The sequence below is a fragment of the Drosophila erecta genome, unplaced genomic scaffold (genome assembly GCF_003286155.1).
Source record: "Drosophila erecta strain 14021-0224.00,06,07 unplaced genomic scaffold, DereRS2 tig00000055-arrow-pilon, whole genome shotgun sequence".
NCBI lineage: Eukaryota > Metazoa > Arthropoda > Insecta > Diptera > Drosophilidae > Drosophila > Drosophila erecta.
In genome coordinates this window covers 7,606,196-7,718,348 of record NW_020825200.1, presented here as the reverse complement: position 1 = coordinate 7,718,348, position 112,153 = coordinate 7,606,196, and the positions used below count along the sequence as shown (strand labels likewise).

The 112,153-nt window shown below is 41.3% G+C and overlaps 13 protein-coding genes across 20 annotated transcripts; 9 read left to right on the top strand and 4 right to left on the bottom strand.

Moving 5' to 3' along the window:
- Positions 1-1,981: 1,981 nt before the first annotated feature.
- Positions 1,982-14,815, bottom strand: LOC26526481. Its single transcript, XM_026978464.1, has 3 exons — positions 14,654-14,815; positions 14,237-14,560; positions 1,982-2,197 (listed from the first exon to the last, which is right to left on the bottom strand). Exons 1-3 carry the CDS (start codon positions 14,813-14,815, stop codon positions 1,982-1,984), a joined length of 702 nt encoding a protein of 233 aa, XP_026834265.1.
- A 4,455-nt stretch (positions 14,816-19,270) lies between these two features.
- On the top strand, positions 19,271-22,579 carry LOC26526038. The gene is made up of 2 exons (XM_015159949.1): positions 19,271-19,398; positions 22,387-22,579. Exons 1-2 carry the CDS (start codon positions 19,271-19,273, stop codon positions 22,577-22,579), a joined length of 321 nt encoding a protein of 106 aa, XP_015015435.1.
- Positions 22,580-26,496: 3,917 nt separating this feature from the next.
- On the top strand, positions 26,497-27,961 carry LOC6541990. Its single transcript, XM_001968959.3, has 4 exons — positions 26,497-26,906; positions 26,964-27,339; positions 27,478-27,652; positions 27,705-27,961. The coding sequence occupies exons 1-4, from the start codon at positions 26,828-26,830 to the stop codon at positions 27,879-27,881; spliced, it is 807 nt and encodes a 268-aa protein (XP_001968995.1). The 5' UTR covers positions 26,497-26,827; the 3' UTR covers positions 27,882-27,961.
- Positions 27,962-28,115: 154 nt separating this feature from the next.
- LOC6542063 lies at positions 28,116-32,292 on the top strand. The gene is made up of 5 exons (XM_001968958.3): positions 28,116-28,232; positions 28,290-28,385; positions 28,440-28,660; positions 28,716-28,838; positions 30,555-32,292. Exons 1-5 carry the CDS (start codon positions 28,218-28,220, stop codon positions 32,164-32,166), a joined length of 2,067 nt encoding a protein of 688 aa, XP_001968994.3. The 5' UTR covers positions 28,116-28,217; the 3' UTR covers positions 32,167-32,292.
- A 355-nt stretch (positions 32,293-32,647) lies between these two features.
- LOC6541172 (zinc finger protein weckle) lies at positions 32,648-34,523 on the top strand. The gene is made up of 5 exons (XM_026979106.1): positions 32,648-32,698; positions 32,766-32,899; positions 32,960-33,853; positions 33,914-34,260; positions 34,317-34,523. The coding sequence occupies exons 2-5, from the start codon at positions 32,774-32,776 to the stop codon at positions 34,351-34,353; spliced, it is 1,404 nt and encodes a 467-aa protein (XP_026834907.1). The 5' UTR covers positions 32,648-32,698; positions 32,766-32,773; the 3' UTR covers positions 34,354-34,523.
- Positions 34,461-36,393, bottom strand: LOC6541397 (leucine carboxyl methyltransferase 1). 2 transcript variants are annotated; one of them, XM_015159878.2, is made up of 4 exons: positions 35,968-36,393; positions 35,385-35,810; positions 35,006-35,322; positions 34,461-34,920 (listed from the first exon to the last, which is right to left on the bottom strand). In XM_015159878.2, the coding sequence occupies exons 1-4, from the start codon at positions 36,211-36,213 to the stop codon at positions 34,884-34,886; spliced, it is 1,026 nt and encodes a 341-aa protein (XP_015015364.1). In that variant the 5' UTR covers positions 36,214-36,393; the 3' UTR covers positions 34,461-34,883. The 2 variants fall into 2 exon arrangements, with proteins under 2 accessions (XP_015015364.1, XP_001968992.1); XM_001968956.3 differs by having other exon boundaries at positions 34,476-34,920; positions 35,018-35,322.
- Positions 36,394-37,734: 1,341 nt separating this feature from the next.
- On the top strand, positions 37,735-44,663 carry LOC6542173 (acetylcholinesterase). Of its 5 annotated transcripts, none has more exons than XM_001968955.3 (8): positions 37,735-37,949; positions 39,981-40,153; positions 40,213-40,345; positions 40,868-41,296; positions 41,380-42,599; positions 42,655-42,966; positions 43,034-43,729; positions 43,788-44,663. In XM_001968955.3, the coding sequence occupies exons 2-7, from the start codon at positions 39,987-39,989 to the stop codon at positions 43,635-43,637; spliced, it is 2,865 nt and encodes a 954-aa protein (XP_001968991.1). In that variant the 5' UTR covers positions 37,735-37,949; positions 39,981-39,986; the 3' UTR covers positions 43,638-43,729; positions 43,788-44,663. The 5 variants fall into 5 exon arrangements, with proteins under 5 accessions (XP_001968991.1, XP_026834052.1, XP_026834050.1 ...); XM_026978251.1 differs by having other exon boundaries at positions 37,736-37,831; XM_026978249.1 differs by lacking the exon at positions 37,735-37,949 and adding an exon at positions 37,992-38,117.
- A 97-nt stretch (positions 44,664-44,760) lies between these two features.
- LOC6542475 (exosome RNA helicase MTR4) lies at positions 44,761-48,389 on the bottom strand. Its single transcript, XM_001968954.3, has 2 exons — positions 47,203-48,389; positions 44,761-47,146 (listed from the first exon to the last, which is right to left on the bottom strand). Exons 1-2 carry the CDS (start codon positions 48,284-48,286, stop codon positions 45,075-45,077), a joined length of 3,156 nt encoding a protein of 1,051 aa, XP_001968990.1. The 5' UTR covers positions 48,287-48,389; the 3' UTR covers positions 44,761-45,074.
- A 571-nt stretch (positions 48,390-48,960) lies between these two features.
- Positions 48,961-50,227, top strand: LOC6543206. Its single transcript, XM_001968953.3, has 3 exons — positions 48,961-49,369; positions 49,440-49,541; positions 49,977-50,227. The coding sequence occupies exons 1-3, from the start codon at positions 49,115-49,117 to the stop codon at positions 50,121-50,123; spliced, it is 504 nt and encodes a 167-aa protein (XP_001968989.1). The 5' UTR covers positions 48,961-49,114; the 3' UTR covers positions 50,124-50,227.
- Positions 50,228-51,598: 1,371 nt separating this feature from the next.
- On the top strand, positions 51,599-71,673 carry LOC6542978 (G1/S-specific cyclin-E). Of its 3 annotated transcripts, none has more exons than XM_001968952.3 (6): positions 51,599-52,099; positions 58,978-59,103; positions 61,822-62,155; positions 68,612-69,885; positions 69,950-70,175; positions 70,298-71,673. In XM_001968952.3, the coding sequence occupies exons 2-6, from the start codon at positions 59,084-59,086 to the stop codon at positions 70,568-70,570; spliced, it is 2,127 nt and encodes a 708-aa protein (XP_001968988.1). In that variant the 5' UTR covers positions 51,599-52,099; positions 58,978-59,083; the 3' UTR covers positions 70,571-71,673. The 3 variants fall into 3 exon arrangements, with proteins under 3 accessions (XP_001968988.1, XP_026834329.1, XP_026834330.1); XM_026978528.1 differs by lacking the exon at positions 51,599-52,099 and adding an exon at positions 53,223-53,481; XM_026978529.1 differs by lacking the exons at positions 51,599-52,099; positions 58,978-59,103; positions 61,822-62,155 and adding an exon at positions 67,631-68,492.
- Positions 71,674-72,281: 608 nt separating this feature from the next.
- Positions 72,282-110,260, top strand: LOC6541824 (voltage-dependent calcium channel subunit alpha-2/delta-3). The gene is made up of 16 exons (XM_001968948.3): positions 72,282-73,002; positions 75,937-76,499; positions 82,227-82,308; positions 90,624-90,734; positions 101,175-101,648; positions 102,105-102,386; positions 102,446-103,153; positions 103,212-103,425; positions 103,491-103,696; positions 103,798-104,027; positions 104,874-104,978; positions 105,050-105,311; positions 105,416-105,901; positions 105,969-106,124; positions 106,181-106,337; positions 106,402-110,260. The coding sequence occupies exons 2-16, from the start codon at positions 76,387-76,389 to the stop codon at positions 106,593-106,595; spliced, it is 3,780 nt and encodes a 1,259-aa protein (XP_001968984.2). The 5' UTR covers positions 72,282-73,002; positions 75,937-76,386; the 3' UTR covers positions 106,596-110,260.
- LOC6543250 (phenoloxidase-activating factor 2) lies at positions 92,179-93,774 on the bottom strand. Its single transcript, XM_001968950.2, has 2 exons — positions 93,549-93,774; positions 92,179-93,285 (listed from the first exon to the last, which is right to left on the bottom strand). The coding sequence occupies exons 1-2, from the start codon at positions 93,768-93,770 to the stop codon at positions 92,179-92,181; spliced, it is 1,329 nt and encodes a 442-aa protein (XP_001968986.1). The 5' UTR covers positions 93,771-93,774.
- Positions 95,472-95,806, top strand: LOC26526965. Its single transcript, XM_015160097.2, has one exon. The coding sequence runs from the start codon at positions 95,519-95,521 to the stop codon at positions 95,696-95,698; it is 180 nt and encodes a 59-aa protein (XP_015015583.1). The 5' UTR covers positions 95,472-95,518; the 3' UTR covers positions 95,699-95,806.
- Positions 110,261-112,153: the final 1,893 nt, after the last annotated feature.

The following is a 112,153-nucleotide window of genomic DNA, read 5'->3' as shown; positions in this document are numbered from 1 at the left end:
CAAGAATTTGCCTATTCCAATCTAAGCATGTCCTTTGGGCACTTTTCCAAAAAACAGTAATTGCTGCCATCATGTTTTGTAATGTGTGTGGATTGCGTGTTTGCTAGTGTGAGTGTGTGTGTCAGTTAGTGTGTGTGTGGTGCTCCTTGAATTGCATTTTGCAGAATAGCCTTAATGGCTGTTGACTCTACTCCGCTGCTGTCACCTCCAAACGCCAACCTTAAGGCTAAGTCCTTATCGACCCCACCCATACCTGAAATAAAGTCACTAATCGGCGAACAAACTTGATAAGCTTAAAACTATATTTTAAGCCTTTTGTTCGGGCGGACTCTTTAATTACTGCAGAAGTTAAGAAAGCTTTTTAGAGTTTCGGACCCGTCAACTTAGTTAAAATGCCAACTTGGCTTTTAATGACTTTGTCTTTTAATTTCATTAAGCTCACCCAAAATGTCAGCTCCCTGCCTTCATGGCCAAAATTTCATCAAATGCATTTACCTGAAAGTTTTGCCAGCGAAACTTAATTTGACCACTTTTTAGGTACATTTTCGAATCACAATTATGTTATTAGAATTAGATATTAATAATAATGAGAATTAAATACTTGGTCGAAAGTTCTAGTAACTATTAGCGATTCCTCTCTGTATCTTAAGTTTTAAACTTTTAAACAATGAACTAAAGTTAGCAAACGAAAAACCATTTTAGCACATGTTGCCACTTTAACTGGGCCTTTTTAAATTATGCTTTGAAAACCCTAATTTTGAAATTCTTGTGGCACTCAATCACTTTCGCCTAATCAGCATGCTTTATTTTGCCCAGGTAAACAAACCCCTTGAAAAGCGAGGTTTTACATACCCAAAACCGGGGTTGCAGAGACCAAAAACAGAGGCTGATTGCTTAATAATTTTGGTGATGATGTGAATTTACTTTTATCCCCCATTTGGGAGAAGGCCAACCACCAAAAACTCCAGCACCAAGTTGGTTCCCAAATGACTCTTTTTGGTTCCGAATACGGGTACGGGTATACCCATATTCATTGGCTTTCGGATCCAAATCAGCTTAGAGACCTAAAACAGGTGACAAACATTTTTTTCCCCCATCGTGTGAAGAGCATGTGTAAATATTCATGTTGGTATCGGGGTATTTTCCTTTTTATTTTCTTACGTGTTGAATTAGCTTTTTCTGTTTCCGGTTTTGGGGTTGAATTTTCAGACCCCAGTGCCATTTTTCTTACGTGTTTTTTTCTTTTTTTGTGTGGCATTTGCTTGCTTCGGCGATAAAAATGTAAATTTATGAAGTTTTAATCAATTTGGGGAATTCTCCCTTTCATTCTTTCATACCTTGTGTTTTTGCCATTTGTTTGTTGGCCCCAAAAGGCAAACACAGACGGCAGACAACAACAAAAAAAAATTTGCTTTTGCGAAACATTTAAAACATATTCCCAGTTTTTTCCCACTGGTTCTCCCTTCCGTGTTTTTTTTTGTTGGCGACGCACAATAAAGACCCTAATAAAATTTTAATTTAGTGTTATTTGTCACCAGAGGGCGAGCAGGCATATAAACCGAAATATAAAATGCAGATGAATGTTGCTCACTTTGTAGGTTGTGTTCTGCTTAGAACGAGGCGTTAAGTTGGAAAAGTTCATCCCAAATGAACTGAAAACGGGCTTTGCCTTGTTTTAATATCTTCCTTCGCACAATACAATTAATAATATTTTATTGAACTAATTGGCATGGCACAGGGCACAGGAAAACACATAAATTTGTAGTCACGTAACGTATTGTTTATTATTTAATTACCATAAACCAAATGCAGCAATGGCCAGCCGGCTCACTAACAAATTGATTGTTTATTGCGAGCACACATTAGCAGGGGCAATCAAATTCGCAGTTATTGTATTTCGCCATGGTCACACGCTGCGTATACGCAATGTAGCTTGGCATTCCAAAGGTACCACAAATAATCCTCAAGCCAGGACTCCAGGTCAAGGCGAATTATGAAAGGGGGTGACATCCTGGGCGGTGATGTCCTGGGGAAGCAGGAAGAGCGTAGCTCTGACAACTGCGGCAACGGTAATTGCCAGTGTCCACTGTCCACTGTCCAGCGTCCAATGTCCAGCAACACAATCCTGTCGTCCATTTGGAACGCGTTGCCTTTCTCCTATATTTATGTTCCTTTCGTGGGTGGCACTAGGTGTGGACTACATTACTCCGAACATAATTTTAATGTGCGTAGTAAGCGGTGGCTGCGCAGACAACTAATCAACAAACATTAAACTAACGAGTAGAACTATCTGCACCGCGGAATACCCTTCTATAAGTACTGAACTAGCAAGTTCTTCAATTGTTTCTCTTCTAAAGTTTCAAAAACACTTTTGTGTTGCTTATTAAATATTTTATGTGTCCCTTATTATGTTAATATGTTTACAAAATATTCAAAAGACTCAAAACCAGTGCGAGCACAAAAGGCGGCCAGATCAAAGTACTTTTTACTTAGTAGTTGTTATTTATGTGCCATTAGTTAGTGCCCAAAACGCATTTGGAGGCCCAGTTGGAGCCAAAACTCCCCCTCTTGTTTCGATTTATGCCCTCTGACCGGGGCTGCGAAAATGGTTCATAAATTCTTGGTTGTGCGCCGAAAAGTATGCAACTGGTTTCAATATTTCGCATGCTTGTATTATCAGTGGCAATCATTTATACCTTTCAGTTGTCTTCCTTTGCGAGTGTTTTTCCCCATTTCACTTGTGCTCGGGTCGTGGGACTGTTTTATCGGCGTTTGTTTTACTTCCGACGGCGGAACCAGAAACGGAAATTTCTCATTTCAGTACATTTCCGCATCTCGCGCTCTCGCGCACAAGCGCACGCACACATACTCGCATGTAATTACACTGCGAGAAATCGCTACATATGCAGATCACATGCATAACAAGCTGTGGTGGCCGGGATTCCCCCTCAAATGGAAAACAAACAAGGGCATTGTTTTGCAAAGGGGCGCAGGCGAAAACATTCATTCTATAACAAATATGCGAGTAATAGCAACGATAAAAGGATACAACGGCAGCAAGAACGAGAACAAGAACAAAACGGCAACCAAAGGAAATCGCCAGCAAAATGTTTTAAAAACTGCCAAAGGCATAATTTTCCCTTTCATGTCCTTCTCTTTGTCTTTTGCTTAGGAATTCCACCCAGCACTCTGACTTGATATGGCAAAGGGCTCTGGGTTATAACGGCTTGGAGGAATGGATTGTGTTCTAGGTTGACGCTAGTTGACATCGGTTTTGCATTTTCCATCCCTTTTATTGTAATTCCTTCTTTGTTGTTTAGTTAAGTCATGATTTTACCGTGATTTGTATTTCTTGCGTCTTAAATGAATGTGAAGCAGGCAAACAAAAAATACTGTCCAAAGATATTTTAATAAACATTTGCGGCTTTGTGGCTAGCATTTTAATATAAAATACTGCAAAATATGCTTGTCGCCATGAAAAGCACCTTATTAATAAGTTTCCAAAGACAATTCAACATTACCCAATGCAGTTAACACAGTGCCAAATTCCTGACAAAGATCCCATATCTCACAGCTTTATAGCTAGGGTAGCGGAAAAAAAAGGTCACTAGAATTGACGACCAACCCATTCGCAATTCACCTTCGCGACTCCTTTTATTTAGCCAACTGAACTTCCACTTGAGTGAGTTTTTGTGAGGAACAAATTCAATTTGCATATTTTGACAGCGAAATCGACTGAAGAGCAAAAAATGTTGGCCCAAATGAGAAATGAGAAGGCCTGACGCTAATTACAAGAATTTATTGAAATCAAGAGTGGCGACTTAAGCAGTGCGGGAAAATGAAATTATTGCGGGGTTGGGCTTTTGGAAATCGGCTTTTCCTTGAATCGCGCTTTGCAGGACGGGTCCTTCGGGCTCCAATTATTGACACTTGACCAAACGGCCAAGCGACCAAAATGGTAATTTCTATTAAAAACTTTAGGAACAATTTTTGTTGAAAAGAATTTTTTCTTTCACTTTTTGGGTCATTTTTGTTTGAAGCCACCGATGTAATGAAAGTGCTGGCGAACAAAAAGTTTTCGATTTCAGTGCTTTTACAAATTGGCATTAATTAATTTTCAATGTTTTTTTGTTTTTTTGTGTGGCACTTGAGACTTTTTTTCACGAAATTGCATTTCATTTTTAATGAAAAATATTTAGCAATTAGTTCGCGAAAAAGGAAAGGCGCTTTGAAATCGTGTCCCAGCTCGCTTAAATTCTATAAAATCCACTCTGACATTAAAAACTCCAACAAAAAATTTGATACTCTCATTACGACTTTAAACTAAAACTAAGCTTAGCCCTTTGTTAATCCGCATGAGCTATGTATATTTTTTTTATCAAATTTCATATTTTAGATGTAAATTATTATGACGTCCTAAATATTATCTTTCATTTCACTGGAACCCTTCTCTTCAACTCGCCGAGTCATATAATTAATTCCTTTTCATTATATTTTTGAATAAAAATTTCGCTGCTGTGTTCATTCATACTTATTTCATATCTTCTTTCGCCGGCCTTGTGCCTAATATGAATTTTATGCAAAAGCGCTTTAGGGCGGCTTTGGTCATAATGCTTACCAGGTTGGGTTACCCTTTTTTTACCTCGTCGTGAGGCGTTAGAAAATTTAATGTGGTTATTATGGTACGCGAAACTGTAAAAAGAAATACGTGGAAAATATGAAAGAAGCGCCAAAAAAATTTAACATCATTTTATTCTTAATTAAAATGTTTCCAGCACCATGGAAGTAAATAAAGTCACAAAATTATTGAATAATAGATCAAACCCAGCTTGAACTCAAATGTGTTTACATTAAATTAAAGAAAAATAAGAAAGAACGATATTACTCTGCTAGCGGAAGTGCGAACTAAAAATTAAAAATTTTTTTTATAGCATTCGATAGAAATTTATAAAACTAATAAAATAATGAAAAAATCGTAACTTTCTATCTTTTATAGTTTGTGAAAAATCCTAATAATACTATGCCCCAACCTTTCTTAACCATCAAGGCAAACATTAGGAGATATTTCTAAACTAAAACCAAACTTCATTCTTTTAAGTTGTATCCAACATAAGTTGGGCAAATATAGAAACTTTTCAATATATATATTTATATATATAGAAAAGTGTCCAGAAAAGTCGTGTGTAGAAAAGTTGCTTTTTTCACCGAACTCCAGGAAAGACTGAGAAGATGGCAATAAACTTGAGTTTGCCGAGTGGTTTTTGTTTTTCCTACACGCCTTGCAGTTCGATGTGGTCAAGTTTTGCGCACTAAGCGAAACTAATGTCGAAGTGGCGAAGCGCGAAAAGAGTTCCTCCTTTTCCCACCAATGGTGCCCGGAAAAATGTTGGAAAACTAAGAAAAATGAGACGATAATGGTAGCGATATTACTCCAAAAGCAAAGTGCTCTTCACTCCCCATAAAGAAGTTGGTTTTATTGCGCAAACTTCGACAAGACAACCAGCGTAACTGAATTCGCTAATCATTGAAATTTAGTTTGCTAATAGATAAAGGTGTCAGTATGTGAATTTAAGTAATATAAATTATATTTAATATTTATATGAATTAAGCAAGGTACCCAACTTTAAGAGCCGGTATATGGTACATTTTTTTCAAATTCTTATCCTAACCATACATAGTTATATGGAAAGAGGTAGAAGGCCGAAAAGGTGTGGCCAAAAAATAAAGCCACATACTTGGGGACCATAAATTTGCGACGCCAAAAGTCGAAAACATACCAATTTCACCATATTTTTTGTTACCTTTTTTCTTTCTCAATACGAAGCAAAGCAATGCAAAGGTTTTTACAATGCCTCCTGCAAGAGTTTTTGTGCCAGATGCCCAGCTTTATGTATAACCAACATGCTAATGCCAAGCCACTAAAACACACATTTTGCTCACAACTAAACCGAAAAAATCGCCAGCAAAATTGGAAAGAACGATGCTTGGGTTTCTTGCAAGTTTTTCATATAAATCTGGAACAGCTGCCACAATGAAAGTAAGGATGGTGGATAGGAAGGGCAAACGGCAATGTTGAAGGTAAAAATCTGTTGGCCTACGGCGTTACACCAAGTGTAGGCAAACATAAATTGTAAAGAAAAATATTTTAAGACGAATGCCAAGAACTGTGTTGGCTACATGAATTTTAAGAATTTTATGCCATTTATTGAATATTTCCAGAAAATGCACAATAGACAAATAAGAGGCTTACATTTCTTTAAGGATTGCAATTTATTGATTTTTATTATTAATTCTGTAGGGTGAAAAATTTTAAAAAATGTTACCTTCCATTATCGGGGGTCTCCTGCTTTCTAAGTGGCATCCCATTTCCATTGACATGAAACACACGAAAGTTCCTTTCAATTATTCTTTCACTCTCGAAGCTAATAATATAAACTTAAGGATAAGCCCTGTCAGTATGAGCAGAGGAAACTGTGTGAAGCAGGCCCAAGTGTCATCAAAATTGCGCCTGAGTAACACGAGTGAAAGCCCGAATGGCTCATATGGCTTTAAGCCAACAAAGAGAAGGGCTCACACACGCCTATAACATTTAAGAGGATGTACAGCCGATTCTCAAGACTTATTTTTCAGAAAAAAAAATAAAATAAATAAGAAGGCCGCTCAGCTGAATTTAAGCGCTTTTCAAATACGCCTTCGAGTACCCCCAAACCGTTAGTCCAAGTCCCCACTTAACGCATTTATGTTGAAAACGTGATATAATAAAGAGAAAAACAGGCGAAAAGACGAGAAATTGTGAGGCGAAACCCTAAATCCTTCAAAAGCGGACTTACTTATTCTCGCGACTATCAATATCAGCGATTCTCGCTAACCCTTTGCGCAAATATTACTCATACACTGGACCACGCCCCCATGCTCAGGGCTCCACGCCCTACGCCCTACGCCCTACGCCCCACGCACTCCCCCTCCAAACGACCTTCATTGAGCTCAAGTCAAACGCGGCGCGCAAAAATATGCTATAGAAATTTTTTCGCACCCTTAGCGAATGCCTTGCCTCGCAAATTGAATTGAAATTCGATGGCACTTTAGCTGGGATTGGGATGGATGGATAGATGGAAGGGGCCAAGGGGCGAAGGTCTCGTCTTTTTGGGGCATGTCCTGTGCTTGTCTATATTAAGGTCTTCCAAGCTCAGCTGCCTTTCGCGTCATCATCATCACCAACATCAGCATCATCCCCATCAGCATCATCGTCATCCGAAGGAAGGCGCATTAGGCGCGCATTTTCGAGTGCCTTTTCAGGGATAAACGTAAATTTTATTAGTTTTTTTATGCCACCCCTACCCATTTCCACTCAGCTGCCGCTCCTTCTTTGCATTAGTGAAAATTAGTCAGGCAACGGCGCTAGCAACACAACTCAAAGGATATTTGATCACACCATGTACTCCATACAAGTAGACCATGAAAATGTTATATCTAAAGCCTGGACACCATTCGTGGGCTGGCGTTTTAGAGAGCAGATTTGGACTTTGAATTCCGTATAATTGCCGTACATAAAAGGCAGCCAAACCAGCTCTGTCAATATTGCACAGAATCGCCGTGCCAGCAAGCCATGAAATCCAATAAACTAGTAAGCTAATAACATTTAATAAACTCCCAACTGGCAGGAAATTAAAAATGAAAATAAATTGGACAGTACAGTGCGCAATAGGAGCTGTTGGATGCATACAAATAATGCAATTTTTACTGGAAAAGATTCAGCACTGGATTTTCAAGTTTTGCATAGCTTTTTGTTTCAATATTAAAGGCTTTGCCTTAGTTCACTTTAATTTAAAAGCACATATTTTTTAAAAACGTGCGCATACAACTGTACATGTTCAGCTATTTGAAAAAATCTTCGAGTTCTGGCAGCTCAAAAAAATGTGCGCCAGCGAAAGGAATCCAAATTAACGCAATGTAATTTGACACTTTTGCATGTCAAATTCAAGCGAAACTTTTCCAATCGTTTAATGAATTGCAAACACATTTTAGTACTTTTATCAAAGACGTTTTTTAATGAATGAATTCTCTTCGAGACAAGTGTCGGGAATGTCATCAAGTGCGTGATTAAAGCAAATTAAAATTGGATATCAAGATGTATGCCTGACATTTATTGGACAGTCGAAGGGCACTTGTAAAAGGTTGGGCCAATGCAATGGCTGAGAAATCGTTTCATTTCAAGCGATTCCCATACCCAATTCCTGTGTAAACACCTTGAAACAACCTTACTATCAATGGACCCCCCAAGTCAACACTTGGCACCCTTTTACAAACTAAAGCCGGCAATTTCGTGTACGTATAAGTGCGCACACACTACTTTGGTGACAAAAAATGTGTAGCATAGATTAAGGACCTGTCCTCGCTCACATTTCCAAGACCTTGGCAAATACAAGAAATTCCAACTAAAACCTTGCACACGGTCTAAGATAAAGGCAGCTGGAGAGCAAACATTACAATTACACTTTTGCGGACAGTTTTCCTCTGGCAATTGTAAAATGTATTACGTATACGCAGTGTATAACGGCGAAATTCGTGGAGAAGATGCGAAGTCAACGCGTTGGCGAACTAAACATGGCGAACAAATTTTACCCGCTGACAGGTGGGGAAAATGTGCAGCGAAATAGAACAACAACAAACTTTACGTGGGATTTGTTAAGTTTATTTCAACATTTTGATTGCATTTGGAGTTTATGCTGATTGTCCTCCCTGCTGAAGGTAAACACTGTAAGCTGTGTGGAAGCTCTTGCATACTTTATGCCTCACAATTGTGATTCCTCAAGATTTCCAAACTCATTAGACAAATGTGCGTTGCAGCCCCACAAAGAACCCATTCTTGGTCCACAGTGATTTAAGAGTCAACTTGCGTCATATTCAATTGTGATTTATTGCGGTCACACCGCACAAATTTTTTCCCACACATGCGCCACGTGGCTGGGCGAACAACCCCTTCAAATAAAGTTGCAAATGTGGAGCAGTTAATTTACCGAGGGTATCACGAAAGGAGGACAGCGGTTTGTGGTTAGATGCAAGCACGTTTTCCATGAGAGATGAAGAATAAGTTTACAGGTATCTTTGCAGTGGCTTCTCTTAGTTTGAAACCTTTTTGCGTTTTCAAAAATAAATTTACAGGTACATTTTTCAGTGGCTTCTCTTAATTTGGATACTTTTTCTTTTCATTTAGTTTGTTCAATTTACTTATGAATCAAAATTTTGACAATATACGTTTTTGCCACCACTGATGGCACGTAAAATAGCACACCAAGTTTACTAGCCCAAAAGGACTAATGTAGCTGAGATAATTTGAGTTTCCAACACAATAAATTGGCCTATTTAAGAACAAACCGATATGGTAAAGGACTTCAGCTAGCCCAACCTAACCCAAAACCCCCAAAGCCGGGCTTCCATATACCAGGCTCATTATAGTTAACCGCACATTAATGAAATCTCCGACGAGAGAAGTCTGCGTATGCGGATGATTATACTCAAACACATGTGTGCGAGGAAAACAGCTGGAATTTATATACCACAAGATGCGGAGTGAATGGAGGAGTAGAGATAATCAGAAGCGGGAAGTCGATGACTTGTCCTCTTTGTTCAAATGTTCAAAGGAGGAGGTTCCTCCAGCAGCTCTCGTCGGCGCCTGACTCTGATTGATTTGAATAAACGCGTGCATATTTATCAAATTAACCACAAGCACCGCAGAGCGAGACATATCGCCCTGGGAAAGTTGTGGATAGGGATGCTACACATATGTACACATATACACTCAGCAAAAAGCCAAGGGATTCCCATGTTTAAATATCTACATATTAGTACAAATTGGTTTAAGTAGCCGCTTACAACTTTTCATAAAATATTTTCCTGCAGGGGACTTTTACTTTGAATTTGTGATCACAATAGTTAAAAGCAAGCATTTTTTCTGAGTGAACAGAGCCATATGCATGGCAGTTTCAGAGTTCAGTCTTTCGCACAAAGTGTCATCAACTAATCAAGCATGGGTGGCTGGGCGATGGGAGAAGGGGAACCTTTGTAGGACCGGCTTGGACAGATGAAATGAAGATGAATCTTTTGTGGTCAGTAAAGGCATAAATTTCGTGAGGCGGGGGGGCGACGCCACTTCAGCGGTGAAAAGTGAAAACATCATAATAAATAGGCTTATCAAATTGATAAAATGTTCAGCGTTTCTGCCTTGATTTTGATTTAAATGCCAGGCCATAAATCAATAAGTAAATGAATAAATATTACATCTATTGTTCGCAGCGGTGGCAGCGATAATAAATAATATCCACCAAAGCAAACTCTTTCAGCGATTCCGCGCTGTCCATTAGCGCAGGGCATAAATAAACAGCCATTGTCCGGCAGCTGAAGCCATTAACTGGCTTTGTTTAGTCGGTGAAATAATAATAATAAAATGGCCTAAGCTTGCTACCCCTAACAGAAATTTTAATATATACTTGGCGCCTTTTAATGCATTTTCTAAGATTTTACTTTGTAACGGCAGGAGATGGATTTAATAAAAACTCGGATAAATATAAAAGTATAAAGGCGGGAAGTAAGACGTTCAAGCGCACCAGGGTTAAGTCAGAATTGGGAAAGAGTTGGGGAGAGTTGACCCATAATTTTGAATAATTTTGTTATTTATTCCTTCTTTTTGGCCAAGATACAGCAGCCACAAAGGAGAGCCAACCATTTAAGGAGACCCCTGGGATACAGCGAAGGGAGTCCCTTTGATGGGCATTGCATTATATTTTCATTAAAACGCACGCCTAACATTTAATGGTCTTTCAGGGTAACTTAACTTTTAAGCAGTTTCCCATCTAATTAAGCAGTCTTATTATTATATGAGAGTTTATTTTTTATACAAACATTAATGATTGCACGAACACAAATGAAGAGCACACGAAAAGCGTAATTTAAAAGTTATGCTGACGAAACAAAAAATGAGGTCACTGCGTATACGTAATGCCAATGAAACACATAAGACACACACGAACAGTAGAACTACAAATGGAATAAGGGAAAATACCAAAAATGGCGTTTTATTGAAATTTATGGCTAAAGTTCTGCCCACTTTCCTCTTCTCGTTGCTTCGTGCAATCCACATTTTTCAATTAGTTTCAATTTGGCTAAAAAGCCGCATACATGCATAACATACATATGTACATACACTAATATGCATTTGAATTGTAGAATCAATTTTTGATCGCCACAAATACGGGATAAATGGGGATTATTGTGTAGGCCCTTAAAAATTATAATAAAAACAATAATCGAATATAACGGCCAATCCCGTATTGTTTATCCATCTAGAACCAAAAATATTTATATAGTGCACGTGTGTTTGTGTGTATATATATATGTGTGTGTGTGGACGAATGTGTATGTGTATCTATGTCCCGGCCAACATCCGTTGAGCATTCAACGACGGTCAGCTGCATTGGCCATTGAAACGGAAATGAGAACTCAACGCAGCGGAAATTTAATAACGACCAACAATTTAGCAATGGAACTGGGGAGCGGGAATGATGGTGGAATGCCAGAGGATCGTGCACACAGCCAGGACAAGAAGGACATATTTATGCGGCCATTTTGAGTGACCGCATCCAGTATCCACCATCGAAACCAGCTGCGACCACGCCCTCCAATTGTTGTCCATTGACAAATGACCATTTCATATGTGAAATGGCAATTCAATTGATTTCTCTGCGCCAAACCGTTTGCAATTGAAATGAAAATAGTTCGAATATGTTTCAGCCATCGGCCGCTGACCTTTTTCTTCCATTCCCTTCACAGTCCCCCCCAGTAATGAGAAGTATTTCATAAAGCAACAAACCCGGCCACATAAATTGCTTCGTGTTTGGGCGAGAAGAACTGACAACAAATTGTCAATAACATTGAGTGGGGTGCGGAGGGATGTTGTAGGCCACAATGGCAACTGTAATGAAATATATTGCCTAGAACAGTTCAAGTATGTCAACGAGCATAATAATAAATTTTATAGTTTAATTTGAAGTGACGCGCGGCGATAAAACTGTTGTTGGGCATTGGTTTGGAATTTATCAAGAAAATTGCAGGGAATACAAAGAGGCAGAACAACAACCAGGCCCAATTATATTTCCTACAATAAATAAAATAAAATAGGTACACATCTTAAGTTTACCAGCTGAAATAGGTTAGCACTAAGTTGTAAAACAATTACTTACTTGTTTAACTCTTTGAATTCTTTTGTCTCCAGAGTATGACAATCATAAGAAGCGTAGCCCACACATCAGCATACATAATAAATGGCTCGTTTATCAACCAAAACGCATCGGAAGCAGGCAATTTCCTATGAAATTAATTTCCCTAATCATCAGTCGAGCAAGTCGCAAGTCACCCGGTTAACTTTTTTGTGAAAAGCGAACTCATGTCAGGACCTTGGCAACCTTTTCCCGAGTGTCACTCGTTCCTGTCGTTCCAATCAAGTTTATTAAATGCCTTCTGCCTGGGCTCAATTATCTTCTTGACATTCTTATTTTTTTATTCAAGGGGGTGGCTGTGCTTTATAATTCATTCAGCTCAGTCGCTGATATGTGGAGGACTGGCTGAGATGACTGCCAGCTGTGTTTGTCAGATAACAAAAGAGCTCAGGACTGGGCCATCCTTTCGGCATTGTTCATTTCGTTGGCAGAGATTCGAGCGCAGAGATATTCGAATGCGGCTTCTTGGAAAATTAAGTTATGCAGATGAGAGCTGTTAGAAAAGTGTTGGCTTAACTTGTTCTTAAAAATATGAAAAGTGAAGACACAAATATGATTTAATTTTCGCAGAGCAATTACAATTCTTGCGAAGCCAAATCCCAACTCATTCAGCGCTGGAAATTCCATTTGGCCAAAGCCTAAGCCAAAAAGTAAATTTTCCATTATTTTCTTTAATTTAAATGAACTCCAGTCGCTTGGATTGTCCCATTCTGTTTCCATTCACACGGGACCACAATATAAGGAAAATTTGCATAACAAAAGGCTTTTCCAGTTGCTGCACAATGCAAACATTGCTAAGTCGATTCTTAATTTTCAATTAAAATCCAATTTATTTATAGAAGGAGCGTTTAAAAAAGTTTATCTCGCATTCTTTTTGCCAAGCGAATTATATCCTGCGAAACGAGTTAAACGTGATTGAGAATGTCTATGCTGACGAAGACCGTTATTTTTAGGTTGGAAGCTGTTCCAAAAACGTAATATAAGCTGCCATTCAAGAAGATTAATAACACGCGACATCGAGAATAAACTAAATAAATAGCACTTATAATCAAAGTGAACGAAAAATGAAAAATCTGTTTATACAATTTAGACTTACACGATTTGTTTTGGGGTATTTTATTGACCGAATCCTTGGGCGGATAAATATTTCTGGGGTATTGCCATCGAACCCCGTCTGTAAATCTGGAATTTCGACCGGAATTTTACATGCTCCTTTATACGAACTTTTCGTTGAACAAGTAGCAGTAGTATTATAGTTAAAAGGTTGAGTAGTTTTAGGACTACTATGAGAATCATACGGCTTGAATTCCGAATTTATGGAGATTTTATGACCTATTCGATCTTTTTCTACGATCTTTTCTGGTAAACGGAACAATATTCTCAACATCTCTCCGATCAAAGATTAAGTCTTTATTTAAAGAACTCTTAGATACCTTTAGTTCCTTGGGCAATTCATCATTTTTGTCTGTGCCATCATAAATTCCATGCTCACTAGTAAAAACTGAAGAAACGAGTACAACATTATTTTCAGAGCAGCTTTCCAAATTGCGAATAGATTTTTCCACTGGTTCCATGGAGGAGATAGTTTCTTCACAAGCAAAAGAATCATTTACAGATAGAAAGACCCGATCCATAAAAGAAATGTAAGCCGAATCTTCCTGTGAAGCAATAGAAATATTGTTTTCATGAACATCTGGTGAGATCGATTCCACTTGAAAATCATTTTTTGAAGGCTTCGGATCTTTTGGTTCAGATCTTAAATTTTTATAAGTAACCAAAGTGATGACATCATCGAATCTAATGCCTTTTAACGGGCAGTTAATTATTTCTCTATAACTTTCGATTACACTAAAACCTTCAACATGTAACTTTTCAGTATGCACTTTGCGTAGCTCGACTTTTTTATCTCGATTACATTTTTCCTCATTCAAGCCCACAATCCTAGATGAGCTTTGTGTGTCTACTTCATTTGGGACCATTTTCGATTCCAAATAAATATTCACTTTGGAGGCGGAGGATATTTCTTTAGCATTCTGAGTTCGACTGAGTCGTTCCAGTATGCATTGAACCTGGCCATGCATACGATCGATTAGTTCCATGCGATAAGTAAACGACTCTTGGAGCCCGCTTAGTTTTGGTTTGACGGACTCGAATAGATCATAGAAAAATGTTAGGTACTCGCATCGTTTTATTTCATCCGGCTCTATGTCCACCAGTTCCTTATAGAGACGCATAAACAAATCTCCCCTCGTCTCGTGAAGAGTTCTTTCCTCGGGATCCTTTCCGTGCTACAACAGTTTGAATTGCATCCGAAAATCATTAAGGAATACCAGCTCTTGGGAACTGTTAAAGGGCGTATCGCTTTTGGCTAAGAAACTTACCGATTTTTCCACATCGTGATTAATGTTACGAAGACTGACACTCAATTCCAAGATGCCCATATGCAGATCATAGGCCTCGGCATTGCCATCCTCTCCAGTGGGTTGCTTAAATATATCCGCCATTTCTTGATCTACTGCAATTTTAATTGGCTGTGTCTCCATTTTTAAAAACCGATATCAGTTAATCTAAGGAACAAAGTTAACAGCATGCATGCCTTATACTAATCAAAGATATCTTACCGCTAACAAGATATCGAATTTTGGCACATTTTATATAAATTTGTGACTTAATTCCGAAACTTGATTAATATCTGACTAACAGGATTTTCAGTGCTACATGTGTGTAATCAAGCAAATGAGATTTTAGTTTCCCCGTTGTTTTATATTCCAGTTGCTATTCCGCAGCGCCATTCACAATAATTAACCCATAAATCTGTCACAAGATTGTCGACAAGTACAAAAACTAAACCAAGCCATTCAGCAAAAATCGCGATGCCTGTGCACCTTTTTCAGTTTCTGCCGGAATAGAAGCAACCGCAACCTTTTGCAACCTTTCGCAACTCCCTGCCAACTTTTCATTCATTACACAGCTCTCAACGCGCCGCGAATCTCGAGTTCTTGGGGGAATGGAGAGTTGGAGGTGCTGGAAATGTATGACGCTACTTTTAACCTCAGACCGTAAAAAGTTTCTGGGCTGCAGCAAAAGGAAACTATGCAAAGATAAGTGAAAAAGATTATATATGCATTGTACTAAAATTTACCGCCGACATGAGTGAAGCAGTTGAGCGAGTTAGCGTGGAGAACAGCCCCCGAATTTTCTTCCACAAAATGCCACGAAATTTACGTGCAGGCAAGTCAAACGTAACGCAACCGGAACCGGAAAGAGCCATTTAAAAAAGGCGGGGCACGGAAAAAATGTGAGTCTGAAAGAGCTCGCTCCGTTTTTTGGCAACAGGCCGCCTTCATCCTGGCCGGAATTTCAAATGACAAAGGCAACAGGCTTTCGGGTCAAACGAAGAACATTTATTTTGCATATTCGTGTGAGAAAAATTGGTTGTTGAGCCAGACAGCAGTCTACTTTATAAAGTGATTTTCTGAAAAATGCAGGAGCTGTTGCTTCTCTAACTGATATGTATGTATATATACATGTATATGTACTTTCTCGTGGAGTAATCTAGTGGACTAGATTCGTTAAAAAGGCAGAAAGATGCATTTCCGACCGTAAAATGTTGACATATTCTTGATCAGGATGACAAACCGCCGCTAGGTGGCGCTCGTGGGCAACTCATGGAAAGTCGCCATTCGTTTAGGTGACTCACGGGTATCTTATAGTCGAGGCAATGAATTATAGCGTTCTTAATTGTTTATGCAAATTTTCATATTTATATTTTCATTTCCTTCAATATTACCTAAGATATTCTCCGCTATGATATTAATGACCTACTTATGATACACCAAGGCTAAATATCCCTGCTCCCGGAACCAAAAACTACTCCATTACATCGCTTCCCACTCTTTGTCCTTTGCAGGATTGGCTCTATTCTCCCAGCCGACAAATTCAATGGACAGTGCACAATAGAATGGGTCTGACTAACAAACCCAACTTGTCCGCTTGTGAACTATAACCAGGGACTCACTTATGTTGTAGTTACCGATTCATGTGCATGTTGAACAAACGACTTCACTGAACAATGCAAATAATTGTCAAACTTAGCTGGGCACAAAGAAAGTCGACTATAGACGTAGCTGCAAAAAACTAAAGCCAACCCCTTGCGATGAAAGGAAGCATATGATTTTTATAGCTCTGCCAGCAGGCATTGTGTGCAGTTGTTGAAAGCACTGAAAACGCAAACATTTAAGATTAGAAATTAGATCACATTTTGAGCTGTTCGAAATACTACTTAAATATTAAATATTAAGGCTACTCGATTTTGTAAACATTTTTTTGTTTTCTAACATAAAGTCACACCTTTATAACATTATACACGATTATTTCTAAGTATAAGATAGGCATGTATTATTACCAATTATAAAGAGATTTTTCAAAGGGATTTTATTTACACCTTGTATTTCTCAGTGTGCAATTCGTAATACTGCAGGGGGTCTGAGAAGAAAGCTCTACTGATTGTCTCAGGGAATCCGGAATGGCTGAGGTAAAATCGGATGGAAGGCATTCAAACGTGCTAAGCGGCGCTTTAATCGCGCACAAACACGGATTGGGAATGGGAAATGTGCAGGACAAATCGACAAGTGCCACGAGTAGAATCCAGACAGAGGATCCTGCGACAGAAAATAATAGAAAAAAAAAAAGGTGCACATTGTTAGCCCTTCGTCCCCTGTCATTGGCTTTTCACATTTCAATGAGCCCGGGCCGCCAGCTGGAGTCACTGCCTCCATTCCGACGAACAATGAAAGTCAATAAATTTGATTTGACATTTCCTTAAGAGACGCCCCACAGTTTTTTGCGCTGATTTGGCACATTTTCGCCCGCATTGTTTGTCGCCGAGCTGCAATTGTAATTTTATTATTATGCCTGACAAAACGTCACACATTCAGCTTTTTAATGATCTGGGCGTTTTGAGAGCCATGTTTTTATCAATTGGTACAAGCGAATGGGAGTCTTGTTCTTCGGTACTTTACTTTGGCGTCATTTCAATCGGAGCAATACGAGTGCTTTAATATCCCAGTTGAGTTCTTCAATTTCGATGATGCAATTGTAAAAAGTTACGCTTGGAAAGAAGGAGTCGTCTAAGCGATTCTACAAATATTGCTACGTAGTGTTATACACCCTTCCCAGGATTTTAAAACCATAAATTAAGGCGATCATAACAGTGGTCCTGCATGTACACCACACGAGATTTGTGCTCCTCGAAGCTGCAACTAACATAGAACTGCATAGCACACAAAATTAGTCATCAATTTCTGTATTCGACCGGTGTGCGAATCGAAATTTATGCACTGCAGCAAGTTTGCGATAATTGAGGCTGGAAACTGCAATTGCTGAATTAGCCGGCCAGGAAATTAATTTACAGCTACTACCAAGTTTTGATTGGCAAACATCTTCGGATATCTGCGTCGGTTTAGCTTACACGTGGAATGCGCCCTAAGAATCAAAACACGGACTTAGAGTCTTAATACTAATTAAAATCATGAACGAGCAGAAGGGACAAAGGGTCGAGCAATTACGTGCCACACTTTAAGCGTCATTTTATGGCAGACACTGAGAGCCATTCCACATAGCATGTTTATGGCATAAGCTGCTGCTTAAATGCATCCTCATGCAACCTAATCCTTGTCGGAGACCCAAATGCAGGCAATGGCCCGGCACATACAAAATTTAAAACCTTCTCCGTCTGTCGCCTGTAATTACATTGTAATTGCAACTGGTTGTCATCTTTCGCATCCCTTGCGCCACTGCAGGTTGCAATTTAATGCTTATTACATTTTGCCATCTTACGGATATGGCTATGTTTGACACTTTTAAAGTGTAAAATAAATGCATAAAAAGCATGTGTTCTCTTATTAGCATTGAGAAGGCCCTTAAGGGTATTCAAACATTGTTGTGCTACCTTGACAAACTGCCTTTGATGTTTGGCTTATTTTGAATTATAATAGCACCAGCATTGGGGATTAGTAGACCCAAGGACATTATGCTCCAATACAACTTAAGCATTTCGGCTCACGGCAAATTGCATAAAATTAAATTGCAATTTACTCAAGAGCCTTGCAATTCGAATGGATTACACGCACACGAACGGGATGTGAAGTTTGTTTTGTTTTGTGGCCTATTGAGTTATTATGACGTTGTTTGGCATTCGAGTGGGGCCTAAATATGTGAAAATTGTGTGCTCATTTGGGGTTAATTGAATGCATATATTAAAATATCAGGGACTTCGTGGCCAGATGGCGCTTAAATTGGCTTGACGTCCGTCAATTATTAAAACCTATGTGGCAATAATCTGTAAATGTTGAAGTTTTACAATTCCACTGGCAGATTTGTTGGGCGCCACCCACATTAGATTAAAATTCCCTGTGCGACGCAACTCTTTCATTTCTTTAGCCACGCAGCAAATTAAAAAATTGTGCAACAATTGAAAGCACTCAAAAAGAAGGGAGCATCAGCAGAAAAAAGCTGAGAAATTGTCAAGAAAATGCAGCGATGTTCATGCCACTTACAGAACGCTGGACTAGTGCAGCCAAGACAACGACCGAAGTACGGCGAGAAATTAGAAAAGGAAACCAAAAGATACTTCTGCTCAAGTGATTTGACCACGGGATACCCAGCAATCGTAAGTTATCCACACAGTTTCGAAGTAAAAGCAGGAATTATTTCGACAAACGAATGACTGTGATATTAAAAATATCTACGCGCGAATTCTTTAGAAACTTAATGTGAATATTCAGCATGGAATAAGCAATACTTCTTTAATTGTTGTGAGCCTTGCTGTTCAGATTTAAAATATATGCTGTGAACTTTATTTTCATAATTATAAATTATAATTACTAACTAATATTAGCGTTGGTAAATCATACTCCTTTAGCCGCCTTATACAGGGCATTGTAAAGCGAAAAATTGGAATAGAAAGCCAGCGAGCAAATGCCAAGGAACACAATGAGATGAGCAAGCTGTTCAGGATGAAAGGACTAGGACCTACTGGGTGCCAGGAGGCGGGATGGGAAGTGGGACAAGTGGAAGAGGACTCCCAACCGGATCGGTGTCGGTGGCACGTGCAACACTTGCCACAGTAATTGATAGCACGCTAGAGTGATTCGTAGTGCAATTCAAGGCAGCTTTTGCCTTTTTGCACCGCTGCACGACAAATTTATATGTATTTTTTTGTGTTATATGTATTTTCATTTTACTTATTTTCATTGTTGTTTGTGTGAGATCTGAGCCCGGAGTGTCTGCTTAAAGTAGCAAGCGACTCTTGGGAAACCCCTAAATAGAATGGAATTTTTGTTAAGAAATTACGACACTGCTCCCTGATAGTCTTTTAAATCCTATAGTGTATTTATCGTCCGATAATCGCAGTAGCAAAACATTTCTTGACCGCCGCTACAGTAGTTTGCGATGATGATGATGAGGCACTGATTACGATCAACTCCATTGTTGTGTGCACAATCAAGTGCGCATGAATAATTCCCTCGGCAAGCAAATCCGCTATGAATTACACACACTTACGCCCACATTCCGCTGCCAGCAACCTACTACTTTGGCTTTTGGTATGCTTTTTGCTTCATTTTTTTATGACTGCGTGCTGGCTGAGATAGAGGAAAGCTGGTTGTGATTTACCGTCAACATCTTGGCAATGGAAATCATCAGAGAACTCGTCAGACTGGAAAAAATATTTCTACCAGAAGGGATATTATCTATAGGAATTCTTGGAAAATTTGTAAGGTATAACAATCAAACGGAACCATGGAGTCCTAGGAGTCTTGCAAACACTTATAAAAAGAACCAAGGGTTCTATTTAAAATATATTAAAGCATACTTTTGGACTCCTTCAATAAAGTAACTTTTTTATATATTATTTAAACTTCACGAAAAGTACAAAATATCTTTGATATTCGAAGGCGAATCTCAGTGTAAATGGCAAGCCATTGTCTTTGCGTTCAGAGTGCACAAATCTATTTTAATATTTTCTTATTTGCTACTGACATTTAGGAAAAAATCACATAAATTGCTGCACACAGCCTTTTCGCCTCCGAACTGTGGAATGTGGATTCGTGTGGGGCTGCGGGTTGGAAATGTCGACTACCTTGGGAGTTTCTCGGTTGGGTTTTCCCAGGGAGTGCGACGCAACTAAAAAGATTTTTCCCTCTACTATTATTCCCACGTACTTAAATTTCTTTCTTTTTTTTCGTCCCATCAGAGCTTCCACATTCTCACACACAAGCACAATCGCAGGGATATAACAACGACGATGACGTCGACTGCGAGATATGCAGAGATATAAAGCAATTTTCTACGTAAATACTTTGTAATGGATTTAGTAAGTAGTAAAGTATGACGCGCTTGCCATCTAGAGCATGTCGGCATATATCCTTGCTTGTGTGTGTGTGTATTAGTGGGTGTGCGTGTGTGTGTGTGTGTTGCCAAGGCAGTGGCAGTGCTTGTGTCTGTGTTAGCCATGTTTGATATTGTAAATCTCAGCATATATATATTTTTGCGCATCATATAATTGATGAAAAAGTATTACAGCGATTTTCAACGGCATTTTGTTGTTGCATACTTATGTGCGCAGACAGTAATGCCTTCGTGTGTGCCATCACATAGCCTTAGTAAATGGAGCGTGGTGAGTGAATTATATTTAATGCTTTGTGTAATTTAAATATAATAAAACGCCGTACAGCTTTTTTATACATACATATTTTTTATCTGACAGTCTGAAATAAGTACAAAGTATGCACACACACACAGAGGCAGCCAGACAAATAATAATTTTACATGCTTTGGCAGACAAAAATATAGCGCAATCGTAAAATGTATTATACTCATGAGTTTCCACACAGTTGAGTGTGTTGGGCCAAAGAATATGTCATAATTTTTAAGTGCCGTGTACATGCGTAGTCGTATATACGTACAATTTAGGGTCTTTTATTTGCACTGGTTGCCAAGTAAGTGATAAACGGCATCAAAAAAATACATTTTTAATAACTTGAGCGGCTTTAATATATTCAACGATCCCTGATCTGCTCAATGTTCTTGGAATTTATATCAAAATGGTGCTGATGAAGGTAATCATTTATTGAACAGCTTTCCCATCAGTCTTTTTTACAAATTTAAGCCAATAAGAAGTGCAGGTTGTAACTAGTTAGAATTTCAATATATTGAAAATCTTTTGTACACCCTTTTTTGTTGGTTTCACCCACAATGAATTCATTTTGGAATTTTCCCTTTTAATTGCGATCGAGGTACAACAATTGGCTAGCCAAAATTTGTTCACCTACAGCTTGATTAAAAAACCACAATAGGCCCCATTCAAAATAAAAAAGGGAAAAATGGGGGAAAACACGCACAATGAGCACTCGATTGTGAATTGGGGGATACAAAACAGTTCCAATATGACGCCACCGACATGTTGTGACAAGGAGGTCAGCCACAGGGTAATTTAAATGAAATGAACAACAAATGCACTCGCAGTCGTAAAAGAAAAACAAAGCCAAATCCACTCCACAGGCGACATGTGCCGCAAATGTTGGCCAAAACAAATAGCTGCTGTGAATTCCATCGAGGAGCTGGGAGACTCATTCACATGTATGCTATGTATATATTACTGTAGGAAACCAGTTGGTCGGTTTGATTCCCGATGATTGGGGTGCCAAAAGAACTGCTTCGATTCGCCCCGCACATATTGCTCTTCAAATTGGTCATCCACTGTAATAAAAAGCGAACGGAATTGGGAAAAAGAATGACGGGTTCAAGCTTTTATGGCGCTAACAAATTGCTTTTTATAACACAATTTGCGTAGAAATCCAAACAATAATACCCAACCATTTGTTTTTGGCATGTAAAAGATGTACCATTTTATTATCCTTTTAAATGCGATCGAAAGTTGAAGCTAAACAATTTAAGACCTTGCATGCAGTAATTCATTAATTAGTTTTGGAATACTAGAAATTAGGCTAAGGAAATTGTATTTTATAAGCTAATAATAACGATATTGCTGAGATGTTTTTTATTTTAATTATTTAGCCATGCTTTTTAATTTTCCTTTATATTTACCTTTAAGTTATTGCGAACACAACCAATATTTCCAATATTTCAAGGATGCAGGCCTCGATTTGGCAAACCTCACACATCGCCGCAAAATTGAAATTATATCCGTTTATTTAACCTGGATCCGTGTTGTAATGAATACCTGGCAGCTGAGCTCCTATTGCTTGGATGAAATCACTTACACACTTCAAGTTATTCAATTTTGAAGTAATACTACAAAATGTTAGTTGCTAATGAAATGTGGTAATCTGCAATCTAACGTTGGGACTCTCAAAAGCTGAAAAAAATAAATATTTTATATTGGCTATCATTTCTTTTATAACCTGGCTTAGAAATGCCATCTTTCGGCTTCACGTTTCCATGCAAAATTGAAATGTAATACTGCGGAAATGCCATCGTTCGTTTTCATCACGCTGCACACTTCATCGGACCTGGCCAATGCCACATTCCTTGGACCCCCGGCTGTGTGCTCTTCCCATTATAAATAACAAATCCCTAAATACACCACTCAAAATTCAATTAAAACTCTCGAAGCGCCAGCGCAGGCAGATTTCGTAAGCCCCACAGCCACAAATCCATAGGGGAGTTGGTTTTGGGGTGTTGGGGAATATGATGCTGCCTGGGGTAGTGGAAATAACAAAGTCCCCCAATCTGTTGCCACCCGAAAAACATTTCACGAAGACACCAACCATTCACTGTTTTCCTTTTCTTTTTTTTTGAAATTTTTTGTTTTTATTGCAAATATTTATCAAGTGTAGTGAGAGGTATATATCTGGCATGCTGGGGCAATAAAAAATCGCCATTGGGCATCGTCGTCGCTTAGCACTTAGCATAAATCTAAGCAATCATTTTGCTGCTTATCGGCAGTAGACAGCGCTTATTGCCAATAAAAGAAATTAAAATGAAAGCGGCCAAATTACACCAGGTTTACCGAGCCGCAAGCTTCAACCTTGCTCATTTCTCCCAGCCAAAGCGAGAAAATTGGCAAGCTGCAGTCACTGTGAAAAGCGGAGAAAGGAGTCTTCGGTTGAGTTTTCCAAACTCATATGCATATGTAGGTATTTCGGGTCCAACGGTTGCACATGTCTCTGCGACGGCAAACAAATGTCATTAGGAAAGGCCGCAAGCAGAGGAAAACTTATGACTGGATTCAGTTAGCGATGGGATGTGAGTTTCCGCTCTAAGTGCTGAACTATTAAATTCCCAATTGTGATTTACTTTTATTTGAAATTGGAAAAGACATAGGAATACATGGCACTCGTAATCAGTTAACAGATTTATAGAGTACTAAAATATAAATGCAATTAAATGTAAATGAACATTAAATGGCACAAGCATCGGCAATATCAAATAATATACTCTAAATCTGAGCTGGCAAATGAAATTTTGGGAACATTAGAACACTGCTTACCTTGCAACCCATCACTAGCGATTGTCCTTTGAGTTGGCCAGTTGTCGACGTTGTTTGAGCCATTGCGGCCAGCTGTTCCCCCCTGCTGGTTTTTTGTGGGCCTGTTAAGTATGCAGTTTTTTCCCCCACAGGGGTCCTTCGCCCCGCACCCCCCTTCCATCACCGCTCCCCCTTGAATACCCCTTGGTTCCGAGTGTGCGTGTTAAATGTGTGCGATTTGTCGTGGCAGCTCTTTAATGGCCAGTGGGCGGTGGTTGTGGTGGCGCCCCCCTTATGCTTATGGGTTTTGCATGGCGGCACGTGTGGCACATGCAGATGGTGGTCGATCCACTGGGAGTGGTTGGGTGTTTGGGTGGGCGGACTTTGGGGGAGGTCCACTTATTCGGTCACCCTGGCCACCGCAAAACTAAAATTGAACAAATTCCTGACAAATTGGAATTTGGTTTAGTTTTTTTTCTTCGATTTTTTCTACTTTTACGAACCTTTCTTGTGCCAGCGAAATTTCCTCACATTTTTCTTGTTTTCCTTTTTGCAGCCTTTTTTTTGGTGAGCTCCCTGCTATTGTTTCTACAAGATTTCTCCTCAAATATGCTCTTGGCCATTATGATTATTTCTACATTGCCCGCCCGTCCTGTTGAAAAATGACACTTTACAACACTTGCAATTTGTTCTGGTTTCTGGCAGTTTTTCCTCTGGGATGAAGCACATTTTTTTTATTTGGTTTTCGGGGTCACCAGTACTGTGATTTGTGGACATCAATGTGATATGTTGATGCCCCTTTTAATGCTATTTTAAAGCACGCCGAAAACTCTTTTTTATTTTTTAAATTTTCAAAACTATCCTCCCAAGATGCTTATTGAAAATTCTTAGGTTTTATTAACGCATTAGCTGAGAAAAAATAAATATAAAAGCTTATTTAAACTTAGTTCCTAGCTGAAAGCAATTTAAATGAAGTCCATAATTTTGAGTAAAGCGTAAACATAATACGTTTTTTTCAACACCTTTATTGCCTTGATATTCCAATCTTGATTAGCTTTCCTAATAAACCAAACTGTTTTTTGGTGAATTATTGCAACTTGATTACCGTCATAAGGCCTGCAATCCAGCTGACCGCAATTTAATCTGCGTGCAAACAATCGCTACTCAAAACAAAACATGGCCAAAAACAAACCGCAAAACCCAAATGTTTATTATTTAGCATACAAATTAAATTTATTATTTATAGATTTCGAATTATTACAAAAAGTCGCAGGCGAAACATTTGTAAAGGGCTAATTTGAATTACATGAAATGCTAAAAATCAAAAGCGAGACAAATTTTGGCAGTTTTATGGGTTGGAAGTTTTGTTAAATTATTGAAATGAATGCAAATTGCATTCCAGACAACCGAAACGTTATGAATTGCCAAATCACAAATAGGTTTTAACTCATTTGCTAGTAATTAGGGTAAAAACCATATTTAATATTTACCTAACAGAGAAACTTGGGCCTAATCAACCAACAAAACGAAATTTGAAAATATTGGCGCTGTTATATAAATACTGTATTAAGCAAATTAAAAGTAATATATGTGTATGTGCAAATCTAAGCAGTTACAATGCCATCACAATAACTGAACCATTATTATTAACTTGTCAATCGAATATCAATGTTAATTTCAACATTTCTACGAATGTCACGATTTAAGCGCCTTTGGAAACCCTCTCTAATGGGCATACACCTGCCCCGCTCAAAAAGTACTCAAACTTTACAAACATAAAATTAAACAAACTTTAATTCAGTCAAGTACCCGACTGTCAGATACCCGTTACTCAGCTAATGGAAGGGCGAGAGATATGTAGAACTTCTGTAGCTTCTACTTGACTTGAATTTTTAGTTATCGTTAAACCGAAATATACCAATTCAACTTAATAATTTTTAATAATTTAATAAGCCAGACTGATTTAAGCATTATAGATATTTGTGGTTGTTTCACATTTTTAAAGTAAACTTGCGCTTACATATGCGTTAATTGTAGATATTTCGTCATATTGTAGAAATTAAAAAAACTTAAAAATACCCCAAGGCTGAAGTTCTTAAGTCCATAACTCAACTTATCTTTATCGGAATTTGAAGTGGCATACCTCTAAATGTTTCTGAAGCAATTCTCTATAAATCTGCATTCAAATTTAGAATTTTATTTTTTTTAAGTTTTTTGTCATTTTTCTGATGTTATGATAATTAAAAAGTCCCAAGGCTGAAGTTGTAAATATTCCAGAAAATGTTGAAATTTCTCGTATCTTTGTATATTGGTATCTTTGGTATACTTTGGTATACACTCAGGTATCTGATAGTCGGGAACTCGACTATAGCATTCTCATCTTGTATAGATCTGTAAATGAAGCAACACGTTGTGGCCGTTATTATGAGCAGACAAGGGGCATTATTAAGTCACGTAGCATCGTGTGTAGCTGACATTTTCTTCAATTATCGTACTTATAGTTTCCTTTCGTGTCGACTGCTTTTTCCGCTTTTCGACTTGACGTTTTTCTCAACGCCCATTGACTCCACTGCCTGCCGCCCTTGCGGGTTAATTGAATTGTGGCTAAGATACGTGGTTGGGTCAAGTTGATAACTCCAGTGAAGAAGAGGCCTTTGCTGCATTGGAGGTCATTGGTCCAAGTGTCTTTGGATTCGTAATTGATTAAATACCAAGAGTTCGTGTAGGCTTGAAAAAGTGTTAAAGAAACTATATTACTTACATTCATATCAACTAAAAGGTACAAATATGACATATTAAAAGCCATAAAACACCAAAGAAGCCAAGTTCAAGCTGCACACTAGAAATGTATTCCTAAGCGATTTGGAACCATTAGCAATTTGATCACGCACCGGTTATAAAGCAAATAAGATATCGTTACCAAATCGCATTTCATGGATATTTTAGTCAGTGAGCGTTGTTTGCGTTGCGAGTGCGGATCGTTAACGGATTGAGAGTGTGTAACTACGATCAAAATTAGAAAATACCTTTGGGACGATAATACGTTCAAAATTCGTAGCCTAAAATGCTTTTCCTCACCGCCCGAGTCGATCACACGGCCGAGCAGATTTTCAAAATTGAACAACTCAGGCAGCTGGTGGAGAGTAAGCAAAACGTGAAGTGAATGCCTCGATTCGATCACCCAGGTGAAACTGTTTCAGAGTGCGAGGATCTGAGAGTGGGCACCGAGGACACCCTGCTCACCAAATTCCTGCACTACACGCGCTGGGACACCATCAAAGCCTACCAGGCCATACACGCCTACTATGAGTTCAAGAGGCGCCATCCCACCTGGGTGGCCCGCCACCCCATTGAGCACTATCGTCAGATCTTCTACGGCACCCACTGCCGCTACGTGATGCCCCAGGTGGATCGCAATGGACGGGTGCTGGTCGTCTTCAAGACGGTGGATGGGTTCCAGGACTACCCCGACTATCTGCAGAGTCTCGTCGAGATGGACGACCTGATCTTCGAGTCGCTCCTGCTGCTCCCGCGCGTCCAGCAGAATGGGATTACGGTCATTTGTGATCTCCAAGGGTGGGTTCACGATATTTAGTTTAGATTTTAATGATCGAGTGAATAGAGTCTTTCCAAGACAATTGATAGGTTTAAATCTTCATTTTCCTATCAAAGAAGATGGTGATTTCATTAGTAATCTCGATTGCTACTTTCCAGGACAACCCGAAATTTTCTGCGACAATTTTCGCCAGCGTTTATGAAGGTGGTGAACGAAAAGAACGGAGTGCTGCCTTTCAGTCAGCGTATCGTGCATATAATACAACGCGGTTTCCTGATGCACGTAACCTCCACGCTGTTTATGCCCTTCATGAACAAGGAATTCAAGGAAAAGGTAATACTACACTAGATGTCAATTGCTTAACTCTAAACTCACCGCTTTAAAGATCTTTACCCACGACGGGCGACATCTTAGCAAGCTCCGCGAAATGGTTGGCTACGAAAGTCTGCCCGCGGAATACGGAGGTCCTGCGACGAACGTCCTGGATACGAACCTGATATTCAATCACCTGAGTCAAAATGCGGAGTACTTGGAAAAACTGCAGACCTACGGAAAGATATAGCAAATATAAGGAACTATTTTTTACCATTTCATTAGTATTTTTGAACACGAACCAAATATAATGGCTATTTATAATTAGAACACAATGTGCACTATTATTATTTTTGAACACGAACCAAATATAATGGCTATTTATAATTAGAACACAATGTGCACTAAATTTGAAAAGTAACAGCAGGCAATGAGTAAGTTGGCAACGCGGTTTTGGAACTATCGATATGCGATAGGCGGTAGTGCATTTGGTCACTCAGCCGGCGGGGTTTTCTGTTATCGGCTGGAGGGTATTATTGTTGTGAAATTTAAAAACTAGAGTGCATTTGATAAATAAAGTTGCTTGATGGCGTCCAACAAGGTAAGATTGCAAACTATTGCATTCAGCGTTAACGTAACTGCATACTTCGATCTCCAGGAATGCCTTATAATCGTGCTGGATGTGCGAACATGTGCCGCCGAAGAAGTGAAGCTGAAATCCGCAAAATGTGTGGCTGAGATTCTTAAGGACAAGGTGGGAGAGATACCTTGGGAATGCGGTGTACAATGCTAACTGAATCAATTGCAGATCGTGTGCGATAGGAAGGACTACGTGTCCTTCGTCCTGGTGGGTTGCGACACCAACGAAAAGAAAACTTACCCACATGTGATCCCCTTTGGTGATCCACGACTTTGCAGCTGGCAGCTCTTGCTTGACTTCTTCGACTTTGTGAATCAGACGGCCTGCGAGGAAGGAGAATGGCTAAATGGCCTGCAGACGGCTCTGGATCTTCAGCAAATTGCAAGCTCGTAGGTGGCTTAGCCGTATAGTTAACCATCACACTTTATGGAATATTCCCTGCAGCTTTAGAGTCGCCAGGCGCAGGATTCTCCTGCTCTTCGATTTCAACGACTTCCCACAGGATTACGAGAAGTTCAACGACATCACGGACGAATTGCTTACCGAAAACATTGAGTTAATTGTCGGGTAAGAAGATTTATTGTATTTATACAACATTATATTAGATTTTATATATAGTTCTTGAACTCAAATAACATGCGGGTTATCCATCAAACCAAAGACACTAGAATAATAAGATGCGTAGCGCCATACGATTTTTTTGTACACGATTTTTTCGGACTAGCGCTCCAGGCTCTCTCGAATTTTTGTTCAAGAGCCAGAGAGAGAGAGCGCTCTAGAGCCAGCAGCCAATATTTTTCTGAAAAAATTGAGAAAAAAAAAACGGAAAAAATAGGCTGAAAATTTCAAAAAAGGATGAAAAAACAGGACAGATTTTGATTCATACGTTTGATTCATACGTTGCCATTGTGCCAATGCGTTTCAAATACGTTTCGGGCATTTTGTATGCTTTATTTAAGGCCATATTTACTATTCACTTTAAAGACCTCACTATTTCACTTGCTAATATAATTATGACAAAATAATAGTTTATTATTTAATTACTTACAGCTCGAGATTAATTTAGTAGCACTTTGTATACGAATAAACATAAAAATATATATCCCTTTCAGTGTAGGGTAATCAATTTCTTTACAATAATTTTATATTGTATTTTAAATATTTTTTATGAATAAATATTTTAAAATAAATATTATAACATTTCAAATACTTGTATGAATAACATTTGCCCGGTTATTTGATCAAGAGGGATGCCAATTTGATCTTGCGAGTAATCACACTTAAGAACGCATACACTAAACTCACTGCTCGACCGGTAAGAGAGATTACTTGAAATATTTTGCGACTCTAAATTAGAAGACATGCCTTACAGTCCTCACTAGAACTAGTTGGGAATAGTAGGGCTACAAGAAAATATGTTTCCTAAGCAAATACTAAAAGCGGCAATAACTTTGTGTTCCGACAGTAAGTTAAACATTCTTCAGGCTTTAATTAAGACAATACTTTGTGCAAATAACATACATACATACATACATACATACATACATACATACATACATACATACATACATACATCCCTACATACATACATACATACATCCCTACATACATACATACATACATCCCTACATACATACATACATACATCCCTACATACATACATACATACATCCCTACATACATACATACATACATACATACATCCCTACATACATACATACATCCCTACATACATACATACATACATACTTACATACATACATCGGTTCATACACTACACTCACTGCTCGACCGACAACTTGAACTACTTTCGACTCGAAATTAGAAGACATGCCTTACAGTCCTCACTAGAACTAGTTGGGAATTATAGGGCTACAAGACAATATGTTTCCTAACAAATATTAAAAGCGGCAATATCTTTGTGTTCCGACAGTAAGTTAAACATTCTTCAGGCTTTAATTGAGACAATTTTTACTACTTTGTGCAAGTAACACATACACTACATACATACATACATACATAGTTACATACATACATACATACATAGTTACATACATACATACATACAATATGTTTCCTAAACAAAAATCTATATTATTTGTACTCTAGCAATCGCGATTTCTCATTATGGTTATCTCAAATATGAAAAATTAGTGTCGACTAAAAATAAATATATACATATAATATATAATATATGTATGTATGGCCGTTACGCATCTTATTATTCTAGTGTCTTTGATCAAACTGACCACCGTAGTAAAATTCGATTTCTTTATCCCTCAGAACGCACAACATAGCCTACGTAGACAATACCGAGACCGCTCAGCCGCAGGCTATCTTCAACTTTTCGCGCAAATGCGGCCCCGATGAGCTGAAGAACCAGAAGCACGCCCTCAGCCTCGTTCCCCGCTGCAATGCCACGCTGTGCAGCTTCAAGGAGGCACTGCATACCGTCTTCAAGGTGACCAACCGACGACCCTGGGTGTGGAACGCCAAGCTGAACATCGGCAGCAAGATCTCCATCAGCCTGCAGGGCATTATCGCCATGAAGAACCAGACGCCTGTAAAGCTGGTGAAGGTCTGGGCGGAGAAGGACGAGATAGTGATTCGGGAGACCCGGCATTTTATCAAGGGCACCGAGGTAACGCCGCTGCCGGAGAACCTCATAACTGGTTACATGCTGGGCGGCACTCCGGTGCCATATGACGAGGCCGTGCTAGAGCCAAAAGATCCACACCCGCCTGGTCTGCACTTCTTTGGGTTCATCAAAAGAAATGCCGTCCCCGATGAGTACTTCTGTGGCGAGTCCTTGTACCTTCTGGTACACCAGAAGCATAACCAATCTGCCGCAGTGAAGCTGGACGCTCTGGTGCGCGCGCTCGTTTCATTGGATAGGGCCATACTATGCTGGAAAATATTCAGCAGCAAGTTCAATAGACCGCAAATGGTTGTGCTGCTGCCCCGCGTAGCAGACGATACCCATCCCGCTACTTTGTATATGCTGGAAGTTTCCTACACGTCTCAGCACCACTTCTGGGACTTTCCCGCTCTACGAACCGCCAAGACGGAGTGCAGCGAGGACCAGCTTAATGCCATTGACGAGTTGATCGATAGCACCGATCTGGAGTGCACACTGCGGGACACGCAGCAACCACGTCCGTGGGCGCAGAATGATCTGCTGCCCTTCGACGCACTACCCAGCATCTTTGAGCAGAATATTATGGACGTCCTAGAGCGAAAGGTCATCCATAGTAACAACAAGGACGACATAGCACTCAAGGACAAGAACTTCGCGGATGTATTCTGGCGAGTGCCAGAACCCCTGGAGGAGAAGTCAAAGAGAGCGGCAGCCACAGTAAAGAAGCTATTTCCCTTGCGCTACAGTCGCGCCTGGCAGGAAAAGCTACTGGCCAAGGAGCAGGCAGAGAATGGTGTGGCCGTCAAGCAGGAACCAGCGGAGAAGGAACTCCCGATGCCCTCAGACGGTGTGGGCTTAATCGATCCTGGCACCGATTTCAAACGAGTCCTGGCCAGCGTTCGCTCCATCGCTAATGCCACTGAGCGAGATGCCCGCTTTCAGGCGCTGGCTGCCGATACCCGCGTGGTGATCATCACACTGCTGGAGCGCAAGAAACAGAACATCGAGCAACTGGGCGAGATCATCACCCTGTACCGGCAGAGCTGTATAGATTTCAACTCCTTTTTGGAGTACGACAAGTTCGCTGAGGAGCTGAAGAAAATCACGTTGGCCAACAGTTGCAGAGGATTTTGGCAGAACGTTATGGTCGACAAACAATTGGGCCCCTTGGTCCTGGGCGAGCTAACGCTGGACGACGAATTGGCCCTCAAGGCCTATTACACCATCGAGAATTGGGCGGAAAACGAGACGAACTAGATGGAAGACGTTGCGATGTAGTTTATCATTCCATCTTGTAAATAGTATTGAAATGTGTTATAATTCGATTTGTATATCCAGTTTTATGCAGTTCTAAGTTCAAATTAAATTATTATATTAGTTATACACAACCCGAGTAATAAAAACAATATCTAGAAACTCATTCGCTTGATTTTTAAAAATAATAATCTTTATGTACATATATATATGATATCATAAGTGGAAACCCTTTAAATACTGCAATCTATGACAAAACAAACCAGACATTGCTTTCGTTTTTCAGATTTTCCCTTTTGGAAAATGTAACTTATTATTTATTGATAAAATTATGAAAAATTGTTATATCTTGTACGAGTAATAGACAAAAACAAAATTTTGTATATCCAAAGTTATCTATAAATTTATGATAATAATAAACATTTTGAAAATAGCGGCAGAAACTTGTTGCTTTGGATTTATCGATATCGCGAAAGTCATCGGATGGCGTATACCACTAATCGATTTCCGCTGCAATCAGCTGATTTTAATCGGCGTTCGTAAAGCAGAATTTAGTCAAGATCCGAGGGCATACTGTACTAAACTGTTGGATTTCTCTTCAGGATTAGCCATGGGAGTACCCACAAGCGATTGGATATACTGGTGTCGCCTGTGCGCCCGCGACGACGTTGTATACAAAGTAAGCGAGCGGGACGACGATCTGGTAAAGATCATCAGCAAATGCTTTGATGTAGAGGTACGTTATTCGTGTTCCTAGCCTCCAGATATCTGATACATTACTTTCCCACACACGCAGATGACCCTCGAGGAACCGGAACTGGGCAGCATGTTGTGCGAGGAGTGCTACTCGGTGATTGGCCAGCTGGTGACCTTCTCGGAGAGCGTTACCAAAGTGCAAGCCATTTTTGAGCTCCTGCGACACTCGGATCCGCAGGATAGCCAGGACTTGGACGCACTGCGTCTGGAATATGGCCTGCCGCCGGCCTGCAAGCGGAACCTTGAGTTCCTGGACATGGACGATCCGGAGGACAAGTCTTCCTTGGTGGAGGAGCTAACGATATCAGAACATTCCACATCTCCGTCTCCAGATTTTGAAGCCCAGACCGTGCGGAGACGAGCTAATCTCAAACAGTGTAAATTCGAACCTACCGCATCAAAACCCGAAGCTCAAACAAAACGCGGTCGCAGGCAACAGAATGCTGCTAAGCGAAATTCCGAGTTGTACAGTCCAGCGGAGTCGGATGATGAGGAGCCCATCCTAGACGAAGATGAGGCCTTGTCGCCGCCGCCTTTGAAACGAAGAAGAGGCAGACCCAAGGGTACAGGCAAACAGAGAAGCCTGGACGACAGCGACAATTTAACTTCCCACGAACCAGACGACATTGCCAAAAGCAAACCATATAACAAGGCATCCGAGTTGAGCCTGTCGCCCCATGAGGATGGCTCCCAAAGCTCGCCTTTTGTCGATTTCACATGCAAAGCCTGCAACGAGACCTTTATGTCCTTCATGGCTCTGCGCAGGCACAAGCACGACATGCACGGCGGTCCGAAGAGGTTCGTTTGCGACCACTGTGGGAAGGGTTTAAAGACCTTCACATCGCTGGTGGAGCACCAGCTGGTTCACACGGATGAGAAGCCCTGTATATGCCCCGTGTGCAATGCTGGCTTTAAGAACAAGGCCAGGCTGAGAGTAGGTGTAAACGAATAATCTTGTGTCCAACTAATCATGGAATTCTCTTATCACTTCTAGGTGCACAGCCAGACACATGGTGAGCCCAGGTTTGAGTGCAACATCTGTGGGAAAAAACTGCAGACTCGGGCGATTCTTAACAAGCACAAGTACGTGCACACAGAGGAGCGACGCTTCAAGTGCGAGGTTTGTGGCAGCGGCTGCAAGAACTCCACGGCCTTGAAGATCCACCTCCTGGGACACACGGGCCTCAGACCTTATGTGTGCAAGTACTGCGGAAAGGCGTTCGCCAGCAACACGAACTGCCGCTCCCACAAGTGGAAAAAACACCCCGAACAGGCGTCCAAGGAGGATGAAACCGAATCTTCACGTATTCCAGTGCCAACGTTGGAGGAACTACGGGCGATGTAAGCTGCAGTCCTTCATAGTCATCATAATCTTATTGTTTTTATTCACTTTGCAGAACTCGCGAGATGGCCAAGGTGAAGAAGGATGATTAGATCGTGAATCAGATTCAGCTGATTAACAAAAATGTACACTTTAAGAACCGGTATACTTCTTTGATTTGCAGTGCGCAGTAAGCTGTAACCCAGGAGCATTTATATATACACTACTGCCCTTTTTGCAATTAAGTTTGGTTTTTAATTAGTTTCAAAATACATTTACACTTTAAACGCACACTTAAATTGGGGAATGAATGGATGGCGTATTGATCACCTCTCAATATTTTGTGCCATAACTCGGTGATAAAATAGTAAATATTAAGCGATTAAATAATTAAAATGTAACAAGAGAAAAAATATATAAGGAACAACTAAAGTAATACAAATTAGATCATTTGTGAGTGGGTCTGTGTAAGATAAATATGTAAACATGTTTTGATTTCGATGGTTTTTCTATAATTATTTGCTGTTTAGTTTAACACGTTGAGAAGCAAAATCTTTTGGCATGGCCTTCCAAACAGAGCAAAGAGTCAATAAACAGTGCATCCAAGTAGGTTGGCTCTTTAACCCTTCCTCCCTCACCGCTCCTAGTCAATGTTCAGGGAGGACATTAACTCTTCGACGCTGCGTAGGAATATAAGAAAGAAGAAAGTTACTTTGATTACCAGGAATCGTAAGAGAGCGCTGTCGCTTAGGCACGAATGTTTACACTGGCACGCACGTGATATCTATGTCCTGGAAGGCCACGCCCAGCCAGGCGACCACCAGGCAGTAGTGCTGGAAGAGCTGAAGCAACAGTTCACCCTCGTCCAGCATTTCCAGCCGCTCGATACGCTGCCTTTCAGCCGCCGAGATGCTCTCGTACACCTGCACCATGTCCCAGGCACGGGCGCCAGTCCAGCCGCTGTCCTTAAAGCGGTTCCTCTGCGTATCCAGCGACAAGCAGGATTCCACGCCGGCCAGGCTGCAGCCGCGTCCGCGCAGATTGTTGAGCATCACATCGCCGAAGCGGTCGTTCATGTTGACCTACGGCGGTCAACGAATTTATGCAATACGTGGATGAGAAACAAATGGTGGCGCATGCTAACCTGCTCGTAGTTGACGAAGACGGCTGCTTGGAACTTTTGCGCAATCCATTTGAGCAGGTTCCGGCAGTTTTGCGCCTCGATATAGACCAGAACGCACTCGGCAAGGAATATGGTGGGCAGGGAGTAATCAACTTCTGCCTGCTGCAGCTTGCTGTCCACCTCGTCGAGGTTACGCAGGTCAACGCCCATCAGGTGGTAGCTGGGCCCGTGTAGATCTGTGGGACTGAGCCGCACCTCACCATCCTCGTCGTGAATCCTGGCCAGCAGGGCCTTGTTGCGCTTGATTGTATAGCACTTGCGGGCGGTGACCGTGGGGAAGTCCAGCTCAATGAAGTTCTTCACCTGGTGGGCGGTGTCCCTCAGCCGGAAGTAGAGTGTGTCGAAGCCGCAGCCCAGATTAATGATCTGGCAGTTGCCCGAGGTTTTCTGTATGGACAAGAGGTGGGAGACGGTTAGGGCAAGGTCAGACTGGCATGGACATGCGCGGTGTGGCGGGCATGTTGGGCACGGCCTTGATGCAGCAATGCAACAGGATGACCTTGGCACGTGCCAGACAGTTGGGAGCCGCGCCAGATGAACTGACCTTTAGAAACTTCTCGACGCACATCTCCACGCCCTTGACGCGGGCAAAGTAGCCGCGATTGATCTCCGGCGCCTTGCGCTCCTGATTGCGCACGAAGTACCCGATATAGTCGTCCTTCCAGTAGCCCAACCGCACCGCACATCGCTTGCAATCGCTGGCATCGTCGTTGGTGGCTATCACAGCCTCATCGCACGGATGGAACTTGTGCGTCGAGCCGGCGATTCCGGCCGACGCTGGCGGCTCCATGGCTCTGCGGCTGATGTGCTCGGTGGTTTCCAGTTGGGTCCTTATTTACAATCAGCTCCTGCGGCAACCACGAGTTCCAGAATCTTTGTTTTCCTGTTCCGAGTTTTTTTCTCGCTTGAAAACAGCTGCAGGAGTCGATAGGCGATAACAGTGTGCAGTGTTGAACAGCTCTTGGAGCCTGCCCGATAAATAGCGGAGCATTAGTTCGATTAGTGATGGGTTGGCGCGCACATTTGAAATGAATGGATATAAGAACAGAAGTTGCAAATATGAATTTATAACTGTAGTATAGTTAAATATAAATTGTATCCAAATACGCAAATCATGTCACACTTTAGAATATGCAGCATTTTTCATTATGAAAATCTTCTAGTTTAATGATTCCTGATCAACAATGGCATAAAAACACTATATAAAACTTCTCTACAAGCGTCGTATAATTTTTGGGAATAAGAAAGTTTATGTTTCATGATGTTGTGCTTATATATTTTTCTTTTAAAGTCCACATCCGTTTTAAATAAATATCAATCCCAATTTGACAAGTATTCTTGTAACTCGCTTTCGGGTTAACTGTCATTTTTGCTCCTCAGCAGTACAAATGCAGTTTTTCTTTAGCCTAATTGACTTAAGCACTTCATTAATAAGGCAGGGGTCAACATTGTAAACAAAGCGTCTCAATGCTCAAGTGCTTTAATTGCTTCCCGCATCTTTGACATCGGAAGCTCTGCCGCTCGGGTTATAATTAAAATTAGCAGCTACGCCCAGCAGCCCGCTCAATAAGACGGGGTCAAAATGTGAACCGATCGCCAATTGGCGGAGCTCGAAGCATGAATCACGACCCATCCATCCATCCATCGTCTGGGCCGCGTCGTATATAATAGAATTCAATTAGAAATTATGCAAAATTGTATTCCGTTTTGTCATGCAAAGATAACTCATTACTATCGTATATAGAACGTCTTTCTTTGAATGACAAGACTTCAATTTGTATAATAAATTCAGAATATTAATATTTATTGCTTGTTGCATAACTTTATTTTTGAAATTATATAAGCAACTCCCCTAAAAATACCTTATTGATTGATTTAGTTGGCCTTTACCCAGATCATTGTCATAATATTTTGCTTAATATATTTTAATAGCTAATTTCGCACCCAAAACTTCACTAAACTGGGCTCTAAAAGTGTAAGTATTTAATAGGTTGGGATTGTTATTTATGTATTAAGTCAATTACGGTTTTTTCTCCCCATAGATATTATTGAGATACTCCTATTATCATCTTTGTAGATGCTTTCCTAATGTTGTACCTGATTATTTTTTATTAGCGACTGCAACTCCAATGTGATTTCCCCGATCCTTGTATTATTTTGCGAGCCCCTCCAACCAGGCGCCTCTCGATCTGCTGCCCTCACTCCGCTCCCGGCTCCACTCGAAGCACCCACGCCAAGTCGAGTTCCGCTCCTGCTCAGCGGACGCAGCCGGCTCTCTTCCGATTGCGCTACTATTGAAGATTCGTGTTGCGTTCGGGTTCGGGTTCACTTGGCCGTCAGTTCGTCGGCAGCGTTCGAAAGAGCTGGTCGGTTGGTTGGTTGCGTTCTGCCGCCAAAACTGCGCTCAGGTGAGAGGAGAGTTCGTTTAAAGCTGCGCGCGCTCAATACAACGAAAGCATCGGTCGGTGGGCACTCGTACACCTGAGTATCTGTGTGTGAATCGTTGGTAACAGCCGGCAACTGAGTGTGAGTGTTAACTGAGTTTCGCTGGCTGGTGTGCGTGAGAAGCGGTTTTTTGGACGGCACATTGCGCTTACCTGGCTTACCTGAGTTTCAGTCTACGACTCAAAAACGGTCATTTCAGCTGCGTTACGTTTTTTCCCCGTCTTGTTTTCAGTCTTGGTTTTGGTTATGGTTGGTGTTATTTTTTGTTTGTTACCTTTTCGGGGCGTTGGCCAAGAAAGTTATTGTGAGTGAGAAGCACACACAAAAGTTGAAACTAAAATGCGAGTGGTAATGGCTGGAAAATCGCGATTAGATAGTGAAATGACGGATAGAAGCCGCAACAAGTTGCCACGGCAACGTCATCAACTGGAGCATAACTGTAAAAACAGTGAGATGAAGCCACACAGAGAGAATACAGTGGTCATAACAAAACAAAAGCGAAAACATAATATATCAAAATATTAAGCAACTCTGGATATCTATTCAAATTTATATTCAATTTTACAAAAGCAAGCAAAGTAAACAAATTAAAAGAGATAAAGAATAACTTTAGGCAATATAAACTATAAACTATGAAAATAGCCGTAGAACGTGGTGAATTCTTTTCGGTGCATTGGCAGCAACAACACCTGTGTAGTGGGCCAACACACAGATACACACATGGCCACAGAGATAGGCACGCACACAGGCGCACCTGCGCTTCACTTTCAGCGTTATCGTTGCGTTTATTGTTTGCTTTGGTGATTGCGAAAAAGGCAAAACTTCTACAAATGATTCATCCACGGGCGACCGCAACAAGCGCTATTAAAATTTCGACACGAAATCCGATCTGAAAGTTCCCATCCAGTTTCGCCATAAACTGCACAAATACTTTTCTGCAGGCGTTTGCACTTCCGTAACTTTTCTTTTAGGAACCCTTCGAGGGTTGAGCCGTCGTATCATCGAATAACCGGGTAACTTGAGGCGTCCGCAGGCAGGTTAATGCACCCGTACATGTACGTACATGCACGTACGTGTACGAGTCCTTGTGCCACATTGAACACACACTCGCAGCCAGTGCAATAGCATCACGAATGTTCTATGGGCGTTCGAATAGTCATCTCCATACTTCGTTGGCCCGACCTGTACCTATAAATGCACATTGCAACCAGGGTAACGATACAGACTGCATTGCCAATCACAAATGCCAAGAGCAAAATTCAAACACAGGCGATTTTGGAGTAGCCAGGTGTTTATAATTTCCCACTTTTTCTTTGCGGCATTTGCACACGTATTAGGGGTTGGACTGGCCGGAAACACCTGACACAAATATATTAATCATGCATTTTATATTATTTATCAGTTTTTATGACTTCACTTCTTGGTTTTATTTGAGTGCTCGATAGCAGCTCACTTCCTTTGCTTAAGATCGTTTTTTTAGTAATTTGAAGACTTATGTTATGGTTCAGCGAATTCAGACAACCAATTGACCAACTTTTTCCTAAACAATTTACTTGCCAGCCATTGGCTCACACCGCTTTACACCGATGACCTTTCCCTATTATCGGTGCAATTAACCCATTGACGCCGTTCCAAAAAGCCCAGACCAGGCACGTAACACTCAGTGCATGGGGTCTCTTCACTCGACTCCACACTGAAGTCGCATTTGATGCTGTAACTTAGTTTTAGCGCTTTTTTCGAGTCGACAATCAAACGGGTTTGTCGGTCTCTCGGCCTCTTCTAATGCCGGAATGGATTGGTATAGCCAAGAAAATTGAGCCAACAACGTAATGGAAAACCAGTTTGGTCACTCTTACTGGAACTCAGAGCCGAGATTTGTTTTCATTCTGTTTGTTTATAGTTTAATGCTTTTTTGTTGTCCCTCAACATGATTTGAAACCATTGTTGACCACATGGAAAAGCATTACTTTGCGTAATAAAATACTTATATTATTTATATAAAAGCAAGAAACAGATCCAAAAGTACTTAAAAGAACCAAGTTCTAAAGTGAGCAATCAGTCATTTTCCCCTTTTAAATATTTCGCCTTAATCATTTGTGTCACTTTTTCTAGGTCACCATGATGCACAAATTGAAATACCGCGATAAATTAAAATGGCTTCTAGCCCTTCTTGTGCTGGTCAGCACTTGTTTTATGCAGACAAAGGGACAGACAAGAGATCCCAGATTTTATTCCCGTCCGGGCGTTGACTACCATTGGCCAAATCCAGGGGATCCGGACTACAGGTGAGTCACGGCTTCCGTTCGACTTATCAGGTTTGGGAACTTACGTTTGCTTCTCACAGAACATACACGTTCAACGATCGCCGATATGGTCATTATCAGCCAAATGGCTATGGAGCCAACTATCCAGGCCGAAATCCACCTGGACAATATCCGCAGGGAATGCCGAATGAAGATCGCTTTCGATTTGATCCGGTAAGCGCAGAAACAAATAGTTTAAGTATTAACTAGGAGGAAATGTTTAACTTTACCCAACCCATGAATCCACTGAGAAATAGAATGTCCATTTTATGATGATCCAAATATGCAAATATATTATGTTATTATGTTATTATTATAATAACTTAGATGAACTAACAAGAATACTTCGACATATAATACCCAATGCAGCATTGTGAAATTATCGAAATATTTGATGTGGGATCCTAACTCGCGCTTTATCAATTAACTTTCGTGACACAAAAAACTGACCCCCATACCAAAGAACCGTGCCGAAAGATCCATAAGCGAACAATGCCGAGTCATTGAGACAGGGAGTTTGTCCGATCAACAGATCGTTCCAATATCAAAGCAATAATCTTAATTAAGTTTTCATGCCATCGCAGCTTAATCAATTACACATGTCGCCCATGCACTGATCGGCTCAGAGTCTCTATTTGTTCCACCATCTGAAATGGGCTAATGATGGTCTCACATTTCCCCTAATTCTCATCACAGAACGATCCGAACGCACGGACCCAGTTTCCGGGCGTGTTGGCCGGATGGCGAGAGGATTTGCAGGGCAAGCAGCGCCGGGATTCGTTGACCCTCGAACGGGATGTGTTCGTGACCACCAACTACGGCCAGGTGCAGGGCTTCAAGGTGTACATGTACGACAACCCAGACCCCAAGTCCTTCTATCGCCCCTATCACTCGACCGTGGACCGTGTGATGGGCGAGTGCTCGGTGTTCCTGGGCATTCCCTACGCCCTGCCGCCCACCTTCGAGGGCAGGTTCAAGCCACCCCGCGTCCATCGAGGCTGGCAGCTCCTCCAGGCCGTCGACTTTGGACCCGCCTGTCCACAGCCTGTGCGGTATACGGGCGCCACAAAGGGAGTGATGGACATGGACGAGGACTGCCTCTACTTGAACGTGTATTCGCCGAAGGTAGGTTTAGGCTAAGTCACACAGAAGAGCTGTCGAGGATCATAGGAAGTAACTAAAAAATGCATATGATTTTTCTAACTTAGACTGGTGCTGGTGTGGCCCAAAAGTACCCTGTAATGGTGTATATCCATGGTGGCGAGTTCATCCGCGGGGCATCCAACCTATTCCAGGGTCACATTCTGGCCTCGTTCTACGACGTGGTGGTGGTGACCCTGAACTACCGCCTCGGTGCTCTGGGATTCCTGTCCACTGGCGACGAGAACTCGCCCGGCAACTATGGCATCCTCGATCAAGCGATGGCGCTGCGTTGGGTCCATGACAATATAGAGTTTTTCAACGGTGATCGCAATTCCATCACCCTATTTGGTCCGGGAGCGGGAGGCGCCTCCGCCGGCCTCCTGATGGTGGCACCACAGACGCGGAACATTGTGCGGCGCGTGATCGCACAGTCCGGTTCGGCTCTAGCGGATTGGGCCCTAATCCAGGACAAGTATCGCGCTCAGAACACGAGTCGTGTGCTGGGACAGCTGCTGGGCTGCTCCATCGAATCCTCATGGAAGTTGGTCAACTGCCTGCGCACTGGACGCAGCTTCTACGAGCTGGGAAACGCTGAGTTCTCTCCCCAGGTGGGTAGCTTTCCGTGGGGTCCAGTTCTGGATCACAACTTTACGTTGCCCGGCGACGATTGGTACGAGGGATGGCGCGAAAAGGATTGGCGTTTCCTCACCCAAACGCCGGAAACCCTCATACGGGCTGGAAAATTCAACCGGAATATTCAGTACATGACGGGGGTGACCACACAGGAAGCCGCCTTCTTTGTGGCCCAGAACGAGTCCTTGAGTCCGTACTATGAGCTAGATGGACGCTTCTTTGATCAGAAAATAAGGGAACACGTTTTCCGCTACAACTATACCCTTAATCCGAACGGAGTGTACGAGGCCATCAAGTACATGTACACCTTCTGGCCGGATCCCAATAATAACACCATAATCCGGGACCAGTATATAAACATGCTGAGTGATCTCTACTACCGGGCACCGGTGGATCAGATGGTCAAGCTGATGCTGGAGCAGAAGATACCGGTCTATATGTACGTACTGAATACCACCGTGGAGGCACTGAATCTGCCACAGTGGCGAAAGTATCCACACGACACCGAGCGTTACTTCCTCACCGGAGCTCCCTTCATGGACACCGAATTCTTTCCCAAAAAGGAGCACCTGCAGCGCAACATGTGGACGGATAACGATCGCAATATGAGCCACTTCTTCATGCAGACCTACTCGAATTTTGCCAGATACGGGTAAGCTAACTCACAGATTGTTACAATACTATACCTAAATGTGCTCCAATTCCAGCAATCCGACGCCGCAACAGGTGCTGGGCATGCATTTCCAGAGAGCGTACCAGGGAGAGATCCGGTACCTGAACATCAACACCACGTACAACTCCTCCATCCTGCTCAATTATCGGCAGACGGAGTGCGCCTTCTGGACGCAGTACTTGCCCACAGTTATCGGCGTGCTGGTGCCCACCTATCCACCCACCACGGAGTACTGGTGGGAGCCCAAGGAGCCACTGCAGATCGCCTTCTGGAGCATGTCCGTGACCTGTTTCTTCCTCATAGTGCTGGTGGTCATCTGCTGCATCATGTGGCGCAATGCCAAGCGGTATGTTTCGATTGAACACAACACTGTAATCTAATCATAGTATAATCAAACTGATACCCATCCAAAGGCAATCGGATCGCTTCTACGACGAGGATGTCTTTATCAATGGCGAGGGCTTGGAACCGGAAGCGGATGCGCGTGGCGTCGACAATGCCCACATGGTGACCAACCACCATGCCCTGCGCTCCAGGGATAATATCTACGAGTACCGGGACTCCCCATCCTCCAAAACGTTGGCCAGCAAGGCGCACACGGACACCACCTCGCTGCGCTCACCCAGCTCGCTGGCCATGACCCAAAAATCCAGCAGCCAGGCGTCCCTCAAGTCCGGGATCTCGCTCAAGGAAACTAATGGTCATTTGGTGAAGCAGACGGAAAGGGCAGCCACGCCACGTGCCCAGCAAAATGGCTCCACGGCCAAGGTGGCGGCTCCTGTGGAAGAGAAGCGCTTACTGCAGCCACTTTCCAGCACACCAGTGACGCAGCTGCAGGCGGAGCCGGCTAAAAGAGTGCCCACCGCCGCCAGTGTCTCGGGCAGCAGTCGGAGCACCACGCCGGTGCCCTCTGCCCGCAGCAACATGCACACCACAACAGCCACCTTGAGTTCCCAGCCAGCGGCTCAGCCGCGGAGGACCCAGCTGGTGGAGGGAGTGCCTCAGACATCCGTATAAGTAACCGCTCTCTAAGCGCTGGACGCGCTTAGGGAGTCCGCCGAATCGTCCAATTGCAGAGCCAATAAACAATCCAGGAGGAATAGCACCAGGTAGGTCGTAGTTTTTATGACTGGGATCTATACCCATACAAAACCTTTTTCCTTTCAGTTCCTCCTGGGATTTCAATTAAAGTTAGTTTGTTATCACCGAACAATGTAGGTTTTACTTTGTATTTATGATAGGTTTCTAAACAGATCTTTGAGATCTCAGTTTTGAGTTGTAGCTATTTCTAATGCGTTACTTTAAGTTTACTTGTTCGTAAGTTTGCTAACCCAACGAATACAAATCCATATCAATGACATTCCATAGCCTTACAATCGGCCTTCACGTGTACATAAAGTATTTTAATGTATAATAAGAAATATTTAAATCTAGGAAATGTTCTGCTTAAGCTGTGCGGACTTAGCTATACAATAAAATCTTTTTTATAACAAATGTTGAGCTTAACCTTTAAGAAACTCCCTTTTAGTGACAGTAATATCGAATGAAACTGTGAAGAGGGTATACATTTATAATAAAATATTAAAAATAAATAATGCATTATTTAAAACTTGCTATTAGTTAATACACAAAATCATAACATGGTCGCGTCCCGTATCATAAGAATGTCATGTTTACCATTAGATCCTAGCCACTCCCAAACATCATCAAGAGCAATACCTACAGTGCCTTAATTTCTGGTAATTGTCCTCGATGGACCCATCCATGTACCCACTAAGTGTGCCTTTCATACATATACAAATGTACTCCTAGTTATATACTTCCTATATGTTCTGTGTGTCGCATATAAGCAAAATGACCATACAAAATCAGTGTGAACCGTCCAATAACTTTATGTTTTCACAAGCATCGTGTACATCGTTTTTCTGTATATATCTTCATTTGTTACACGGTGGAAAGCATAATGTTTTTAACACATTATATGTTTATATGTACTTTAGATAAGTTTAATGTATTTGTCCATTAATAAATATTTTCACATTACGCAATGTTGTTTCCTCATTTGTTTTGAAACCATAGTTGGTTACAATTGTGACAAATTAGACTTCACTGTTTCACTAATGAAATAAAACAATTGTCATTCCTAGGTAAATAAGTGTTAGAGCTCATGGTCTTATTTATTGTATCCACGGTTATGAAATTAACATAAAAATAATATACAAGGGTTATCGGCTTCCAAAAAGGCCGTTTTGGCCCATATTTCAACCAAAGAATAATTGCAAGGTTCGGAAATCTATCAGTTTTATATTATCTATTATCAGAAATCTATTCGTTTTTGTTTTTTATAGCTAAGTCTATAACTTCAAGCTAGGAAACAGCTCAATGGATCTTAGAAACAACTTTCTTCCAATAAAATACGATTGGAATGGCCTTAAAATAGATTTTCCTAAACTCTTACAGATACAACGACGCGGCAAACACAATGTCACGCTTGAGCAACCGTATTCCTTCGGAGAACTTGTTTTCCAGGTCAGTGTTGCCAATGGTTTTCGAGGCCTGACACATCTGGCGCAGCAGCTCCTCCAGTCGCCTCATGCAGCGGATGATGGAGCCTTCAAAGATGTCGGTCATCTTGCAGACCGCAAGGAAGCTGGAGCCCTTGCACCACGCCAGCACCACGTCCATTAGGAAGGGCTTAAACTTGTCCACATAGGTATCGGCGTCCAGATCGAGCTTGCATTCCGTGGACACCTTGGCAATGCGCCGCGCCAGATCCTGCATCGAGCGCAGTGGTCCCGATAGCTCCGTGGCGCTCTTCACCGACTCGCTGGACTTCTCGTCGCAAACAAAGCAGGAAAGCAGAGCCACCGCTTGCGGCGCGGTAAGCTCGTTAAATACTCCGTTAAAGATCATCTCGGTCATGAGGAGTTCATCCGCCGAGCTCAGTTCGCAGGCAACGCGACCCTTAAACTCAATGACGTCGCCGGGCTTGCAGTAGCCCATGCGCCGAAGGACACGCTTGCGGTGCTTCAGTTCCTCCATCTGCAGCAGACTGCGGGCAGCCTTCAGCTCGGCCTTCAGGTCTTGCAGTTGCGATTGCAGCTTCACCTTGTCCTGGTAGCGCCGGTAGATGCGCTCCAATTCCGGTGACTTGTGTAGCGGATGCTCCTCCAGACGCGCCTCAAATTGGGCAATGGTATTGACAATATCGCGGAACTCTCGTTCCTTGATGTTCATGTCGTCGATGGGATTGAGGACGGGTGGTCCCATGGGGAATCGTTTCTTCGCCTCCTGGATAGTCTTCAGCACGGCTCGCCGATTGTCAGCACTGCGTAGATCGTTGGGGAAGTACACGCGAATTGAGCTGATCTGGGTGATGAGGGTGTGGGCCACCGGTACCACCTCCATGCATCCACGCTCGTTCGGTTTGCATGGCTCCGTGTCGCCGGTTTTTGCGGCCGCTTCACTTACGTGCAGTAGCACATCAATGGTGACGCTGGGCTCACACTTTAAAGGATTCTTGCGGCTCTGGTCTTGTTTCTTAAAGTTCAACACAATCCCCCAGTCGTACTCCTGGGAGCCGGCGGCCACCTTCACCAACCTGCCAGGCTGCAGAAACGGCAAGAGGTATTGCGGCTTCGTTATCCACTGACGAAACTGCTTGCCGTGCTGATCCAGCTGGGAGCGTATGTGATGGTAGGAAGCAATGTTGTGCTCGTCCTTGATAGTCAGCTTATTCAGCTCCAGCGTCTTCTGCTCCACCTGGTCATGCAGGCCGGGCAGGGCAGCTTGATTCTGGAATTGATAGAAACTGCGCTCCAGCATGTACTCCGGATTGATTTCCTCCACGCGAAGCAGATTTAGCACCATATTGTATGTAAGATGGAAGGCCGAATTGATGGGATCTGCCTTGCCCTGGACAATGTCACGACCAACGGCCGGCGAAACTTTTTCGTCGATCATGAGAATGACGATGCCCTTGTCATCCAATCCACGTCGACCGGCACGTCCCGCCATTTGGATGTACTCGCCAGAGCTGATCCATCGGAAGTCCTTGCCATCGAACTTACGCGGAGCCGTAAATAGCACAGTTCTAGCCGGCATGTTAAGGCCCATGGCAAAGGTTTCGGTGGCGAACAAGGCCTTGATCAGACCTTCCCCGAACAGAATCTCTATGGTCTCCTTCAGAATTGGCAGCAGACCACCATGATGGATGCCAATGCCGCGACGCAACAGCGGCAATACGTTTTCCACCTGGGGCAGCCGACGATCCTCCTCCGTGAGCACGTCCATGGCATTGTTGAACACCTCGTCGACTAGTTTCTTTTCGTCCGGAGTGTTGAAGTCCAGCTTGGCCATCTGCATGGCATAGATCTCGCAGTCCTTCTTGCTGAACGAGAAAATGATGACCGGTGCAAAATTGCGCTCCATAATCATCTTGACGATTTTAAAGATATTTGTTTGTCCGGCATTAGTTCCTTTAATGCCACCATTCCGCCCTTTCTGATCGCCCTTCCCAGCCTCACCTGAAAAAAAAAATGGAAATTAAACAAAGTTTGGAGTTGTTTTACACTTGATTTACCTGCATTGGCCAGCACTGCCATTGCAGTGGTAAAGTTGTCCTCCTTGAACTGCCCCTTTTCGTCGACGATAAGATGGATGCCATCGCCTCCGGCCGGGAAGATGTAGTGTTGCAATGGAGTGGGGCGGTAGTCGGTGTAGACAACGTGACATGGCTGCTTGTGCAGGTGGCAGACCCACTCCGCGAACTGCCGAGCATTGGGAATGGTGGCCGAAAGGAACACATACCGCACATTGTCTGGCAGAAGGATGAGCGTTTCCTCCCAAACGACGCCGCGCTCCTTGTCGCGCATGTAGTGAATCTCATCGAAGATCACCCAGCCCACCTCGCGCATGATCTCGCTGCCGCGGTACAACATGTTCCGTAGAATCTCGGTGGTCATGATCAAACAGGAGGCCGATGGATTTATGGTGACATCACCGGTGACCAGTCCCACGTCCTTAAACTCGTCGGTGAATTCGCGGAACTTCTGGTTGGACAGAGCCTTTATGGGAGTGGTGTATATAACCCGCTGCTTGGCGGCCAATGATTTAGCTATGGCATACTCCGCCACCACGGTCTTTCCGGCTGACGTGTGGGCGGAAACCAGGACACTCTGGCTGTTGTCAATGCACAGAATCGCCTGGCGCTGGAACGGATCGAGCACGAAGGGGTATTCCTTCGCCGGCACGCCGCTGAACGGCTGTAGGGGTATGTACTCCTGGTCAGGATGGGCGGCAACCTCGTGGGTGCATGACTTGGGAGAGTCCAATAAGTGGGTCACAATCCTAGTGCGCAGGGCCTCCAGAGCCGCAGAATCATCCAAATCGAGGGTACGAGTGGGCTCGTCATCTGCATCGTCGTCATCCACTGCAACAATGGACTCCTCCTGCCTCAGACGCTTGGTGGGCTCCTCATTGTCGTCTCCTTTGTCAGCTCCTTCCGCTCCTTTGGAGGATTGAGCGGAAGCGGTGTCCTCCGCTTGCCGTTTGCTTCCCTTTTGGGCGCCACCGCTTCCCGTTGGCTTCTCCTTCTGGTTAACTACCGGTGGCGGCATCGCCGGCGACACCTCATCAAAGCAGTCGAATAGCTCTTCTATATCCATGCCGCGATTTGTATTTACTGTCTGTTTTTTTACGAACTATTTCAACGCACGCCGCAAAACATGTGAAGAGCCGATAACACGATTGCAATTGTTATCGGTTCAGCAGACCGATGTCAGTGAAGAACATCTAGCTATTTTGAGGGAAAATAAAAATAAAAATAAACGGTTTCCAGGAACTTGTTAATCTAATATAAAAGAGAATTATATTGCACTTCTGAGAAAAAAGAGACAAAGAAAAAGAGTACATCTGTATGTTAATCACCATTTATGCTTCTCAGTCTGGAAAATCGATCGAAAAGCGGTATATAAAAAAGTATTTCAATTTGCTTAGATAAAGGCAACTGTTTTTTGTCTTTATGGCATCTTTCAATGTCGCTATAGATTGTAGTTGGAATATATATGTATGTATATATATTATATAAAAATAAATCAAATAATTAAAAATTAATAAATGTATAAGCTCCAAAATGTAGAAAAAGCTAAAATATTATTCAAAGTAAGTGATTATGTATGATGGTGTGACCATCATGTTTTTGGCATATCCGTAGTGCATATAGAATATACATATGTACTACTTTACAGGATAGTAACGCTTACTTCTACCTGTTGCATACTTTTCAACGGACCTAGTATACCCTAGTATTAACGGGTATAAAGAAAACACCACAGTTCGGTTGCTGGCTGAGCGGTTTCTGGTATATTCGAGAGTGCGGTCACACTGGCGGCAACAGCTGTTCTGTTTTTCCATTGTCGTTGCCCGACCAAATTATACAATTGTTGGCGTTTTCCGACGTCCACATCGCAGAGTCCAGGAACAAACGGTGCAAAATGGTAGCTGGAGGTGCCTCGGATACGGGCGGCGTGAAGCCGATGGTCATTGCGGGCCGCATGGTGCGGGAGCGGGAGCGCCTGATTGGCATGTCGCCGGAGGAGCGCGCCTGGCGCAAACAGTGGCTGAAGGACCAGGAGCTACACCACGGACCCCGCAAGGTGCCCGCCCTGGAGCTGGAGCTGAACAATCCCATTAAGCGCTTCTACCGCGCTCCCCTGGACAAGGTCTGCAATGTTTTGGAGCCCGTCCTGGTGAGCTATTGTCATGGGCATTATGTAATCAAGTTTTTGACCGATTCCGCATGCGTTCCTTCGCCTGCAGGGCTTCCAGCGGGCGTTCACCGTGCGCTACTGGACCGGCAAGGCGCTGCTCGCCCTCACCGGAATCTACGCCGGCGCCTACTACTTCAAGTACAACCAGAATGTGAGTAATGGTTAAAGAATGCAGGTTGGCTAAGCCATAGGTCATGCCTGGTATCAAAGGGTAATGGATCAAGCAGAAACGCGTACTCGTAGGAAAAATAATTTCAATCTTCAGTCTAAAATTATAAATCCCATTCTAAAACAACATACAAAAATTAATATATATTACATATATTCAAGCGAGTGCAAACGCAAGGACTTACGTGTTGACACCTAAACCGATTTAAGCTGCTCATCGGGAATTTAAAGCTGCTGGGCATTGACCAAAACTATAAAAACCTTGAAAAACTGCTTAGGCCTTTAAAAGTCTAGAAAGATTAGACGAATATACTTTATTAAGCTATGTTCAGGTCAATATTTACTGCTTAATCGTTTACAATATGCATGTACACATAGAATAATTATAGCTTAATGAAAACTCAACCTCTTATTTAAGGATTGGACCCGGAAGGGCGGCTGGCGTGTGATCCACTCGCGCAAGCAGTGCGTGCCCGGAGACGAGGGCTACCCCAAGGTCTCCGATCGATCGGCGCCATCCGATTACGCGGCTCGCGGATTCAAGGAGTCGCCTCTGAAAGCTTGAGGATCGTCCCCGAGGTGGCTTAGTGATTTTGCTTAAGTTTCAAACGTAAATTAATAATATCAAAACAAAAATCGCAATAAATATGGAAACGAAAACACAGGGAAGGAGATTGAGAGTGGATTGTGGTTTTGCCATGGCTTCGCTGTTGAAGAAGAGGTTTTTCTGCTGAGCTTGGCGGATATTCTTTTTTGGCAACTCCAGCACTTTGGCGGTGTGCTCAATTCGCTGAAATTGTCAATTATCGGCAGTTTTCTTTTATTTCGGTTTTCGAGCTTATGAAGAAACCAGGCTGCGGTCGTTGCTCAAAGAAAATGAGATTTTCTAATCCGGTGTGGCACTTGGCATTTAATCAAATAATATTTATGTGAAATTGATGCAACGTCCAAAAATGTTAATAATAATAAAATTATGTGAGAAAAGTAAGAGTCAGCAGTAAGTCAAATTGTTTTGAAGGTGCAATGAAAGTAATTCTTTGGTTAAACTAAAAAGCAAACTGGTTATATTGGAAAAATAAAAAGTGATTAAGTGAATTAATTAAAGAGTACTGAATATAACAGGTACATATATTAGGAAATAAAGTGATTAGTTAACAAAATTAATTTTCAAAACGTAAGTCAATGAAAACTCTAAAAAAATACTCAGATAACATATATAAATAATATGGATTTTCTTTTCCGGATTCAAATTCGTGTTAATAAATAATAAAAAACGAAACTAAAAATTAGCCATGAAAACTAGCACTGCAAGGAAAATTCTTCGGTAATTGTTATACATGAAATGGTTATTTTTTGGATACATATAAATATTTGTAATTTAGTAATGTGGATTGAGATCAAAATCATAGCAACAAATTTAAATAAACCGCGCCTCTGGAAATCAATTTGTGCGCGTTATTTAAAGTTTGAGTCTATTTGAGTGAAATCCGTTATCGTTTAAAAAAATTAAAACTTTAAGTGAAAATGGTTTAAGCATCTCTTGGAATAAAAATATCTTGAGTTGAGTGTTCTTTTTCAATTTGCTTACGAGTATCTATCGCATGATTAAAACGAAAATATAACAAAAAAATAAAAATAAAATATATAGCGAATTAAACATAGCCGTTCAAAATGGGCGCCCAACTCAAAGTCACATTATTTAAAATTCGTTAAAGATTCAAAACACCTTGGGCTTGCAACTGAAATTAGGTAATGTAATTTAATTGCCGAAAAGAAATTTAACATTAAACACGTTGCACACCTTTAATGGTTGCAAATGTTGCGCGCCGTTTGGAATCACTTATAACGATTGAGTAAAACCCGAAATCCGGATATGAACAACATGGAAAAAATATACAGTGCATTAAAAGTCATGTTTGTAAAAGCGAGTAATATACAAGGTAAACGAAAACGAAAACAGCTCCCCATCAAAGTGTGCAATTCGGGATTCAAATAGCGCGCCAAATAAAAATCCCGCGACGTGATCGGCCGAGGTGGCAGCGCCGCCACCGCCAAACTCTCTTTGCGCCGTGTGGCCAGATGATTGCGTTCTTCAGTGTGCGGCTATTTGCTCTTTCTGCGCCGAGTTGAAATATCCGATCGCCGCCGCTTTTCGCTCTTTTCATTGTGCCAGTTTCTTCATTGTGCGGCTATTTGCTCTTTCTGCGACCAGTAGATTTGCCACTTTGTCGATCATTGTGCCAGTTTTTGTCGTTTGAAATTGTGGCCAACGGAGATCCCATCGAATTGGCCTTGACTGGCGTGGGGTTGAGCTGGCCGTGAAAAAGATCCCAGAACCACGAGAATACGACCCCTAAAAAGGTGACAAAAAGGAGGTGAAACTGCCTTGCTGGCTGCCGTGCACTGGTGTGTGTGCGTGCGCGTGTGTGTGTTGTGTGTGCGGCGATTGTGTGTGCAATTTTTTCATCATCACTCCAGCCCGCGTGTGTTTTTCAGTGTGCAATCCATCCGAGAATTTGCCCAAATCCTGCCCACCAGCAGGTGAGTGATACCGCCCATTTGGCCAGTTCGATATGGAGCAGGTGCAGGCTTATAAAGTTCGTGAACTTGCCTTTTAAGAGATCTCCTTTAGACATCTTTTTCCCCCATCTACATTCTACCAGTCGAAAAGTAATGGAAAAAAAACGTGAGCAGCGACGTCGACGTTTTTTTCCTCTCTCTCTCTCTCTCTCTGTTCCCCTTGCGCGCTCTTCTGCACCTTCTCCTTTGTGCTCGCAGCTGTCATCGCTGTCAGCAGCGCGCGCGGCGACGTCGGGTTCCCGCGCGCGGGAAATCGCCAAGTTCAATCGATTCTATTTTGCCCGAATTAAACGGGATTTTTGATTTTAGTGAAAAATCAGATTCTGCGAGCTTTAATCTTTCAATTGGTTACTGGCACGCATAGGTTTTCATTTAGCTTGGCGGATTTATTAGCTCTCGAAGTTGGTGCCAAAAATGCTCGGATGTTAATCGATGACAACAACTAAGTGGCAGCGGTTTGTTTGGTTTCAGAGCAGCGTTGCCACCTGGTTGGGCCTCAGTCATTTTGTCAGATGTTTTTATCTTGCAGATCATTAAATAACTAGAAAAGCATATTAAATTAGGCAATTTAACGGTTCTAACGAATTAATTAGTAAATAAAATCGAACGGAATAATGGATACTCCTTAAGATACATTTCTTTTGATCTTAAACTCATTTTAAAGCAGTTTAAAAATTAAAAAAAAAAAAAAAAATTGTCAACATTTGAATTTATAGTTTTTGAAGGCCGTATATGAATTAAATTTAAAATTTGACACGAAAAAAAATTGTAAATATTTCCTGTTAACCACGATATATTCGTCTAAATCCCCCCTTCTGGCATCCTCGTCAGCTGTTTTTCGACCACCCAGCTGCTTGGCCGTCGAACCTCCAGACGAGATTCAGACGACTGACTGCCTGTTGGGGACTCCAATTGCATACTCCATTCAATAAAATGCGAAGCTTGCCACCAGCGGCTTCATCTCCCCGTCTCGCTCCCTCAAGCCCTGTTCTTTGCGCGGGAGATGCTCGCCCCAGCTCCGTCGCTCCCCTAGAGTACAACAAAGTTGCCCCCTGTGTTTGTTGCATTTTTTGGCGCTTCGGCTTGTTTTGGCGCGTTCCTCTTGCACACTCGTCGCAGTCGCAGTCGACGTCGCTGCTTGTGATACCCACTTCCACCAATTACTTTTCTGTTCAAAAGCGATCACTTCGCTGCTGCCGCTTCGCTGCTCGTGAAGTTTTTTCGTGGCCGGCGTGTGACGACGACGACGACGACGAAATCTCTTGAAAATCGTGGTTCAATTCCCTTTAAGAAAAACAAGTGAAAACACCGGGAAAATAAAGCATTTTTCCGCTTATTGGAAGGTAAAACCAATTGCACAATGATCTGATTGGACGAGCGGCAATACGAAATTCCGAGTGGTATAAAAAATGTATGACGCGTGTGTGGTGTGTGACAAGTGTGTGTGGAGAGAGTGGGACAGAACGCTGCGTTTGCCGTCGTGTCTTTGCATTTTTTGCTACAAATACAACATCTTTTCGCCAGAAAATTGACACGCTGTAGGATTTAACCGTTGCTCTCTGATTGGCAAGACAACCGAGTACCAATGGTTTCCAATACAAACTTATACAGTGTACCAAAAACTCCGATTAGAGTGCCCCCATTAGCAAAAGTGTCCTATTAGAATTTAACTGTTAACTGTTATCCAATGGGAGAAAATTGGAAAAGCCCGTGAAAGAAACGAAAGCTTCCCATCACCTACAATAGTGCAATGAGTTTCTTATGCGTAATGGGAGTTCAGTGAACTATTACGGAGTTTCTTATTGTAGGAGGATTGAAGTGCAGCTTATTGGTTTACCCAGCTGTTTGGGCCAACTTTCTAATCTTTCTCCCGCCCGAATTGCACTTTTTCCCGCCATTCGCATAGAATTTGGGCGGTAAAATAAAAATGCGCCAGCCCAAACGCCTAATTCGCGCCACTTTGTGCTCTTTTCATTTATGTACGCTTCCTCCAATGACACACACAAGCACACACTTGGAAGAAATGTGCTCGCTAAGAGAGAGGGGAGGCGCTCTTTCTCTTTCTCGCGCGCTCTTCCGTTTTATTCCAATCAGAACAGCGAGTCAAGTTATTTCTCCCCTTCCCAACACCAACAACAAACAAAAACGTTTTAGTACTGCGCTGCCGCCGTCGACTGCGGCAGAGGCAGTGGCAGCGGCAGAGGCAGCGACGGCGAGAAAAGTTCAACGCAACACTTCGAACATTTTGAAAACTTGACGAGAGCGAAGCAGAGGTCAAAGCAAAATGGGGAAAAAGAGTAAAGCACAATATAATGAAGTACTATGTCAAAACTGGCGCAAAAGTCTTAGGTACACGAACAAAAATTGGCAGTAATAATCCATGTTAGCACATGCAAATACATACATATCACATATAATTTCACTGCTGTTTTTGTCAAGCATATTCACAGAATTTCAATTATTGTAAAATCATGATGTGTATTGTATGTATAAGAGTAGTAACTATGTACGCGTTTCTAACCGACGAGTGAGCGAGACAGACAGCTTAGTGGAGAATGGAGTTCATTGATATTTCTCTGCGATTTGCTTTCGCCTCCCCTTCTTCTCTGCCTTGCTTCCCGCCATCTTCGTTCTCTCCTCCTCTCCCTCTATTGTTTCCATTTACCTGCCGCAATTCATGTTGTTGTTTTCTTCGCAATTTTTGGATTCTTTATTTTTTGCATTCTTTTGGCGTTGTTTTTTGTGTATTAGCTTTCTGCGCCGTTAAACTTTGGGAGTGGGCGTGGCGGGGGTGTGTGCGGAGGTGGGTGGTGTATTGTTGATGGGGTGGATTTTTGTATACCTAATTTTTCGATTATGTCATGATCGCGCCGAATATCCGTCGTTAAAATTTAGATTTGAACAGTTTAAATTATAGGCACATAATTATACTTTTCTTGAGAATTGATTTCGAAAATACTGTTTGCATTAAGTTTTTGATGATTCTGTATATTTGTATATTTATTGTATATTTTATTGCATATTCTCAAAATTTAGTCGACCAGGTGATGGGATATCCTTTTGTTTGACCATCCACATACTCCTTATATCACCTATTCAAATCCCAGTAAGCACCTTTCCATTCTTCTCGTGATCAAGTGCTTCCCACCTTCGAAAGCGGCAGGTCATCAAAGGATTTTCTAGATGATATGGGAAACCAGACTGATCTCGAATATTTTTCCATCATAATGGTTATTGGAATCACACATATCAACTGGTCATATTAAACCGAATTCCTGGTAAAATACCATCAATATTTCTCAATTACAAGTGCGGAATGTTTTACAAATATTACATGCTCTAAAAAAGGATGGGTTGTGAATACTAACTCCTTAAAGAAATGGTTCATTTTTGTTGTAGTCCATACACATTTTTGTCGCTGCGGCAGAAGAATCCGATTCGAAATCGGAATGAGGTGAAGCCGTATGTATGAGGGGCAGAAACAACAATGATAAACAGTTTCCAGTTATTCCCAGACAAACAAAGGATAGTTCGACTGGCGATTTGTGAAGCGGTCAGCGGGGAACGGGGAGCGGGGAACACAGGACGCAGGCCACTTGAGCTGGGCATCCTTTTAGACGCTGCTAAATATAAACTAAATAGTCAATTGAGCGCGTCCCGATGTCCTAACGGCTACTTCAAGGCCGTCAGTTCCTGGAACTGGAACGCCGCCGCCGTCGCCGCCGCCGCTCCATTCAAGAACTTTGATTTGTTCTCCTCCATCGGCTGGGCCGGCTTTACTTTCACACGCCGTTTTGCCCAGGCGGCGCTCTTCAGATACGCGGCACACAGATACTCAGATACACGGACGCAAAGATACGCTGATGCGCGCAGTCGAGGATCGACTTTCCTGTTTTCGTTTGCGCTACCCTGTAGTTGGGTGTATGCGACTGCCAGTTTTCGCTGAAACCCTCGCTGAATCATTAAACACATTTAAGAGTATGAACATAGCATCAAAGATCTGTTACCAAAATTCAATCATCTGGGCAAGGTATGCCAGAGAGACATGGGTTTTTGGTACCCAGCAATACACGAAGATGGATTAGAACCTTTATTATGGTATTATATTATAATAGATGAAAGATGATGAAAGAGATGTGGCTTAGATAATATCTTCCGAACGAACTACGCCACCATTGTGCCCAGTAATATGGAGCTCGGGGTTACACAACTCTTGCAGACTTTCGGTCCTCCGAGTTCCAGCTAATTGCAAGAGTTGTGGCCAAACCACAACAATGGAGAGGAGGGCGGCATTGGCGTGGACAACGCCACAGATACCCAGATGCATGTGCATTTATCTCGAGTATCTCAGGAATGTATCTCGCCGCATGTGCAGAGCCCAAAATGCAGCCCAAAAGGACGCACAAAAATTGCAGGCCCAGACAGTCGAAGACGCCGGATAACTCGAGACCTGTTTTCCCTCTACATATGTATATAGCATGGCATGGTATATACTCGAGATACATACATTTTTGTACATATTTTTTGCGCTCTCCTTTGCGCATTTTGCGCATTCTTCTTTGCATTGCCTCAAGTTGCATTTCATATTGTATCTCAAGACTTGGTCCCATTTCCTTGTGGGAAATCAGCCGCACAAAGCAAATATTCCAAGATGAGAGGCCTTTGGATTTGCCGAAAAATACGGTCGACTTTATATTCGAGACTTGGTTTTCCAGTTAAATGACCTTGAAGGACCCCGTCCAGGTAAACAGATTCACTCATGCATCGTGCACCTTTAATTAGGCGCTGTGTGAAAAGGAAACCCCTGCGTTTATCCGCTCGATCCGCGGCATTATTCATATTTGTATACCTGTCGCCGCGGATTTCCCCCGAACTCGCAGCCTTCTTCACTTAATCTTCGTTAGAGGAAGTTGCAGCCTGCGTGTGGGCAGTTCTTGCAATTAGTTAGGGATCTATCTTAGTCCTTGGTATTTGGACAAGGAGAATTGGTCTAATACAGTCATTTGTTTGCCAAGAGCCCCTGTCAACTGCTTCGTAAAACTGAAGGATATTTTTGTTTGCATATATCCTTATTAATGAATATTAATTTTAAACCATTTGTAATAGTTAACCCGTGATTTACAAAATAGATAATAGTCCGAATGATTTTAGATTAATAACTAAAATGAGCAAATTGTTGATTGAAACTGAAAGAAACTGTTTTAGGTTCTTAAAGATACACAATCGTTTTGTGATTACAATGTTGATCTTCACCCATTTAGATGATCTAAAAACTAGAGGTTTTAGATTTGAAACATATTTCAAAATAACCAGAGAGACAACTTTTTATAGATATTTCTTTCTCGGAAATTGTATAAAGAATAGTCAGGGGGTTGAAAACTAAGAAAGCAAAAATGCTTTAAAGGAGTTCGGGGAAGAAGAGGGAACCCAATTAATTAGGAGGCATATCCGCAATTAGTGTGAAAATGATGGTTGCAAACAGCAAAATATTGTGCATGAGAAAAGGCCGGAAAACGCATAGGAAAAGCGAGGCAAAAAGTGAGGAAAATAGACAATACGTTGCGTAAGAACGAGAAAGTAGGGGAAGAAAGTCGTTGGCTAAAAAGCATTCGCATATGGGGTAGGAAAAAGGTGTCGAACTGAATGGTAGGCCGAAGGGAGGTCCATAAATCGTGGCGAATATAACGCCAGGCCCATATGTCACACGGAAAAAGGAAAATAAATGAAGCAAAGAAGAAGAAAGGAAGAGGCACGAGGAAGGGGAAGAAGGGGATGGGGAAAAAGGAAATGCGACAGGATACAATTAGCGAGGGGGGAAGTCAATTGAAGTTACAAAAGCAACAGCAGAGACATGGCCAGAATCCTTTCAGTTGGGGTAGGACCTTCAACAGCTGCCGCTCCCCTTCCCCTTCCCCTCGCTCACCTGCCCCGCATCGCATCGAACTCATCCTGCAGTTCTAACAGAAGGTCAGCGATCAACTCTAGCCACAACAGGTGCATCGGGGCAATAAGGAGTCGCATTGGCTCCTCGATATAATTAAGCGTTGTAAACCACTAGAAAATGCGGACGTTGCGCATGCGCCGAATGCGATGCACCTGACGTCGGTACACTCAGAAAAATGCACTTATCTAATAAGTAATGCATTGAAAAACAGAAAACTTAATGCATAACTTACGTAGTTACACATATTTGTTAATAGGATACTGATTTAATAGCACACCCATTTATTTGAATATGCCCACAGTTTTGCGTAGTGTACAGGAAATTCAAGGGGAGCAGCTGAGGCTGAAACTGCAGCAGAAGGCATCACTCGAGACTCGTGGAAATTCTATTATTATAAAAAAGATGACCATTCCGTGACTACCTGTTAAGATGACCCAACTCTAGGGGACTCCCACCCATCTTTCTATTTAAGTAATTTGAATATCTTAGACTTTGCACCCCAAGATGCATGTTTACATTTTTCGTTCGCTCTGCTAAAAGCAAAAAGTTGGTGTATTTATGTTTTTCGAGAAAAACGCACGTAAACAAATTTGTTTGGGGTTTTCAAAGCGAGGAAATTCCTCGGCCACATGCTGTGTGTGAGTTTCTCTTAAGGATCTTAAGGATCATATGTTGTTTTTTCCTCGAGGATCTAAAGATAATGTTGGAATAACTGTTGATAGGTTTTGTGAAGTCGTAAAAACTCAAAAACGCGTCCCATGTGAAGACCATATCTTAGACTGCCTTATCTCAATATTTATTTTTTTATTTTATTTTATATTTATAATTGTTGACCTTTGCTTTACAATTGCTTAGGTATTTTACTAATTTTATAATTTGTTTATTTTATTTTCAGTTCATTTTAAATTATTCCGTCTTTTCAAAACATTTCTGCTTTTGACGAGCAGCCTTAAAAAGATTCAGGATCAAGTACCTTGACGGCTTCTCAAGGCCGTACAATTATGGGTTTAAATGCCAAGAGGTATGTTTATTATGATTATTTTATAAAACAAGTATTCCTATTTTCAAAAAATTGCTTGTACAACAAAAATATTAAATAATTAACGATTTTTGTTATGCTTTAAGAGGTAAAGGATATTTATGTTTAAAGTGAATTACTTTTTTTGTAAAGGTCTTAGTTTTTAGCAAAGCTGCGTTTTTTTCTTGACTTCATTATTTTTGATCTTAGACATTTCCTTTTCCCATCAAACACTTTTCGTGACTTCCATTTCCTCCACAGCCCTGACCAAACTAATTAGCACCCCACATGAAAGCGACTCCCCAACGGTCTGTAATGCCATTTGTTTCTAACTTCCTGTGGCGACATCCGATCGACTTCCTTTTTACCACTAACTATCCTGGTAGGCAGCACGTCTCCCTTTAATTCTCTTAACCAAAAGTGATGTTTATCTAATAGCTATTTCGTAATTATAAAGCGACAGAGCCCAACTGGTTATGCCCGAATACTCCGCGGGAAGTAGGACCCGCAGTAGCTACAACCACTCGGGATCCTACTGTTCCAAACCTTCCGACTCAAGTGCGATAATCTAAAATGCATTTTCACTGTCAATTTCCAAAAAAAAAAAAGAAAAGCCATCTGCTTGTAGGTGTTAAAGTCGAAGCAGCGTTGATAACCAAGTGCCGCATTCCTCAACACTCTGCATACCTTTGCAGGACCTTCGTCGAGGTCCTGCGTGTGATTAGTATATAATTGCGCGCGAAAATGTCATTAGAAAAGTGTTTAGTTGTGGGACGGTTCAGGTCAGCTTGGTCATTCAGGGGGTTGGGTTTTAAGGGGGTTTGTTTGGTCCCGCTTGATAATGCTGTCACTGCAGACACACACTTTTTGTGGCTTTTTAAGGCATGTCGTGGACAAAAATTAATTGAGTTTAATATGTTTTTCACCCTGCACCATATATTCTTTTTGCCTGTAGGTGCCTGCGCATGACCATAATTGCATAATTGCCCAGTCATTTGGTTTTGTCAGTTGCGTCCCCTTTTTTGCCATTCAACATCATCATCATCATCCTCACCCACTGCCACCCCCTGCGACCCACTGATCACTGCGATCACTTAAGTGATAGTCCATTTTATGGACATATTTCGTGGTCAGCGTGTGTGCGACATAATTATTGGTATGTGTTGCGAAACCATTTCCCTGCCATCTATAACGGAATTTATCAAAAATGTCACGGAAGTTACATTTCAGGCAATTACGATTTCGTTGCATACTTTTGCGGGCATGGAACGCATATATTCACGTAACCTGAAGAGTTGAGAGCAACCACTGTGGCTCCACGTAAATTCCCAAACATAACTGTTTCGTGGATACAAAGTGAACGCATAAATAACTTATTTGTAATCGGAAAGTCGCCGTTTTACAATTTATCATGTGAGAAAGATCGATCCTGCGATAGTCCACCTATTATCCACTGGACCAGATTCCAGGAACTGCTTCTTAGAATTTGTTCATGTCATCTCCTACCCTTTGCTACCTACAGGGATTCGGATTTGAAACGGCATAAAGGGGGAAACGAAACCGAAACAAGGTATCTGGCTTTGCCGCAAAGGAAAGGAAACTTTCACCTCGAAATGACAAATTTCAGTTTGAACCTTAAGCCGCGGCGATGGCTGGAAACCCCTGACCCCGAAACCCTGAGTACAAAGAAAGAAAGCGGGGAAAAACTTGAAGGCCGCGTGCACGTACGCTCCATTAGTCCTTTCTCGCCATAACTCATTTTTAAGCGATTTCATTTCCTCGTAATTTACTACGTGATTACTTTTTCTTGTTCATTAAACCATTAAACCCGATCGATAGTGCGGGGCAAGGATCAAAACAGGAGGCTGCAGTGCCGAGCCTCTGGCCAAGAAAGAAATGGCTAAAGCATTTGAATTTATGTGCAGCAGCCCTTTTTTTCCGTGTTATCCCTTTACAGGAGTTCCTTAAGAAGGGTTTTTGGTCCCAAGGGTTAAATTCCTTCTGTTTTCTTTCTACTGAGCTCCTCGCTCAAATTGCAAAAATTCGCGCATCGAATTGCTCAAAGTGCAGTTGCTTGCCTCGCAACACTTGAGAGTTGCGGCGCAAGGATATAACAGCTGTCCTTTCAAGTACGGAGAATTGTATTCTTCCCTTTTGCCAGCCTCTTGCATTATGGTAATGTGCATGCAAATTTGCCAAAATTGCTCAATCTCGAGGAGGAAAGGCTTTCCTCGGGCCCTCACAACGAACCCATTTCCATTTCCATTTCCAGTTCCCCCGATCAGTCATCTCGATTTCAATTTCCCGGATGTTAAATATTAATGTATCCGCCGGGCGCCTTAATCTCGAGTCTTGCATCGCGATTCGAATGCCGTGTCAAAATTCAATGAATTTATGTTCGTTTCGTTTGTATCTATTCTAGAACGCCCCTATGTGATTTGCTGCCCTGCCTCCGTGGCATATTGAATTTCTCTGTTTTGCGAAAAAGAGGAGAAATTCGAAATCACTGAGCACCAGCAAATCGTACAGTGGTTTTGGACTATTTTTCTACAAAAATATGGGGTATACATTCATTCGCAAATAAATTATAAGAAATTATTAGCTTAGTTATGTGTGCAACTATGAGCAACTTAGCGCTTTAATGGAAAATAAAATAAATATATTCCTAACTTAAGAGCCCACTGTACCGCTGCTAATTCCACTCACTTTCTTTTTTTGCAGTGCTTGTTCTACCAGCAGCACTGAGCCAAATGGCAGCGTAGTCAGCATAGCCCCCAGCAACGGAGAAGTCAGCAGCAGCATTGTCGTCGTCGTCAGCAGCAGCAGTAGCAACAGCAGCAGCAGCCCAATCCCAATCCCAAGTCTAAATCCAAATCCAAATCCAGTCGCAGCACCATCCCCTTCAGCGTCCCAGCCACCAGGATCCTCAGCAGCCTCCAGAGCCGTCGAGATGTGCTCCTGTGATAGCCAGAACCTTGCAGCATCCACAGCGGCGACTTCCAATGGCAACAAACGTAAACGGCGTTTAAGCAGCGACTCAAACGATGATGCCAAGGTACGTAATCCATACGAATCGTACTTTCAACTCAAAGCCAGCCACAGCAGATAAGTTTTATGAATGGAGTGCTTTATCATGCATGTGACCTCGTTGATTTTTGCAATCTTATCAGGGCAACGCGAAGCAATCTGGGAGGAAGCCGATGATCAACTGTTGCGCTGCAAAAGTGCCTATGCATTTGAAATTAATTAAATGTTGCTATTACCGAACTATTGAACTCTGGGCGTTCTCTGTTCTCTGATTTCACGCAGATCAGTGATTTCTAGCGTTTCTAGCGTAAATAGAAACTATTTTAAACCAATGATTTGCAGATGCTAGACAATTATACTCTATAGACTCAACGATTTAGTTAATCCCGCGTATATTTCTGAATAATATAAAGTATGAGCATAGCCATATTTATCTATTCGATTTGAGTTTCCCAATTGTTTTCATTTCATCACCGATCGCTAAACAACTGCCTCTTTTTGTATGTTTGGCAAGCGATCTTCTATTTGCACTTCCATTTGAATGGACAGCCCTTTGGTGGCTTCCACTCGCTGGCTGCCGATCTTCATTTGATCTTTCGCTGCTTGAGTTCTAGCCAAATAAGCCGTTGAGCACGTAGACAGCTACTTGGCACTCTTGCGCTGGCACAATGCAAAGATGAGCCCAAAAATAAACGCTACTTACTGAAGAAAGGGCTCATTTAGCAGCATCCTTGGAAGCCTTGAAGTCAGATCTCCGCTCTCAAGTAGCTGCAATCACAGCGGAGAACAATGGCTTCCTCATGGGCAGCTGTGTTGGTGCAAAGGATTTTTTCCAGTGCCATATGAAATATGGCGGGGATAGAGTATTCTCCTCTACGTGCAATGAAATGGTTTGCTGAAATGGTTTGCCCGCTGGTTAGTTTGGTACCCTATGGAAGGGTATCTTCATTTATACCAGAGTATAAATACAAACTACAACTTTTTAGTTTTGCTCGTGTCGTATTAATAGTTTTATTAATAACCCAAACATCTAGAAGGGCTCCTCCTTTTTTGTTCCATTTAAATTATTGATAAGTTCCTTATAAATCGGTTGTAGTTGGCTTAAATTGCGAATATTTCATAATTTAAACTGGGTAGACAAGGGTATTTAAACTGTCTGTTGCACAGAAAAAGGTATTCTCCTGGGTTATTTTTTGCTTTTTTAATTTTTTTGTTTTTGCAACGTTTCTGCGCCTGCTTTCCTGCCCAACAAATGTCATTCGCGTAGGAAAAAAGTGGATGGCAAGGAAACGTTTGGCCCCCTTCAGGCGAATTGAGTAAGGGAATTCCGAAGGGGTCTTGCCAGTCTGCCGAGCATATGCACGCCAGGACAAAGGAGTCGGAGCAGGAGCAGGAGCAGGAGAGGCACTACGAGGACAGAAGGCGTCGTTGCGCATGCGCGCACACCTTGAGTCCAAGTCCGAGTTCTCCAGGGGTGGGTTTGCCAAAGTCAAGGCGGCGGCAAATGTCCGTTAGGGCCGTGGTAAGAATTTGAAATTGCGATAGTTATAGGTTAGCTTGAGGCAGAAGAACTAGATCAAGACAGTATCGGGATCGGGATCGGGATGGGTAAGGGGTAAGGGATCGCAGTGACTACCGGAATGGGACAGAGCTGAAACCGCAACACACGAACGAGCCGACGGAGGGGTTGAGCAACGCCTTATCCTTTTCAAGGATCAGTGGGCCGAGTTTTTCCCTTTTCTTTTGGCTCTAATTAAATATTCATCGAGACGACATTTGCTTGCTTCTGCGGAAGATTCGGCGCATATATAATGCTTTCCAACTGGGTTGCATTTTGCTACCCCGTTTCGGGACGTGTTATCCTTATGCAAATGCGTTGCCCGATCCTGCGACGTCTGCTCATTAGATTTCCGTTAAACTTTTATGCAAATCATCCGGCTCCTTCTGAAAACTCTTATGTCATCTGCTTTCGAGGAACGCACAACGCTGCTCCTGCATCGGAATGTGGTCTTGAAATATTATACAATATTTGTTTTGCTGCTGGCACAGGATCAAAATTATGGTATTATTTTACCAATTTGTTAGTGTAATGTCAACCCCTTTTTCTTACTCTTTACATGGCAGGCATGAAATCGCCGAAAGTTCTTTGTGTTTTTTTGGGAAACTTCTTTGTTTCTTTTGTCCCGAAAGGGGAGTTGGGTTTGCGTTCGTCTGGGTTTCCCTTCGATGCAATCAAGTGCGGTTCTTGATTTCTGTCAAGTCAGTATCGGAACTTTGTGGGAATCTGAATTCAAGTTTCAGTTTCCCAGATTGCATCCCGTTTTGGGATCATGCATCGCCTGCTTTGTAATTCAGTTTTTTTATTTTAGAGAGGATTTTATTTAGCTGGAGGTAAACAAGAGATCTGTTTTCAGATTAATTACTTTTAAGATTCTGCTGATAAGCAACTAGTTTTTGGGCATATAAAGTTGAAGGGAAAAAGAAGCAAAGGTTTAAAAGTATATCATATCATAAAAGATTTAATGATTAATCAAGAGACTGTTGCGCTAAACTTATTTCAATGACTATAAACATCACCAAAGAAGTTCACATATCCCCTAAAGGAAAATGTCTTTGCCGAGCATTAATCAAATTCATTTTTCGCATACAAATTCATTCGCGGTTTGTCCTTTGTCCACTTACCCTCCTCCCGTTTCACCAATGGGTTATGCTTTAATTCGTTTTGTCATGGATCTAACCAATTGCATGATTAATTACATGTCCAAGCGATTTCTCTGCCCCCCTGGCCGCCGAAATTTTCCATTTTCCCGATGATAAATTCGGCAATGTCACCGCGAAAGTGGCGTGTTGGATTAACCCTTTCTGGACTGACCAGGGGTCAGTTGAATTGCTTGGAAATATGAGTGTTTGTTATGGTCCTTCGGGGATTTGTCCGCTGGCATGTTGTTTGCATATCATTTATTAAAAGCAGAGCAGCGTCGATGTTCCACAAGTGGACAGGACTTCATCATCAGGGCAATTGTAATTTGTCAGCTTTTTGAGTCCTTTCAAGGAAATCATAATCCTTCGAAACTGCAAACTGAAAAAATATAAACAACTACCGCACATGGCAGAGGAAAATTAAATGTTATCAAAAGACTTGGGGGAGAATTGGGAACGAAAAAAACTGTAAGAAAAGAAAAATAAAAGGAAACAACAATGCATATTACACGAATGCAGCGGTGGAAAAGTTACACCTGGACCCACGCCAAGGTCTGAAAACTAAAGGTGTTTCGGTTTCGAGCAGACGGCCGTCCAAAGATTACGACACATAAGCGCAGGACCTTATAGGATAGGCAAAATGGAGAGGGAGAGCGAGACACAATGGGGCACCAGGACATCGAGTATTGAGGTCGACGACGCAGCAGAGGTTGTCGCCTAACAATCGAATCGCTTCTTGACTTCTTTTTGTATGTACCCCATAGCTTGAGGAACTGCATCATCTGTCCCTGGCGACCCATGGTCTCCCTCCCAGCGAGATCTCGAGAGATGTTTTGGGTGCCTTCCCTGTGGGCTGCGATTTTGAAGGAGCTGATCGAGATGTGAAGGATTGAGAACGCAGCAGCAGCTGCCTCCTTGGACTTGCGACTTAAATCCTTGAGACAGCGGCAGCGGCGGCGGTGGCTTAAGGGCAACAACCCAGTTTAACCCTTGTTAAACTTGGGATGCAACCCTCCGGGTCCATCCATATTGGTCCAGATTCCAGCCCACTTTACAGTTCACTAATTTCTCACACTCACTCGGCCGATCTTTCTCTTCGCATCCGTCATGTCGTTAAGTGAACTGGGCATTTTCTTGCATAATCTTTCTGATTCTGTAACGCTTGACCAAATCCAAACGGCAGATGCAATGTCCACGCACCAAAATGGAAAAACTATGTGAAATAATGAGGCTAGAGCAACGGAATGTCCATTGTGCAGGGAGATGGCTTCTTAGGCCATTGCACGCTTTGATTTTAATTACATTGCATCTGGGTGCCTTGACATGTGTCCATATCCATGTCCATTTTCATTTTCATTCTACGATTGCCATTCCCGGTTACCTACATCATCTTCTCCTCGGAGGGTTGTTGCAGTTTGTTGGCCAGAAGAATAAGAAATTAAATTTGTCATGCGTCTTGGACCTTCCTGCCTTGCCTCAAAAAAATGTATTTTTCCTCGACTCCAGAAGGGGAGTTCTTCTAGGTATGTTTGTCGAGAAAAGGCAAACCTACTCAGACAATTAAGAATGTCACATAAATATCGCAATATTTTCCCCCAATTTTTGCCCAAGAAATTATGTGAAAATCTTGAATGGCCAGCAGGGTGGGTTGATATTGTTAAGCTTTTACGACGTGTGAGATTGACTGTTAAGAAAGTTGACGAAATGCAGTTCGTATTTGATAAATTATATGGTGTGCACACCTTTTTCAATCAAAGGAAGGATCAATTGCAATCGTAAACCAAAAGAAATTGTAGAAAAACGGATTCGAATGGATTTGTAGCGTTGATTTTATATCTTTTATAGGCTTATTGCTTGGTTTTATGCGCAGATATGCCAATTTAATATGTTTGTAATGTATTTATCAAGTGTAACTTTATAGTTACCCGCTCAACATTTATTTTCATAGTTTTTATTCAAAATTCAGGCATTCAAATCGAACTAAAGCTACAGCTGAGAAACAATAGTTTTGTTGAACTGTCTTCTAAAACTTTCTCAATAGTTTTTTAGGTAAAACTGCATTTACTCGCAACTGCATTTTTTATGATATCAGCAATCCAACCGAATGACATCTGTGTCCCATGCTGACTACATTTCATTGTTCTTTATGGACTTTCTGATTTTGGCTTCTGTTTTCCATCATCTGTCTGCAAGAACAATGGTCAAGGATCTCGATTGTTTTCGATTTTCGTTTCCATTTTCGTTTTTTTTTTTTGTGTCATTTTCGTGCTGTAATCTTGTGAGTCGGTCTCCATTAGGCTCGCTCTACTTTTGGCTTTGGCACCGCCTCATCCCTCTGATCAATGCCAAAAGATAATTTATTATTTGAGTAGCCTCCAAGATGCAGGATGTGTTTAAGGCAGCTCGAGCCAAAAGCTATGATGCTAGCAAACAGTAATTTATATACTCCCTATGTATTGACTATTATGTGTCGCCGTTTTGAGGGTCATGTACATAGGTAGTGATTTTCCGAACGTCTTGCGTGTGTCTACCTGGACGGAAATGTTGACAAAAATAATTGTAAAAAGGATCAGGAGCCACGGCCGTCAGGGGGATTTGTTGTTGGGCTGATAAACACCCAGAGGCGAAAAATGCAATGCTGCTGCAAAGGCAAAAACAACATACGTCCGTCGTCTCAAGAAGTACGGATATCTTTGGGAAACCAACCCCCGACGAAAAGGGACGGCAAGTTGCTGCGGCGATCCTGTTTTACCGCTGTTCTTGCAGCAGCGGTAGACTGAGAAAAGCAACCCCTATTTTTTTTGAGACCGTTGCATTCGTTGGGCAGGATAACGATGATCGGGGAACTCGGGGCATTCGGGGATCGGCGATCTGGAACGGAGAACGTCGAGCTCAGTTGCACAGCGCACGTCAACGCGATTGGTACTCGATCAAGCCAAGAGCGGTGTTAGCCAGAAGAGCAAATAAAATAAATATACAAATTACAAAATAGCCATACAAAGTGAAAACAAAATCCAAATTATTCGTTGCCAAGTAGCAAATGTTGAGACTGATAAATATATTTGTACAAACCACACGCAGCGAGTGCAAAGAACTAATTTAAGAACCGGATTTGCCAAGATCACACAGCAACAACAGCAACTACAAGAAACCAAAAACGAAGCCAAAAATGTTTTAATGCTATAACCAAAAATCTGTTTGCACAATTATTTAATCAAACCAAAGAAACAGCGCAACAAATTATTTCCAAAGACTGCTACTAAATTTATAACATCAAAGTAAGAAGTGCAATAACAACCATCGCGTTATATGTTGATCATACCAAAAATATCCAAAAGAAACAAAGAGCAAAACGCACCCCGTTCCCACGAGCAAAATCCAACCAAGTGTTATTGTCTTACCTCCATGCCATCGCATAGTCCTTGATCTTTTGTGCGAAGTCCTGGCTTTCATTTTGTGCGGGTGCATTGGGTCCATCTATCAAGGATTACCAATTTTGACAGGCGTGCCCACATAAATTTCTCCAAACCTCCTACGCTAATTAAATTCGGAGCACGTTTCTAATCCCGCCACCCGTGTGATCCTGTTGTTGACTTGAGTATCCTCTCCACTCATTTGTTCATGTTATTATGAAGTTGGAACAGAAGCGCAAATTTATTGAAATGGTAATGGTTGTTTGCTTACACCTTTGTGAAATATGAACTCGTATTAAAAAGAGATCCTTAGCCCTCTTCATTTACTTGTACAATTCACGTACTTAAACATCTTTCCTCTCTCTTTTCAGGACCCTGAACTCGGTTTTGAGCCTCCATCAGCCAAGCGCCAGCAGCGAGTGCCCGCTCTGTACGGCAGCGACCAGGGCAATCTTTCATCGGTGGCCTCCTCGGTCTACACCTCGCCCGTTGTCTCGGTGGATGGCCAGAGCACCCAGGAGCTGCTCAGCATACGTAGCTCACCGGCCGAGGAGCTCCTGGAGGCGCCACACAGTCCGCTGCCGGACAGCCCGGACAGTCCGCCGAGTCCGGATCGTGGAAGCAAGCAGACGCCAGTGGTGGTGCGCTACGCTGTGGAGAAGGTGGTGACCACCACAACGGTGGTCACGCAGAAGACGGAGGATGATGACCTTTTGGACGATAGCTGCGAGGACTACTCGTACGACGAGGATGAGGAGGATGATGTCGAGGAGGAGGACGACGACGAGGAGATCTACTCCTCGACAATTTCTCCAGCCTCCTCCGGCTGCAGTCAGCAGCAGGCGGTGAATGGCGAGCGTACTCCCGGTCTGCCAAATCACCAGGAGCAGATCCACAATCCGGTCAGTGACTTGATGATCAATATGCGGGCACCAATGTCGCCGGCGGTGGAGAACGGTCTGCGCCTGTGCCCACTTCCTGCGCTCACATGGGCCAACGCCGCGGATGTTTGGCGCTTGATGTGTCATCGGGATGAGCAGGACTCGCGTCTGCGCAGCATATCGATGCTGGAACAGCATCCCGGACTGCAACCACGCATGCGCGCCATCCTCTTGGACTGGTTGATCGAGGTCTGTGAGGTTTACAAGCTGCATCGGGAGACCTTCTACTTGGCCGTCGATTACCTGGATCGCTATTTGCATGTGGCGCACAAGGTGCAGAAGACACACTTGCAGTTGATCGGCATCACCTGCCTGTTTGTGGCCGCCAAGGTAGAGGAGATTTATCCGCCAAAGATCGGGGAGTTTGCTTATGTGACGGATGGTGCCTGCACAGAGCGGGACATCCTTAACCACGAGAAGATCCTGCTGCAGGCCCTCGACTGGGACATCAGCCCTATTACCATTAACGGCTGGCTGGGCGTCTATATGCAACTGAATGTGAGCAACCGCACACCGGCCTCGTTCTCCCAGATTGGCAGGCAAAAGTCCGCGGAGGCGGACAATGCCTTTATCTACCCGCAATTCTCTGGCTTTGAGTTTGCGCAGACCTCACGGCTGCTAGATCTGTGCACCCTGGACGTGGGCATGGCCAACTACTCCTACTCGGTGCTGGCAGCTGCCGCCATCAGTCATACATTTAGTCGGTAAGTTAGCTAAAGTTATTTTCCATACGAATTGTCATCTTACCGAATATTTTCTTGATTTTAGGGAGACGGCTCTGCGCTGTTCTGGCCTGGATTGGCAGGTGATTCAGCCTTGCGCTCGCTGGATGGAGCCCTTCTTCCGAGTGATCTCCCAGAAGGCGCCCTACCTGCAGCTGAACGAGCAGAATGAGCAGGTCAGCAACAAATTTGGTCTGGGCTTCATCTGCCCCAATATTGTCACTGACGACTCGCACATCATCCAAACGCACTTCACTACCATGGATATGTATGTAAGTATCTAAGCATATACAAAAAAGTATGCAAGCGTCAAAAAGGGTTATATGTCTGATACGCTGTGGGCATATAGCGTGTATTACTCCGTCAGATACTTATTGAAACTCCTACCTTTCAGGACGAAGTGCTAATGGCCCAGGATGCGGCGCACGCCATGCGCGCTAGGATTCAAGCTTCTCCGGCCACCGCGCTGCGCGCTCCCGAGAGCCTACTGACGCCTCCCGCCTCTAGTCACAAACCGGACGAGTACCTGGGCGATGAGGGCGATGAGACGGCGGCCAGGAGCGGCATCTCTTCCACAACCACTTGCTGCAACACTGCCAGCAACAAGGGCGTCATGAGCAGCAGCAACAGTTCGGTGACCAGCTGCAGCAGTAGAAGCAATCGCTGAGAGATTGGCCTCACTGCTCTTGGCCATCATGCTCTCACACTCACCACACCCGCCCGAACAGTCTTTACGTTAAGTGTTTCTTATATTTAAATTATTTTTGTTAAGTGAAAAGTTATTAGTTGCCTAATTCCTATGCTAAAAACATATTTAATTTGAAATTATCCACGCGCTCTTGATTCTCAACTCGCGCTACAATCATTTTCCTCGCTCAGTTTAATATTTAACTTTGTGTATTTATAGAAAATCAGAAATATAATTTTTAATGTACACTATCTATAAAGCGCTCAAGCATATATATACACACTTAGAGTATAGCAGACCAGGCAAAACTAATTAACCATTAGACTATTATCTGCTGAAAAGAAGCACAACACCGCAACACAGCATTCAGTGGTGATGTTCTCACAAACTAAGTTGGGCGCCTCAAAAATGAAAAACAAAAAAAACTTTGTTCGCAATCAGACATGTCCAGCTGTCAGTCAGTTATCCATTTCAATCACCAAGTAGCAACTAACAACACTAAAACTGACAACAGAAGAGGGGCAGCAAAGGCCCAGAGCACAGAACTTGACTAACCAACTAAATTAGGCATATAAGTCGAGGGAATCTAACTAACCCTACTAATGCATTTCATTCGACCATTAATTAATTAATACTACTAACAATGAATCAACAAACAAGACAAGTCCACAGCTGACATGGAGTGACAAAGAAAATGGCAAACTGAAGAAGTAAAGAATTATATATTCATGAATTGAACCCCCAGAACAGACAATGTATTCATATATACATCATTGTACAATTTTTTTAATTAGACTAATTTGCCATAATTTGCTAAGCAAATAAATCCTGTACATAAAACAAAACGCACAAAAAACAAGAATTAACCCTAACTGAAAACGCATATAATATATTATTATATAAGTGTACAATTCTTTATATGGCTTAAAATATTTTATGTACATTCAAAAGGCAACCATGCAGAGTAGAAAAATATTATTATTCGTTAGTTTAGGCATAAATAACATGTAAGTGTTCATACGATTAAGGCTGGATTGAAAACAAAAACAAACAAAAAACAACTAAAAGAAAAGCAAACAAAAAAATCTAATTATGTTTTATTTTTAGTTTTAAAAGCAATAATCATTTTAAAATTATGAATTTGATTTTAAATAATTTCAGAAATACGCTTATATTTATGATTTGATGTTAATAAATAAACGATCGCAAAATCATAAACTAAACACATCAAGTTGAAATAAATCAGTAAATAAATATACTTTTGTAAATAAAACTGAAATCAACTCAAATGTTTCATTTTTCAAGGGTCATACTTGGCTACACAATGGTTACAAAAAATTGGGGACACCCTGGATGATTATTTTATTATATGAAATAAACAAAGAAATATGTAATTGCAAAAATGTTCTGTGTTTTAATCGTTGTTCCGCAAAACCTTTGCCGTTATATATGTATTACTATACAATATTAATATGTGAATTTGCTATATGTAGGTCAGTTAATAAGCTACTTTGTTGAATGGAACATAATTCAAATTAACCACTTTATATTTCAAATTATAGCGCCAATTACCAACGGTTCCACTTTGACCTCGATATCGATAGCTCTGTTAAGCCGCTAACATTCTGGAAGAAGTTAACAGAGGTAACGAAACCATCTGGCAGCACTGGCGCAAAGCAACCCCAACCGTTTTGGCCAAATTCGAGTTGAGAGGACGCAAGTTCGAACGGCGAGGTATCGAGGAATCGTGCCCCAAGAGCAGCTATCTGGCCCCAAATAGCACCAAGAGCGCACTCAGTTCGTGGCGAGAATCTGGCGAGTGTGGATGCGTTCCGAGCAGAAACCGCGTCCAAACGAAAACTCCTTTCTGCCCAATGCAATCCGCTAAACCGATAAAACAGAAAGAGGATAGAAGTACCAACTCAAAGTGCAATATTAATTATCACACTAAAAGGCATCAAGTGCTTTTGACTGGCCCTAAAGTTTGGTTTAAAGTTTCAAAGCCAGTTCGAAAATCTCTGTATCCCGCAGGATATCTTCAAAATCCAAACTTTGGAAAAAAATCCAATACAGATATCTGTGTATATGTATGTATAATGTATGTACGTGACCGTGTGCCTGTGGTAGTGGTGGTGGTGCAATAATTGTGAGCGCCAAAAAGCCGAAGAGACGAAGCCGCGCAGTCAAATAAATCTCTCGTCTCTCGTCTCCGTTCGCGCTTCTCGTTTTCGCGTCGAGTCGCGCCGCTTTCTCCAGTTCGAAAGTCGCGTAGTAAAAAGTGTCGGCAAATCTGCGCCCTGCTGCACCACCCACCCACTCAGCCACCTTGGCCACTTTGTTTTTGGTCAAGACTTTCGCACACTCGACTTCGAAATTCGAAATTGCGAATTTGGCGCGCACCGGAGCATCAAGTAAGTGAGAAAGTGGGCGAGAGAAAGAGAGTCCTTTGAAGAGAGAGAGAGTGAGTGAGAGTCCCTGTGCCACCGTTGATTGCACAATAAAATGGGCAAAACAAAGAGCCAAATAACTAACGAAAGCGTTGGCGAAAATTACTAAATTCCCATAAATTGGCTGAAGTCTCCATTGCTATGAGCATAAATCATGATTCGAGCAAAGACGGAATGCTGCTCTAGTGTGTGCGTATGTGTGTGTGTGTTCGTGCAGGTCCTTGCGTTTTGCGCGCCCAAAGAAGTATGCTACGCCGTTTTACTATTTACTACTACGCACGCTCCCCCAAAAACACACCGACACTAGCACTAACACCAACACACGCACTCGCACTCACAGGGGCACATGGCACATAATAACGGTTTATCGTGTACTATAGCATAGCCACGCAGCTTACGCAGCTGCGTAAAATCTCAAGGCTTGACCAATACCCCGTAACCTCTGGTTGGCCTTCCAATTCCCAAACTCCCCATAAATCCCCATCCCAGGGTCCTGCCTCCGCACCATTGTAAGCTGTTTACCCATATATAACCAATATATACGCTGTATGCTGGGGTGTGTGTGCGCCAAGTCATTTTGAGGATTTTATTTTATTTTTTGGCATCACGTTTTTTATGTCCCTTTTCGTCTAGCACAGTCACAGATATCTACCTATCAAAAATCATAGCCAAAAAATGTCAATCCTATGAGATAAGTTACCACATTGTATTGCAAAGTAAGTCCGTGGGCTTCGTAGTAATTAGAACGAAATGGTGTCTTTTTATTCAGTTAATCAAATTTTCATATCAGTATCATGTTCTACTGAACCAATGGACAACTAATATGTAAATGGTCTTTCAAAATGTGTGACAATAAATATTTCATATGGACTGTTTAAGGGCGAACATTCAGCAGATTTATAACTTATCAACATTTTATCCAGCCAGACACACAGACATATACATAAGTCTTTGGTTGTAAAAAGTTTTGTACGCCGTCTATTGAAATTTTCGCAGGCACATTAATTCCATTACGAAAACTCCCAAGGCCATATTGCTTTTAAGCTGCCGCTCTGTGTGGCCCAAACAAAACCAAAAAGTCAGGCCAAACATAAAACGGCAAAGGCAAACAAAACAGAGAGGCAAAATGTGTGTGGGGAGTAAAGTGGGATAGGAAAGGGCGAATGCGCAGGATGGGGAAATGGAAAAAAGAATGGCAGGAGCTAGCGATATATGCGATATAATAAATCTTTTGTATAACACGCAAAACTTTATGAACGTGCGCCAACTATAAACTTTCACTTTCCAACAATGGGCTCGTCCGTTTGACGTTGCCTGATGCCAACGTTGCGTATACGCCATGTTGCACATGCTTTTAATTTTTTTATCACTATTACTTTGCTTCATTTTTCCCAACCGAGACCACTTCTGTTACCTATTACGATGGCTTAGTCTTAAATGTACGATTTTTTAGATTTATGCAGTTGTTTTTTTTTATTTAATTAATAGTGGAGTATTTTTTTAGGTCAAGTCAAGTTGATCATTTCTTCGATCTTACTAAAGATATTTAGGGGCTTAATAGAGAACATATCTAAGACTCTTTTAATTACCAATTAGATATCATCAAAATGTTAAATTATGCTTTTAGCAATAATAATGTTTCTATACGAGTATGTTCACGTACTTTCAAATAGTTGTAGGATCTTAAATTAAAAAAATTTTCCCTTCGACTGGTGATTTAAGTTGTTTAAACTATAAATTTATAACTTATCCTAGTTGAAAACGAGCATTTCACATAATTATGAATTATTTTAAGCAAAGATTTAAACAAGTTGTGGCATATGAGGCAACAGTGGTTAGATTATGGGTAAAGTTGCTTGCTTTTGAGGGCTTGCAACAAAGTCGTTGACTTTCTGTTGGTTCTGCATGCGGTGCCGGTTCGATGTCGCATCCCCAGCGTGGATGGCGCTCCACTTCTGTCAAACTTTTTGATGTTGAGGCAGATGGGAAAACGGGGGAGGGAATCAGAAAAGCGTGCAAAATCCGGTTATATATACACATATTTAGATATGTGGAAGGGGCAGAGACGCAGGGGCGGGCATGTGGATGTCTGAGTGCGTATTGGCCGCAATAAATAGTCCTTCTTTCTTTCTTTCTTGCGGATGTGGTTGTTGCTGGCCTGCGGAAGAGGCAAAGGCTTGCAGCGTGTTTAATGAAAATTATTACGCGATATCCTTGGGGACGCACACAAGGGTTCTGTGTGGGCCGGATGTATGGCAATGTGCGCCCTGTTAGGGGGTGGCATGCCCATACAAAAAAGGACGATTCTCTGGCGAATGTATGAGTGTGGGTGAATGAGTGTGGCCGCCTTCCCACACTGCGCATGTACGCCAGATTCGAGTTCGAGTTCGAGCTCGAATACATCACGAAGTTGCGCCTTTCTGCATCTGTGTGAGTTATGCTACTGCATATGTGTTCGTGAGGGGTAGTGGGTGGAAACGCATTTCTAGGTCAAATCCACATGGAGCCAGGGAGTGAGCCCCATCCCCGTCCCCGTCCCCGTCCCCGCCCACAACCAAAATCGTAAAAACATATATTACTGAAATATTTCTGGTCTGTTTGTGAACCAAAATAAAACTATTCGTGAGCCAGTTAGTTCTCTTTTCCTTATTTTCGAAATAAATACCCATAGCAAGGCCGCAGGTCAAATTTTCGCATACTTAAATAAGTTTCGGATAGATTAATATATTCATAGATATAAAGCATAGATATTAAGCATAACCTAATTGATATTTTTTGCGTTTTTATTAGATTCCTGCGAAATAATTTAGTCATAACAATCATTAATGATTGCATATAAAACGTTGTAAGACTTTTCCCATTGCAGCATTAAATAATAAATACTTTTTTCTTTTTCAGGTTAAAACACACACTTAACCACATATCCCACTTCCAGATCAATTAACACTAGTCAACAAAAATATAACCGGCCAAAATAGGTGTAAAACGATGTTAAACATACCCGGTATAAGCAATACAGACTTTTGGCAACAAAAAGTTTGTGACTTTCAAGCGATTAAAGCGAGTATATGAAAACGCAATCGAAACTGAAATTATTTCTAACAATGCAGAGAAAATGTTCCAAAAAGTGTGAATAGGTGAAACAAAATCAATTAATTTCATATGTGAACTGTTCTGTGGTGTTTAACCCAAGTGCCGAGCACGAAACAATAAAAAGAATTTATACATTTCGGAAATTAAAAGCAATCGATAGTGAGTGTAGCCGCAAACAAGGGATTCGTGAATCGTGAACAATCAAAAACAAATTGATCCACATAAATACGCAAACGGACAGCAAAACAAGCGAAAATGGAGAGCAAACATTGGAGCTGCTTTGTGGCCATTGTGCTGGGTGTGCTTATATTCAAAATGCACATATTTGTTGCATTCGCCGATCAGGATGAGGATATACCGCACAACGAGTAAGTATTATTCATCATCCAGCATCTGACATCCGACTGGTAGCACCAACAGTTTCAATTATGCGTTTGCCCAATATTTTGGCAATTTCCTCGGACAGGAAATTAATTGAAAATTTGTTTATTGTGCCCGAAGCGTTTTTCCCCAGCTCATTGTTCTATATACGTATATAATCTACCCCTGATTTCTCGCAAACAATCCAACACGTATGCAAATTTAAACTGTTTTTACTCTTGACTGGGCGAGATTTGTTGCATAAATAGTGGAGCTAAAATAATTGAAGTGTTGACGGGAGAAGTGAGATGTTTGTAGATTTGAGGCTGAGAAGCACCAAAAAATTAATTTGAACTGATAATAAAATTTTAGGATAACTATTAGGTTTTAAGAGTTAAAATAGGTGTTTTTTTTTAGGGGGTTTGTTTTTTAGTCACAGTAATCTCCTAAAATAAACCTTCGCAATATTTGTTAATTATTTCATAGTCAAAATGTTAAAAAAACGTTTTTTAATGACCCATAAGGATTTTATGAGCACTAAATCGCTTTTGTAAAACTTTTGCCATTAGTTTTCGTTTATAGACCGATTTATTTCTTTTATTTATGATTATTACTTTGTTTACCACACACAGATTGGAATAAAATCCGCTCTTCCTTCTTGCTTGATCTTTATAGTTATAGTTATTATATGCTTCGAACGAGAAGATAAAATTCTTAGAAATAGCCAGTTTCACTAAAAATGTGCATAAATGAAAAATAATGAATGACAAAATGGCATAAATGAAGGAAGTGCCTCCCATTAAGTATACGACAAGATGTTTATAAACTTTATACATTCTGGTAGGGAAAAAATTAGGGTCTGACTTTCTGATGTGGCGACGCCATACTTTTTGCCTGATGGTTCGCAGTGTGCGTATCTAATGGATATATAATAGGATTTTGCAATTAGCTTCACACGGCGACTGGTGGGTGGTGCGGTGGTGCGGTGGGTCGGTGGTTCGGTGGTGCAGAGAAAGACAGCACACGTAACCGCAACGCTCACTTGGCTAATTAACCCAAAAACCAACTGCCATTTGCAGGGAAGGACAACTGTCGACTGATGGGAATTTTGGGGGCCTATGGGTTGGCAGAGACCAGAAACCGGAACAGACACACTAAGTGATTTTTTTGGGGCTCTGTTTTTGTATCTAATGTCACTTTTATTCATTCAAATTAATTTTGGCATGGGGTTTTTGTGTTGAAATTCAATTAGTTATTTGTTGAAGCGTTTCTGCCTTTAGGTTAACTTTGCTGTCAATTTTTTTTACTTTTAATATTAGATAGTTTTTCTTTTGCTTTTCGGGAGCTACTATATTTAAATTGATGTAAAGTAAAGTCCATTTTCTAATACCCTGTGCAAGCTATTAGGCAAGTATTCTGAAGGATAATCTCCCTTTACGGCCTATTAGTTGGAACTTTTGGCTAAAATATGACCCGTGTCATAAGCAAACTCTCTTAACTTCCTTACTTCTCTTCAATTTTCGTTATTTTTTGGACTGCTGACATGTTGTGGCACATGCGTAAAATAAATTTCATTAATTTGAAAAACAAACTTTTGCTTTCGCTGTTGGCCGGATTTTATTCGACTCGACTCTCCCCTTTCCTGCCCGGTCGTCCACGTTGCCGTTTGCTTTATGTCACTGCAGAAATTCAATTAAATTTATTTCAACTTTGCTGGCAGGAGGCGAAAGCTAGCAGGCCGCTCGAGTTGCCTCTGCCTTGAGGGTCCAGCTTTGACGATTATGTCTTGGCATGCCCCGATGGTGACGATGATGAAGTTGGTCCTGTTTCTGGATTCCGGTCCCATAGCAGGCAAATGGTACTGTGCCCAATGCCTTTGCTTTGACCCAAATCCCGCTGCCCATTGAAGGCGAAGTCGAAAGCGCTGTTCCTTCTCGGCTGGCTCGCTTTCCCTTTGGACTGGCCTTCACGAACTGAACGGGTTTTCCATGGGCCTTTCCCACTTGCCTCATTTTCAGTTGTAGTTATAGCCATCTTCCATCGCCTTTTTAATGCATGCCTCGTTTGCTTAAGCATCCCCGTCCCTCTTATCCTTTTCCATTCGAAGGCAGTTGCATTGACAGCGTCTTATGGGTCACGTGCCGTGGCCAGAAAACTTTAAATGGTGGAAAGGAGGACATGCTGTCCTGTGTCAACACGATTGTTACATGATTCGTTTGCTGGCTCGGCCTGCAGATGAGCGATCGATTCGAGGACTCACACAACACGGCTGCAATTAATCGAATTGAAGGACTTTCGCTATGTGCCAGTGAAGGTTTTAAATGGCCCATTGTTAGTTCTTAATAAATAGGTGTCAACGAAAAGCTTTTGATAATGAAGTTGGCTAATTGACATTTTATATTAATATATTTATAGACATGTCAACTTTTGTGGCAAAACGTGATTTTACATTTAACTTTACAGCACGAGACGCCTTGTCTTAATATTTTACTCGTCCACTACCATTGAAAATGCCCTTTCAGGACATATAAGACAAGCCTCTAGCACGTACTATTAACATGTTCTAAAATATATTATTACCATTTTTGTGAGTTATATCGAAAGTGTATTCCCTTCTTGATGGCATTTTGTTTTTGTGCAACTGGCACGCTTGCTGATTTAAGCCATTTTGCAAAAGACACAATTCGCTGTTTTTTCTCTTGGGCGTGGCAGATCTAATTACCGTAGAGGCAGCTTAAGTGAATAAATAAAGGAAAATCAACAAAAAGGAGGCAAACAGAGCACTAACTACTTATGACAACTGACAGTGAAAGTGCATTAAGCAGAAGTTGAACCAGAGACACAAACAGAAGCGACTAAAGTGCCATGTCTAGAGCATTATTTTGGTTTTTATTTTCCACCCACCACCAGTCGTAATTACCATTTAGTTTTATTTTAGCGCGGAACACAACAAATTAATTAACTAAAAATAGCTTCGTATTTAAAATACGAATTTTTATCATAGTGCTGCATGCATAATCTTCTATCTATCTGAACTAATACTAATACTAATCAAAAAGAGTGACTAAAAATTGAAACTGACTAAAAAGAGTGAAATAAATTGGTTATTTTGCTTAAGAGTGATAGTAGCCACTCGATCAAAAATTGCATTGCGTGTATACTCTGTGTTTTAGAGGTACAAGGAAGGTTACTGGAATTAAATTCTATTTTCCATTTGGTATTTGCTCGAATATCTTGGTACCTCGGCACACACTGAGGGTTGCATTGAAGTGCGCTCTTGTGATTGCGCATTCAAGTCTGCTGGCAGCGCCAGAAGGGGACTCATTTCAATTTCAATGATGCAAAATGGCAAAAACCCATTGACCTACTCTATAGGACTACACCTACCACCGCCAGTCCATTTCCACCTGCCTTGGCATAAACTCTCCACCCGAAAAGTGAGAAACTGCTAAGACAAACGAGAAACGACCGAGCTGCACAAAACAGTGAAAAAGTCAATGGAACTGGTTCGATGGCTTTGGGTATGCATATACACTTGGTACTTGAGAATGACATACGTAGTTAGTTCGTGCTCAAAGAGCTGAGACAGAATGGAAAGTCACTACGTATACACCTGAGCACCTACCGCCTCATCGTCACGAACATATGTACATAGTTTTAGCCATTGTCAAGTTTCTGGCCAAGCAACAAGAATACAAAAAGCAGAAAGGAAGGAAGGAATATCTATGTATAGAAATGTGACTTTTTATTTTGCCGGTCACCGCAAGCACCAGAAAGAGTCCAAAGAATCTGCAAAAAAGAATCTCTTCTACTTCGGGCCAAGAAGATGACGTTGATGGCCTTTCATTGCAGTTTGCTGCTTTGGACCGGATTTTCAATGTTTTTCTTGTAACTTTTTATGTGTGCCATATTCTCTGCGTATATTTCTGGCATATTTTTTTATAAAACCAAAATATAATGGAATGCTTCTATATTTAAAACCAAATTTGTGTTGGGAGTGCCTGCTTTTGTATTTTTTAAATAAGGTTTTGAAAAGTTGTTTTTCGGCTTCAAGAAAGTTGTGTAAAATATTCTGTATATTTTTTAACTCGATTTTATGTGGAGGAAATCCTGCTAATTGTTGGTTTTCCAATTCGATAAGTTTGTTTTCGAAATTTGCAATGAGGTAATCTTTTTATTTATTATTCTACTTCATTTCGGCTTGAACAACTTACGTACTGCCATTAACATTCATATTACATTCGTTTAACTCGTTTGTTTCAACCACCCATTTGTAGTTAACGCTTCCATGGTGTGGCTATAATTGTGACCACTTGACCCTACCATCATTTTGCCAGCTCTTTGTTGTTGCCAGCCATCAGCATTATCCAATTTCAATCACTTTGTTGGCCACTTTATTTCGCTCCATTGTCTACGCTTTATTGCTGCGGGCCACGAAGATGCGGGAAGAGATGCTGCAGCCTCTGGTTTCTGCCTCCTCGGGAGTTTCCGTTTATAATACAATTTTCATATAATTTAAATTCATTTTTGGCATCGCTCGAGCCATAAAACTTTGTCTGTAGCCCGCTTGACTGCAGTTGCACTTCCTTCCCATCGCAATCTGCTGTCTCCTCACCCCCCTACAACCCAACTTTGCACCACCCGCCTCCCTTGTTGGCCATATAGCATATAAACATGCGCTTATTTTGTATCTAGATGGCAGAGAGAGACAGAGAGAGAGAGAGAGAGAGAGAGAGCTCGCCGTCGGCTCAACATAATCAACATTGCGTATACGCAACGTTGCTGCGGTTCGAGTTTCCTTGGCTTCACCCACCTCCCTCTCCTTGCCACAGTATTGATATTGCAGATAATGCCATAAAATTGTCCAAATATTTTTTGGGGCATTATTCTGCAAGGTCCTTACTCTGGCTCAACTTGATTTTGCTTTGCTCGTTGTTTCAATTTTTTCTCGTTTTCCTTGGTTGTATCAACACTCCGACTTCGGCTCCTCCTCCCTAATTTTCAATTTTCTGTTGCTTTAGACACATTTCCCCCCTCCATGGACTTGTTTTATGAGCACTCGTTGGGCTGCTTTTGTTTTGCTTTTGACTTTCGCGTTTAGATTATAAATGTTTGGCAAATGTTTTCACAATAGTTGGCTGTTGGTCCTGTTGTTATCCCTCGACCCTTGGGAGTTTCCCCCTTCGCATTCGATGGTCATCCGTAATGAGTTTGGCTGCCGTCTTGGGTCTTTCTCAAGTGGGTTGGACTTTTGGTGGTAGTCGATTTACCTTTTTTGTTCTTAAGTCTTCCATGAGCAAATTTTACTTATTAGCAAACATTGTCCAAATGCGCTGCCAAGTAGGTTTATGTTAATGCAAATATTGGTTGCATTATATCCGCAGCCAGATATATAATGCTCTCATTAACCAATTGTAGGCTTAAACATAATGGGTTGGAAATAATTTATGCGGAATTTTAAATCGATTTTAATTGATTTTTAATCAGCAATGGTATGGTGATGGTACGTTGAGTAGCAATGGAATTGTAGGCTAATGACCTGGAAGCTACGATACTTGTATGCCAATGTCGAAATTCACGCTTAAATTTCCATCGAGTTCCATCGAGCATGAATAAAAAAAAGAGTAAATCCCCAAAGACAGTCATTAGTTAAAGCTTAACTTTTAGAATTATTTACATGCGCAAATTTAATTTTATCAAATTTACTTAAACTATCCATTTACTGACTTTTTCAGGGTTCGCAATTGGGCCTTGAAGTTCGGCGTTGACTTGTGGGAGTTTGGACGGCAATTCACCAAAATGACCGAGATCAGAAATGTAAGTAATTACGTGAACGTTATGTCTAGAAATTCGATGGCCGCGATAATACAAGCATATGTATCTGATAATGCTGACATGTGGCTACGACCAATCGCCCGGGTTAATGGCTACGATGGCTGTTTGGCTTGGGCTTAGTCGAAACAAATTCACTTAAGCTCTGTGGCCACTTAGTTGAACTTATCGAAAAGCAAGAATTTATCGATAAAAGCTTTGAATGGCTCGGCTTAGAGGGAGCTTAACTAGCAAATGCGTCAATTTTTCGTGTGTTCCTTTGACGTTCTTGTTCCTCTGGCTTCTTGATATGGTGTGTTGTTTTGTTTGGTTTGGTTTTGCTTTGTTGCCTGCTGTTGGCCTTAATGCAATTTAAACACAAATAGGGCTAATTGGGGGGGTTAAATCGTGGGTTAAGCGGGCTGATATAAGTACACGACACACTGCCATCCATGTTCACAAGCGCGACTTTGCCAGTCGCATACTTTCGCGTTTAATCAGACGTGCCTAAGTTTATTGACCGAGTGTGTACTTTAAGATTATGTGCAAGGGTACTATGTTTTTGCGCGTCTGCATACAGAAAACAAAGTGTTTTCTTTATACTCTACGTTATATGATAAGTAACGATTGGAAGAAAGTAAAGATTTGGTTGTAGTATTCAAAGAGCTTAACACAAAGAACCTTACATTTTTAAATTATACTATCAAATTTTACTAATATTTACTTTCAATGATCTAGTATCATATATCAATATAATATATTTTTTAATAAAGCTTTAATAATGGAAATGTATCATGGAAATAGCCAAGAAAATGTACACTGACTTATTACTCTGAAATAAAGCCTTAAACAACATTTTATGCACAAAATAAACAAATCACTTAGTGGCATTAAAAGCGTTGATGGATGTAAATGAGCGTATGACCATTTTTAAATGAAGTATAGGCTGGAATGGCTGAAGGCCCAACGGGGCCCAAATAAGGGTATAAATATCGGGCGCATTATACAGAGAAGCAGGGCAGGAGAAAGAACAAGGATCCTGGCGGGAGAAGGGGCATGCGAGAAAGGAGAGCTGCGGAGGAAGCGACAGGATTCGGAGCCAGAAAGGCAGCTAAAATGCAAATAAATTTGCTGGCTGTGACTGTCATTGAGTCTGTAATTGTCAAGTGCCTTGTTGCTGTTGCTTTGCTGTACGTGTGTGTGTTGGTGTGTCATTGTTGTTGTGCCTGTTGTGGGTGTATGCGTGTGAATGGGTGTTGGGATGTGCGTGTGTGTGTGTGGGTGTGGGTGTTGCTGGCGCTGACAACGTTTGTTTGTGTTAATTTAAAGCGCACGTACAACGGCAAAAAATGATAACCTACGACCAGATTGAATTAAATATCAAGTATTCGCCGCGTTGTACGGTTGGCGTAAATGGTCCGCGGCTATGTGTGTGTGGGCAAGTATTGCTATGCGCTCCATGAACATTATATCATACAATTTTGTGCGTCTGTTGGTTGATCTGTTCTTAAGTTGGCTTTTCTTATACGTTATGTGAACACCGCCCTTGTTAACGCCTTTCGCTTTGGCATCAACCTTCAAAGCTATGCCCGATAATTATGTTTAAGATAATTAATATTTAATTAATTTAACTCGCCTTTCTATAATAGATAAAGGTTAGGAAGGCACTAAAAGAAACTATGTATTTGTACTTTGGCGCATAACTCTGCAGTTTGTGGATGGTTTTGAACATTTTCAGCCAAAGACTGCTACTATTAGAGTCCAAACGAACATGTAAACTGCTCGACATTCAATTTACATGTAAATAACATTTTTAGCTACACATTCCAAAAGTCTATATAATCAAAAGAAAAATTAGAAATAACAGACACTCTCGTTTTTCGAGAAAACGATTATTTGTTCATTGTGTGTGTGTATGAGTACAGTTACGTTCAAAATTGTAGAGCCTTTTTGAATGGTATGATTTTTTAACGAACTAAATGAATACGAGTTAGTATGTATTCATTCGGTCATTTTCATTTTAATTTTAATGCTGACACAGCTGGTTTTGGACAAGTTGTCCTTAAAAAAAATATGTTGTTACCGAAAAATAAATATGAAAGGGGAAAGTGGGCAGCATTGTGGGTGTGTTCTCTTCTTCCTTATATTTATTCGCCTTTTCCTGTTGTTTTGCTGTAGCTGCCTTTTCTTTTCTATTTTGGGTAGCTGTTTTTTCCGTTTGGCGTTTTAAAGTAGCATAATAAAAAGTAAAACAAATGCAGCGCACACGTTCAGTTATGCGAAAGGCGTCGCAGGACAACAGGGACACCAAGGACACCAGCAATCCGAAGACCAAATGGCTGCGACGAAGGAGAAACACAGTGAGAATGGAAAGGAGCGTGTGTGTGTGTGTCTGTGTGTGTGTTTGTGTTTGTGTGGAATGCCTGTGCGTGGCGCATATTCATTTATTTTATTTTCCGTATTCTTTTGGCTCAAAAGTGCTTAGCGCTGACTAGCTAAAAAAGTATCTACCTAAGTCATGAAATATGTTCTTCAGACAGATACAACCTTCAAGCGGATTCAATGGCCCATGCGAATTTGGCATACCCTCTCTCACAAATAATAAAATTATGAATTACAACAAAATAACATTAGATCTCACTTGTCGAATTGTTACTGTACTGTAAGACTAAAAACATTTAAAAATAATCCGGTTGCCAAGACTACTTAATCAGCATACTATTGGTGTACGTTGGTGAATAATTCTATTATTATCCCATGTAAATAAATAATTATACGTCATTTCATATAAGTAAATTCGAAAAAACCTAATCAAAAGTGCCAGCCGTTCCTGGTAGCTGAGCGTATTAATAATTTATTTTAGATTTCAGTTTTGTGGCTTATCGCTACTTTCAATGCACTTCTATAGAATGCATTTCATTCGTTATAATAATTCAGTCCATGAAATATTGGAGCGTTGAGCATTACCTAAGATATTGCAACGGAAATAGAGTTAGACGCATTATACAACCAACTAACTTGCATATGGCGGCCACCTTTTGTCAAACGTGACTGAAAAGAAAGGGTTTTATCGACAAAATAGCAACACAAATGGACAAAATGACAGGAGCACTCTCACATTGCGTATGTGTTGTCATTATGGCAAATGATGATGATGTGCAGCTAACGGTGATGCTGATCATTGTCTAACAGCTGGGCTCACAACTCACATCACTTGCAGTGAAATATGGGTCAAATTCATGTGAAAATTGCCTTCTCGCTTTCTACTTGCTTTGCAGGCAAATAAATTTAAGCGTGCCCTCATTTCGCACGTAATACAAAACTTTTTAAGCAGCGCGAGGGAAAAATATAAGAAAACAAAACTGGCGCGTGCTGTCGTTTTTCTTCGGCGTCCAGCCTTCGCTTTCCCTCACAATTTCCCATTTTCCCTGCTCTATTTCATATTCCTAGCCAACTCCCACTGTAAGTGGCATGCAAATTATTGTTTCCTGCCTCTGCCAGCTTTTCAGCTCTTCTACTTGGCATTCTGCTCGACGCTTATTGAAGGTAAAAGTAAACCATCTGTAAGACGAGTTCATGTTCGTGGCAGAAAATCTTAATCCTTAAAGCTTTTCAAGCAATAAACCAATTTTGCGGACTATTACATTTTATTATCTAAATTGCTCAGAGGTAATATTATGATGATGTTTTCTTCAAACAGCAAAACCATTTTATTTTAAGTTCCAGCTGCGCACAATTAAACATAAAAGCATTTTCATTTTTAAATTCATTTAATTTGGATTCACTGCCTGAAATTACGATTTCGTTGTGAATTTATTTTAGTAAAAACTCCTTTCTTTGCCTCCGCAGTGTGCCCGCCATCTAAGCAATTATAATTTTCCGTGTGCAGGAGCTGGGCCCCAAAATGCAGATTGTTGGTCATTTGTTTGGGAAAGTGGTTGCCCACTCCACCGATACCAACTACACATCAGCATGCAACTCCCACGCGGCGATTCTGCACCATTTCCCAGAGTTTTGGTGACAAATACAAAGGCCTTGTTAAGGGCCTTGTGGCTTAAATGGGCAAATGGGCAAATGGGGGCGGACACCGTGCTTGGGCTCAGAGAGATCGAGTTGGTTTTGTGTGTTTGGCTAACTAAGTGTGTGGCGAACAGTGTTGCGGACTGCAAAGAGACTAATCGTAAATCAAGGCGACGACTCGGCGACGCACTTGGGGGTTTGGGCATGGGGATCCACCGGAATGGCTGAGGGCAGCCGAAGCTGCTTTATGGAGCTACTCTCCACTGGCTTTTGTGCGGTCCAAAATGCATTCGAGCCGCACACCCACACAGTCCTTGATCCTCTTCATCTATATATATACTTTAGATATATATATATTATATGCAGAGATGTGCGTCGGTGTAAGGCCAGGTCTTGTCTATGCAAATATTTAAGTCTGTCGTTGTCGTTTGGTGGCGAAAATGCGAGCATGACATACAGCTGGCGGCAAATAAATGTTAGGTGGGCGGATACTTCCCGGAACTGGTACTTAATGAAAGTATAAAGCAAGTTAAATATTTAATTTCATCAAATCCTCGGGGGTTTCTTCCATTAAATGGACGAAGCAAGTGCCAGGTGGAATGACTCAACTCCCGGTAGGTTATATATTTGCTTAATTAGCTACAGCATAATTAAAGGCTGCTTTTAAAGATAAAAATCACTAAAGTTTATCACGGGACAGTGATAACACCTCCATTCAACTGCTAGTCATTAAAAAGCAGAAAAACACGCTCATTAAAACTTTAATGCAGCTCGTGCGCAAAATATAATCGAAATTATCAGCGCAAGAAACAAATCAGCAGAATCTATCGCAGCAGGAAAAACTGCAAACTTCAGTATGCAAAAAGTGAAGTAAAATATAAAAACATGGCTGTGCTGAAAACTAGTCCAAGAAATCTGTACTTCACTGAACAGGGAAACATGCGCGTTGATGCGAGACATTGTTGCTCGCTTTTCCGAAGGTTTGGGGCCCCAAGACTCGTTGGCGCTACAAACAGGAGTTGAGCAGCGACAGCGACATCTTCATTAAAATCTAATTAGCGCATTTCCAGACCAGGCCACAAAATGCCAAACCAGACCAAAGAGTTGCTCCGCTTTCGGAGCCCGTGGTGGCACTTTGGAGCATTATAACTCAGACAAGAGGAAGCCAGGGCGAAAGTCAAATGCACTGGAGGGAATGCTAACTTTAATGATATCGCTTTAGTTAGTACATTTCGCTTACGAAATATTTAGAGCCTATGGCTTAAAAAAATATATTAACCGTGTTAAGCATACACAATTATACACATTATGTTCAACGCAAGCCGCTTTGAGTGCTGCTCGTTAATTAATCGTTGATAAGCTTAGGAAATGAAATTATTCTTTGGTCTTTCTTTTGAAAACGCTGTATAGAGAAGTTATGAAAGAGGGTACACTAATGCAATTTCTTGAATCTGAGAATATAGTTTGATAAGCTGTGTTATCACTCATTCAAATAAAGTAATTCTTGAAACATGAATTTCATTGAACACATACACATATTTATATGTAAGTGCATTCAACTCTTGCGACAGATGCCTTTGAAGTCCTTGTTGTTTGTTTCAGTGCAAAAGAAGTTTGAAATTTGCATCTGAGCTCTGCATCTCTGCCAGAGTTCAGGTCCAGGTAGCCGACGCTGCTGTTGCATCTGCTGCTGCATGCGTAAGCTGCTTAACTTAAGATGGAATTCAACAGGAGCAGAAGCCAAAGCTCAGGAATGCTCCCCCCCTCCCCGGATGTCCTTGCTCCAGTTAAAATTCTGCACCAGCTGCATACGCACCCGCTGGTGGGTGGTTGGGCGAGGAGTACGGTGGGTGGTGCGGTTGGCAGAGGTCCGCTGGAGGGCTCCTCCTTGCGCAACATTTTCCAGAGTCAACCGCAATATGAAAACTTTCTATGGCTGCTGCTGCTGCTGCTGCTGCTGCTGCTGCTGCTGTTCTCGCTCTTCGAGTGCTACCCATATTGTATACATATTGTATATAGTTTTTTGTGCTACCATCCCTGCAGTCCCCCCGCCGCCACACTCCCGGTACTTCCCATCGTGACAGGACACTGTTACACACACACACAAACACAGCACACACACTTACATGCGTGTGTCCTTCAGGCGTGCATTGCATTTCGATGTTGCTCGCGTGGAAATTGCTTTATAAAATGTTGCCATCGCATGAAAGTTGGGTGAGGTTTTGTGGGCGTGGCCCGTGCAGTCGTGGCTAATATCTTGCCCGTCCCGCAGATATATACATACAATATAGAAGTAGAAACTTGTTCCTTCATTGATTCTTTTTTTTTAATTTTTTTTGTTAAGCTTCGGCTTCTTGCTTGACATTCTTTTAATTTTCAATGGATTGCCTTTTCGATTTAACCTTGCTCTACTCCTTTTTTGACCATTGGCTTTGAATTGGAAATAGTTTGCTAATGGTTTTTGCAACTGCTATAAATCATCTTTGCGGTTAAAAGTTTGGAGGATCGCTAACTTGTACAAAAGAAAAGTGCTTGAAATTGGCTCAATTTTGATGTGTAGCCAGCATTGAACTTCTAATTTGATTATCCCTTGAAGCGATCTTTATTAATGATTTCGAAAATTCAATTATTTCCCTAGTACGCGCCACTTTAAAGCTCCCACATGTGAGTCCATTGGAGTCGGCATGTATAATGCTCAGTGGTATTACAAGTAAGACAAAGCGAGTGATAAGCTCCTTGTGCCAGTAATACTGCCTTTTTTTGCACAATTTTTGTGGGTGATATTTTTTTTTGGTCCACCAATGAATGCCTCAAAGAGACTTCTTCCTGCAGTTTTAGTTCTGTGGTCACACACAAGCATTCAAATGGTACATGGTTGGATTTTGGCTCAGGCCTCAAGTATTTGCAGCGTGTGTGTGTTCCATTCACACTTACACTTACAAGTGTGCACAGAGAAAAAGTTATGGTACACTTACAATTTAGCCAAATGGCTTCTGTTATTGAAGTGTGCTGAAAATGATGCCTAAGTAATCTGATGTTCGTACCAAACAAATTATAAAAATTAAGTGTTTCCTACAAAATTGTTAAATGGATTGGTTGGATGTCTAGCTTGGGTAAATGCTTAAGTTTTGTAAAATAATATAATATATTTTTTTGGAATGTATATGTATTCATAGCCAGTTTCATAGCAGTTTCTTGTCTGCTGCTGCTGCTGGCACTGAATCAGTTAAGAAAAGTTTCCTAATTAATTCGCTTGGGACATGTACAGACGCACACAGGACTTTGCGTCCTTCTTTTCTTTCTCTTCGCGCTGCAGTAGAAATATAATTTAACTGACAGTTTGTTTGAAAAGTGACAATTTGAAATGGGCGTGGCCAACGCCCCCGTATAACTCCATTTCTAAATTGCTAATTTGTGGCACTTAAATAAATGGAAAAGTCATAAAATGCATTTGCCTGCGTTGCCCATTTCTCTTCCATTTGCCTGCTACTCTTTCGATTATGATTATGGGAATTCATCAGGGAGAAAAGCTAACGGAGAGGAAAACTCATTCAGAATTTTCCATTAAAGCAGATGACAACACGTTCAATAGAAAAATCATTAAAATGGCGATGGGCATCTTCGCGTGCGTGTGCTGGCTGTAGTAACTGGTGAGGAAAATCAGGGCAAAATGCTGGGGCCACTAACTTGGCCACCAAATGCGTGCCTCTGCTTCAATCTGAAACTAGAATGTGTGCGTGTCTCACTTCAGTTAGCGAAAGTTCCATTTGAGTGAGTGTTATGGGGATAAGTGCAATGAATTGTGATAATAAGAGTTATATACGCAGTTGCGAAAGCTTATGCATGGCTTTCAATATATGCAGTTTATATGTAGTTTATATTTAGTAGAGAAATAAATGTATGATTACAATCAATTAAATTTCAGTGGTTAGTTAAACTTCTTAATTTGATCGACTTGTATTTCATTTTATGACCAACGGCACTTTGAGAATGGCACCGTAGCCCCGCCTTTATCTAATGAAAACCTCATTTAATTAATAAGATACATTAAAATCAATTTAGTATCAGTTTGAGAGTCGCCTGAAGCCATAGAAACTCCGCCCACTTAAGTAATTTCACGTTCAGATTGCCATTTCCGAGGTACATCAACCTTTTATGTTGGACAATAAGAAAGCGCAAAAGTTTTATGGCCCCTTAACCCTTTTTTGCTTTCGCGAACCGGCGCCCATCACTTTTATAGTTTATGCCTGTAGAATGTACTGAGAATTGTGTATCTGATGATTTCGTTTTTTCATTTACAGCGCTTCAAGGACACCGAAATCGAAGTGAAGCGCAAGGATGGTATTATCCTTCTGCGTGAATTGGCCGCCGAGGTGAAGAACTTTATGGATTTCAAGCGCAATGCTGTCATGGTAAGTGAAAACCTTCGACTCTTCCCTCAAATCTCCAAACCTCCTGCTCTTGTACACTTGCCGAATTTTTTTAAGGAGTATAGAGTTTAACAAATTGAAAAATAGGAATTGGATAGATTGGTTTGAATGTCTTTTGGGTTTGAAAGAAGTTCTGTTAGGATTTTTTTTTTTAAAACGTGTTTTTTGTTTTGTAAAAGTTAATTAACAATAATACTAATTTAGTGTCAGTAGATCGTCATTCTCTTATTCAAATGAATAGCACAGCTACTAAAGACGATTAACCTTTCGCGATGTGTCAATGAAGAAATTGTGTTCCGATTTTTGTTTTAACTGCACCAAGCGCAAACTTTCTGTTCATCGGATGTGCCTACAATTGACAAGTGGCTCAATCTCTCAAAAGCTCAAGGGAATGGCGACGGCACTCCAACTCTCAACTTTAAAGGTGGGGGGAGCACTAAAAAACACAACAAAACAATAACACGCGGACACAGGACATCGTCTCCAGTGGGACACTGGCGTAAAGTGGAAAACAATAAATTGCCGTGGGGCCAGTCTGATTGCGATGGTGGTACTGGCGGTGGTGAATCTGTGGGGTCGGCGCCAAATTGAATTTAAAGTGCGCCCGCCACAATCCCAAGTTTTTGATGGTGCCCGCAGCTGCTGCGTGTGCGTGCTCCGCTCCTGGCAAAAGGACTAACTGCCGGCCACGCCCACGCCCACGCCACCGAGGACAGCCCCATTCTGCGGTCCTTGCGGTCTGTCTCTCTTTGTGGTACTCCGCTGTGTAGACTGCGTGTCAATGAAGTCCCCCACTATCCGGGTAATTTGCACGGCCCACGATGGGTTAATAATACGCAGTGAGTTGTCGATACAAAAATCAATTGGTTCTGAATAGCTAAGGAAGAGCAAATCCATCTAACATCAACTAAGTTCTTGCATTAATAACACACAAAACAAGGTAGAATGCTTTAGTCGAGTTCCCAGACTATCAGATACCCATTACTCAGCTAGTGGAAGTGCGAAAGCGAAATTTCATATTTTTCTGTAATATCGGTAAAAATTGCGAATAAAATTAAGAAATGAAAAGAAATATTGTTTGTGGTTTGTGGGCAGTAGAGTTGACGTGGCAAAAATATTTTTGGCAAATCGATAGAAATTTACAAGACTAATAAAAAAATGAAAAAATACGAATCTAGTAGTAAAAGGATATACTCTACGAATAACGGGTATAAAAAGGTAAAACTTTTCTTTAACGCTCTTTTGAAAATTAAAAGAAAGAAATAGATTGACAACTGTAGAAAACTTATTTTTAATTATTATAAATTAATACATTTGTTATTATCTTTTATAAATACTAGTTCTGGCGAAAACGCTCATATTTCAGTTCGTATTTCACTTCCTTTAAAGACTTTCGCACCATTTATAACAAATTTATTATACAAATTTAATTGTCGAAATCGTATTCCATTGTGGTTGAAAAAAAAACATCTATGTCTTGCCTAGCGGGTTTAATATTTTTTTGATTATTATCATACTTTCTATATTCAATCGGTAAGCCATTTTCAGCAGGGACATAAGGAATTGGCTGCTTCGTATCAAAACTGCTGTCGGCAAGTTTACTTGGAGAGCCTGTCGGGTTATAGTTCGGTTGATTGTACTGATTATATTGCGAGCCATCAAAAATGATTGTTTTTGTATAAGGAACCTTCTCTCGCTCTGCAGGCATTGGGACGTTCTGAGTTTCCGTACCTATCCACTCGAGAACGTTGGCCACGCTTGTATACACACCCGGCACGTTAGGCAATCCGCAATCTATGCCGAAGTTCACAATGCCAGCCAGTGCATAGCTATCCGGATTGCTTAGCATCGGGCAGGCTAGCGGAGATCCACCATCACCATAGCATGAATCCATTCCAGGCTGCCCGCCTGCGCACATCAGGCTGTTGTCGAGTACGAAGTCGGATCCGAAAAATTTGCGAAGTTGGTTTTGACAGATATCGTTTGGGACCACCGGTAATGACACCTTCTTCATGACATTCATGAAGTTGGAATCATAGAAGGACTGCTTACCCCAGCCGGTAAATATGCAGGAGCGGAAGTCAATATTCTCTATAGCCGTAGGCATACATACTGGATTTATGTGGCGGGACTTATCAAGCGTTGTGCGGAGAAATACAAGGGCCACATTATAGGCCCCGGTCGTTGAATTAAAGCCAGAATGACGGACGATCGACCGAATAGGAACATCCACATGAGGCAGCTGCTCGGTGGTGGTCATAAAGTCCCATTCGCCAGCCCGCACAACAAGCTGGTCGGCATTCATGTTTTCAATCCTTTGCCTGCCCGTTATCACTACATGTGGAGAGATGAGGGAGCCACCAGCCACGTAGTTGCGGGTTGTGGCATCCAGCAAGGCCACCATCCAAGGTATCTCCGCCTCCTGGGCCAACGTCGTGTCGCCACTAATTGAGAAGGTTACACCATTCCGGTTGATGAATCCGCAAGGGGGATTAACCATCGGCTCCACTCTGACCAAGGGTGGCCCGTTGTTCTGGAATAATAAATATAATACATTTGAAATTAGAATGAATGAATGGAATTACCCTTTAGAGGCCAATTTTTCTGGTTTATACTATTTTCGCTGAAAGGCATGTAACAGGTGACCCTATAAAGATCAGTTCAATTTCACTGTTGGGATTTATAGTACACTTAACATACAGGATTAAAAGGCTATTTTCTAAATTTTCCTTATTCCGGAGTTAATAAATAAAATTGGGCAGGTAATAAAATATTCATTTTTAGTTTACTGCTTACTATTTGGTTCTTGGGGCAGCAAAGCGCTGTGGAAACACATCCTAGGTTTCTGATTTCACTAGCCATTCGAAACTCAATTTTGACTTTGCACAAATGTCGTGGGACGCAATAGTGAGTCCGTGATCCACCGCAGCCTTGGACATATTCCTTGTCCTGCGACTGGACTTGACCAGCGACCAGGATGAGGGACACTATTGAAATAATTCCGTACATTAAATCCATCCAAGTCAACGTCGCGAAATAAACTAAGAACAGAATATTCAGCGGACTTGTTGATGAGATGAAAAACGACTTCAGCATTATCGCATAAATATATACATGTATATATATATATATATATCTATGGGAGTATATAATTATTTATGTGTGCAGATTGATTTCGAGTTGAGTTATGCCTTGCTGTGTGGAAAAACTATAGGAGATGGTAATGGTAAATATTGAAATTTGAGTTTGGCTATGTGATATTCAGATAAATCGACTTCAGCGTTCTCACTGGTTTCTACTTTATCTTAGATAAATGTTATATGTTATATATAAAGTGTACCATTTACCATATTTTTTAGCTCTTTAATCTCAATGGCTTTATAAAAACTGATTCCGTGTATTTCAAGCGAATCATTTTGATTGATTGCTTCGGAAAAGTTTCTCCTTTCGTTATAGGAAACTCTCCTAGGGCTTTTCCATTTCTTTCAACTCCTTTCCCTGCCTTTAGTCATTCGTCTTCGATGTCAGGCAATTCGTCTGCTGGAAAGTTTCTTCCTGAGCCTCTAATGGGAAATTGTTTTATATGCCCAACAGCATGAACTTCTCGCATCCATTTAATTTAATTATAATTAACGTTAGTAATGAACACTCCATTCTGTTGCCAAAATTGCTGTTAAAGTATCTTAAATTAATTAGAAACATGCATGCAAATGTTTATTTGTAACACATGCCATAGGTTTTCAAAAGTAGCACATAACAGCAATTTTTAGTTCCGAGTTCACCAAATCCTTGCTTCAGTGATCTATTTCGGGGACCTTTTTGGTCCCAACAATGTAATATTTACATCTTTCACAGTATTATGAAATTATTCACAACTTTATTAATAAATATATAAAAGAATATGAGTCTTGGCTTATCAATTAAACGTTTTAATCAGCTCAATACAGCGCATGGGAATATATAAATAATTTTTCCGCATAATATCGATTAAATTTGTTTTGGCTTGTTTGGTCCAATAATAAATTTCTTGCGGACATCAGGCACCCACACACTTATTACGCAGATTTTCCCAGATTTCTCCTTGGCCCAGAAGTAAAACGCATACGAAGCATCATTAATTAAAAATCAACTTATAAGAAAAACAACGACGGACGTGACAGCATCATAAACAGTCACCAACAAACGATAATATATTTGTATATTAATTATATTGAATACAGTCAGAAGTTCAAACTTGCAAAACTTATCGTTTAAAGAAAAAATTAAAGTTGAACGTGAAATGTGCAGGCAGTTTTAACTTTGTCATGATGCGATCGTAGTTATTTAGTTTTTTTCCAGAAATACAACATGTGCATTGGCTATGCTGTATATGTACAAGCAGTTTCTGGGCGATGCCCACTTCATAATCTATAGATGAATATTACCGGTTTATTGACTTAAAGCTGACGGACAAGATAAGATTACCAGAGGCGTTGCTTAAGGGGTAGTTACACTATGACGGCTTATAATTGCTAGTTGGCCCAAAGCAAAATATTCTGTTGACTTGTTAATACAACTGGGTTAATAATTAGATTAAATTGGAATTCCCTCCCCGTAAGCAACGTGTTTTGAGCTCGGAGAGATCTGCCATAACTGATACCTTGTATTACGTTGCGATTCGTTCTGGGAATCTCCCGATTGGATTATATTCGTATATACTCTGGGTCTAAAGCTGATATGGGTGGGCAGTATCTCTTTGCTAAGCGCAACAAACAGTTCACATTGAAATGGATTCGCGCACCTTCGTATTCCTCCTGCTAATTGGTTGCCTCTTTGTTGGATGTTGCATGGCAGCGCCTCAAGGATGTGGCGGTGGGTTTTATACCCAAAATGGGAACCTGGTGATCGACGTAAATAACATTCAAAGCCACCTAAACTGTGTAAATCGGCAGCATCAACGTGGATGAAATCGTTAAACGAAAGCTAGTTTTATTCATTAGTATATAAAAGTTCACAGTGCAATCCAAACACTTCAATAAATATTATAAAATATGGACAACTGTTTCTAATTGAAATTTGTGTGGCTATTTGTCGATAAACAACTGCTAATGCAGGTGGTGTGTACACCCTCTAATTTTGTAAACAAATATGCATATGTTACAATAGAAAATAAAAATCAAAACACACAATTTACAGCGGGGTTTTTGTTTATTAAAAATTAACTAACTTTAACATTTCTTAGGCACTTTGAGAATTCGCATAAAATACCTATATAAGTATATACAAGTGTACAATAATATAATTAAAAGTAAATCTTAATGAAAGTCAATAATGTTTATCTTGTTTATTTAACTTAAAGGAAATCAAAGCCGTAAATCTATGCACATAGTTCAGTGTAAACATATCATTTGTATTGTAAGCTAGAGAACTGCAGAAAATGTTATGATTTATTTTAGCTTGTTTGATTTCTAATTGATGAGCCTTTGTAAATTTCGAATTATTATTAAGGCTTAGAACCTAAAAACGGCTTTCCTATCAAATTGAAATAGTAAGTTCTTAAGAAGTTGGGTTGGTTTAATCGACTCTGGCTGGGATCTGCGTACTAACTACAACTGTTATAGTATCTAATTGATAAGCCTTTGTAAATTTCGAATTATTATTAAGGCTTAGAACCTAAAAACTGCTTTCCTATCAAATTGAAATAGTAAGTTCTTAAGAAGTCGGGCTGGTTTAATCGACTCTGGCTGGGATCTGCGTACTAACTACAACTGTTATAGTATCTAATTGATAAGCCTTTGTAAGTTTCGAATTATTATTAAGGGTTAAAAGCTAAAGAAGGGCTTTCCTATCAAATTGAAAAAGTAAGTTCTTAAGAAGTCGGGTTGGATTAATCGACTCTGGCTGGGATCTGCGTACTAACTACAACTGTTATAGTATTTGGACCCCTTTGCCTGCCGTCGACAATTTGCGCTCATGTCGAACATGAAAAATAATGAAAAGCAACTTGAGCGCGACCAGCCGAGCACCTCCGCAGGTCCCTGCCCTTCGCCTCAGCATCAACCTCCATCGACGTTATTATGCCACCCCTGCATATATGTGCAGCCACCATCCTTCCCAGTCCCCAACATTGCCACCATTGGCCTTGCATCGCATCGCATCGCATCGCATCACATCACTCGGTTGGGCACCTGCAGTTGCCCTTTGTTTGGTGCGGCATTAAAATGCTAATTGCCTGTAAACATAAAGGGAGCTGCAGATGCCGCAAATACTCGTACATCGTACGCACACAGGCACGCACGCAACACATTTTCCACTTTGTTCGGAGGCGTATGCGTAATAATTTGTAGACAGACAAACGGCAATCGCCGTTGCTAATTTGATATCTATCAACGCCTGTCAATGCCGTTCTAACTGAGCTGTTGCCACTGCAGCCTGGAACCTTTAAGGACCTCACTCTCTGCTTTCCTCCCACTAATCGCGTCCTGTCGCTGACAGCATTTATTTGCATTCGTTTGCAAGCTAAAATTGACTTTAAAATTGCATTTAATGGCGGAAAAAAGTCCGTGCCACGCCCCCTGCACTTGGTGCCATTCATTTTCGAACAGAGCTGGCACTTTGGCCTTTTTCAGAATTGATGCGATATTTTCAATTCACTTCATGTACCCTTATCATGTTTTATTACTTTAGTCCTTGATTGCTATTTGTAAGTAAGGACATTTTCAAACTGTTTTAAAACTAATTTATTTGGATATTAATTTATTTATACATACACATATGCCATACAGCATAATCAAAAATTTATTAGGATTTGCATATTTATCGACATTTTTAAAACATCTTCTTCTGGTGTCCTGCATTTAGATTACGAACGGCATAGCTTTTTCGCACAGTGCCTCTGTTTGGTTCGTTTTCCTTTTAGCCACACCACCCACTAGCCAAACACACCCATCCACTCCCACATTCTGTGCGATGTTGACTTCTTTGCCATAATGCCACTTGCACTTTGACGTTGACATTGTGCAAGCGAGAGGGCAGAGGCGGCTAAAGCGAGAGAGATGGATGGCTAGATGGAGGGCAAGTGGGCATGTCTATGTGTATTGAGTATATTGAAGGCTGTTTGGGTTTTTTAAATAGAAACATGCAACAACGCGGCGCAAAATGTCTTTACACTAAAAGCATTTGCCTTCCACTAAAAAAGAAAACGAGAGAGAAAAGAATCCTCAGAATGGCAGCACCAAAATTTGTTGACACTTACTCAATGTTGTAATTGCACTTGGGATAAATTTACGGATCGTGACATTCAATGGTAGCGAACATGACTCTGCAAAAAGTGGCTTGAAAGTTGCACACTTCACTGAATTTTATACAGCGATACCCTGCCACATTCTCGTTTTAAAGCAAGTTAAATAGAAATAAATTAATGAAAATAGCTTAGATGGGGTTTGATATATTATAATATGTTTACAGATAGGTCTATCATGGGCTTATTTAATGTGGTATTTATTTCGTGAGCACTTACTCCAAAGACTGTGCTTTCTAGTATAGGTGCTACTCAGAAATAAAGGCGATAACCACAATGCTAAGTTGCACTTTGGCTGGGAAAAAGGTGTTTATAATCCGCAAAGTAGAAGGCATCAAATGAAGGTGTGAATGTGTCGTCGTAGCCCGCCCCATCATCCAGTCGCATTTGTGGCTAAAAATACCCAGCAGATTTGGCCAGGACAGACAGACCGAAGCAGAACAGAGTCGACTTGAAGAGGACAGGTAACAGAACAGGTGCCACACACTTGACGTCAGTCAGTTTTTTTCCTTTTTTTGCAACTGGTCTACTTATACTAATCAGGGGCTTTCATTTAAAGAACATCAGACACCAGCACCCCACGTTCTTTAAATATTTAGGTGAACTCATATTAAAACGTAATATACATTTCTTTTTCGGCTGCAAAACTTATTGCTCCAACATTTGGCACGTCCATTCAGATGGCAAATATATTGGGGGAAAAATGCGCTGAATAAGGTGGCCAGCTGGGCAGGGTAAGGTGGCTTAAACACATATCTCGCATTATCCAGTGAGGGTAGAAAAAGCTGGAGTGAAAAATCATTCGGCTGGATCTGTCTTTTCACTTGGCAAATGGTCAACGCGTATTCGTTTTCTCCCAGCCAGCCAGTGCTCAGTTTTTTTGCCCAGCACACTTTCAGGCTGTTGCTCCAGCCAACGCCCAGAGACCTTATACTTCTGGCGAACAAATTGCGTGCAAGTAGCTGCATTTTGCTAATTCCGCCACCACCCAAGTCTCCTCGGTCTCGCTCTTCTAGACCCGGTTCCAGAGCCAGACCCAAACCCATACCCATACTCATACCCATACCCATACTCATACCCATTTGCAGCCATCTTTGGCGTTGTCATTGTTGGCTTTTGAATGTTAAGATGTCGACAGCTGCACAGACGAGCGACAGGGAAGCCAGCTGGTGTCAACTAAGAATCGTGTGCGAGAGGGCATTGCTCAGGGTCGGGTCTCCGAGCCAAGCCCCACCCATTCCAGCCATCTATGCAACCCTTTTTGCCACACAGACACCTTCTACTTTTTTTATTTTTGTATTTTTCAGCCCCCTTCCTGTGCATTTCTTTGGCGCCGCACTGCCTCGACCTTTCCATAAGTGCATAATATTGTTGGGGGGGGGAAAAAAATGTAAAAATGTACAACAAATATTTTATAATACACGGCCATGTTTTGTCTGCTGAACTTATTCATGTTCCATCCCAAGTTGTATTAGACAAAAGCGACTACGCATGTTGGCAATTATTTACATGGGTATGACGTTGTTGGTCGGGCAAATAACTAGGGGTTCAGACGAATGACATCTTGGAGAGAGCTATTCACGATGCAATGGTTTTTTTTAACAGCTTTGAAGTTAAAGGAAAGGGGGTAAACCATTTTTAGAAAAGATTTTAAAAAGATACAGTATTAATAAATGAAGATTGCAATTTAAAAGTTAGTTATGTGGTTATTTCACTTCTAGCAGCGAATTCCCTTTAGTTTCACACTACAACGGAGTTGGCAAAATTGAATAACTACTTTGGCGAAACTTCTCCTATTTTTGCCGCCCTTTAGCCATTGAAACCAACTTTCAGCTGGCTGCAGCCAACCAAAGACTCGAAATCCGATAGAAACTTCCTTGCCACTTACCAACAGTGTGCTCCATTCTATTGACTCACTTTTGCAGTGTTTATTATTTAATGCCTTAACTAGCTCGCTACTCAACACCTTTTTGGGCAAACTTTAAGACTCCTTAACTAATTCGAGCTCTCAGAAAATGTGCAAATAACTTTCAGAGTGGGAGCTCCACCTGGAAAGAAGTTTTCGGTGCAACAACTTTCTATCCCTCCGCCAGCACCACCCCGTTCTATCTGGCATTCTTTCCCCAATACCTACCCTTGCCATTTGTCTAAGCCGCTGACACATTCCCGTGGCACCAGCGTTTGCCCAACGGCAGCCAATTTACATTGAAATCTTCTTCAGACTCGGACTGGTTGTTCCCCATGCCCCCATGCCCCCATGCCCCCGAGAACGCCAGAGCTCAAGCATTTTTATTTTATTTTCCTGCTCTGCGTCCCCATTGTGCAAAAGTAGTTGAACTATTTCAATGCACCCACATGCAGCTCAGCTCGGCAGCCACTGCAGCATCTTCAGGTGCACCCAGGTTCCCATTCCCCGTCCCTATACTCCCGTGTGGGCGTGGGATTGAAAGGGGCGTGGCCCATCCCCAGCGGTGTCTATAACTGCAGGTGTTTGTCCTCCTTCGGAGCAGGGATCTGCCCCCTCTGGGTCTAATTTCGCTGCAGCTAAAGTTCTTGTTTGCGTCTTATGAAAGTGTATACTGTGGGCTTGGTATCTGTGAGGATAATTTGTGCCTCAGCTTCGCTAGATTCTGTGCGGCATTTCAGTAATTTTTTGGATTCCGATGGGCTAAAAATGCATATGCAAGTGGCAAGGAAGCATTTATAAAGTGTTTTTGACAGTTTATCGAGAGGAATTTTCGTAAACAATAATACGCAATAATAATAATGAAATCAAGCCCTTTTTATTAGCAAGATTATACACCCTTATTAAAAGAAGTTCCTATGTATATGAAAATGTGGCATACTTTTGAGCTGCACACCGAACACTGTGCAGGAATTATATTTCCGCGCAGGCAGATAACTTAGCGCTTTGAATTAAACTTCACATGCACATCCAACTCGAACTAAAAGTTTGTCAAAAAGAAGGCGAAATGAAGCCAAGCAAACTCCAGAGCTTTGTGCAATTTGGGTCGTAGCGAAAAGAATAAATTGCATAAAGCGCGAAAAGTTTTGAAACTTGCCCCCATTCTCCAATTCCCCGGGGATATATTTAAGCAGATTGATGGCCGTGACTGAAACCAAACAACTCCTATTTTTTCCAGCGCCTGATGGACTCCGCCGAGCAGGCTGCCCTATCGGAGCTGGAGGGCCAGGGGCAGGCGGAATCGCCGATGGGCGGACAGCAGCACTACGATGCCCGGCGGATCAATGAGTACAATGCCGATGGCAAGCTGGCGGACGGAGCCCGCCACATGGACATCCGGTTCATGCGGCGCTTCGAGCGGCTGCCGGTCAATCTCAGTCTAAGCTCGATTCTGGTTCCGCACGGCGTCGACTTGGATGAGCCGGACGTGAAGTCGGCGCTGCAGTGGAGCAGCCACTTGGATCCGCTGTTCCAGAACAACTTAGAGCAAGATCCGGCATTGTCCTGGCAATACTTCGGCTCCTCCACTGGCTTTCTGCGCCGCTTCCCGGGCACCGCCTGGCCACCGGAGGGCTCCAAGGGCAGCAAGCTCATCCACGACTTCCGCACGCACAATTGGTTCGTCCAGGCCGCCTCGTCGCCCAAGGATATTGTGAGTATATATTACTACAGCTGCTATATATACAAACTACATTTATTTGGAAACAAAATATTTAACAAAATCAACATATTCAATATTTAATGAAACTGTAAACTTAGTACAAGATTATTTGGTACTTTATTCAATTAGAAACGCGATATTTTCTAAGTAGATTTTTCCGCAACATATTTATAAAACCAACCAGTATGTTTTGTATTATTTATTTGGAAACAAAATATTCAACAAAAATCAACATATTCAATATTTAATGAAACTGTAATCTTAGTACAAGATTATTTGGTACTTTATTAAATAAGGAACACGATATTTTCTAAGTAGATTTTTCCGCAACATAATTATAAAATCAACCAGTTTTGTATTATTTAAATATACATTTATGTTACTACGAGTATTACCATCAGTAAAGTCAATTTTGAATGATAAATCACTGTGCCTTCTCCCAATCAGATGATTCTCTTGGATGCCTCGTCGAGCATGACAGAGAAGTCCTTTGACCTGGGAATGGCCACCGCCTTCAACATATTGGACACCCTTGGTGAAGACGATTTCGTGAATCTCATTACCTTCTCGGAGGTGGTGAAAACCCCAGTGCCGTGCTTCAAGGACCGCATGGTTCGGGCCACGCCCGACAACATCCAGGAGATCAAGTCCGCGGTAAAGGCCATCAAGCTGCAGGATACGGCCAACTTTACGGCGGGTCTGGAGTACGCTTTCAGTTTGCTGCACAAAGTAAATACTTCATATATACATACGTGGTTATAGTAATATTAATGAGCACCCTATTTCAGTACAACCAGTCGGGCGCTGGGAGTCAGTGCAATCAGGCCATCATGTTAATCACGGAGAGCACCTCGGAGTCGCACAAGGACGTTATTAAGCAGTACAACTGGCCACACATGCCCGTCCGGATATTTACCTACCTGATTGGCAGCGATTCCGGAAGCAGGAGCAATCTCCACGACATGGCCTGCTCGAACAAGGGATTCTTTGTCCAGATCAACGATTACGATGAGGCTCGCCGAAAGGTGATTGACTATGCCCTGGTGATGGCACGTCCAATGATCATGTACCAGGCGGACCATCCGGTCCACTGGAGTCCAGTGTTTGTGGCTGGCAAGTCCGGAGGACTGGGCCGCGATTCGGAGTACCAGCGTCGCCTGGTGACGACAGTTTCAACTCCGGTCTTCGATAGACGGAACCATTCGGTGCGCGTTGCCAATCTGCTGGGCGTGGTGGGCACCGATGTGCCCATCGAGGAGATCCGCAAGGTGATCCCCCAACACAAGCTGGGACCGAATGGCTATTCGTTTATCGTGGATAACAACGGACGGGTGCTCTACCATCCGGATTTGCGTCCCTTAAGCGATGCCAACCACTACATCGATCAGCTGAAGCCCAAGTACGCCTCGGTCGACATCACGGAGTTGGAACTGCCGGAAACGGAGTTCGGCAATAATAACGAACCCATTGAAATAAATAAGAACCTTTTAAACGAGGTGGGTAAAATCACTTTCATTTTATAACACATCAAACATTTGTTGTATTTTTTATAAGATGCGCGGCGACATGATAAAACCCAAGGAGGGGGAGACGGAGTTCACTGTGATGAACCACTACGATGAATCCAAAAGGGTTTCGACCAGGACGCATCGCTACTTCTACGGCCCTATCGAGGATACACCATTCACACTGGCTATTGTGCTCCCGGAGAAATACGGTAGCCATGAGTTTGTCTCCCAGCAGGAGATTCGTCATTCGCGTAACAATGGTAAGTTTTTTCGGCAGTACCCTACTCAAATTCCATCTAATATCTTTTTTTCGGTATCTTTTCAGTTACCGAATACTTTAAGGGAGACAACTGGCGCGTGCATCCCGACTGGGTGTATTGTGAGTACAATAGCGTGAGTGATCTGGAGAAGGAAAGGGAGAGCTCCGGTGAGTACTCCTCGCGCGATCAAGAGCCCAGCTTCGGATCGCCAGAGGAGCAGGTGCTGCACTTTCTGTCCCGCGCTGGACGCCCCGGCTGGAAGTGGATGTCGGTAAGCAATCTGACTTGGGACAACGTTCTTGAGTTCCCTCATGGTGGCTCACCATCTCAGCAGGCCACTTTACTTATGTGAAATATTTTGTCCCGCATCAGGTTCGACCCAAGTCGCCGCAGCCACATCACAACATGCACAGTGGCTCCAACGGCAATGCGCCCGGATCGAGCCACTTTGGGTCGCAGCACCAAAGCTCTCAGGGATCTCGCAAGGCTGAGCCGTACTTTTGCGATCGAGCCCTCCTCCAGAGCTTGGTGCGCGATGCCATGGTAACTGATGGACTCGATAGGAACACGACTGGATCCTCCACCGGCAAGGAGGACAAGCAGTAAGTTTGAATGCAACATGATTGATACCTTTTTTTTCACTTTTGTTTTTACCCACATATTTTTGTTTGTAAAAAATATTTTTTGTTCATTCAAATTCTGCTTGTGCAAGTCATTTATACCCGTTACTCGTAGATTACATTCGTTGAAAAATATTTAAGGAAGCGTTTTGAAACATGTATTATTTATTTTCCTTATTGTTTTTTCTAATTTCTTTTTGTATGCCAGAAATGTGAAAATTTCTCGTTCGCACTTCCACTAGCTGAGTAACGGGTATCTGATAGTCGGGGAACGCGACTACATCGTTTTCTCTTGTTATTATTAGTTTTAGGCGCAGTTTTAAAATATTTTTTTGTTGAATACATTTAAATTAAAAGTTTAAGAATTATCTCTTAGTTTTTTGTTAAACATTTTACTAAAGCACAACAATTATTTTCTCTCCGCATATATTTTCCTCACTCTATTTCTTTAATGGCAAAAACTTTTTCTGTTTTGCTAAATCTCTGCACTGTCTCACCTGAATAACCATAATGCAAAAATATTTTTCCCCACCACAAATAATTTCAAAATGTTTATTTGAACAAATGCATTTTAAACTGATATGCACCACTCTTATATGAATAATTTCTATAGTCCCATCGCCACATTGATGGCAATCCTAAAGAGGTAAATCGATGAGTAATTTGGTTAAAGTTGCAGTAGAATACAAAAAATGCAATCGCTTTAGAGGACCAGCCACATGGAGAAGGCTTGAATAAACATCCCATAGAAATATCTTACGCTGGCCCCAATTGACTTGAAACTAATAGATTCCAATGAAACTCATATATAATTATGTTTAATCTTAGGCAAGGCTACCAGAAGTTTGTGGTCGCTACTTCGTTCGTGGCTACGAGATCGGGTCTTCTCCGCTGGATTGATCATGTAAAGCGACCCGACGATACCCCCGAGCCGTTAGTATCAATCTATTTGTAATCATTTTCGAAGCTATCTAAATCGTTTCCTAATCCATGTTTTCTTACAGTCACTTTAGCGAAGACAACGTTAGAGCCATGGACACATCCTGGTATAAGAGGGCAATCGACCAGCACTCCGTGGAACCAGACAGTTTCGTGTACAGCGTTCCCTTTGGTTCGGGCTATGCCATCAAGTCGAACGCCACTCTGGTGACCGCCTCACATGCCATATTTGTGGAGCACCGAGGTCACAAGGCCGCAGCCGCAGTTGTGGGCCTGCAGTTTCAGCACGATTCTCTAGCGAAGCATTTTATAAACATCACCTCAGCCGTAAGTGGTCTCTTAATTTGAAAAACTAAAATTTAGTTAAAGCAGATATGGTAGTTCATATCAAAGACATCAAGATTTTATTGAAACTTGTATCCTCTATTTAGTGCACTGGCATGACTGGTTGCAAGCGCACCTGTGCTTCGGACAATTTGGATTGCTATGTTCTGGACAACAGCGGCTTTGTGATCATATCCGAAGAGATGGAGCACACGGGCAAGTTCTTTGGACAGATCGATGGCACCATTATGGATTCCTTGGTGCAGGATCGCATCTACAAGAGAGTTACGGTGAACGATTATCAGGGCGTCTGCTCCGATGCGGACAATCCATATACAGCTGCTGGAGGCATTTTAAAACCGAATCGTCTGGGCTCCTGGTTCTTCAATCACCTTTTGGCCCTGAGTGCCGCCTGGTTGTCCCTTATGCCTGCTTCACTGCGGGCCTGGCCGCAGGAGGAGTATACTTACGACAACGAGGATGTGGTGTTCGTGGACAACAATTACTCTGATGAATACGAGTTCGGTAATGAAAACGAATACAATATGCAGGTGGATCAGGAAATGGATGAATTCTTCACCACAGCCGACGTGGTGAGTAGAAGTTACTTTGCAAACGAAATTGATGGATCTGCAATTCATATTTCTTTATTTTTCATAGGAATATACGACACCACCGCCCAGGCAGCATAAACCTCACGTTGGACCGAGATTTTCCCCAGACCCGCACAATGCCAGACGTTGTGATCTCCGCACGGATCTCTATATGCTACAGCCGGAGCGCCTGACTCAGGGTGGTCAAAACAATCCACTTAAAGTAAATGAAGATCAATGGAGAAACAGAGTGGAAATGTAATGTCTCAACTTTTTCAGGGTAAACTAACCAACTGTCATGTGTCTGGATGCGAGCGTCCCTTCAGCGTTCAAAAGATCCCGCACAGCAACCTGATCCTGCTGGTGGTGGACACGTTGTGTCCATGTGGCTCCAAGCAACTGGACATTGAGCCCTTGGAGGAGGCGGGCATAATCGGTGCGTAAAAAGGGGGTTGTATATTAAGAAGCCACTAAAATCCCATTTTTTTGTGGAATTTCAGGAGCCTGCAGTACGAGACGCCAGGGGCAGGAACAAGAGTCCCGAAGGCGACCCAAAAAGTGCATCAACTATCATCCCGAGGAGATCGAAATACAGCAATGTGGGCGTGGCAGCACCCTGCTGCACATGTCCGGATCGGTAATTGTGGCCCATCTTTTGATGGTGACCGTGACCTTTGTGCTGGCCAATGCGTGATATGAGCACTAAACGAGTTTTGAAAATTAAGTTTGCACTAAATATGTGTTGAAAGCAAAAAGCGGATGAGACCTTAAGGGCACCAGAATTTCTTTTCGAAAGAAATACGCAGTTTCAGTTTGTTGATTTGAGGTAGAAGTGAAAGCTGTTAGAAAACCTTGTACCACTAAACCTGGTGATAGGAATATTAAAATATTTATTAGAAGATTCGCAAACGAGCAACGTTATACAGATAGAACTATCGAGTTTATATCCTTATGTTTGTAGACAATAATTTGCAGGACGATTAGACAAAACGATAGCTAAACATGAATTCTGTATGTATGTGTGCAATACGATTAGCAATTAAAACATAATTGTTTAGTGCAAAGCTTTCTAGATCGAATTTTTTTTTCCAAATATTAATTGATTTCATCATTAAATACGAGGCGCAAATTCAAAAACAGTGCAAAATCTTTAAATAATTGTAATAATGAAGGTAAAATAGTTATCAGTCGGATTGTGTAAATAGTATCAAAAATATTCAAAATGAGCAAAATTCCTACCGATAAATAATTCGTTTCTTTCCTGTTTTTTTATCGTACAACTTTAATACTAAATAAACGGAGTTACTTTTGCACTCAACTGCGTACGCACAAATATTAAGTATTATATATTTTACAACCAAACCAAATCGAATTCACTGAACAAATGGAAGACTTGAAATACCCGACAGCAATGTAAAAATAACACAAGTACATTAAAACAAAAGCAAAACCAGAAAAATATGTAGGTAGTTATGTATATGGTTGACATCCAAATTTGAACAGAAACAAAACGAATACAAATGAAAACCGAGTTAATTATTATATAAATATTTAATTAGTTTTGCAGAAAACAAATAAAAAAAACAAAAGTGGAGAAGAAATAATAATTTATTTTATATACATTTTTATACAAATCTCATTCATATAACAAATAGCGAAGCGCGAAAACCAAATAAACTAGTTTAATCGTTTAATTATTTTAGATTATACGGTGTGTTCTTTGCGTTTCCCTTTGTTAACTTATTAGGTCTACATAGAAATTTACATATCTATCGGAGTTCTGAAATAAAAAATATTTCTTTTTCAAACTAATAAGCTACACTATATAAAAACAATTTACATGAAACACTTACATATTCATACCTACACTCAAACTCACTCACTTTAAACACAAATAAACACTTACAAAAATATACAAAATATAAAGAAAGAATATTTTCTGTGTCTTAAACTTGTATAAAAAATGTCTTCCATTACAAATACTTAACGAAAATGAAATCCAAAGTAAAACAATTTATAAATCAATACCTACTAATTAACGTACACTAAAAAATACGATTATATAAGGAAATATATATATTAAAACATTTAACTCGAAAAGTCATTAACCAAGCATACACAATTTCAAAAGTTTCGCTCTGCGCCTCTTGTTTAGCTTAAAGCTGAAAGAGGACGGAGGAAACCCAAAAAAAAAAATAAATAAGAAAAGAAAAGAAGAAATAAACATTCGTACACCCATTAGAAGGTTAGATAATGTAGGTAGTTAGGGCTGGCTAATGGGCGGCACCGGCAGGAAGGGAAGGGGAGCATGGAAAGGAGGATCATACAAGCATTAGAAGAAATATTAGCAGAATATTTAATATATAGTAAATATGTAATAAACCTAATTTAACATACAACCTAAACCGAGTAATCAATTGTAAGTCGTAACTCATAAGAGCTGTTTGTTAAACGTTGATAATGTCGATTGATTGGACGGTGTTGCAGTACGAAGGTAAGACACCAGTGCGTATGCGTAATCTGAGCTGCAGTGTGTGCATGATTGGATGTTTAGTGATTGTTTGCGTGTATGGCTGGGAACCTGGACTGACTTTAAGTGGCGTGGGTGGGAATGTGTGGGAAACGACAATGGAAATACCTGGTAGGCCACCGAAGGCAGAACACAATACACACACCGTACAGTTAGGATCGCTATACAACATTACCCCTTTTCTTTACCCACTCTGCCGGTATCTTCCGGTATCAGCTGCATTCTCACTCACTCCTGTTCACCACAAATCCACTGTAAAATGGCATTAAATTCCTTCGCATAACTTCAACTCGAAAGTAATAAAAGTATTTACATATGTATTCAACCTTTTGCAAAACGGATATTCCATATCAAACACACGAAAACAAAAAGAACTATAAATAAATCGAAATTGAAATCTACTGGATATATGTAATAATATAATAATGTTCTGCAAGATTTTCTATGTTTGTTTATTTTTATAAGGAAATCGAATGTTTGTATATGTAGTCCATAATTTTCTAAAGGAATATGAATATATTGAGAAACACGAAAAAAAAAACGAAGTAATGTTTATTGGTCTTAATGAAATGGAAAACCAAAAGAAAATCAATTAAAACTACCATTATTAACTTACGAATTAAATCAAATTTTTGACATGCGATTTTTGCTTTTTGGAAATCGTGCTTTTTGCTAAAACAAAACCACAAGAAAAGAAAAACAAATCGACCTATTAGTAAAATATGAACACACTTTTGCTCTCTATAAACCCTATATACAAGCATCTTTCCATATGGAAAATTTATATAAAGCCATCCGAAACAAAACGAAAACCAAAAAAAAATCTTATATATACAATGTAATAAAAAATGTCCTCGAATATTCATCTCTCTCACTTCACACAAGAAATCCGTAAAGTTTATTTTTCATGATTTGCCGCTCCTTGCTTGCCTTAATTTTTCTCATTTTAATTACCATATTCAGAGTTTAATTGAGACCGAGAAACATATTAGACAAAAACTGACAACTAAGCATACATGTATGAAATATTAAAAAACAAAAACATTTACTGACTTAAATTTGAAAGTAAAGTCATCCTATCAAATACTAATCAGTGTAAAAATTCTGTTATTGCTGTAAAACACACATTAAAATTAGACTAAAATAAACCCGAAGCAACTTTTAAATTGTACAATTGTTGTTCCATTAAATTTGTCATTATGAGATTTGAAAATATAAAAGTTAAATGCAAAAGAAAAGCAGTATGGAATACATACAAGTACGTACACACATGTAAGTCATTAACATTTTGTATGTTCCAGAGATCCACAAAATGTCTGAAAATAACTATCAAAATTGTTCAAAAGGGCTTAAAATTTAAAAACCAACATTTTTTTAGTTTACAAGCAATCTCACATTAAAATACGCTCACCAATGGCACATCTTAACCTATAGACAAGTCTTATGTTATTTTGTACGAAAAGTCTACAAAGAATTTTGCGTAATAGTTTGAAAAAAGTAAAAACTATTTAACATTAGTCAAAGTAAACACACATTTGCGAAAGTCTAACTGTTAAGGGAAAAATAACAAAGTAAACCGCATACTTACATAAATTAATTATAAATTAATATAAACTTGCTCATTATTCTAATTACGAACTGGAAATTATAAGTAAATGGTATACATAAATAATATAATTGAAACCATGTTAAGATTCAACATTAAACAGGAAGATGAACAACTAAAAATATTATAAATACATAATATGAACGAAGGAACAGAAAAAGTGCATAAGAAAACAGAGAATGAGGAAATAAATGACAAAAAGTATTATAAAATAATTAGCCTTCGTTTTATTTATTGTGGCTGGGAATATTTTGTTGTTGGAAACTCTATCTATCTCTTTTTTGTATAATTTATCAAATTCCTCCATTATTAGATGTCCGTTGCATCATGCAGAAGGTGCCATAACAAATATAGCGCGCCATCTATATAATATGTTTTGTTTTCTTTGTTGCTATAAATAAATCCCAAATAAATTTAAATTGGAAGTCTGTAGCTAGATGAACATTTCGAGTTGCCATTTTCGTACGCCAGCGCCACCTGCCGGTTATGTTCTTGATAAAGCTTTCTCTAAAACTGGCAGTTGGTAAGGAAAATTGCTGTGCAGGTGGCGCCAGTGTATCGTTCGCCAGCCTAGTCAAACATAACAGCCACCCACAAACGGAGCAAATGACGGAATGAAAATGCATTGAAATGCATTGGGAGCATCATTAATGACGTCCTGCACTTCCGGTACGCAATTACGCATGGCAAACACAATTCAAATGGCAAATTGCGATATAGAAGTCTGTTTTTGTGGCACGTGATCCTTTTACCAAGGATAAGCGCAAATTATAAATTTGGTAATCAACTGAATTTGGCATAACTGTTTAACTTATTTATAAGGCTGACGCAAAAACACACACCATCTTATAGAGAAACTTTTTAGGCAAACAAAACGGGCCTGCAACTGTGGAGAATATTTGCACTCCATGTACTGTCAACAAAATTCAAATCAAATAAACTATAAATGTCAGTGGGACTGGGACTTCAGTTTTGGCTTGAGCTGGCTGCCATTGTGTTTGAGTTCGTGCTGAAATCGTTATCCTGTTACTTGTCATTAATTCGACCCTTCGTGCATATTGCTACTCCTGTCATTATTGCCCCGTATTGTTGCCATTTCAGCTCTGTGCGTCGAGCCGTTAAATTAGCCGCTTATCAATTATGTATTTGAATTTAATTGGCCAACTAGAAGGCTCCCGGGACTCGTTGGCAGGCCTGAGTCTGGATTGAACTTCACATAGATTTATCATTGCATTGAGCAAATAAATTTGCTTGTGAATTAGCCAAATTGTATTGTATACAGGTACGTAAAATATGTAAATAAATACAACACGTGTATTTTTGAAGAGCTAAATTAAACTAAATCTTGGGGTTCGCAGTGACATACGTACTTGTTATATACATACTTTTTAACAAAAATCTGTCTTTATACCCAGAGGCTTATGGCAAATATTTTTGGAAAGCAAACAATACAATATTTGAAAATATGGAACTAATCAATTAAAAGAAGTACAACTATGGAGGACAAGTCGATAAGAAATAAATAATATTTCTTTCTCGACATGCAAATTAAACAAATCGAAACGGCAGGCAAAAAAGTCAACGGTTTGCATTTGATTGGGAAACGATTTGAAGAACGGCCAAAAAGAATTCTTGGCCTTTTTGTGTGTGTGGCTGGGCTGCAATTGCATTTTGTGTGATTTTGGTTATTTGTCGTGGTTATTTGCTCGACACTGGCCAGCCAGCCTGATTTATTCATTAAATAATGTGTGTGGAGCCGCCGTAACCCTTATCCCTCCGTTCGGGTGCGTCCTCATGCGTCATGATTTTCTACAAATAAATTGATTTCAGTTTTCAACATTAATTTAATAGTTGTTGTTATGGGTTGGCCCAGTGGTTTGGCCAGTGTTTTCATTGTTATTGCAATTGGCCTGGTTGCTGGTAACTGGGATCTGTTGCTGCTGATGGTTACATTTTGTAATTTCATTTCGCATGGCTCTGCGGATTCCGGCAATTGAGCATTATGCAATGCATTTACATATATGCATGAAATCGTTTAATTGCAATTCAGGAGATTTAATTTTTTTTCGATTTTGGTTTTAACTGTTTGCATTGTTTGCGACCAATTTGCAACAGC

Coding starts and splice junctions, on each gene's coding strand:
- LOC6541397 (XM_015159878.2), bottom strand. CDS start 36,213: ATGGAGCCGCCAGCGTCGGCCGGAATCGCCGGCTCGACGCACAAGTTC. Junction 35,811..35,967: donor GCGTCGAGAAGTTTCTAAAG/GTCAGTTCATCT, acceptor TTGTCCATACAG/AAAACCTCGGGCAACTGCCA. Junction 35,323..35,384: donor TCTTCGTCAACTACGAGCAG/GTTAGCATGCGC, acceptor TGACCGCCGTAG/GTCAACATGAACGACCGCTT.
- LOC6541172 (XM_026979106.1), top strand. CDS start 32,774: ATGGGAGTACCCACAAGCGATTGGATATACTGGTGTCGCCTGTGCGCC. Junction 33,854..33,913: donor AGAACAAGGCCAGGCTGAGA/GTAGGTGTAAAC, acceptor TATCACTTCTAG/GTGCACAGCCAGACACATGG. Junction 34,261..34,316: donor TTGGAGGAACTACGGGCGAT/GTAAGCTGCAGT, acceptor TTCACTTTGCAG/AACTCGCGAGATGGCCAAGG.
- LOC6542063 (XM_001968958.3), top strand. Junction 28,661..28,715: donor CTTCAGCAAATTGCAAGCTC/GTAGGTGGCTTA, acceptor TATTCCCTGCAG/CTTTAGAGTCGCCAGGCGCA. Junction 28,839..30,554: donor AACATTGAGTTAATTGTCGG/GTAAGAAGATTT, acceptor TTTATCCCTCAG/AACGCACAACATAGCCTACG.
- LOC6542173 (XM_026978249.1), top strand. Junction 40,154..40,212: donor CCAGGGGATCCGGACTACAG/GTGAGTCACGGC, acceptor TGCTTCTCACAG/AACATACACGTTCAACGATC. Junction 42,967..43,033: donor ATGTGGCGCAATGCCAAGCG/GTATGTTTCGAT, acceptor ACCCATCCAAAG/GCAATCGGATCGCTTCTACG.
- LOC6541824 (XM_001968948.3), top strand. CDS start 76,387: ATGGAGAGCAAACATTGGAGCTGCTTTGTGGCCATTGTGCTGGGTGTG. Junction 82,309..90,623: donor AAATGACCGAGATCAGAAAT/GTAAGTAATTAC, acceptor TTTCATTTACAG/CGCTTCAAGGACACCGAAAT. Junction 103,154..103,211: donor ATAAGAACCTTTTAAACGAG/GTGGGTAAAATC, acceptor ATTTTTTATAAG/ATGCGCGGCGACATGATAAA.
- LOC6543206 (XM_001968953.3), top strand. CDS start 49,115: ATGGTAGCTGGAGGTGCCTCGGATACGGGCGGCGTGAAGCCGATGGTC. Junction 49,370..49,439: donor ATGTTTTGGAGCCCGTCCTG/GTGAGCTATTGT, acceptor CTTCGCCTGCAG/GGCTTCCAGCGGGCGTTCAC. Junction 49,542..49,976: donor ACTTCAAGTACAACCAGAAT/GTGAGTAATGGT, acceptor CTCTTATTTAAG/GATTGGACCCGGAAGGGCGG.
- LOC6542978 (XM_001968952.3), top strand. CDS start 59,084: ATGGGTTTAAATGCCAAGAG. Junction 62,156..68,611: donor ACTCAAACGATGATGCCAAG/GTACGTAATCCA, acceptor CTCTCTTTTCAG/GACCCTGAACTCGGTTTTGA. Junction 70,176..70,297: donor TCACTACCATGGATATGTAT/GTAAGTATCTAA, acceptor CCTACCTTTCAG/GACGAAGTGCTAATGGCCCA.
- LOC26526038 (XM_015159949.1), top strand. CDS start 19,271: ATGAGCAAGCTGTTCAGGATGAAAGGACTAGGACCTACTGGGTGCCAG. Junction 19,399..22,386: donor CACGTGCAACACTTGCCACA/GTAATTGATAGC, acceptor TTTACCTTTAAG/TTATTGCGAACACAACCAAT.
- LOC6541990 (XM_001968959.3), top strand. CDS start 26,828: ATGCTTTTCCTCACCGCCCGAGTCGATCACACGGCCGAGCAGATTTTC. Junction 27,340..27,477: donor GTCATTTGTGATCTCCAAGG/GTGGGTTCACGA, acceptor GCTACTTTCCAG/GACAACCCGAAATTTTCTGC. Junction 27,653..27,704: donor ACAAGGAATTCAAGGAAAAG/GTAATACTACAC, acceptor ACCGCTTTAAAG/ATCTTTACCCACGACGGGCG.
- LOC6543250 (XM_001968950.2), bottom strand. CDS start 93,770: ATGGATTTAATGTACGGAATTATTTCAATAGTGTCCCTCATCCTGGTC. Junction 93,286..93,548: donor GCTGCCCCAAGAACCAAATA/GTAAGCAGTAAA, acceptor TTATTATTCCAG/AACAACGGGCCACCCTTGGT.
- LOC6542475 (XM_001968954.3), bottom strand. CDS start 48,286: ATGGATATAGAAGAGCTATTCGACTGCTTTGATGAGGTGTCGCCGGCG. Junction 47,147..47,202: donor GGCAGTGCTGGCCAATGCAG/GTAAATCAAGTG, acceptor TTTTTTTTTCAG/GTGAGGCTGGGAAGGGCGAT.
- LOC26526965 (XM_015160097.2), top strand. CDS start 95,519: ATGGATTCGCGCACCTTCGTATTCCTCCTGCTAATTGGTTGCCTCTTT.
- LOC26526481 (XM_026978464.1), bottom strand. CDS start 14,815: ATGGAGACACAGCCAATTAAAATTGCAGTAGATCAAGAAATGGCGGAT. Junction 14,561..14,653: donor ATCACGATGTGGAAAAATCG/GTAAGTTTCTTA, acceptor AAACTGTTGTAG/CACGGAAAGGATCCCGAGGA. Junction 2,198..14,236: donor CGAAAATGGTCCCAAATGAA/GTAGACACACAA, acceptor GGAGTAATGTAG/TCCACACCTAGTGCCACCCA.